We start from the raw sequence: 144,179 nt of genomic DNA on the forward strand, positions 1-144,179 counted from the left end.
ACGGTTTTTTATTTTTTATTACTGTAAAAATCTATTTAATATTTTTAATAAATAATTTCTGAGAAATTGATATGCATATGTATTGTAATCTATCACTGTTGCATCTTTACGGCAACTTACTATATTATTTCGCAGACCTGTGGTATGACTTGTCTTCATATTTAAAAAAAAAAATATGACAAACATGTCATGTTTTGAAAACCTCTACAATGAAACTGTGTTATACGGATATTTAACGATAATCAATGATTTCATTTAATCTTAGTGTAAAAGAATAAATAGAATCATGTCCAACTTTCCTTACCATTGTGCATAGAAATGCTTTTAAAAACGTATCTTTAAATAATATTTTATTAACAGGGGAATATAAGTCATAGAAAACGAAAAAAATAATGTTAATCCAATTCTTGAACAATTGCATAAAGGTATCATAAACTTCTTCTGTGCACAATTATAGATTTTTTTTACGCATCCATTTCGCCTAAAAATATATTTTCCTCGGTCAGTGTTGTTGTGAAAATATGGCAGTTAATTAATGGTCATGTTTTGAAGCAGAGGTTTAATGATTGTCACCTATGTAAGCAGTCAACAAAGAAGCGTTGATATTCAGGCAACCACGTGTAAAACATGTACAATACGATACAGATTATTTTGATATCGGAGCGATGGTTACGTTTGATGACCTCTCTGACAATTTTGTTTTCCCCTTTGCATTTGCTTAATTGCTATCACGCTGAAGTGACTTTAAAGTAAAATAATTGAATTAAACAAACAGAAAAATTGTCACAGAATAAAGAGACCTATATGTAAAAAGATTACTACAGTTTAAGTAATATTCTATAAAAATTATGTTTACGGCAATATTTATAGAGTATTGGTTATCATTTACCAAGTTGCATGCTTTATCTAATTATTGTTTGTATTAGGTCAAATTGTAAATATCAAAGACATCAGGACATGAAATTTAACAAAACGCATAAATTGTTCTACTAAATTGTTGAACCCGAGATGAAAAGCATGATACGTAGTTCCAACAAAAGGATACAGGCACGTTCATCAATTAAGCCTTATACAACCTGCAACCTTTGGAACTTAAATCTGTTCATATAAGAATCATATAAAGCGTGCATTGTTAACTAGATTGTTAAGCACTTTCTCTACACAATATATTAATTCCACGTTCTGATTTTATGAAGGTCCTAACTTATTATACATTCGACAAATCAAACAAACCTCGATAGAAATATTTTACTAGCAAGGAGGTAGAAATACCAAAACACAATTATGGTATTATATGATTTTTTGGAATATCTAAATTCATGTATGTTTCGTCACACAGGAAAATGGCTAAATCACAGAACAGCCGTAGCCAATAGGATGATTCATATTTAGAAGTTGAACTGTAAATATAGAAAAAGAAGATGTGGTATGATTGCCAATAAGACAACTCTCAACGCATGAGATCAAATGACACTGAAATATACAACTATAGGTCACCGTACGGCCTTCAACGATGCTCAAAGACAATACCCTAAAGTCAGCTATAAAAGGCCCAAAATTACAAATGTAAAACAATACAAACGAGAAAACAGCAGCATAATTTAATTTTAAAAAATGAACTAAAAACAAATATGTAACACAACACAAACGACAACCGCTCAATACCAGGATATGTAATCATTTTATGGACAATAAAATTATGATTTAGTTTTTTTTCTAAAAGTATTATACTATGAATATATATAACATTTAATTTTAAAACTTATCTATCAAAATATATCAGTAGTATTTGTTAATTTTTTGACAATACCAAATCTATTTTTAGTTTTGAGAAGAAGAAGAAGAAGAAGAAGAAGAAGAAGAAGAAGAAGAAGAAGAAGAAGAAGAAGAAGAAGAAGAAACTTTGTTCTTTGATCTTTTATATATTTTTGATATGTTCATGTTTTGACATAATGATTCAATAGGTATTTTGTGATTTTACCTTTTTGAGAGAACGATTTCACAACAAAGAAATAAAGCGACGGACGACAGTTTATGTTTAGCCGACTCATTACAATGTCCAACGAAATCTCACTCTCTTCTTAAGATCGAGATAAAATTTATTAATTAAAACATAAAATGTTAACATTACATTTGTGACAACTCTGACTGCAGAGAAGGATGAAACGATGTAAAGCATCGATAATTAGTTTTTAATTCAATAACTTTGCTATGTTCTTAATTTACAATAAACTATGCATGAATTATATCTATAAAAATTACCTAAAAAACTGACTGTGTTGACTACTTGAAAACAGTTATTCCACAGGTACACAATAGTTCGTTTCTACATCCTTGGCAAATTAGAACTGACACTTTTTTATCTAAGAATTACAAATTCATAAAAATTCCGGTTAACTGTTTTTTCATGACGTCACAAAAACTTCTAATGATTGTGATTCTTTTGGTAAATAGTTAAATTTATGAATGAAATTTGACTTGCATTTACTACTGATAGCATTATTACTGAACAATGGAAGATATTCAATGGTAGTTTGCATTATTATGAGGACATGACGTTTGGCAAATTATAGAAAAATTTGATACAGTACGTTTTAACATACAAATCATATTACTGGTCATTCAAAACTCATGACAAACCAAATATCAAATTGATGACTTGAATTGCATGTAAATTTGAAAATGCTGTGTATGTTCTTTAACGACATAGGAACAATTATGCTTTTATTCAAACAATATCTAAACATATCTTACCTGTGCTACAACCTGCTAAATAAGCAACACCTAGTTTTCACTGCCTAACATGTTTTCTGGCGTTAACTACTACGCTAAACAAATACCAGTTTTGAAACGTTTTTCCCTCTATGTGTATGAAGTGAGTATGACTAGTAAAACATGTACTTAAAAGTGGGTGAAATTTAGAGTTTCTCCATACAATCTTCGTTATTATGAATTCTTAAAAGGTTTTCAAAGAAGACATTGCTTGATATATTTTTTTTTGGTACGAACAAATCAAAACTAATGAGATTTTTTTTTATCAATTTCTTACAGTTAGGTTTTTTTTGTCTTCTTCTAATCAACGTTCGGAATTGCGTGTCTTTAAATATCCTACATTATAATAACTACAAAAAACAATTCTGTAAAACTCATTATTGGACCACAACCCTTCAAAATATTTTCCAGCAAATTAAATGGATAATATTTTCATATAACAAACCTTGATAGACTTTAGTTGTTAATTTCTGTGTAATTTGACCTAAATAGCACAGAAATTAACAAAAACAGGTCACCGCACGGTCTTCTACAATGAGCAAAGCCCGTACCGCATAAACCTATTCGTGCATTTGGATTATGCCGTGGTTATTATAAATTTCCTGTTTACAACACTTTGAATTTTTGAAAACTAAGGATTTTCTTATCCCAGGCATAGATTACCGTAGCCGTATTTGGCGCGGCTTTTTGGAAGTTTGAATCCTCAATGCTCTTCAACTTTGTACTTGTTTTGGCTTTATAAATATTTTGATATGAGCGTCACTGATGAGTCTTGTGTAGATGAAACGAGCGTCTGGCGTACTTAATTATGTACCTTTGATAACAATAATTACAAGTCTGCATATTGACATGCATGTCTCTCTGCCAACCCCATTTATTTATGCATTATTTTATGATTTCCTTTCGAATTTGCATGTTATACTTGACCATGGTCAGTAAGAAAATTACAATTATTTAAAGATATAAATAGTGCGGTATCAAACACTTGACATTATATGAGTTGGATCAAAGAAAGTTTAATTGACTATAACACATTCCTGAAATTAACATGCGTTTCAATAAAGTATTCTATCAAAATTCATTAATAAGTCCTTTATTCTACCGCGCGATGGTGTAACATTTTGAAAACAATTGAAAGTAAAAGAATAATTGGTTATTACTATTGAAAAATAATAATGAGTTGACGTTTCATCTTAGAAATATTAAAACTAAAGAAATGTAAGGTCACATATTCTCTTTTGATGCCCCATTGTGTTGCATTTCGCTCATTTATCCGGTCTTTTTTGTGTGTTTAGATACCATATGTATGTCAATATAAATGTATTGTTGTTACTTAACGTTCAGTAGCAAGTATGTCATCCTCCAACTAGATGTTTCTCTGGAAACTTTGACAAAAAGGCTATCTTATCTATTCCTGATAAAACGAAATGATATATACCCTTTATTCCGACTAGAACAAATAATGATAAATTTCTGGCAGTGCCAGTTAAAAAACTATTTGACCATTTTCGTTCTTTTTTATGGATATTGTTTGAGAATTTCAATTCTTTAATTTTTGTGCTATTTTCACAATTCCTGACCGGTGTGAGAAAAATATTTCTCCTCACTAGTGAAAAATCTGTTCTCGGCTAATGGTTGGTTAAAATTTAATGGTAGCGTAAAATTTTCTTGTTTTCCCCCAAATTTTCTTTTTGTGACTTCATGAAAAAGGGCAACCATGCCAGATGACATCACATCAAAAGTACACAACTTTCCTCATATCTTTGAAAGAGAAGGATAAAAATAATAGCAGAAACAGATTCCACCACTGTAACTCGTGTATTACAATACTTCTCCACTCTGACCAGTTAACTTTTAATTATTTAAAAAGCTCTCGGCAAGCCTCGCGCTTTAAATATCTAAATTTACCTGTCTCCAGTGGAGAAATATCGTAATACACTTGTTGCAGTTGTGAAATCTATATATTAATGATATACCACCAGTGGGGCCAGTATACACTATTGTAAAACTCATTCGTGGATAGCAGCCCTTCGAAATGTTTTACAGCAAATTAAAGGATAATGGATACATATCACAATCCATAAAAAATCTATAAATATCTTCAAATCTATAAATTTTCATCGAAATTTTTTTTAGAGGATAATTAAGTCATGGTTAAGTCATTGTTTCTCTACTATTACTCCTGCAATCGTACATTCCAACGAGTAATAACGATTGACGTATCACCGTTTAACACAAATCTTGATCTGATAATGGTATGATATATTTGAAATTTATTCAACTTGTTCTAAATTTACCTCTTCTCCATCTTATTGCGTTCATTTTTTTTAGTCTACACGTTCGATCGTTCATAATAACATCATACGTACCCCATTAACCGGTTTGTGTTCCTTACACAAAAACTGATCCTACGGTTTTTGCAGTTACCATCACAAATTGTTTGACCGATACAATTTGTCGGTTACTCAGCAACATGTTTTGTGGTCTTGGATCTTAAGTTATTAGTATAGTCTGTAATTTAATCATTTGTTTCCTAGTGCAATGGTAAATTGTTTGCTGGGCGTGAATTCGCATGGCTTGTGATACATGTATATTAGCAGACACCTACCTTGTCTTCGCAACAGGTTTCTTTCCTTTGAGAGTTGATGAGATTCCCTCAGTTTCTGTTTGTAACCTTGCGATGTCTCTTCGTAGTCGATTTACACCTCGGTAAACCACTGTCGCCTTTTTATTTACCTTAACTTTGCAAAATATATTGTTTTGTCACGAATTCTAATTTCTTGTATATGATGTCTTTAAATCTGTCATATGTAATTTGGTTCGTTATAGTCTTCATTAATTATATTGAATAAAAAAGGTGTTCTTTTTCAAGTTTGAAGAAGGCAAAAATCATAAAAGTCAGCTCATCATAGATATCAGGCTTGAAATGCGCGTTCTTCAAAAGACTCATCAGTGAAGTTTGAATCAAAATAGGGGAAAATACCAATAAAAGTATGAAATTGAAGAGCATTGAGTACCGAAACGTCTTCAAAATACAACTCAGGTAACATATTCCTGGTGAGTAATATATTTTTATTGTGAGTAATTAATTCAAGGGGATGTGACAATTGTAGTTTTAATCAGGTTTCGCTTTTCTTTTTCATATTCAAATTCCCGTTTGTTATTTTAGAAATAAGAAGATCTGGTTTGATGGCAATTGAGAAATCTCTTGACAGGAAAGGAAAAGATTTAGAAATTATCAACTGTAGGTCCCGTACGACCTTCAAAAATCGCCAAAACCCGTACTGCATAGTCATATATAACATACTCCGAAATGAAATATGCAACTAAGTAAAACGAGAAAGCTAACGATCTGAATTATGTACGAACTAATGAACAAAAACAAATATGATATATATCAGCAAACAACAACCACTGAATTACAGACTGCTCATTTTTGGACAGGCGCGTACAGAATGTTCCTAACCTGAAACACTGGTGTAATTGTGATAGGGATAATTTGTGTAAATTATGCATCTTCATTTGGAACTGTGTGAAAAGGGTATTCTTCAGAAATATGATACTTTTGAACTTTCGTTGACAAACTGTACGGTCATAAAATATCATTGCATTGTTCAACTATTCATTGTTTTATCGAAATCATTTTATTTGCAATATTTGTCCGTCAAAGTAATTTCATTATGATGTAACGATTTTTCTTTGTAAAGCTTTTTGTATTATAAGTAATAATTAAGTGTCAAGTATATTTTCACAAAGTCAGAAATTTGTTTCAAGATAATTCTTTTTGTAAATAATAGATAAAGTCACAGCTTTACAGAGTTCTTAAGTTTTCTTACGTAAAGAATAATTAATCCTCTAGTCATTTCAATTACGCCGCTATTTAGCCTAAAAGCTCAATCGACAGATTTTTGTTATAATCTTTTGTTAATTCTTATCGTATTATTTCATTGTCATTTTGTAATCTGTTTCTATTATTTAATTGTCACCATGTAAATTCTTGATTTAAATATGTTTTCTGAAGTTCTAAACTTCAGTGAGAGTCGGACATTCGTACTGGCAACATCCGCTCGATTTGGATCGATTTGCCTAATTGTAAAAGTACATCTATTTGTAACATTTTGTAAAACTACATGTATTCCATCCTGAATCATTAAATTGTTAACTACTGCATAGGACTTGTGTCTAATTCTACAAGTGGAGTTAAAGCGAGTATTCTCAGTCAAGTGACTAGCTCCTAGTCATTATCGTCGATGTTGGCATGGATTACAGAACAGGAAGAAAAACACAAAATCGAGAAGGACCGACTCATTTGGCGTCATGATGAACTTTATAAAACTATTCAAATATTATCGAATGAAAATAATCGCTTAAAATCCATTCGACAACAGACAAACGATCATTCAGCAAATAGCAACAAACATTGTCGAGGAAACAGACATTACCACAGAAGATAGTCTAATTCAACCACAAAGCGGGGACGCTTTGGATTTCAAAGGGGAGGGAATCTGTGATAGGGATAATTTGTGTAAATTATGCATCTTCATTTGGAACTGTGTGAAAAGGGTATTCTTCAGAAATATGATACTTTTGAACTTTCGTTGACAAACTGTACGGTCATAAAATATCATTGCATTGTTCAACTATTCATTGTTTTATCGAAATCATTTTATTTGCAATATTTGTCCGTCAAAGTAATTTCATTATGATGTAACGATTTTTCTTTGTAAAGCTTTTTGTATTATAAGTAATAATTAAGTGTCAAGTATATTTTCACAAAGTCAGAAATTTGTTTCAAGATAATTCTTTTTGTAAATAATAGATAAAGTCACAGCTTTACAGAGTTCTTAAGTTTTCTTACGTAAAGAATAATTAATCCTCTAGTCATTTCAATTACGCCGCTATTTAGCCTAAAAGCTCAATCGACAGATTTTTGTTATAATCTTTTGTTAATTCTTATCGTATTATTTCATTGTCATTTTGTAATCTGTTTCTATTATTTAATTGTCACCATGTAAATTCTTGATTTAAATATGTTTTCTGAAGTTCTAAACTTCAGTGAGAGTCGGACATTCGTACTGGCAACATCCGCTCGATTTGGATCGATTTGCCTAATTGTAAAAGTACATCTATTTGTAACATTTTGTAAAACTACATGTATTCCATCCTGAATCATTAAATTGTTAACTACTGCATAGGACTTGTGTCTAATTCTACAAGTGGAGTTAAAGCGAGTATTCTCAGTCAAGTGACTAGCTCCTAGTCATTATCGTCGATGTTGGCATCGCCAACATCTGCAACCGGTCGTGGGTTGCAGCTCGTTATCAACTTTAAATCAGTAGCCAGTCTCCCGGTTACATAATAGTAAAACATAAGAATTGTTAATTAGGTATTCTAGTTCAAATTTTGCAAATGTCAGACGAAACAACTTAAAGGCGTCTTATAGTTAACTGCTGTATTTTTGTCTATCTAATGAGTTGAGCCTTTTTCAACTGATTTTTAAATATAGTTCTTATGTTGAACTGTTATACCACTGTCCCAGGTTAGGGGGGGGGGTCCCGCTAACATGTTTAACCCTGCATTATGTATGTATATGTCTGTTCAAAGTCAGAAGCCTGTAATTCAGTGGTTTTCATTTGTTTGTGTGTAACAAAATTTGTTTTTCGTTCAATTTTTTTTCATAAATAAGGCCGTAAGTATTCTCGTTTGAATTGTTTTACATTGTCATGTCGGAGCCTATTATAGCTGACTATGGGCTTTGTTCATTGTTGAAGGCCGTACTGTTACCTACAATTGTTAATTTTATTATCCTTTATTATTTGGTCTCTTGTGGAGAGTTGTCTCATTGGCAATCATACCACATCTTCTTTTTACTATAGATAAATACTAGATGACATGAAAAGTAAACCCTAAATAATTCAAATGATCTGATAGCAGAAATTCAGTTATAGCAAATCATTATACACTACATGATTCCTGTAAATATTTAAAACCCCATAACCATACATTTTTTATAAACATTCCTTTAAAGGTAGAAAAACATTAACATTAAAGAAAACAAATAGACCTGTTTTATGTATTCTGGAGTGCAAAAGTATTTCAAAGAGACCTATTTAAAAATCCGGAAGAGAGAAAATCAACAATGGAAATTACAAGCAAGCTAATCAATAATTTATAAGTTAGAAAAGTACCCCAGGGAAATAAACATTTTGAGTCTTTTGACTTTAATTATCTAATTCGCTGTGTGTTTCCAAATGCTATTTTATTGCATATTATATCATATGAATTACATATACTTAACTCATTCGTGTGTTTGAATTATGCCGTGGTTATTACCAGTCAGCATCTTTTCAAGCCTTTTTTTTGTCAAACAAATTTATGTTTGCATTATTTACTGTTTCTTTTCAAATTTTCATGTTAAACTTGCCCACTGGGGTTTAAAAGATTACAATATTTTTTTTTATAAAAAGTACGGTATCAAAACTGGAGATAATATGACTTGGATCAAATGAAGCTTGAATTACAACAATTAAGCCATGTATGGTATTCTAATAGACCAAGCACACAATCCTGTCAAAAACATTTTTTTCAATAAATAAATTCAATATTCTATCAATATGTATCAATTGGTTCTTTATTCTACAGTACGGAGGTGTAACATTATGAAAATAATTAAAAGGTTAAGACTAACGGGTTATTATTATGGGAAAAATATGGTTTGACGTCATTTATTGAGAAATTAAAATAACTCTACAAAAACAAAAAAAACAAAAAAAAGAAACTTAAGATCGCAGGTACTCTTTCGGTGCCACATTATGGTCTTTTTGGTGATCCGGTCTTTTGTGTTATTTTAGATATCAAAAACCTGTCAACATATACTTTAAGCAGATAGATTGGTTGGCATTTCTTTACGTCCAGTGGCAAATATGTCATTCTCTTACTAGATTTTCCTTGAAACTTGTCAAAAACAAGGCTATCATATCTATTCATGATAAAACAAATATTCTATACCTATGTTCTGTTTGGAAATAAAAATGTTATTTTTCGTGTAATGTCAGTTGAAATACTATACAATATTTGTTTTTAATATTATAAAGGAACTTCAAATTCTTGACATACTAGCAGCGGGGTAGTCAGATCAGTACAACCATTTATGATAAACGAGACAATTTTAATTTAGAAATTACCATTTTCCCCATCTGAGTAGCAATATACCAACTACACCTGCATATTGGATATACATATCCAGTGTCTGAGCATTGATGAACAAGGGGGTATGTCAAAGAACGTCTCGTCCTTTTCTATAAATGTTATTCCTCAGATACCAAGACTTTGGTGATAAATACCCCGTATCAACTTATACACGATAGTCTTGAAGTACTGATTATAGGTACTGAAATGTGATTATCATCTTAATAACATTTTATGATATTCTTTTATTTGTCTTTGTAAATTATTACTTTTACTGTTTAGTATATATTTTTTGCAATACCAATTTGAAAGGCTTGGTACTAATAAATCCCGTTATTGTGCTGTGGTAAATTTTGTATTGTTGTATTTCGTTCTTGATTTTGCCAATTGCTTAGTGACTTTTCTAATTCGAATTTTCCCCGGAGTTTGGAATTTTTTTATTTTACTTTTTATACCAATTTCATAAAAAAAAATAGTTTTTTCACTTCTCCTATGTTAACTACAAATAGAAACCATATCTTAAGAACACGTTAACGAATGCCACACGAACTATTGTTGACGATTTACTATAAAGGTATGTCTATTTATTTGATATAATTGACCACAACCAATTGCATTTCCCTTTTTCAGCAAATTCTGGTGTATGTCTACATATTACAAGCTCTCATTAGCTTTATCTAACAATCTAAAAACATTTCAACGAATAATGTATGTGTGGATAATTCTAAGTCATAATGAATAAATACGTTTCCTGTTTTGGTCCTCATATTGCGAATTTCAAACGAAAAAAAATGATATTCGTAAACACGTTATGCTTCTGCATGTTGACATTGTAAGGACCTCAATTTAAAATGCCGCAACAGACAATATGTCGATGTCTCTACTCACTACCGACGTTTTTTTCGCGGTCTTAAGTATTTATATACCATTATAGTCGTCTGGTCTGTTAATTTATTATCTGTGAATCGAAGGTACCAGGATTATAATTTGATACGCCAGACGTGCGTTTCGTCTACATGAGACTCATCATTGACGTTCAGATCAAAATAGGTGTATATCCAAACGAGTTCAAAGTTGAAGAGAATTGAGGAACCCAACATTTTTACTGAGTGTGACTTGACATTGTGGGTGGTGCATGCATATTAGAGATGCCTACCATGTTCACGCAGTCGGTATTGCTCATGATCTTGTACTTCATACGATTCACTCAGTTTGTGTTCAAGAAGTCATTTCTTAATCAATTTACGAGATTTGAGAAGAAGTAAGCTACCGTTGTATTTATATTTTAACCAGAACCAAAACGATACTATTTTGTCAAAAAATTGTATTTATGACAAGTGTATGTGGTGTCTTCACATCAATCATATGCATTTGGGTACGTGGCAAGTCAGACTATTTTATCGTATAGTTATATTTTTGAAATTTATGTGGTTTTTTTATGTTTCGTGATCCAAACGCATCAAAATGAACACATCAGAGACACCAGACTTAAGTTCCTTGTGCCTTGAACATCAGACGCTATTTTCGTGTACAAACGACTCATCCGTTAGGCTTGAATTAATGAGGTGAAATGGCCTCATAAAGTATGGAGTTGAAGAGCATTATTAAATATCAAACGGAATGTAAAGTTTATGAAAACACTAGTTATCTTCATCAAGGATATCAGGGCACCCCTCGATTCAGATCCATAACTCATGGACTCAAAATTAAAAAAAACCATAGATAATCAAAGATCTGAAATAAACAAAAACATTAACGATCTTTCAAAAGATATGAAAGCGACATTCACTTCTTTTATATGCTGAACATTAGAATAAAACGAGAAAGGGTATAGTAACGTGCAATACATTACGCCACTTGCAATTCAAATAATCTGTTATCAGAAAGTATGTGTCTTGTAGATCCAGAAAGCACTTACATACTACAATGCATAAGTGGTTCGTGTTTTTATTCTTTAGTTTTCTATGTTGTGTCATGTGTACTATTGTTTGTCTGTTTGTCTTTTTCATTTTTAGCCATTGCTTTGTCAGTTTGTTTAAGATTTATGAGTTTGACTGTCCCTTTGGTATCTTTCGTCCCTCTTTTAAGATGTTGATCATAAATATATCTTTTCATAAATACTTGAGAATCGTGTAGTCGTGAATGTTTTGTTTATTTAGTATATTGAAAAATCGTATTGTTAGTAAAATAGAAAATCAGCATCACCCGAATTTAGAACAACTTTCGGAATTTGCAGTGTTGAATGCTCTCCAATTTTGTATTTGATTTAGAGTTCAACTGTTTTTACCACCAAAATATAAGCCTGGTACATAAAATAAAGTAAAAAGATTCATCAGCAGTAACTCTTCTTTAAATGCATCAATAATATAAAATATTACTTACGTGAAATACACATTTTAAATCTTTTTACTTTTGATATTCTAATTCAAAGTTTTCTCTAATAATAATTTATTGTCCGCATATTAATTTTAAATCATAAACTCATTCGTCTGTTTGAATTAAGTTTTAAATCGATGAAAATTTTATAAGGTTTAATATTACGTATAATATGAAATAAAGGTATTTGCATTCTTTAGAAGACCATTCATGCGAAAATATTTTTTATCACAATCTAAGTGGTTTAGGTAAACGATTTTAGTTCATAAGTATGTTAACCTCTCTAAATTAAAATATATTCAAGCGTCTAATTTTTAGAATGAATAAATACAGACAACAGTAGTATACCGCTGTTCAAAACTCAAAAATCCATGGACAAAAAACAAAATCGGGGTAACAAACTAAAACCGAGGGAAACGCATTAAATATAAGAGGAGAACAACGACACAACACTGAAACGCAACACACACAGAAACGGTTCAAGCAACAGACAAAACACCACGAGAATAAAAAATATAACATCAAAACCAAATACATGAATTTGGGATAGACAAGTACCGTGCCACGTCTAATCTCAATATCTCAAAAATAAGAGAAAACACACACGACTCAACGTTAAAATGCAACACACGCAGAAACGAACAATATTATAACAATGGCCATCTTTCTGACTTGGTACAGGACACTTTTAAAGGGGAATAAAAGTGGTGGGTTGAACCTGGTTTTATGGCATGCCAAACCTCGCACTTTTATGGCAAAGTTAAATATAACATTGAAATGACAACAAAGTTATTCTCACTGTAGTGATTCAGTGATTGCTGTTTTGTTAAATGAAAAGTTATTCAAACCTCGTAAATAACTCATCATAGATACTAGGAATAAAATTTCATATTTCAGCCAGACGCGCATTTCGTCTACATAAGTAATGTTCTATGTTTTATTTTGTGTTCTATTGTTTGTCTGTCTTTTTTTGTCTTTTTTTGCCATGAATTTTCCGATTTGGTTTGGATTTATCAGTTTTACTGTCCCTCTGGTATCTCCCCCCTTCTTACATATATATTCAGGAAGGTGAATGGAAAAAAATATTGAAATTCCATTTGGCCGTTTTTCAGTTCTCTTTCTGCTTTATTGTTACAGTTTTGATCTTTAACAATGATCTTTACCAAACATTCAAAGCTTTAAAACATTTAATTGATCATACAGCTTTGTTTCATTGGAAAATGCATTGTCTACTACATTTCCTTCGTCAAATCTGTTCTATTTATTTTTCAAATATAAATTAAAATCCTTTAGCGTTGATTCTGCAAATAAACTAAATACTGGATCAATAAAGCCAAGAGTTACATTTCCGAGTATCGAGTCTTCAGAATTGAAATATAAAGAACAAGAATGTGTCCTTAGTACATGGATGGTCTAATCGCACTATCATTTTCTATGTTCAGTGGACCGTGAAATTAAGTCAAAATTCTAAATTTGCATTAAATTAGAAAAATCAAAGCATAGGGAACATGTGTACTTAGTCAAAAAAGTACCTTGACCAAAAACTTTAACCTGAAGCTGGAAAGAAGAATGGATGAACAATCGAACGGACGAATAGACGGACGAACGGTACGACGCACAGATCAGAAAACATAATGTCCACAAATGGACATAACTATCACGTTATCTTTCTTATAGTTGTTATATGCATGTTAACGGTTTGATTGCCTAACTTATTCTGGGTGTTTATCTATATATAACAACACCAAGTGATGTTTCTTACCTGAACTTTTCATATACATAATAGACACCACGGAAATAGGTTTTAACCATTAAGGAACGCCATGTTTGTTGTTCAAGCAAGAAATCAAAAAATTGACCAATACGATAAGACAAAATATGTTGGCGTATCGGGCCCTGGAATGATTTACTCTTGCAAGAGAAATTGAAACTAAAAGGCAAGTGCAAATGATCACTTTTGAAAATCAGTCTAAAAAGATCTGAGAAAATATTTTTTGCTAGTAAATTGCACGTTATATTCAATTCAAAGGGAATCAACTCTAATTGTCATGACCTTCCTTGTATCAAAACATTTCTCTGTAGTGAGCTCTGTAGTAATGAAAGCGTTAACTATATTTCTCTTTCAAAGTCATGCATTTTAGAGAAGTTAAGAGCTCTTGATTTCGACACTTGATTAAGGACTATCCGTTTTTGAAATTTCATTGGTGTTCGGTATTTTTGTTATCAAATATGTCGTTCAGAGTACATAATACTTATATGTAGAGCTTAACAAAAAACAATCCGGAACGATTTATTCTCAAACACACGTATTACTATGTAAATAAGTACAAAATAATTGATCAAAAATGTAATTTATTACAATATTCTTTTACCTTATATCTTAGAATGCATGATTTTGTGTGATGCATGAATTCATTATATTTCTTATTTATTCATTCACAGACTTTGGCTCTCCTGTGTGTTTATAGGCCTTCAAAAGATTTCCTATGCTTGGTGTTGACTGCCATGTTTTTTTTGCCGATGTGGACTATTTATTACTTGTTCTGTTCTTCAATTGTTTTCTTTCGAGTGGATTTTAAAACGCATAAATATTTTTTTCAAATATAAGTCGATTGACACAGTGTTCACATTGTCAATCGCGTTTAATATATGAAGGAATCATTTTGTTGGCAACACGATAATCTTTACTTATTTTCTATCATATACATAAATTGTTCTCTGTAGGGTTCCACCAAACGTAGTTAGAAACACAATCTTAGTTTGAATCGAATTCGTATTATCATTTCTCCTGAATTTAGTTAGAGTTAATTTTGGGCGAACCCTGGATTATGATTGTGAACGTAAAGTGGTCTACATATAATCCTGGTACCTTTGATAATTACTAAATATACGGTTTGTGTTATAGTGATATATCGGCATTAAAAGGAGTTGATAACCAGGGGTTCTAAAAAAGTTCACCGGAAGGTACCAAGACCATGTTGATAAATATTCCGTATTAATCTTGCAAACTATACACCATGGTATTGATACTTAGATTATGGGTACATATATTGTTTCTCATCTTAATAACGTGTTATATTATTCTTCTCTTTGTTTCTATGAATATTACTTTTACTGTTTAGTCTGTTTTGGTGACATCCGTTTGACATGACTTTGTACTTATCTTTGTGTTATCGTTCTATGGTAAAATTTTGTATTCTTGTCTGGTCTTTTCTTTTTGCTAATCTGCTTTGTTTATATGCCTCTTAACGTTTCTTCGCTTCATTTGTTTCAGTTATTAATTTAATTATAACACAATGTTGACTGTTGTTAACCTATTTTTGTTAATTGTTTACATAGTATATCGATTGCTTTTGTGCACACACTGTTTTTCATAAAATGGAATTTTAAGCGACTATCATACAAGTGAGAACTAGAAAACCAGGTTTAGTCCACCATTTTCTACATTAGAAAATGTCTTTACCGAGTCAGGAATATGGAAATCGTTGTCCATTCTTTTGATGTGTTTTATCATTTGATTTTTGCCATTTGATTACGGACTTCTCGTTTTGAATTTTCCTCGGAGTTCGGTATTCTTGTTATTTAACTTTTTGATATAGAAAAGATGCCACATCATAATGTAGAAGGAGCACAAAAAAATGACTGGATACAATTATGCAGAAAAAAAACAACCACTTATGATAATTTATGTATAACCTAAAGCCTGCATGGTCTTCTTCTTAGATGTTCAGTTGCTTCGAGTTTAACATATATTAAAGATAACAAATGACCTTTATATCTTATCATTTGTAGAAATATTCAATATATGTTTTAAGAGAGTGATTTGTCTAACATATTTACTGATGTGATTTGTGCATTTAGCATTCGTATAATTATATAAATAGAATCTACTGCGTCATAAAGGTGCACGTGGAATGTGCAATGTACACATTAATTAGTTGTAAATACACACTCACTTATTACCAACATTCTCGGAATGTTTGTATGTTTTCCGTTATCAGAGAAAATTATCACCAAAACTGAAAGTACAGAATTGATTTTATAATGTTTGTAGTTATTTTGCTTGTCTTACATAGTCAGCTTATGCAGTGGAAACTACTTCCTATTCTGAGACTAATGAAAAGACAAGGATGTCCACAAAATCCTTGGATTTAAGTTTTGAATTTTTCTCAGATTTCGGTATTTTTGTGATTTTACTTTTTTTCACATGACACATGACATTGAGAATGAGATAAAAGACCTCAATTTTGAATTAACTACATTTTTGTAGAGCAGAAACTTCTTATCCATCTGTCTTATGATAATGCTATGAAACGTTTAAAAAACAAGGTGGACCTGGTTGTTGACTAGGACTAATATAATATATCCATGGTATACAGATATAACTGTTACAATATTCTTCACAAAAGCATGGCGTCCGTATAACGTCTACCAAGGAAATAAAGAGTACATATAACTGAAATTTTACCCCAAAAAAATTTCCATTAATATCCAATTACGCCAAGCGCAGAATGACACAATATGTTGACGAAGTCTTCAATCCAAACCATAAATCTATCGAATAACAATGCACAAAGTGTTGTGAAGTTTCGAGTAGTGTAAACCTAATCAAAAACATGTCACAATTACATATATTAAACAGAACAATAACACACCAAACATCCCAAAACACAAAAAAAAAAGAATCTGATCCCTGTGAACAAAAATTTTAATGTTCAAGGAGTTCAAACAATAGTTCAGATGTTTCAGACCTTTGCTTTTTGAGGTAAATAAAAAAGTTATCCTTTTCAACCTTAAACAGAAATATAACAAAAGACAACAATAGTATACTGATTTTCTAAATTCGTCATCCATTTGAAATGTACAAACCAAAAAAAATTGTTATAATCTCATGAACCGGCAAGGGATAGATAGTAAATATAAGAAAGAAGATGTGGTATAATTGCCAATAAAGTTGCTGAATTATTATTCTGATGTCTATTCAAAAAAGGTTGACTGCGAGAAAATATCTCTATTGAGATCACTGAACGATTGTTTTTTAGTTTTCGGGTTTTATTTTGTTATTGAGAAGATTTTGTTTGAATCCAACAGACACATATGGGCATTAAAACAAAGATGGCATATACAAATAACACATTAACTGTTTATTCTATTTAAACAATGTCTCGCAACAGCACTTTCCATGTGATAATTATGTCTACAATTGTTTTTGTATTAATTAGTTCTACTGTTTCATTAGCTGTCCCGTCCAAGGTAGTTACATAGTAACGACGATGGCACTCTCAGCATTCATTATTTTGTATAAAGTGTGTATCACAATTTCATTAATTCACAACTGATTTATGAACGGATAGGTTCTTGCTGCAATCTGATAAACACGACCATGTATCCTCTTGAAAATCTACCATTCTCGAATGTTGCATTCTTTGTCTTTATGAAGTAATAAATGATAGACAAACAACTGATTGACATCGTTTAGACATATTTAGCAGAACATTTTTCAAAAACATGCGATAGAGCTAAGTCAGTCTCATCATTACACTGAATAACAATATGAAGACCATTGAATCTCTGTTTTAAAGCTTTAACACTAGTGCTATAAATCATCTTTTGTCTAGTTGAAGCTGTATCTGGATTCCTGAAATAATAATGAAATACAGTTTTTTTGTAACGTTTCAATAATAGCGCCACCGTTTAATTTTGTTCTGTAAGCAAATATATGTATATTACCATAGGTACGTGTAATTGTGCATGAGTTTATGAACTGACAGACTGCTGGGAAAAAATCAATGGTGTTAGTCTCGTTAGGAGTGACACGGACTATTCATTTATTGGTGTGATTGTTTTCTTTTTAGTATGAATTTTCGATATATATTTCGCGACAACGTTCATGTTAAAAAGTAACGTTATCATGACTCTATACGGATGTCTCCTCATTGGTAAAAATTTACATTTACTGCTACCGGCAAAAAGGCTGAAGGTGGGAATCTATACAAAAGACATCGTTCAATGAATAACTTAAAATTTGATTAAGTTGAGGATTAACCAAATTTATGACAAACTTCAAGGGTGTATTGTTTTATATTATTTTAAAAAATATTCAATATGCTAATCAAGTTATGTTCATGTTGTAAATAATTGGTTAAAATATTGTTTTTTCAAATTTTTGGGAAAAAAGTTTTTTTTGAAATCGCAAAAAATGCAAACAAAAATAATTTTATTTTCGTCTCAAATCAATGCTTTACATATCAAAACAAAACACAATAAATTTGGAGCCTTTCGGATAAGTTTTAAGATTGTTACCGCTTTTTTAATATCACTTTACACATACTGTCTATAGTAAATCAGTTGATGATGTATACATTTTAACGATTTCTCGTGAGGTCGAACTTTGCTTAACAAATAAACGAAGAAACTGAATGATTTTTAAAAACAAATTGATGGCAAACATTATCTTTACCTTCAAATGTGAAGTTGGCATCATTAGTTGGAATTTCTGTTTTTAAAATTGTCGTTTTATGTAAATTTTGTTAAAAAAAAATCGTCAAAAAACGTCACGAAATCAAAAAATAATGTTTTTAAACGGATTTATATTTCCATAATGATATAGTATTACTAACTTCAATATTGGTCCTATAAACGGAAAACTTTATCTTTAATTTGAAAAAAAGTCTTGTATCGTTTCTTATGTTGACTAGTATAGATATGGTGACTGTTTATGTAGAAAATAAGACAATAAAAGTATGAGATAGACTTTCATTTTAATTCTTAATAATAGCAGACATTTTCAAAATAAGTTCCCAAATGTTATCAGCAATTAACGGTGTATATAAAAAATGTATATATTTGATATTGTTAATACGTTTTTTGTAAGATAAACTCACCATATAAAGAATGCTAATTTTTCGCTATGAATATCATTGCATGAAAATTTGACGTCAAACAATCCATATCGACATTGTCCTTTCTTTTCAGCTTCTTTTAGTTTGTTTACAAAATCTTGATATGTTTTATCTGAAATAAACAAAAAACCTTTAAAATTAAACTCCCTGCCATTCTTATAATCATATTATATTTATTGTATTGTATATTGTACTTTCTAATGTGGTTTTCTTTTATACTAAAATTTGCTGCAGTCGATTTGTTTAAGCTATACGCACTATACATCGGTTAATGCAACGAAGTTCAACTGGTTTTTTTTACTATAGAAATCATGCAAAATGTAGCGACAGATGTATTCACTGCGATAAACTTTGTATTCCTCTTATAATTGATGTGTTTCTTTCGGTTTTTGTTTGTAACCCGGATTAGTTTTCTCTCACTCGCTTTGTTTGTTTTGTTCACACATCGTTGTAAATATAATTTTATGAGACTGTCATACAAGTGAGAAGTGTTCAGCTAGCTGTAAAACCAGGTTCGATCCACCATTTCCTACATAAGAAAATGCCCGTACCAAGTCAGGTATATGACAGTTGTTATCCATTCGTTTGATGTATTTGAGCTTTTAATTTTGCTATTTGATTAGGGAATTTCTTTTTTGAATTTTCATCGGAGTTCAGTACTTTTTTTAATTTTTTTTTACTTTTTATGACTTTGAAGATCGATACAGTTGCCTTTGTTACGACTTTTTTTTATTTGTTCTTTTTTTACATCTATCTTGGTTTTTTTTATAATTCGAAACGCCACTCAAATATCTCATAAAGAATCCTAAAACATACGTAATGGTTTTATAACTGTTGAAACAAAAACATCCCCCATTAAAGTTTTAAATCCGGAAAGTTTAGTGCAAAACGATGATAATTTAATGTTTCATGTTTAGAATTATCGTTAGTGATCTGCTATTTTAAAATAAGAATTAAACAGATCTATGTCGAAGTTAATTTAACTTTACATGAAAATGTTGAAGTATGTCCAACACACAACACGACTGTGCATCTGATTCTCCATGTGCATGTAAAAATAGCGTCACAAAGTATGTCTAGTATGTTTCACCTGGCTTATGTCCAGTAACCATAACTAACACTTCGATTATTTGTCAGACGCAATTGTTTATTTACGAAAATGTGTGCTATGTCTGCCAAAACTTCAAGATCAGATGGAATGCTATGAAAATGAGTTAATAATTTCTCTTCTATATTATTTTTCGTATCACTGACCGATCAATAAATTAAATCCTATCTCATTAAGAAAAAAAACCTCGACAGATGGTCTCGGTTAGAGTAATTATCGATAATTACTGATAATAATAACAAATCCAGATCTATAACATAAATCAAAACTACAGACAAGTGCCTGCTTGCTTAATTTTTGTAGTAGTAAAAAGATAAATTGGATTACGGTTCTGCAAAATAGATAAATCTTCAAACAAACTCTACCTTTACATCTACTTTTGCTTTCTCAACCAGAATCTTAATAACTGAAATATTGACAGTTAATTTTTCATTGCGATGAATGCATTCATACGATCGCGATAGTCAAACTTCGATGGGATTTATGTACTAGAATTCAATGTCTATCATTCGTCACTTTCTTATGACTGAAGCCTAGACGTAGCCTACAAAGTTTGACTTTCTACAGCTGTTTGCATGACATTGTTATTTGTCCGTATTAACCATGATATTGTTTCCCCAATAAATGTAGTTTTTTTTTCAATGCAGTTTTATGGAATTTTTACAAAGCCATGATTAGAAATAAAACAAATAAAGTCTAAAATATGACGAAAAGAGGGGCGAAAAACCCTAGAGGGACATTCAAACTCATAAATCGAAAATAAACTGACAACGGCTGGCTAAAAATGAAAGAAAGACAAACAAACAAACAAAAAATAGAACACATGACACAACATAGAAAACTAAAGGATAAGCAACAGGAACACCACCAAAACCTGGGGGTTATCTCAGGTACTCCGGAAGGGTAAGCAGATCATGATCCACATGTGGCACCCGTCGTGTAGCTTTTGTTTTAACAAATCCGGTAACTAGTATAATTCGGTAGGTCACATTCATGAAAGGGAAGAGGATTGTAGTAACGACGTAAGGAACATATCCGATATCATTTGTGAAACGGTTATTCCATAATGGTCAACCAAATCGTGATTGCGTCCGTAAAATTTAAGAAGGGATGATTTCAACTTCGCCATTTGAAACTCTTTGTTAATTAATAGCTTCCTTGTGAGCAGCAACCCTCTATCAAGAAAATCCTGAGAGTAAATGCAAGCCCGGGAATATCGTATCAATTGGGAGATAAATACTCCGTATGCAGGTGCTGCTGGAATGTTGCTACTTAGAAATGGAAAGTTCACAATTGGAAAGCTGAAATAATCAATTTTGAGGTGAAGTTTTGTTTTCAACCGACCCTTTTTTCAATTTCTAGATGTAAGTCAAAATAAGAGGCAGACTTAATTGTATCTGTTGTATCCTTTATCTCAGCTCGATGGGATAGATGCGTTGAACATAGTCACCAAATTTTGAATTATTTAGTGAAAGAACGTCATCTATATAGCGGAAAGTAGAGTTCAAGGATATTGCTAAATTCTTATCTTTCTTCCTAAGAAGTTCCTGTATGAAATCAGCCTCATAATAATAAAAAAAACAAGTCGACAAGAAGAGGGCACAATTGGTTCCCATTGGAATGCCGACAGTCTGTTGAAAAACACGTCCTCCGAACGTAACAACGATATTTCATCAGTAATTTCTTGTGGCAGCTAGATGACTATGCTAAAAATAAATTCGTGATCTTATCCATATTTTATGTAGACGAAACGCGCGTCTGGCGTATTAAATTATAATCCTGGTACCTTTGATAACTATTTACACCACTGGGTCGATGCCACTGCTGGTGGAATTTCGTCCCCGAGGGTATCACCAGCTCAGTAGTCAGCACTTCGGTGTTGATATGAATATCAATTATATGGTCATTTTTATAAATTTTCTGTTTACAAACCTTTGAATTTTTCGAAAAACTAAGGATTTTCTTACGCCCAGGAGTAGATTACCTTAGCCGTATTTGGCACAACTTTTTGGAATTTTGGGTCCTCAATATGCTCTTCAACTTTGTATTTGTTTGGGTTTTTAACTGTTTTGATCTGAGCGTCACTGATGAGTCTTATGTAGACGAAACGCGCGTCTGGCGTATTAAATTATAATCCTGGTACCTTTGATAACTATTATGAGGACCACTCATCCCAAAAAATCAAGGCTTTTGTTTTGGAAAGTGAACTACTCTTGTTAGGTCAACTTCGTGGATTATACTTTTTCAATCTTTAAGCTGAATGAAATAAACTAAAGCATTATAAGCAAATGCAGTAAAATCTTACATGATATTCAAATTATTTTGTCATTGAAGTGGAAAAATAAATTTTACATATCCCATGATATTCAGTTCCAACCAACTTTAAAATAAACAATGTTTAATTATTGTATGTAATACTCACGTGTCCCTCCTCTTTCTTCCACAACAATATTTTTTAAATCGTCTGTTATTTTGTAAATCACATAATTCCATTTATGATCACGTTTAATTTCAAAAAATACTTTTACACAGTCATCACAAACAGCCACCCCAGAAGACTGTAAAAGAAATAAATGTAGTTAATATTATGAAGTAAAAAAATCATTAAAATGTGTTCATTCTTAAACCATCACAGTAACGTAAATAAAGGCAACAGTAGTATACCGCTGTTCAAACCTTGTAAATCCATGGACAAAAAACAAAATCGGGGTAACAAACTAATGGAGAGTTTTCTCATTGACACTCACACCACATCTTCCTATATCTATAAAACTGAGAGAAAGGCATTTAATATTAAAATAGAACAACGACATAAAATTCAAATATAACACACACAGAAACGGACTGAGCATTAGACAAAATCCGATGAGAATAACAAATATAACATCAAAACCAAATACATGAATTTGGGATTGAAAAGTACCGTGACACGTCTTATAGTAATGTGAATTCACACTCAAATATAAGTGAAAACAAACGACACAACGGAAACACAACGTTAAAATGTAACACACACTAAAACGAACTTTAATATAACAATGGCCATATTCCTGACTTGGTACAGTACATTGTTAAAGAAAAAAAAATGGTGGGTTGAACCTGGTTTTGAGGCAAACCAAACCTCGCACTTTAATGGCAATGTTAAATAAAACATTCAAATGACAACATAATATTACAGGACAACAATACAAATAAATAGCAGAACTTATTAGACAAAGAAACACATGAATAATAGCTAACAAAAGGCTCGATCTATCTTATCCAACATCCAAACAACACCCGTAAAGAATCTTAATTTAATACTACACTATTCTTACTTTTTAATTAAAAGAAAAAAATGCATATTTTCATGATAATTCTAGCATTTTGTTTTCATTATCAGAGAATACCCGGTCCGAATAAATATGGATGATACTTGCACACCGGACATTAGTTTGTTAAGTGTTGTTGAACAATCAAATAGATATAGGAAGATGTGGTGTGAGTGCCAATGAGACAACTCTCCATCCAAATAACAATTTAAAAATTAACTGCCAAGTTTGAGAAAAAAAGATTTTTTTGCAACTGTCGTACAAGTGAGAGGTTTAGCTAGCTGTAAAACCAGGTTTAATCCGCCATTTTCAACACAAGAAAATGCCTGCACCAATTCAGGAAAATGACAGTTGCTATACATTTGTTTGATGTGCTTGAGCTTTTAATTTTTCCATTTTATTTGAGACTTTCCGTTTTGAATCTTCCTCGTTCGGTATTTTTTTATATTTTAATTTGAATAGTCGGAATCAGTATTTTCTTTTATTTAAAAATAATTTTATTGGTACCTTTTTATTCTATTATTTTCGTTTCGAAAGTTGAAATGTTAAATGATCCTCCTGTTGCTTATTTATTTCAGTAAGTTTTTTTTCAGATAGTTAGTTGAATATAAAAGTAAAGATACTAGTGAACAATTAACAAAATGAATAGAATGATTACTTTACTATGGGATCATGAACCTTTTTTGCTTTTATCCAACGCTCTTTGATTTAACGCTAAGTTCTGGGTTTTTTTTAGAAATTATTTTAATATTAGATTCTTTTTCTCAGATTTCCGATGGGAAACGCGTGCTATGTACAACAAGAGAAACATTAATATAGTATCTACTCTATGCACAGACATCTAGCAAATATATTATGACCAGACAGTCAGATTAGTTTTCATAATAAATCTTAGAAATGCTATTGACTATCAATAAATCAATTGGTCATATGATATAATATGTTGCCGAGAAAAAATGTATCAGAATTTTGTTCTACAATACTGTAAATAGGATATAAAAAAAAAACACGGACATACTCCCAGGGCAGTTGTCTTAATTTATTCAAATAAATACATGCATGTGCATTGCTGGAAGTACATGTAAGTGCCAATTCAAAGATCGATTTTGGCATCAGATAAAATTTCTATACATTTTCTAGATATCAATACATATAGCAGAAGACAATTGGCCTCCATTACTACGGTTGTAGTAGAGCACTTACAGATAAAATAAATAAACATCGATGTCTAGATGTAACAATAATAAGACCATAATAACATGTATGATATTACTTTTACTTATACAAAAAGGAGTAAGTAATTATACTTACAGGTCCGGCGTTATTAAAATTAATATATCTTGAATCTCCCATTATTAATAAGACTAGTTACTTATCCGTTATATTGCTAAATAGTTTACATTCCGTAGCAAAGTCTGAAAGTTTATTAGAAACATATCACCACTAGAGATATTTATAATACTATTGAGTAACACGGCAGCGCACTTTCGTTAATTTCTGACTCACAAAAGATTTTTTCTCTGTTTCATGTGTGTATGCATACGTCATACATGTTAGATATTATAAGAAATACCAGAATGATTGTCTAATACAATTATAATATAATTACTAGAGGCAAGGTGGTAGTTATTCTGGGTATAATTATAGCTACATGGTAAATGTATACGTAATTACAGGTTTATAATGTACAACAAGTACAGTTTATATAGTATGTAAAAAAAAAAGAGAATGCTATTCAATGATGGATCAATGTGCAGTAATTCAGGGTTTTATATACAAATAGGAAAATGTGGTATGATTGCTAATAAGACAAATATGATCAATTATATGTCATGCCTTCGACAATGAGAAATGGAGATTCTACTACTGCATCGAGTGTGATACGATATTTATCCACTCGATACAGTTAAATATTAAAATTCTAACCTGATAGAAAGATGTTGCTATTGAGACTGTCAAGTTTATAGATTGATAAACAAATCTCGATTCAATAAGTCGATATACTATGATTCGAGGAATGAAAAAAGAAGAGAAGGCACACAATTTACAATTTATTGCCGTTTAGATGGGACATAGTATGAAAAAGAATTGTCATATAAAAAATATAACTTTCATTTCGAAATTAAAATAAAAATATCCCTAACAAATAACATACATAGAATAGAGATTGCCTTATCTTAGTGAATACATTTGTTTATTGTGTTTTTGTGTTGTTGGTTTTTTTTTAAATCTTTTTGATGTTTTCTTCAAAATATTCTCGAGGTTTTGAACAGACTTGTTCTGCGTATAAAAAAAGACAATTATAGACACTTTTTCCCGTTAAATAGATATATTTTCTTAAAATTACACTCACAAAATCAACATATTAAAAAAAAAATGCTTTCATTAACTAGTACATCCGCAAATGCTGTTCGTCAATATGAAGAAAAAAACATCGCAGGTTATTGCTGAAGTCGGTTGGTCACGGTTGAACTGGTTACAAATGAAAAATTCCAAAACGTAAACACAGCGGTTGCTAGACCATATTGATCGACAAACCTAAAAAGTAGAATATTAAACTTACCATTTTTCTGGAATGTTACAATCCAAAAAAATCCTTTGCATCAGAAAACTGATATTATACTGAACGAGTAGCGTGACGGAAATGCAATAATTACAGGATAATAACGGTCATTTGACCATCATAATTACCAAATGTTATCAATTAGTTACATGAAAGATGTTTAACATTTGGTAATCATTCAGAATTAATGATATAATAAATGTTTGGATGCAGAGGGTCTTTATTGTCTTTTTCATATTTCATTATATATGTTTACCATGTTCCCTCAAAGAAACATGTATCATATTTTAAGGTGGACCATCACTTAATATAGTTTCTCATACATAGTTCTCCTGTAATTTGCAAAAAAAATAGATTTTATACTACTACGTAAGTATGTAAGGATTTTGATTAAAATATGCTGTTAAAGACATACATAAAGGGAAAATTATATAACTTGTTTTCCTAACTGTAGGTACAAGAAAAAAAAAATATTTTCTTTAATTTAAAAAAAAAAACTTGATATACACGAGTTGTCTCCTTATATGACTAAGTTGAAAAAAGTAATGAAACAAAACAAACATTCTGAATCTGATTTACAGTAGTTGTCGTTTGTTTATGTAATTTATACGTGTTTCTCGTTTCTCGTTTTTTTTATATAGACTGGTTTTTTACACTAGTAATTAATGGGACCTTTATATCTTGTTATTCGATGTGAGCCTAGGCTCCGTGTTGAAGGCAGTACATTGACCTATTATGGTTTACTTTTTTAAATCGTTATTTGGATGGAGAGTTGTCTTATTGGCACTCACACCACATCTTCCTATATCTATGCTGTATCTATAAAAAAAAAGTTTAAATACTGCAATTAATCACTTAATTATCATTAATTAAACCAATCATCTGACTCATAAATTGCCATGATGTCTAAAATTTTGCAAAGTACTAGACCCATTGTGTATTGCTATTTTACAATTCAAACCAAGATGGCAATATACTAACAGTCAATCTACATTAAACCTTGCCAAATGCATGAAGGGAGTGGTGACATTCCAATAAGCTGTAATCATCTGATCAAATATATTGATCGTCATATATCAAAATCGTTTTTACAGCATATCTATGTAATTTTCTTTGTAAGATAAACCCCATTGGTGGCTTTCGACTGTTGTCTGCTGTATGGTCGGGTTCTTGTCTCTTTGACACATTCCCCATTTCCATTCTCAATTTTATTAGTCTCGTTCAAAGCTCATTCGTTTAGATATACATGTAATATCACTAATATCATATATTTGTTTGAATAATAGTTCTTTGAATTTCAAATAAGTCATTTATTTATCATTAAGTTCTTCAATCTAAATTTCTTGTCGGGAATATATATCAATATGAATTTATGTTTCTGTTTTGACAAGTAATTGAGTAAATGATAAGCTGGTTCTCGGCTGACTACTACACTTTGTTTGAGTGAAGCGAATACAAGCGGATTCCAGTTTAAGTAAATGATTGCACAGAAAATTCGAAGATACAACAAACATTTCTTCTTTTAATGGTACGATTGATATAACAAAGCACGACTAGACACCGAATTAGTCAATGGGGGGATCAAGATGTGGTTATCCGACATTGATTTTTACATATACCTATATGGGTCAATTACTTTTCCCAAATTAACTTTAGAGGGGGGTCAGTGAAAAAACTATGTGAATTAAGTTTTTTTATCCTTCATTGAACTTTTGATGTCGTCCCTAAATCTACTAAAACAAATTATTTCAAATCCAAGTTTCAATATTTAGATTGAGTTATCTCCTTTTGCATATAAAACATTATTTGTTTTTACAGGGCAGTTGTATAAATAACCACCTTCACTCAAACTCCAAATTTCAAACTATTTCAGATCTCAATAAAGATTTTTTAATGTTGCTGGCTATATAAAGCAATCCAAAATTAGGTTTACATAGGTCATTTATCTATATACATGTACTTTGAATTGTTTTACGTTTGACGTGTATGTGTCTTATCGCTGACTACAATGACTATGTGGAATGGGTTTGCTCATTGTGCAGGGCCGTACGGTGACATATAGTTGTTAATTTCCGTGTCGTTTAGGTCTCTTGTGAATATATGTCTAATATAAGAAATCATACCACATCTTCCTTAAAATTCACTTGAAGACTTTACTTGTTGAGTTTTAATATTTGAAATAAAAAAAAAACTTTTTTTTTTCAGTGTAGTAGACAATGTTCGAGACCCCGAAATGATTTTGTTGAGCTTAACAATGGGGATTGGATGAACTCCAGAAGAAGTTGTATCATGTCCAAACAAGATAAGCATCACATTAAGGGCATAACTGCCATTTAGGAGAGTATTTTAGGAATGACTTACAGCAAATGAATAAAACTGTATAAACATATTTTTTTACAATGTAACTCGCTTCCTTCAATCTGATTCGATATATCTTAAAACAAAATATCGTTATATCATCCATCGCTGTGAACAAAGATTAGCTGAACACCACACGGCAATTTCTAATTAATTTTAAGATCTGTGTAATTCTCAACTTTGTCTCAACTTAAGATTGTAGGTGGCCTCGTGTATATAGGTGTTATTTTCTTTTTACAAAATCGACACAGTTGAACATTAATTCCATGGTTCCATAATGTGGTTGATTTCTCTGAGATTCCAAATCATAACAAAAACAAGGATTAATGATATGTAGAGAAAATTCAACGGTTATTCTAAAATTAAAACGTATGCATGTTTGGGCGATGTGTGATCAAAAGGAAAAGTTTGATCAAACATGTTTCGGTGAGGCTGACACGTTTGGTGAATGTGAACACATGAAGTACTTTTTAAGAGAAAGTGTATTTTATACTTGTAATAAGTTTTTATAATGTTGTGGTTTTTTTTGTTTTTTTTTGTATAAATGTTTTTAATAGTATGGTTTGTTATGCTAAGATATATTGATATATGTAATAGATGTAATATAAATGTATTTTAATCTGTGTTTTTACAGTCTCTCATAACTCTTTTTAGAGTGGCTCTTTTATAAATTGTAAATATTATATTTGTGTTGTATATCAAATGTTTTAAAGAGGTGAGACTCTAATAAATTATTTGTTTGTTTGTTTGTTTGTATGTGCATTGATGTATAAATGAAAATGGCAATTAAAATAAACATAGTTTTACATATATTAAAAAGAGCATCAATAATGAAAATGGCAATTAAAATAAACATAGTTTTACATTAATTAGAAAGAGCATCAACAATGAAAATAAAATAAATAATGGGCTCATAAAATTGAACTACAACAGTGTACATGTATGACTACAAATGTTTTACTCTTATGGTCGGATGTTAATTCTGATAACATTAATGTTGATAGCGAGAGCATTAAAACAGTACTGTTAATCATGCGAATATCACAACACATTCAACATAGTCCCTATCTTCTTGTCATTCACTACAACTTTCAGCGTGTACTTAAAACGCATGGGTAATAGTCCGCTGTGTCTACGTGGTATTAAATATGGAATACTGTTGACAAGAGTCACAACAAGACAAGCAAACATTAGTATATACTGGTAAGCTCTACCTGCACAAAATTCTTGGAGCAGAAAATTTGTTCGAACATTCCGAGTCGCCTGTTCGCATCGTTTACACGTTACATCTTGATATGTTTGTCTTAAACATGACGGACATAGTCTCAGGCTTGCTTGGTTGGCTGATTTTACAGGTGTAGTTTCATTTGCTGATATTAAAGATGAATGAAAGAGGCATATCTCGTTTAAAGCTTCTTTTCCTGTAAGGAGGTAGGGGGTTGTGTCGATTAGGAATGTCAATACACCAATTTGTGCAATTGATACCAAAATGATATTTCGAAACATTTTGAAATCTAATCTGAAAAAGATTAAAAAACAAAAGAGTACAAAAAAACATTCAAGCACAAGATTTTCACGAATTGTCTCGCTTGTTCAGTAAATTTACAAATACGAATGTCAACAGCACATTATCATACAAATACCTAACACAAACAAACAAAAAATGCATCAACTCCGAACTGAATGAGAATGAAAGATATGTGGACCTGTTGGTGACCAAATAATCATGAGGACTTTTCGGTCTTTTTTTCAGAATTACCTACCTTTGGGATTTTTCAGCGAGGAGTTGTTTTTCAGTGAAATAGTCTATATATGATTTGAAATTTCGTATCCACTGAGATACGCTATTATACGAAAAAGTAAGACTGTTTGTAGTATTTACTAATTGCTTAACCATAATTTCTCGAATTTTCTTGATAACTACGACACCATGTTTAACTCAAGCGGTTTTTGAATATTCATTACATGTAAGTAAAGTTTACTGTCGCAAATTGAGTTTACCTAGCGACGCGGCGCGGAGATAGGTAAACGGATATTTGCGACAGTAAAATCAAGTTTTACGAAGGCCAAGCTTAAAATACAATACAGTTATCTCCATTATAATGCCACATATTAGATTAAATTTCATTTAATAAATATTTTGGCTTAAAAATGCCATAAATGAAAAAGTCCGCGAAACTGTTGCATCGTCTTTAGCATCTAAACAATGTGACGTCATATGTATACTCTGGATGTCAAACAGGAATACTAAACGTATTTTTACTTTTCGTACGCTTCAGAATGGTTTCAATATAGACAAAAAGAAGATTTTGAGGCTCAAAATGTGACAATCTTGTTTATTTTTTGAGAAATTACATACCCCAAAAAAATCGGAATTCAAAATGGTGGCTTTCTTAGTTACGGACTGGTAGAACGTGGAATCTAACCCCTCAAAATATTTGTCAACGTCCAATGAAAATTATCGTTACTAACTAATTGCATTAGAATATGGATTTTTCTTCCTTCTTTAACTCGAATGTTTGCTTGTGGTTCTCCGTTTTTCAAATATGATAACAATGTGTTCGATCGAAAGTTGCGACTTTGTTGAAAATGCTAACTAAAGGCAATAGTAGTATACCGCTGTTCGAAATTCATAAATCGATTAAGAAAAAAACCAGGTTACAAAACAAAACTGAGCAAAACGCATCAAATATAAGAGGTGAACTACGACACAACAGAAACACAGCATTAAAATGTAACACGCGCAGAAACTAACTGTAATATAACAATGGCCATTTTCCTTACTTGGTACAGGACATTTTAAGAAAAAAATGTAAACACGTGTTCAAGATTTGTCCACAAGCTGTATCAAAAATCTCGGAAATCAACACGAATCTCATCACAACTCTCTCATCAACAATTAAAAATGTCATCGTTGAGAGCCCAATTTTTCATATTTCATTACTTACTTTAGGAATGGTTTATATGATATTATACTAAAAAACTTTTCAATATAATGATATCAGTTTTTCTTACCGTTAATATTGCAATTATTCCTTGTTCTTCTATGCTCGCAATGCATAGCAATAATGAAGGAAATAATCATAGGAAAATACATGTAACTAAAAATAGAACAATGGGATTTTTCCAGGTATATTTTTGTGCAAAGTTTTACATGAAATGATCTATAATGGATTTCCGACACGTTTTAAAAAACAAATCAAATTTCTCTGGGATTTTTTCGAAACTTGTTCACCTTTACTTTTCATGTATGTCTTGGTCTTCTCAGTCGTAAAAGTATGTATTGCAATTTTTCCTATTTTCAAATACTAAGTTATCGTAATTTTTAACACTATAACTGAAGTTTTTATGTTGTGTTTTTTTATTTGTACAATTAATGTAATAGTTAAAATATGTAATAAAATATGTAATAATCCCGGTCCGGGATAAAAATTTCAGGGACTGAACTTTCGGCTCTCCCTTGACACCATTTGCGAGTATGGTCTTGAGGAAACGATGTTAGCCCGTCGGAAGGAGATGATAAATGGCCGACCCGTGTTAAGAGAGAGCCATATCTTGCACGTATAAGACACCCTTGTAGATTTCGAAAAAAGAGTAGGCTAATGCCGCTACAAGACAGCACTCGCATGTGGAAAGGGATTAATATAAGTTGCAAAAACTTGTTTTCCATCCACCATAAATAAATATGTTTAAACTAAAATATGTAATGATAAAATTATTTGTATATTGAAAGTATTATATTACACGAAAGATATCAAAGAGAAATTATCATTTATAGATCGCAAGCCTACAGTGTATTTTTCGTATGTCAAATACAAAAAATCTACCAAAAGACAAACGCCAGTATTGAAATATAGGAAACTAATGATTGAAAAACACGAACCCCACGAAAACCCATGGTAAATAACTGATGTATTTAAAATGTGTTGCTCACATTGACTTTTTATTATCTTAAAAGTTTATGGTAATTTCCCCCTTTTTTGTACTTTAGTGTCTAAATCAGTAAACTGAAAATTTTAAATGTCACCCCTTTTCTTTTTGCGAAAGTAACACATGCAAAGTATATTATTATTATTATTATTATTATTATTATTATTATTATTATTATTATTATTATAATTATTATTATTATTGGATTTGATTAAAAAAAATATTGAAAAGTTAAAAACTTAGTAGCCTATTTTAGGAATATATACCGAAATTCCCCATGTTTGCATTTTCCAATGAAAAGGAAAACTTCATTGTGTATTATCTAAACGGTTACGAAGTTTATCTTTACAAGGAAATTCCCCATGTCACATTGTCCTATCACAAATTATATTTTTAATGTGGATTGTCCTTAAAGTTTGATAATTGTGTTAATTGCTTCCTTTTATTTGTGTTATTTCATAACTTTAATATCAATCACTTATCAAAAATCTAAACCAGTATCATAAAAAGAACCAAGCATAAGTTTAATATTTGAACTGAAGGTATTGTTCGTCGTTATAGTAGTATGTATACCAATCCAGCATATGTAGTCTACCTCATATTTTAATGCCCCACCTACGATAGTAGAGGGGCATTATGTTTTCTGGTCTGTGGCTCCGTTCGTTCGTTCGTCCGTCCGCCGTACCGTTCGTTCGTTCATTCGTTCGTCCGCATGTTAAAAGTTTTTGGTCAAGGTAGTTTTTGATGAAGCTGAGGTCCAATCAACTAGAAACTTAGTACACCTGTTGCTTATGATATGATCTTTCTAATTTTAAAGCCAAATTAGACTTTTGACCCAATTTCACGGTCCATGGAACATGGAAAATGATAATGCCAGTGGGGCATCCGTGTACTTTGGACACCGTGATTCTTGTTTAAACTGAAATGAGATGGAGATATGTATATTTAACCTTACCTATTGTTTTGGACAGCTAGACATGTATAATGGATACACAAAACTGTTTGAAGTTATAACGCTTTTTTTTATAATTTTGTTACATCATACATTTCAGAAAATAATATTCCTTTAACATGACCTAGAAACGTTGAAGTTGAATTATGATCCTTAAGAGCATACTATTATGTGTTTTAAGTGTTTAACCGAGTGGTTACATCTTTCTAAAAAAAAGTTTCAAAATATTGTGTATGTGTTACGCTAGTATGATCTTACTTCCTTTTATAAAAAAAAAATGATGTAAACGAAGGAAATATATCCACACAATTAATTTTAAATGGATTCAGGCATGAATAGTGTTGATATTGGCAAATCACATTATGAAAATAATTTTAGAAATTTACAAAAAAGGGTTACTGATACGCCAGATTATAGAATTGGAGGCAAACTTCAATAACTTTCAAAGCGACTTTTGTGCGTACATGTCGACAAACAATGTGATGGTAATAAAACGTAATCAGATCTCATAAATTCTTTAAAAAAAATAAAAAAATTATCTTATTATTCGATATCGGAGGTCGCGCGCTTTAATGAGAATCAGATAGTATACACAGCTACCTTTGCATAGGTACTATTTCTGTACTAAAATATGTAGTACTGGAAATATACTTTTAATATTTAGTACTATTTCTGTACTTTAGAATTATTGTAATATGTAGGTACTTGTATTTTACAGTACTTGATTTGTACTAAATATTTTGGTACAAAAATGATACAATAGTTCATGTTTGAAAATCATAATTTTAGGAGATTTGAAATAGAAAAACTTTCAAATGCTGAAAAAAACCAGTAATAACCAAAACTCTGCAGTACCTAAATTTCAAGTACAAATCAAGTAATACTGTAAAATACAGGTACCTAAATATTACAATAATTTTAAAGTAACAAAATAGTACTGAATATTAAAAGTAAACCAGTACTACTGATTTTTAAGTACAGAAATAGTACCTATGCAAAAGTAGCTGTCTACAATTATACCATTAACAGTCTACATCTCAACTTATAGTCTTCTCGGAAAATTTAAACATGTATAATACGATGTACTGACTGTCTAAACTACTACATATGTGTTCTACAACGAATCAATACAATGCATGTTAGTTTAACAGTTTGGTTTACAGTTAACTTATTACTTTCAAAATCTTTGCACAAAATTTCCGCGCGGTCTTAACAGACAGAATTTCATATTTGCATGGTTACAGTAGGGATACGGTTACGTGTTTGTTTGTTGGAGCTAGGGAAAGATCATGAAGGGAGTAGGGGAAAATATGCTAAATAAACTTACTGGAACTGGAGTGGGATGGTTGGTGCTGATAATATCTTCTAGACAATATGTACAATTCGACTGTAGAGTGTATCGGTTTCCCATGAGTATTTCAATGGGTAGCGATTGCGCCCCTTTGATAGCAGACGTGTTCTTATTGTGATTCACAGTTCCTGGCTCGACCAGTTTATTCTTCAAAAATGTCCTAGATTTTAATGAAAACTCGAACTTTACCAGTAATATAGCTTCGTTGTTAGCATCAGCACTCCGTCAAGATTATTTTACGATTAAAGAAAACCTAAGTTCTTAAACATCCTATCGACTAAGAGATATATACTCCATATACAGGGATTGCTGGAATATTTTTACTTAGAAAAAAATGCAACCGGAAAGTTAACTCAACTCTTATGTAGGAATAAGTTCTCAATCAACCCTAATGTAAATTTTCTAGATGTTAGTCTAGATATGGAGCAAAAACAAGTCTTTCTCTGCTATCTGTATAACAATTACGTTTTCAGTAGTCACCAAATTGACGGTAAATTATTAAATAAGAGGATATCATTTTTACAGCGAAACGTGAAATTAAATGCTAAACCCAGCGCCATTTCATCTTCCTAAGAAGCTTCTGAAATCGTTACCACATATCATTTAAAACCTTTACTAAATAGTAACATCCAAACGGAGTAGCTCATCCTATATTTTACGGAGATGTTGTTTACCGAGCACGAAAACTTAGATAGGATACGGTTAAACTGGTTGGATGACTTTTAAAAAACACTTTTTCTAAAGGTTACCAATTGAACAATGTTAATAGATCTATGGATATTGTTCTATTGGTAGTTATATTGAGTTTGTCATCAGTAAATTACAATCAGACTAAATCTTATTATCTTTATATACATCTGCACGTTCATGGCTCGACAAGCTGTCGTTATCTATATCTTGGCATTGCACACGATCTTGTTTTCTCTGTTGGTAACTGTACTGATTGGTGTAAAATACAAGTCTTAGTTTTAGATAAATGTTTTTAATTTATTAGTTATTATTAGCTTTGATTAAGCTGTCAATAACTGCGAGTACTCTCATATCCGTACTTGATGTAAAAGTACCCTGCCATGTAAGTCAATGGTTGTCGTTTGTTGCTGTGTATCATTTTTGTTTTTCGATCTTTATTTTGTCCATAGCTTATGCCGTTATCGTTCTCGTTTGAAATGTTTATTTGTTATTTCGGGTTTTGTTTTACAGCTGATTTGCGGAACAGGTTATTGAAGCAGGCCTTATAATGACCCATAGTTGTTAATGGCTGTGCCATTTTGTGTCATTGGCAAAAATACCACATCTTCTTAATTTTAAACAAATGATGATTCGGTCTGTTTAATCATTTTAGTTTTTCACTATGTGTGTATAACGTGTAACAATATGCAACCCGCTGGAATAAAAAAAAAAGAAATGTTAAATTATTTTACATTCTTTACAGATTGGTACAGTGATAAGATAAAAGCGTCAGTTGACTTGATGGACTTCATACACATAATCAATTGGTCCTAGTTAAATCCATAGACATGACAGATAATTCAGATATTGACAAAGACGCAGAGGTGTACATGCCTGGATCGGAGTCATACACACTACAAAATGAAGTCGAAAAGTGGAATAAAGATGGGAAAAAATCAAAACAAAATAAAAGTGACCCTCCGATTTTGAACAAAACTCAAAATTCGTTTGCAGATGAGGGGAAAGATCACAGACTGACTAGCGATAAATGTGTCGGATATTCAAAAAATCAACCAGACATTTCAGAACCTATGAACCAACAGCATAAAATCGATCCATCAATAGAAATTCGTTCTCAGACAACTGATGGAGTAACTATCAATGTAGGTCAAGTAGACACTCTGAGACAAGTTACTCTTAATACAGGACAGAGCCAACCACATGATACCATTCCGAACAATGTCAGACATTTCCAGTTGTGTGTGTGCACTGGGATCACAGGCTTTGGTATTTTGTATTACAATTCTCATTTACTTTCGGAATCATGTAGTTTGTTCAAAAACAATGTAGCAATGTCTCTTCAGTCGGAAGCATTTGTGTCTGCACTGCGAAGGGCTTGCTTTAGTAACTCCATGGTATTTCCGTTAATTTTATTCATTTTATTAGTTGTTCTGATAGTTTTCGTGATTCCAGCGCACTTCTGGGATAGAACCAGAAATCAAAATCTTTGATTACAACACCATTTTGTTATCTGAAACCTAGCAATGCAAAAATATGGCACACGAAAATTATGATGAATTTATGGTATCATTTTATTCAAACTATGAACGGTTTTCTACATTTGAAAATGCCTGTACCAAGTCAGTAATATAACAGTGCTTGTCTATTCGTTTTTGATGCGTTTTGTTATTTGATTTTGCCATGTGATTATGAACTTTCCGTATTGATTTTCCTCTGAGTTCAGTATTTTTGTGATTTTACTTTTTTCAATTCACGTTTGTAAAGATGTTTTTTCCAAGTTGTGTTTTATATGTAGACAAATTGTAAAATGTTTCTACTTATTCCGTTGGTGTTTAATTGTTATGCCCCACCTACGATAGAAGAGGGGCATTATGTTTTCTGGTCTGTGCCTCCGTTCGTCCGTCTGTGCGTCCGTGCGTCCGTGCGTCCTTTCGCTTCAGGTTAAAGTTTTTGGTCAAGGTAGTTTTTAAAGAAGTTGAAGTCCAATCAACTTGAAACTTAGTACAAATGTTCCCCATGATCTGATATTTCTAATTTTAATGCAAAATTATAGTTTTGACCACAATTTCATGGTCCACTTAACATAGAAAATGATAGTGTGAAGTTCAGGATAAGCTTTTGGCCAAGGTAGTTTTTGATGAAGTTAAAGTCCAATCAACTTGAAACTTAGTACACATGTTTCCTATGATATGATCTTTCTAATTTTAATTTAAAATTAAAGTTTTGACCCCAATTTCACGGTCTACTGAACATAGAAAATGATAGTGCGAGTGGGGCATCCGTGTACTATGAACACATTCTTGTTTACCGATAAGTTGGTAATCGAGTTTCATTTTTCAAATGTAATTCTGCAAATGCCTAAATGGCTTTTGTTATTTACTAATAAAAAAATGTGCTATGCTTTTGGGAAACTTGGCATTTCATTTGCGTAAAGTATAAATCTTTCATTTTCATTTGCGCCACAAAGAATATTCCATTTACGTCAAAATAAAACATTTCATTCGCGCCAATAACATAGATTAATAGCCTAAACATGATTTATTCAGAGACGTTTATCTTAAGACTTAATTTTAAAACACAGTTTATATTTGCATAGTATAGTAAAATATATTTAGCAATGGAAAATGATTCAAAGTCATTGTAGAAAGAAAGAAATCTGTACTCAAAACATCTATAGATACATGTAGATTACATGAAAATAAAATTAAGACAAATGAAGTATTGCAAGAGTTTGTACCAAACAATTCTTCTACATGTGCAATGTTTTGTTTTTTTTAAATTGCCGATAGCATATATATATGTGTTTATCTACGATTAATTTTGAAAATGAATTTCGACGCATAGTGTACAAGCAATATTGAATCGCATTTGGCAACCAAAACAAAAAAAAAGTTCATCTTGAAGTTCCGTTGGGACTAATTTTGATGGTCCTTCAAACATGTCACCACACCAAATTCTTTTGGAGATCTGATTTTTTGTTTTTGTTATTTTTCTTTCTACACCATGATTGTATATGTTCAATGCTTTTTTAATTGTTCTGTTATGATTCTGGCTTTTCAACATTTCTTTTGTACTTAATATACACGATATGTCCAGAATGTAAGATAAACTTTGATAATTATGCTACATGTAAAACGCCAAAAATATTTTTGGTTTCTTTTTTGTGCAAATGAAATAAAATCTGAACAAATGAATGCTTAGAACTTGTAAAAATTGACGCAAATGCAATGCGCCCATCCAAAGCTTATGCGGCTTGATTAAAAATATATAAACATGCAATTTCCTTAGATTTGACAGATAAATAATACTTGACGGGTGGGGATGCACTGAATAAAAAAATCAGTTGATACAAAATCAGCAGCAAACTAGCTTATTTTTTATTTATTTTTTAAATCCACAGAAAACAAACGATAATGATGAAAGTCTTTACGGTTCTACCATAGGCGGATCAAGGGAGGCTTGCCCCCCCCCCCCTTTTCGTGGGAAAACTTTGGTCGATTATATAGGGAATTATTGAAGCATGACTATAGAGGCCCCCCTTGGGTCAGTCAGCGGCCCCCTCCCTTAGTTAAAGTTCTAGATCCGCCACTGTCTATATATACCATAGACACACACTAACGGATTCAACAAAATTAAATGTTTTCCAGAGGTACAAAAGATACATTTTGTTTATGTAAAAAAAAACAATGTGGTGTATATATGTTATATACATATGCGTAAAAGTAGAATGACTATTATTCAAAATATTCAATTATCATATTCATTAAGATATATAAAAAAATCAAGGCTGAAAACTATGCTTAGTAAACCCAAATGAATGATTGATTTTCTAGCCTTTTTTGTACAAGGTCGTGCGAGACCGTTTTGAAAAAATATTAAATTCATGTATCATATTCTGTTAAAAAACTTCTTTTCATAAGTTTATACGTTTACTATTTTCACTGACTATTTGTTGCTTTTATCTTATTTTTTTCTCCTCTTGAAACACACATTGTTTAAATCTTTAATCGATAATCTCGATAGGTTTTTGCCAAATTGTACTATTCGAAATACAAATTTTGTGCTACAAATGTAGATGGATGATAATTTCTGTGCTTGTATGTTCTTTTTGTTGCTTTAAACGTTTCGTTGAAATGTTCGCGCTATAATCATATTCAAGTATTTGAGGAAAAGAAAATCAAATTTGTTTATGTTTATTGGTTACAATAATGTTATTTAAAAATAACGTCGTCTTTGTAATAAAAGTACATAACCGGTACATGTATCTCAAAGACTTCGAATTTTTTTGGACACATGTATTAACAAGATGCAACAGTTCAATTGTACGTTACAATATAGATTTTATATGCATTTGTTGAATTTGTTTTACCTATGTAAATTATTAACAACAAAATATATTTATGAAATAAAAGTTAATATTATTAGCTGCTTACGGTTTTTATTTCTAAGCCATCTGGATTATGTCCGGTACAAAGTCTAAATTGTCATTCCCGTCTCGAAAGAATGAATATGATTGTATCATTTCATGAACGCAAATCCTAAAACAAAGGCACGGCGGGTTTTGTTGTTGTAATTGCATCTCTCTAACAAAGCTAAAATAGGTTCAACAATGAGACCAGAATCAAACCCTATTACAATTTCAAGGCGGACACCTAGCAAATTTCCCGTATGAAGTCTGCCTTATATGAATAAAGGAACAAGTCTGCAAGAAGGTGCTAATTAGTGAAATCAAATATTAGCTGGAAAAGAGTAAAATAACAAAAATACTGAGATTTAAGGAAAAATCAAAATGGCAAAATCAAAAAAAGATCAAACACATCAAATAAATGGAATATAACTGTCATATTCTCTACTTGGCACAGGCATTTCCTTATGTAAAAAATGGTTGATTAAACCTGGTTTTATAAATTGATTAATCTACCACTGAAATGACGGTCACATTAAATTCCATCATATTGACAACAATATGTATGCAAAACAAACAGACATAACAGGTAAAAAATGTAAAAAAGTGAGGTACAGCGGTCAACATTGTGTTTAATCCTAGTCACTATAAAACAAATAACTATTTCGACAAAGCGAAACAAAATGACATAGAGACACTCTAGAGACGAAGAACATTAGAAAAAGACAAGAATACAAAACAAATAATTGTGGATATATACATAACAATAATATGTCCATAGTACACGGATGCCCCACTCGCAAAGTCATTTTTTATGTTCAGGGGACCGTGAAATTTGGGTCAAAACTTAAATTTGGAATTAAAATTAGAAAGATCATATCATAGGGAACATGTGTACTAAGTTTCTAGTTGATGTAACTTTAACTTCATCAAAAACTACCTTGACCAAAAACTTTAACCTGAACTTCGCACTATCATTTTCTATGTTCAAAGGACCATGAAATTGGGATAAAAACTATATTTTGGCTTTAAAATTAGAAAGATTATATCATGGGTAACATGTGTACTAAGTTTCAAGTTGATTGAACTTCAACTTCTTCAAAAACTACCTTGATCAAAAACTTAAACCCTGAAGCGAACGGACGCACAGACGGACGCACAAACGGACGAACGAACGGAGGCACAGACCAGAAACATTAGGCCCCTCTGCTATCGTAGGTGGGACATAAAAACAGAGCCATGCCCAAAGTATATTACCAAGATGAACTATACAGTAACTGTGAAAATAATACAAATACAAATAAAAAGAATATTGTAAACACGTTATTAAAATGATAAACAACGGCAAAACCTATAATCTATACTTGAAAACCATCATGTGATATTTGTAAAGTTAGTATGGAATATTTATCAACAAGGTATGTCTTCCTGTGAACTTCATTATAACAAGGACAAAACGTTCTTTGACAAAACCGTTGTTCATCAACTTTCAACTCAGACACTGGTGACGTTTTATGAAGTCTGAACCGCAGCTGTAAGCTCTTTAATACCGAATGAGTTGGCAGAAATGAATATCAAAGGTACCGAGATTATAATTTAGTACGCCAGACGCGCGTTTCGTCTACATAAGACTCACCAGTGACGCTCATATCAAAATAGTTATAAAGTCAAACAAGTACAAACGAAGTTGAAGAGCATTGAGGATCCAAAATTTCAAACAGTTGTGCTTATAAATCTTCGGGTTTCAAATGTTTGGCTTTGAGCGTTCCTGATGAAGGTAAATCCAGAAAAGCGCTTCGGACGCAAGAAATTATTAAACGTGTTGTTTTAATATTTTGTGCCATATACATGTACAAATAAGATCATTTATGCCTGGGATAAGAAAAATCTTTCAAAGTTTTGTAAACAGAAAATTTATTAAAATGACCACATAATTGATCTTTATGTCAACAACGAAGTGCTGACTACTATGCTGGCGATACCATCGGAACGAAACATCCTATATGCAGGTGAAGTGGGTAAACTGCTGTGAAGGTGGGTGAATGTATAAGTTCAAAATTGAAATAGTCTCGTTTGTCATGGATTATGGTACTGAGATGACCTCCTGAGTCAAATCCGAAATAGAAGTATTAATTGAGGAGGAGAAAGCCGTGTCTGAACTATACTGTTTGTAAAATGCAAAATAATGAATTACTAGTATTCGGAATACTAAGGATTTTCTTATCCCAGGCATATAGATTACCTTACCGTATTGGCACAATTTTTTGAATTTTGACAATACTCTTCAACTTTATACTTGTTTAGCTTTTAAACTATTTTGATCTGAGCGTCTATATTTAAACATACCCTATTAAATTATTTCCCTAACTTATCCCATTCTTAAAATCCCATTCTTAAATTTCATATGTGCTCCTGAACTGATATCACCTATACAAAAATTTCCCAGATATACCTGTTAAACATATCACATTTTTGTAATCACAATTGTGTTGTATAATATCAATCAAAACTCATTAATATACTTTCTTTACAAACAAATCTATTTTTTGGGTAAATATTTCCCCTTCGACATGTAAAGCTTTTTCTTTTTTTTCTTTCCTCCCAAAAGCACTTATTAGCATCAGAATATCATTCTCGGGTCTTGCATGATACAAGCATTTTGATTTTTCACTGCAGAGAAAAGGAATCGTTAATTGAGTTTAAATTTCATCTCAACCAATGCACATTGTTTTTATAACATAATCTATAATAAACAGTATCTAAAATCTCCAATTATTGGCAATTTCAACTTCGTGCAGTACACCAGATTTTTTACAACCATAAACACAATACTTACCGTCTTGTCAATATATTGTATTAATTAAATATTTACTTTCCTAGGAATTCTGCTTTTTTTAATGCTTATAAACTTACAACCACTTGCAAAGAAAACAAACCACTTGCAAAGAAAACAATCCTAAAATTTGATGAAATCCTCTCAATAAATAATTATTACATTGTACTAGAAACAAAATAAAAGCAAACATTTAAAACTATAAATATAAAATTCATGATCTTTATAGCGTCTATTATATTAGTTATGTATTTGAAATTATCTTTAAATACATCTACTTAATTTCAGCATTGGCTTGTTTGGAAACCTGGATAGCTCTGCTTCTTGTACAGGTAGCAGAAGTATTCCTTCCTAGAAAATTTAAAAAATTCTAATCATATAATTCTTCCATTTTGTTTCATATAATTTCTCCTTAAATCATCCAACATGTACTGTTTCAATCCACTATCCAACCATATTTTATGTTTACTTTCAAACCCCATTTAAGTTGAACTTTTAAGCCATCTAGAAACTAGAAAAGCACATGCACTTGTCTCAGAATTTTTGTTCTGTATACCTTAATATAACACAAGGTACTTAACTTGCATTTTCGAAAAATGTCAGGCGGTGACGAAATTCCGTTAAATGCCGCTTTCTAGGCTGTCAACCCCACTAAAACTTGTATTATCGAAAATCTAAATTGGTTTATCTTCACAATGGTGTATAATATGCCTACATTTGTTGTCGGAATCATCCGTAGCAATCCTACCTAAGTATGTCAATCGTAATAATTATTCCAACCGCTCCATTTTTTCTGAGACAACTGCCTGATAGAAAAGATGTATTTAAGGGACGAAACACACAAGGCCAAACCGACACATCAACTTATTTTTTCATCAGAACGAAATTGAGTTAAATGAAATTTATGTTTATCAAATATTCAAAATTATCTCTAAAAAAACTTTCCACAATTAAGAATAAGTCAACCTGGCCTTGGGGTATAATCAGTAGTATCTTTTCCAAGTTCGCTATTATATAAAAACCAAAAACTCGTTTACTGGATTTGCACGAATCAAGTTTTATTTTTTGTTGTTGGTGATATTAATGTGTGAAACACCTACTGGTGAGTTCTATTCACACATCCATATTGCAATACTATGCTATCAATATATACTCATTTAAGATCTTTATATTTTGCAACCTGATTTCATCCTACTTAAAAATCTTCTTGCAAATAGTTTCCTCCAAAGAATGCATTTAAAGGCAGTACTTGTAGTATACTCCCCTTTAACTAGTATTATACCTCATTGAACTCTTTATAGAGTACACTGCTGTATGATTTGTCCCTCAGTCAAGTTTTTTTTTAATCCCAACTATCAAAACCCTTCTTTTGTTAAATAAAGATCAACAGATAAAAATATCAATAACTGAAATAAACAATTTCTATCCACTTTTCATTCAGAAACAATATTTTTGACAAACTTCGTATTCAAGCTATGTAGTTATGGATCTATAGGGGTCTAGGAGTTGGAACCCTCCTTTTTTGACAATCAATGCATTTGAATGGGGACATATAGGTGGACCCCCTTCCCTTTTTAAAAAAAAATGTTTGATCTGCCTCTGCTATCAAAAATGTTCAACACTACACATTCTAAATATTACCAGAAAACATGTACTAAAGGGACACAACTCCCAAGACTAAACACACATCAAATTAATATTCTTTAGAATAACATTTTGTTGCATTAGATTTATGTTTTTATTTGGTTATATGATTTTCAAACTATCTTCAAAATTAATCTTCACCATTAAGTAATAGGTCAACCTGGCCTTTGGAGTATAGGCAGTACTCTTTTTTCTTAGGACACTATCACATTTTCTTGAACTTATTGTCACATCAAACACCTATTCTGACATTGCAACAAAGACAGTTCTTACAATATTATAAACGGTACCAATTTTTCTGCATTTCGACAATACATGTCTCTTCAGTGGCCAAAATATGAAAAATCCAAAGCTTATATAAAAGAGGAAGAGCTTGAATCCAAAAGTTCCAAAAAGTATAGCCAAATCCGTGAAAGGAATCATAGCTTTGCATGAGGGAGATACATTCCTTAATTTATGATGATTTTTAATATTTTGTAACAGCAAATTTAATAACACAAAAAAATCTGCATTTTCATGCCAATACCGGAGTACTGGCTACTGGGCTAGTGATACCCTCGGGGACTAACAGTCCATCAGCAGAGGCAACGACCCAGTGGTAGTAATAACATTAACGGTACCAATGTTTCTGCATCAGATGCGCATTTTGACAAAACATGTCTCTTCAGCGATGCTCGTGGCCAAAATATGTAAAATCCAAAGCTTATATAAAAGAGGAAGAGCTTGAATCCAAAAGTTCCAAAAAGTATAGCCAAATCCGTGAAAGGAATCATATCTTTGCATGAGGGAGATACATTCCTTAATTTATGATGATTTTTAATATTTTGTGACAGCAAATTTAATAACACAAAAAAATCCGCATTTTCATGCCATTACAGGAGTACTGGCTACTGGGCTAGTGATACCCTCTGGGACTAACAGTTCACCAGCAGAGGCATCGACCCAGTGGAAGTAATAATATTAACGGTACCAATTTTTCTGCATCAGATGCGCATTTCGACAATACATGTCTCTTTAGTAATGCTTGTGGCCAAAATATGTAAAATTCAAAGATTATATAAAAGATGAAGAGCTATAATCCAAAAGTTCCAAAAAGTATAGCTAAATCCGTGAAAGGAATCAGAGCTTTGCATGAGGGAGATACATTCCTCAATTTATAATATTTTTTAGTATTTTGTAACAGCAAATTTAATAACACAAAAAATCCGTAATTTTCATGCAAGTACCGTAGTACTGGCTACTGGGCTGCAAATACACTCGGGGACTAACAGTTCACCAGTTTTTGATAATATTGATGTGTAAAACACCTACTGATGAGTTCCATTTACAAATTCATATTTCAACTATGTGCTATCCATACCTATCCATTTAAAACTTCAAACTTCATTAGTTGGGGTACGTAGTGTGTATAAGGAAGCCGTACCTTTTATCAATTATTACGCCACATGCAACAAAGTTATAATGTTTTTGAGCCGTTTGTCCGTCATGTACACACAATTTCTTTAGTCAAACTCAAATAGAACAACACAAATTTCCTGACAGTTTAATAACCAGGATACTGTTTCTTTACCAATACCAACACCATCACATAGCTTCAAGTAAATCAATTCAAGCAAAATAGTTGGTAAATGAAATGTGACAAAATGCCTTAAATCTGACCGTTTAAGTTCCTTATGGTATAGAACCACTAATGCAGGCCCGATCCAAAAGAACATACAAGAAAGTAGTATATATCTGAAACAAAATAGTTCTAACGCATATATGTAGTCTTCGTATCAAATAAAAAATTTGGGAACTGTAATCCTTGTTGAAAGTTATTTCAAATATGTTGTTCAAGTCAGAAGTACCGCATTTCTTTCTTACCAAAATGTTGTAAACGTTGTGTCGCGTTTGATGTGTTTTTTAAACGCTACAAAAGTAAAAACAAATACATCGTTTAATAAGTCTTTACTGACCCTGTTGGAACTTTGAATAAAGCATGCACATGTTGGTAAACAATTTTTTTACAAACGTAGAAACAAAAACTTCGTTTAAGCAGGTCGAAGTAAGAAACAAATGTAGCGTTTGTACTAACAAACGACAAACGACAAACTGCAGACGCATTTTCATCGTTTGTATAGTTTGTCAAAGTTTATGTAAACATTACAAACGTATGTTTGAAAGAAATGATCAAAACATGTACGCGCTTAGCCGTTTGCATCGTTTGTGTACGAAAGAAATGCACTCATAATTAAAAGTCAATTGTTCATGAACAATTGATAGGTCTTTCCTTTTTTCTTTTATTAATTGCCTTCTTAGTTTAAAAATATATGGTTTCTAAGGACTTTTATGTTTATAACAAGTGGTTGCTAAGGACAAAAATCATTCATAAGGATAAACATATTACTGTTAGTATTAAAAATGTCATATGTACTATTCATAGTATTTAAAGTTAAGAAAATAAGTGATTGTTAAGGACTTATATGTCGTTGCTAGGGACAAAAATGTCATTTCCAGTATTAAAAATGTCATATTTATATTATCCATAGCCTTCTAAGTTCAAAAATATATGGTTGCTAAGGTGTTTCATGTCGTTGCTAGGGACTTGACCTCTGACCTTGACCTAACTTTGTAGATCTTATTATGCTGATCATTATTGCAGTTCAAAGTTTCTTTCTATCTCTAACCACTTTTGGGTTATAAGCAAACAATCATCATTTCGGACCCCAAAAACAGTTTTGATGACCTAGTTCCATAACAGTTGGTCCAATGATTTTAACCCCAACATAACAAATGTAGATCTCAACAAGACACACATTTCCTCTGTTACATTTTATCAGCCATCTTTTACGGTTATTTAGGAAATCCGATAACAAGCTAAGGTCAAAATCTAGGTCATGACCTTGACCTTTGACCTTAGGTCAATTTTCATGTCCATGTCAATTAATGATCATTGGTGTTGATCCTAGGTGGCTACAATTTACAGTTTCTGAGTTTCAGTGGCCAACCGAAATTTGTTAATTTTCAAAGGGGCATAACCCTACCAATGAGTTGTTGAATCTTTTCGATTCAAATGTAACGAAGCACAAGGGTCTGTTCCTAAACAAATTCCACCCTTTGTTTTTTTTCTACCTATTATGGTTATGGAGTTAGAATGATAACAAGGTTTTTGGTGTTAGGGGAGATAACTCCTATAAAGGAAATGTTACGGGGTCGTGCCCTCACCACAAGATAGCTTTTGGTCAACCGATACTAAATACCTAATATCATTTCAACATGTCGCGTACTTTTTTTGGGAAATTTCGTTAAAGTTTGGCGGAAAGAATAATAATAATAATAATAATAATAATAATCAGAAGAAATACAGTAAGGTCTTTCCTTATAGAAAAAGGAAAGACCTTAATAAAGATGTATTAAATCAAAGTAAACAAAACCCGATAATAATAAGAAATGATAGGACTAAAATAATTGACCAGCGATTGCTTGCTTATTTAAAGATAGTGTTATGTCATCAAATCCATTTTACCGTGTAATACATTTTGAACACTATCTTTTTAGTCCCATAATATTTGTTAAAATTTAAGAGTATGGTTATAAACTCATAAATATATGAAAATCAAGAAGCATGGAATTTAGTAACAAAAACAATCTAGGTCACTTGTATAAATGTATAGATATTCAAATTACCTTTAAAAAGTTAAAAAAAAATCTGTATTTATCTTTCAAAAGATTGAACAGGTAAATAGTCTTACGAATACTTGTCTTTGCTTGCATGTGATATCCATTTGTTTAATTTGATTAGATTCGAAAGCTACAAATGTAGAAGTGAAAATAATTTTTGCCTACGTTTTTAATATTTGTATTTACTTAACAAATATATGCACAATACACGATATTCAATAGTATTGTAGAAGAAGCCATTCCTCAGAATATGAGACGAAGATCTATTACAGATAGTTTAAATGTAAAAATCAACATTCCAGCAGATGATTTGAAACCAGAACCACTACACGAGGATGAGTTTTTTGAAACCCACAGAGATAGTGCAGATCAATTGAACAAACTGGTTGAAGACGATTCAACTCCAGACCATAGTCCAACAGGAAGTGATTTATTACTAACAAAAGGCACCGAAAAGATAGACAGAGAAAGTGTTCATTCAAACAAAAAATGGATTATTAAATATGTAATTCTCCCGTCGATGATTTGTGTGATTCTGTTAATACTCTTTGTATATGTACTTTATACCATTAAAACAGATAGCCATGTTCATGAAGGCCACAACCAATCAAAGGTTAGTACCCTCTTAAGAAAAGATACGTTTGTTTCATTAATACGAAAAGAAAAAAAAAGAAACAAGTGTCAAATAACTTAGTTCACTTGTAGTAAAATATGACCTTGAATTTTTTTCAAAAAGTTTTTTTCCCCAGAAAAGTATATAATTATAAATTCTTTATATTTGGTAAAACAAATATCTTCATTATGTAGCATTATTGCTTCAAAAGTCAGCACATTTTTACAGGTTTTGTCGAAATTTGACAGTTTTGTAAATATTAGAAAGTTTTAGGAAAACCTTGACCGCAAATACAATCCAAAATGTTTTCATGCTATGGTTAATATTGAATTCCTCAATACAAATATTTTCAGGATCAGAAAAGGTACCTGAAGTTAATAATGGTAAATAAAGGCAACAGTAGTATACCGCTGTTCGAAATTCATTAATCGATTTAGAAAAAAACAAATCCGGGTTACACACTAAAACTGAGGGAAACACATCAAATATAAGAGGAGAACTACGATACATCATTACAATGTAACACACACAGAAACGAACTATAATATAACATTGGCCATTTTCTTGACTTGGTACAGGACATTTTAATAAAAATAGTGTGTTGATCCTGGTTTTTTGGCATGCCAAACCAATGTTAAATATATCATTAAAATGACAATATTACATTACAAGATTACAATACAAATAAATGGTAGAACAGATAGAACAGAGTAACAAACGAACAAAAGCTAACAAAAGGTATCTGGTTTAAAATTTAATACGCCAGACGCGCGTTTCGTCCTCACAACAAATTAAATATACATAAAAATTGGACTAATACTGACGTTACTCCACAAATAATGCATTATCGTAATTTATAATATAAAGTGCCTAAAAAGAAGTTGCTTCATAATGATATTAAAACAATGTATTTTTTAAATCAAAGAAAATCGGGTCTGAATTAAAAATCATTTAAATCTTTGGGCAAATTCAAGGCCTTCGTGGAAAAAATCCTAGGTACAGTCAAATGTGTCGAACAAAGTTGCAACCTAGGATTCAAAAAAATATTTACTACCTGACTATTTTAATCAATATCTAATATATAAATATTATGCTTGTGCTCCTGAAAGTACTGTACTCAACCAAAACTATTTTGTGTCCCTATGGTAATACATAAAACAACCTTTTCGGGATTTCATAAAAACGCTTTAGATTGCAAAACGGGTTTTTTTACAACGTAGTCAGTATATATATTGCATAAAATCTTTTGTTTTGTTTGTGTTTTTCACTCTCGTAAAGTGACAATGTCATTTTGATCAAATAAGTATGCAAATAAAAATATTAGATAAACAGGTATTTAATCAAACTGATTTTACACCGGTATGTTATCTTCATGTGTAGTTCAACACTTATTGATAATACGTGTGTTATACAATGACATAATCATGAGAAGGCAGTGGTCATTAAATGTGAATGTGCTTCCAAATGATCCTATTTTAGACGAACTAATCACAAAAAGTGGACAAGAACAATCGTTTGAAACACCATCTATAAAAAATCAAAATCTACATTTTCATGGAAGTGATCATAGCATATCACAAAAGGATATATCTCTGGAAATAGAATCTCCCGCCTTTATAAAGCGTTTACAAAGAAATACTTCAATAACTACTGCAAGAAATTTATTTGGCAGAAAGACATGTTTGATCGTAATTTTGATATTAGTGGTGTTTATAGTTCTGTGCGCGTTGCTGATTCACAAGATATTAATAAGTGTGAACGATATTGAGATCGATCCTCCACACAGTAGCCCCAAGGTATGATTAATTTCTCACATAAGGCCACTGAAGACTATCGTTGACCTGCTTTTTGCTTCACATAGAATTCATTTAGAATTAGATGATAAATACTCTTGATCCATCGCATTGGCTATATAAGTATAAACACAAATATCTTAATATTAGTTAAAAGTTACACAGGAGGAGAAATCAGATGATTATATTATTTGAATTGTATGTTAAAACTATCACATCCAAGGAGAAAATATATGAAGTACTATTATACAATGTATGTGGGTTGTTTTATCTTCTTCTGTAGGAGCTGAGTTTGTGCTCCAAGCGTATCAAAACAGAAAAACAAAACCATAAACTTGTATAAAATACAAGCCTAAAAATGTATACGTCAGAAACAAATGCATTACAAAACACACTAGAATCAAAAACGTTATAAGAACAAATAACAAACGTAGTTGAAAAGCATTGAAGAGAAAAATTCCGAAAGGTTTCGACCAATACAGATAAGGTAATTGATTTCTGGGTTAGGAAACATCCAGTATTTTTAAACATTCAAAGATCTCAAAGATCTGTAAACAATTAACACAGAATACTTACCACATTTATGATAAATCATGTCAAAACAGAAGTGCTGCCTACTTAGCTGGACCATTACCATGTCGACGTTCCTGGATTAAACCGGATTTCAGGGTTCTTTCAATCACACACCTTATTTTGAATTACCGTATTTGGTGAATGTTTAAAACTTTTTAGCAAAACAAATCAAATACTTTTTATGGACTATAACATAATTAAAAGCCAAGGCGATTAGTAAACCTGCTTTATTAATTACATTATTTCATTTTTAAAGGAGACAAATAATGTGTTAAAATTTGCTTGATTTATACGTAAAAATGCAAATAATTGGTTCCCAAGAGGAAAATGTTTCACCTAATTATTTACATTCATATTATCACATTTTTCTTCAAACATTTCGTTAAAATACACTTTCAAAGAAATTATTCTTGAGTTTTTACTTTATTTCAGAATAATATGACTCAAAGTGAAGATATGAACACAGTATAGGTAAGCACGATACACTATACGGCTTTCTCATTCAACTAAAACTGATCGCTATGAAAAATCACAATCGTCTTAAAAAGTAAAAACACAAAAATACTGAACTCCGAGGAAAATTCAAAACGGTAAGTACCTAATCAAATGGCAAAATCAAATGATAAAAAAATCAAACGAATGGACAACAACTGTCATATTCCTGACTTGGAACAGGCATTTTCAAATGTAGAGAAAACGGTGGATTGAACCTGGTTTTGTAGCGCTTAACCTCTCACTTGTACGACAGTCTTATCGAATTCCATTATATTGACAACGATGCGTGAACAAATAAAATTGAGAATGGAAATGGGGAATGTGTCAAAGAGACAACAATCCGACCAAATAAAAAAACAACAGCAGAAGGTCACCAACAGGTCTTCAATGTAGCGAGTAATTCCCGCATCCGGAGGCGTCCTTCAGCTGGCCCCTTAACAAATATATACTAGTTCAGTGATAATGAACGCCATACTAATTTCCAAATTGTACACAAGAAACTAAAATTAAAATAATACAAGACTAACAAAGGCCAGAGGCTCCTGACTTGGGACAGGCGCAAAAATGCGGCGGGGTTAAACATGTTTGTGAGATCTCAACCCTCCCCCTATACCTCTAACCAATGTAGAAAAATAAACGCATAACAATACGCACATTAAAATTCAGTTCAAGAGAAGTCCGAGTCTGATGTCAGAAGATGTAACCAAAGAAAATAAACAAAATGACAATAATACATAAATAACAACAGACTACTAGCAGTTAACTGACATGCCAGCTCCAGACTTCAATTAAACTGACTAAAAGATTATGATTTCATCATATGAACATCAGGCACAATCCTTCCCGTTAGGGGTTTAGTATCATACCATCATAACATATATGAGAAGAACATAACCCGTGTCATGCCAACAACTGTTTTTAGAATAAATGTGTTTAGTTCCGACGCAAAGACCTTATCAGTGACTCAATATTAACGCCAAAATATGCAATCTTTAATGACTTGACAACAGTTTCGTAATTATATCCCTTCTTAATAAGTCTATTCAAAGGTTTTGTAAGTTTCTGAGGTGAATACTGACACCTTTGTGCTTTATAAAGAATATTTCCATAAAAAATTGGATGTGAAATACCTGAACGTATAAAAAGTCTGCATGTTGAGCTATATTTACGAATGATGTCTTTATGAACTACTTGTAATTGCAGTAATTCCGCATATATTTATAGACCCATTTCCCATGTTATAACAGGAGATCTTAACATCGTTCAAGACCGAGAGTTAAAATCATTCCTCAGTAAAGGACCTAAATATCGTCCCCCGTCAATTATTAATTGGAATGAGTGTCGTAATATCATCCACGACTCACTCCATACTTACTGTATGAAATGGATAAAACGGGAAAAAGCTGACAAAAAATCTTTGGACTCTTTTTTTAATTCAGTAATGAAGATAGTTGATATACGTATTCAACATTTTAAAGAACATTTTACTATTAACAATAACCACAATAAACCTATTTCTCGTATCAAACATAAACTAAAAGAACTTGTTTTTGTCCCGGCCGATAAAGCTGCTAATAATATTATTATTGTTTGACGTAAATTTTACATTGAGGTTCTGAAAAAGGAAATCACCAATTCACCTACATTCCAACTGACTCCATTTTCAGAAAACGAAATCTGTAACAAACATAAACTTTTAGCCACCGCTTTACAAGCAGAGCCAAATACAATGAAAGTCCCAACTATGTATTGGCTTCCGAAGCTACACAAAACCCCTTACAAATATAGATTTATTTCGTCTTCAAGCCATTGTTCAACTACTAAATTGTCTATTCTTCTTACCAGCACACTTGGTACAATTAAAAACCTTATAATAAATTGTTCAAATAAGGCCTTCGATAATAGTGGAATAAATTACTTTTGGAGTGTCAAGAACTCGTTGGAAGTACTTGATAAATTGCATGCTCATATTTGTGATTTTGAATCTGTTCAAAGTTTTGATTTTTCTACCCTGTTTACCACATTGCCTCACATTCTCATTAAGAAAAAATTCACACACCTAATTAAATGGGCATTCAAAAAATCAGAATGTGAATATATATGTTCAAACTCTTTTAGGTCATTTTTTAGTAGCAATAAACAAAAAAACTATGTTAATTGGACATGCTTTGATACTATATATGCCCTTGAATTTTTACTAGATAACATTTTTGTTCGCTTTGGGGATTCCGTATATCGTCAGATTATCGGAATTCCAATGGGGACTAACTGTGCACCACTTATTGCGGACCTCTTTTTGTATTGTTATGAGTTACAATTTATGACAAAAATAAGCAAAGACCCATCAAAACAACATCTGATAAACAAATTTAATAATACTTTTAGATATTTGGATGATATTTTGGCTCTCAATAATGCCGACAAACTTTGAAAGGTCACAAATAGGGGTACAATTTAAAAGTGGCGTTAAACATAAATCATGGTCCGAGACCACTATTATTTCGTAGTGCATTTCTTTTAGAACATAAATGAAAATGAAAAAAATCCCTTAATGAAACTTTTACAGTGTGTAGTACTTCTTTTGGGACAAATTATATCAAAATTATAGAAAACGTCATCGGCTCTAACTCAAAATATGGACAATTTTATGTTTAGGGCGTCTTAAAATCTTTTGACAGCTTCCGAAGTGCTAATTTTAAACCTTTTTCAGCTGGACCAAATCACTTCTTTCCTTTAAAATTCTGGACCCAAATTTTTTTACAGTGTAATTTCACCCCCTACTTGCAATTTGAGGCATTAAACATGGAGAAATAAATTTGGAAGGGGTATAAAAATTAATGACAAGTAACCCACTGTCAACACTAAGGACTACATTTGTGAACAACGAAAATCAAGGGACGACAATGCGAAAATCAAGGGACGACAATGGTGGTCTCGGACCTCATCGTTCAATTTATCAGATTGATCTATACCATTTGGTTTTCAAAATAATATTTTCTTTCATTTATCTGCTATTTTGTACATATAAAGATGAAACATAAAAACATATAATACTGATACCTATTTAGACAAAATACAGGACATTCTGTTCAAAATGTTTTACTATTTAGATCATTTGTCACACTATTCGGGTGTCGGACAATTGAGTATCCGACTAAATAAAAAGCTGGTGTATTTTTTGAAATTGATTAAAACATTGTATACTCTTATTTATAATACAGTAGGGCACATTCCATAAAATTTACAAATGCTCATTGATCACAATCAAAGAAAAGGAGTAACGACACAGTTGTTGAAAATGTAAAGCTACCAGTCTTGTATTACAACTCCAGTTTCCTGTGCATGTCAAAACATGGAGGGAAACATAATAGTTTTTTTCTGATTTTTTTCTGAACTCAATTTTTACTGTTTGATTATAGGTTTATGCTGAATTGAAACATATATATGGACTTTAAAAAATATTGCATCTTTTGGGGGATATCAATCCAGGAAAGTGGAAGGATATCATGTTTACTGCAAGTGGTGCGGCCTAGTAAAACAGCAAACAGAACGTATAAAAAAAATACTTCGACTTCAGCATTTTGTAACTTTTTATTTTCGTGGCATGATGCATTTTTTTTTCTCTCTCGATTAAATTACAATTTCACATTAGTACATACATGATATGAACATGAATTTTTTTTTCTATGTAGCATTTTTTATTTTTTCAAAGATCAGCTGTTGTGCATGTAAGCTTATAGAGCAGTCAATTACAAGACTGCAACCCAAAGGCAAACATATTTATAACTATTTCTTCAATTTGAAACAATAAAACGTATTTTTAAAGTTGTCTGAATTAAATATTATTAAGATATGCATCTGTTGTTTTTTATTCAAATTTGACATTTTGAAAAAATGGTAAATAGTTCAGTCTTTGGTCCTATTCGGAACATTCCGTGTTATCTTCACCAAATCCGACTGAAAATCATGGCCAATGCTTTTTAAGATAAAAATTAAATAAAATAAACACATAACAAAGTTGATTAAAATTTTAACTCATTTTTTTTTTTAATTTAGACTCATTTATCTTTGATCAAAGAATCTCATTGAGATGAAAGCTAACGGGGGGAAAAACATCAAAATAAGACTTATAGAAAGGCTTTTTAAACTAGGACTAGCCTTACTTCAATTCTTGCTTCGACATTTGTCTATTTTAACTGACTTATTAAAATTAGTATTATTTGTAATTGGTTGTCAAAGGTACCAGGATTATAATTTAGAACGCCAGACGCGCGTTTCGTCTACATCATCAGTGACGCTCATATCAAAATATTTATAAAGCCAAACAAGTAAAAAGTTGAAGAGCATTGAGGATCCAAAATTCCAAACCGTTGTGCCAAAAAAAGGTGACAGTACCCAATTTATTTGGACACAAAAACATTTTTCTTAATGCAAGATTATGCTATTTTGTTAATTAAGTATATGAAATATGTATTTTAATAAATTCTTCAATTCTACATTCAATGTTTTATTGTAAGACATCATTTTAACTTTTATTAGAAAAAATTTCATCAGAAGATTCCTAAAATATTGAAAAAAGTAACAAAAAAATTGAGTTAATAATTTCTGAAAGCTCCTTTCTATCTTAAAGACTTAACTTAATCTAATGACTCAATAATCGCTTCAACAATAATTGTTTAGAAAAAAAATATAAAAATAGATTTAAATCGAGAAGCCCTTTAATGCGGAGAATGGCCTATTAATATATTGACATAAGACACTATATTCTAACATTGATTCCATATGCACTATATACATAATATGGTTCCATGTGTTTACAACAGTTCTAAAAATATTGGAATGGGTTCGCTGAAAATTTTTGAAGTATTGATTAGTGACTAATATTTTACTGATATAAAACAGTGCTATTCAGCCATCGAGATGAATAATTTGCGATTTGATAGATCAGAATACATTTGTCGAATACCATCCACAAAATGACTATGAAAGATGAAAAAGATTTCGTCGTACTTTTGGAACTTAATAACTCAAGGGTTAAAACAACATCAGAGAAATATGTTTGGGCCGTGTTACTTCTGGCTGTTGTAATTATTTTATTGGTTTTATCTGTAGGAGGCGTGGTAATATATAAAATTCTACAGGCTGGTTCTGAAAACATCGTTTTAACGAAAGAATTCAATATTTCGGTAAGCTAAAACTTTTATACCCGTCCTAAAACATTGATTTCAACCTTCAAATTCGTTTCACTGTGTAGTTGCTTATGATCTTTCTACGTTGTCACATGAAACAGTAAAACAAATTCAAAGAAAAACATATTTAGTCTGCTCCATGTTCGGGTTGTTGTCGCTTTGACACGTTTCCCATTTCCTTTCTTAATGTTATAGCAAATCATTATAATTAGAAAGAGGCAAAATAATGACAAAAATAATAATTAAAAAAACGGAGCCCGTCTATCCACAAACCACCTTACATGTACAAAGAAACATATAATGAATGACAGGAACCTAACAAAATTCATCCAGATTACTCCGTTGCAATTTCTTCCTAGTTTTGTGATTTTACTTTTATATAACAATATCGCGATGTTGGTTATTGGTACTCAATTCAATAGTAGATTTCACATTTATATTTCTTTTTTAGAGCATAAACTAATGTATCGTTATATGTTGTTACTTGGAAGAAATGGAAATGTGTAATAATCGTTATATCGAAGGAAAAAAGCTGGTTTATACTGCAGAAAACGAATACCAGTATGAAACAATGACTAAACGTGTGTGTATAATTCAGGGAGTGGTGATCGCAGTGCATGATGTTGAGCTGTCCATTATGAAGACTTATTCAAATGTTTTGAACAGTTATATAATTATCGATAAAAAGTTATAATGTGTTATGCCAGTTATTGATTGTTTTATTGTATTACATATATTCTATTAATTCAATTGTCGTTTAAACTTATTAAAATATTCAGTTGCTCTATCAAAAAAGTTTTTATAATAATCTAATTATATCATCATAACAGACATGTTTATTACTTGTTTTTTAAATATTTGATTATGTGTTAATTACTGAACATTTAATTACTGGATTACGTTTCCGATATAATATTGTTTGTTTATCTCAATTATCCAGTTCAAGGTATACATAGTATAAATACTGATTAATTTACATAGATCGCTTCCCGTCATGGTTTTTGTCAAGACATAATCATATCATCAGGATAAACGTACCAAATTAATATGAATTTTATATATAATACATATCAAATGTCATCTGTGTATTGCACGTTTATAGTTTGTTATTCAATACATTTTCTGTTTACTATTTTGCATAATGTTTCATATATCTTTAAAAATTCAACTTAAGGAGAGAAAAAAGTATGACTGTCCTTTGTCACAAAACACACTAAGCATGTATTGCAACATAGTATTACCTGTACCTTTAATTAATTTCAATATAGATTGGTTTAACAACGATAAATTTCAAACACTATCTAACTACCTGTGATTAAAATATTTATTTATAGAAAAACGACAGTGAAAATTTTCTTTCTTTTGTAAATAGTTGATAGGTTTCTATTGATATATATTATGACACTGTCAGATATAGATTAGATTGTATTCATTCATTTTCAGTAATATATAAGTTGAAAAAAAAGAATGAGAGATATAATAAAGGCAACCGTAGTAATAAGGGAAAACGGTAGTATTACATTTTCCTAGCATAAGGTTGGCCTTTTGTGTACCCGACAGGGCGTAGGAAGTCAACTTAAGACCGCTGTGATTGGATGTACGGGTACAATATATTTTTTATTTATCTATTAATAACTGCAGTGTGAATATTTACAATATTAATTTTAGAACCTATTGAAATATTTCTAGAAAATTATTCGAAAAGGCTTCCAAAATTTCATAAATTTGGTGTAAAATGACGGTGTGCATGGATAATATAAACCAGCTGCGTTGGAAATTGGTCATGATACTATTTGGCTTATATTTCTAAAATAGAATAATAAAGTACTAACCCCACACATAACTGTTTTATCAAGGTTTTAAATTTAGAAAATGTTTGTATCGTCACCTATGGCATAATAAATAGTATCGTTTTCCCTAGTAAACCGCTGTTCAAAATTCATAAATCGACAGAGAAAAAACAAATCCGGGTTACAAACTAAATCTAAGGAAAACGTATCAAATATAAAAGAACTACGACAACACCGAAACGTAACACACACAGAAACGAACTATGATGTAACAACGGCCATTTTCCTGACTTGGTAAAGGGCATATTATTAAAAAAGGTGGGTTGAACCTAGTTTTGTGTCATGCCAAACATCCCGCTTTGATGACAGTGTTAATTATAACATTAAAATGACAACATTACACGACAGGGTTACAATAAATAAACAGATAAATGGGGGGAAATATAGGACAGAAAACAAACGAATAATAGCCACCAAAAGGTAACAGGTTAAAATATATATTTTTATACGCCAGACGCGAGCTACGTCCACACAAAACTATGCTTAGTTGTTATAAGTTTGAAAGCCATAACAACTACAAAGTTGAAGATCGCCATGGACCAAAAGTTCAAAAAAGTTGTGAGGCAAGGGTTATCCGCCTGGGACAAAAACATCAATATTATCAAGAATTATACATAGTTTTGCAAACACTGAATTTCAAAAATGACAATATCATAGATATAAATGATTAAACTTAAGTGGTGACTAGCTATCGAATAAAGACGAATACATTACAAAATCCCAGCCCTGTTCGCCATAGTCAATGCAACGCCCTACGTGACGTCACATTAAAATTTCTAGAACGTGTTCCGAAAATTAAGAAAGAATTGGGATGAAATTCAAGACTAGATTTGAATGACTTATCTAACTTATATTAATAACAGTGAAAATTATAATACTAATTAATATTTAAATGTAGTAGTAATTAGATAATTAATTGTATTATTTGGCTTTGTGGGTGTTTCTTCTGATCAAACTGCAAACCAAATATATAGTGTAAATTTCGTTGATCCAAAATTAAATCTACCAAATGAACTTGATGAGTAATTATCACCAACACAACACAAAAAAAACAACAGGAAAAAAATACGATATACAACTACAAACGTGAAGACATTTGACAAAATCCTATGACAAAACAAACACAACATCAAAACCCAACAAATTGATTTGGGATGGAAAAGTACCGTGCCACGTCTTAAAGCAATACGAATTAACACTCAGCCAAATATTCATAATCGGGAATAAGTCACGTTCGGTAATAAAAAGATCAGACGACGTTATGACAAACCACAATCTAACACGTGGTAAAAATGTCCATAGTTAGTTTGGAAAAAGGTACATCATATGGATCAACCAATTCGTGATGGTGTCCGTAAATTTTACGGAGTGTCATTTTTAATCTGTCCTCCTTATAACTTTTGTTCTGCGATAGGAGCACACTCCTTTATATGAAGTCCGTATAGTGTGAACATGCACGAGAATAACGTATCAATTGAGATATGTAAACACCTTACGAAGGGGCAGAGGGTATGTTACTGCTTTGAAATGGGAAATTGATAATTGGGAAGTTGAAATCGTCCCGTTTATCATATATTTTCGTGTGAAGTCGTCCATCTGTGTCAATATTGACAAAAAGATCAAGGTATGAAGCAGTCCTTCTAGTATGAGTAGTATCCTTAATTTCAAATTCGCTGGAATATATGAGATGAAAGTATTAGCTGAAATATGAGTTATTCAGTAATAGAACATCATCAATATATCGGAAAGTGTAATTAAAGAATTTCGCAAGGTGCTTTTTCTGTTTGTCTTTTAAAAGGATTTGAATGAATTCTGCTTCATACGAGTACAAAAACAAATCGGCTAGTAGGGGTCAACAAATAGTATCCATTGGAATACCAATTGTCTGTTAAAATAGGAATCCTCCAAACTCAACAAATATATTGTCGATCAAAAAGTCCCGCATTTTGATAATATCCTCTTCAGTATATTTTCTTGTAGATTCAGTGTGATTCCTCACAAAACATAAATTATTGTAACCCAAAACAAGAAATTTGTATCTACGATTCCCATTTTTATAGAAACAGACCTGTTTAATGAGATGGTGGAGTCGATCTTTCAACTGAGCATGAAGAATAGTAGTGTAAAGGGTCGAAAAATCCAAATTCTTTACGTTACTGCAAAATTGCAAAGATTGTGATCGAAGATTAAGCAATAGATATTCGGAATATTTAGTAATTTTTTTACTTTATTTAAACATTCGGATACAAGACGAAGCCTCCCGTACAGCCAACAGTCAAATAACTTCAGAAGGGTGCTCCTGCCGAATGGGTGTGTTTCAACGGTATATTATTTTTATATCTGACTCAACCCTTTTGGATTTTTCAACATTCATGTGATTTCTTTCTACCATTGTTCACAATTATACATACACGCATTATTTAGAATTTGGATGTGTACCAGCATACAATTACAAATAACAAAAAGTAAAGAATGATGGTCTTTGTCTGAACAAAACAAAATAACAACATTACCGAACTCCGAGGAAAACTCAAATCGATAACTTATTCAAACAACAAAATGAAAGAGTTCAAACACATCAAAAGAAAGGATAAGAACCTGCATATTCCTTAAATGATACAGGCGTTTTGAAAGTATAGTTGGTTCCTATAGAGATGCGGACAATCTGCCGAAAAATTCTACCTCCAAACAGGGGTCGAAATTAAGCTTTTTAGTGTACTGGCCAGCCGGACCAGTGGACTTTAAATCACCTGGTCCGTCTCAAAATTTACTGTTCCTGCAAAAATGACATTAATTTGATAACCACTAAAAGATATGACAGATGTTTAGTTTTATTTTCCTCAGCTGCTTTTCATTTCTTTATTCCAGTAGATTTTTGTGCTGTTGTGTTTGTTTATGAGCAAGTACAAAATCATACTTAAAATTTGAAGATCCCGTTACAAAAATACATTTCTCATCTAGGTCTGTCACTGCAAATTGTTCACATGTTTTACAATGCATTACCTTACGATCGACTTTACAATTTAACCATTCGAGATCTTTTTCCAAGGATATTTTATATTTACGTTTCTTTTTGTCAGTTTGAAAAATCTTTCTTTTGAATGTCGCTTAATTAATTAATTTGTTTTGCCCGGTGTTTTAACTCCATCAAAAAAAAATGTGTAGTGCGCTCACCTGAGATATTAATTAAATATTTTTAAAATAGAACCCCCAGTACCCTAAAAAATAATTTCTCAGGTTTATTTTTTTGTAAACAAACCGAGATAAAGATGCAAACAATGTTTTTGACGAAAAGTTTCTACTGGTCCGTTGGACCACCAGCTAACAAAATCTACTGGTGCGACACAGATTCTACTGGTCGCGGACCACCGGACCAGCGCCAATTTAATAATAATCAGTGAGGCTCAAATCAAAATATTTATACAGCCAAACAAGTACAAAGTTGAAGAGCATTGAGGATAAAAAATTCCAGATAGTTTTGTTAACAGGAAATTTATAAAATTTACCACTTTATTGATATTCATGTCAACACAGAAGCGTTGTCTACCCTCGGGGACGAATTGTCCACCAGCAGTGGCATCGACCCAGTGGTGTAAATATTTTTTTTGTAATTATTTTATTTTTCGAGATGAAACATGTGAAATTACATAATACAGTATTAGACACAAATTATAAAGAGTTAATTAATACTTGTAAGATCGATTAAATCATAATGATATAATAAGATATACATCTTACAATTGATTGTTAATTAAACGCAGCTTCTAACAGTTGCCACTACTGATCCATTTTTAATTTTTGTGTAGGGGTTAAGAAACAGACAGAGCATTTTTCTATTTTAGTCCAATACTTTAAATATTCTATCCCACCTTATTGTGTGGGAAATACACTCGTACATCTACATTTGTATATATAGTATTTGAGGAACAACAAGATATTATTAACTGTTTTTACTGTTGACAAAATCCTCAGAAACACCTAAAATGACCTCTTTTGCACTAAAAGGCAAGAAGAAATCAGAATTTCTAATCCAATCTATAATGGTTGACCAGAAGTTTGGTGTTACATTAATGTGAAAAATATTTTCTCTAACTTCTTAACAAAATGTATATAGTTCAGTTTATTTAATTTACATTTATATAAAAAGGAATTACATGGTAAAATCATAAGAACAAACTTTTAAATTGAAAATTTTGTAAAAACGAATTTTTGGTTATAATAAAGGCGTGGAATAAAAAGCATTCAAATCGTCAATCTGTAAATTTAAATCTATTTTCCATTTGTTACGGGAAGAATGTGATAATACTTAATTATCTGTCAGAAATAAATTATAGAAAAATTTACAAGATTTTGGTTCTTTTTTAACCTTATCTACTTATTTATTTTCAATATTATCAAGTTTAGAACTACCTTCTATACTACTTTTCCATCTATTTGGAATAGCACTTAAAATACCATAAAACTCTACAAAATTAGTACTGATATTATACTTTTTCTCAAATTCTTCATATGAGAATAATGGAATTTTATCTGACACCAGATCATTGATAAAAAAATATGCAATTTTCAATATATTAACCCTTCAAAATCATCTTGCCATCTATTTTGATGTTTGGATTTAGCCATATGGACTGGGCCAGAATATCGGTATTGTTTTCAACTTTCAACTTATTTTTCAATTTTGAAAAATTTACTTATCATGTCGAATGGGATTGACTTTTTTGCTAAATAAAGCAATCCTTCCTTACTTAAATGTTAATTTGTCCCCCCCCCCCCCATTTTTTTTTATATAACTAAGCAGCAAAACATTCCAATGAGAGTAATTTTGGGGGTCTAGTAATTTATACGGCCAAGACATTTTTACGCTATAACAGAAATAGTAAATATTAGGCATCTTAAGACCGCCATCACAGTGTTCGGACATAACCACTGTTGGGTGTAAATAGTTATCAAAGGTAACAGGATAATAATTTGGTACGCCAGACGCGCGTTTGGTCTACATACATTTTGTAAGACTAATTAGTGACGCTCAAATCAAAATATTTATAAAGCCAAACAAGTACAAAGTGGAAGACCAATGAAGATCCAAAATTCCAAATAGTTGTGCCAAATACGGATAAGGTAATCATAAATGAGTTATGAAATATAACCAATGCAAGCTGGTACCATCGGAACATTCCCATCCAAAATAGGAAAATTAACGGTAGGGGAGATATTCGTTCCTTATTTGCAAATTATAATTTAGAATTTCCCCTTTTAGACTGAAATAACTTACACTTATAGGAAAAAAACAGTTGTTACCGTTTATGATATTATTTAAAACACGTAAAACTTTTGGCAGTATATTCATAAAACATTCTTGATTATTGAACGTACAAATATCATTAAGATAAGGATAAGTATAGTTGAATTTATCAATTAAATTTATCAATTAAATGCAATTTATACAGGTTTAACTAAGTTTTGTTCATAAAAATACAAGAAAAAAAATTATCTTAAAGGGTTGTAATTCGTGCCCATAGAAATACCTTCAACATGTCAATGCACATTATTTCCAAAATATAGATAATATGCTATTAAGGCTATCTACTAAACGCTTCAATCATCTCATCATACCTCTAGTTAGTTCATTGATAGATTACACGCCAGCTTCAATAGGCAATACGGTCTTAAATTTTCGATTTTTCGACGACAAGAGTAGGAGAATACTGTTTGCAAATAAACGATTTTAAAAGAAATAAATGTACCACGATGCTGTTAGTAATGATTATATCATGTGAGCTTTCGGCTGAAGTACGTTATACGCATTATACGTAGTAAAAGCTGTGGTTTGTTTAAATGTACGCATTGAGAAGTCATGATTATTGGCTTATTTATCTGATGACTGGCATAAATAACTTATTATATACAGTTATTGTTTTGTAAAGAATATCAATAGAATTAAAATACTGTTTAGATTTAAATTGTTATCTGTTAAATATGTAAATTATCATGAATGTATTGATTTCGGCCTTAAAATACAATACAATTAATGGATGTCATTTTTTTAATCTTAATGGATCAAAAGTAGGTATGTTATTTTACATTTACTTATTTTTTTGTCTATGTAATTCAACCATTGGAGATATATATTTCCTGCAAAGGAAACAGTGAGAGAATTGCCCTGTACAGGGAAACATTATTCTCAACCTTTTACTGGGTTTTGAAGACATTTTTTAGCTATATAAGTTCTAATTGTGTCTGTCTTGTCCTCTTCGGTATAAAGATTGAAATAAGTATGATGTGATACTGTATCGCTTTACACAACACGATACGTATATGTATCCGGTTGATATCTTTATTTGTGGTGTTAAATCGGTCCATTTTTTTCACGAGTGTAGATCATGTTTTTTTCAAGTCATGTTCATTCATATCGATTTACTTCCATTTTCACACATATTTATTGATTATCCTTGAGTATGACAACGAGATTGATTTTCTCGCTTGATCCGGTACGATGACCAATGCTTTTCTGTTAATCGCTATTTTACTAACGATGACGTTGTTATCTTCATTGACAACGCGAATGTGCACCTTTTGTTTCTAGCGATAGTTTTTCATATCATCCTACTGTGCTGAGAACGGAAATTTTCAGTCAGTAAGATCAAAGGAAAATTTCGTAAAATAGCGAAAAAATAGTTTCATGACTGTTCATAGATAACAGGATTGAAATTTTGCATTAGCGCTAGACGCTCATTTTGTCTTCAAAGACTCATCGGTGGCGCGCTAATCGAAAGAGTCAAAAATGACAAATACAGTACGAAGTTAAAGAGCAAAGGACTAATACACAAAACAATACACAAAGTAATGCCAATTACATCTACGTTAATCTATTCGTGAGGTGAAAAAGACTTATATATTGTTAAATCACAAAATACTTAACTCCGATCAAAATTAAAAACGGAAAGTCCCTTATCAAATGAAAAAAGCCTAAAACACATCAAACGAATGGGTTTCAACTGTCATATTCTTGAATTCGCACAGGCATTTCCTTATGTAGACAATGGTGGATTAAATCTGGTTTTATAGCAAGCTTAAACTGTCATTTGTATTGCAGCCGCATCAAATTCCATTATTTTGACAACGATGCGTTAACAAAACAGGCAGACGTGATAGGTAAAAATAATAATAAAAAAATAAAGGTACGACAGTCAACATTGTGTTATAATTGTTTTCACTAAAAAAAGAAAACAAATATGTAACAAATGAGCAGAAAATGCGTATAAAGACAGCACATTAGCAAAAATGATAGACAAGAATACAAAAAATCACCATTATAACACAATGGCAGGAAGTATATAAGTATATCAAATGGGTAGCTCCAAAAAACAGAATAAACAGTTAAATTATAATTCATAGAAACAAATAAAAGAATATTATAATACGTTATAAAGACAATAAACCATGTCAATACCCAATAATCTATACTTCAGAACAATCGCATATTATTTGTGATGTTGATACGGAATATTAAGCAACAAGGTCGTGATACCTTCAGATGATTTTTTTTCAAAAAAAGGACGAGATCTTATTTGACATTGCCCTAGATCATCAACTTTTCTACATTGCCTGAATGATAAAACATATCACAATCGATACATAATAAAATTAAAGATAGGTTTTCTGTTTCGCACATTATGTGTATTTATGTATCATTCTAACATGTCTGAGCTCTTATAAAGAGTGTTTACATCACGATATTTGAATAAAAATGAATGACGCCCTTTAATGAAATGTACTCATTTACTTTTTTACAACAACTCAACTAGTGAAATCTTAAATGTTACAAGAGGAAATATTTTATCATTACTATAATGATGGGACATCTTACAATTTTGCAGGTGATGAGTAACCTTCCAAAGAAAATAACAATTATGGCAGAACAGAGAGGTGTTCCATACGATAGAGGATGGGCTTGGATGATTGTAGTTGGTAAAGAAAAAGATACTTATAAACATTTTAAAGGATTCACTGCTTTTTCATACACAGATGTATATTAGTTCAACAAAAGATACAACCAATATCCTGTACTATTAAATAATTACATTAGATGTTTCATCATAATACGTTATTTTGTTTGGCTATTTGCAATCTTGTGTTATTCCTTAGAACTTCATTACACAATAAATTTATCATTCATGATGACACGAGGTCCCATAATAAAGTGCTCAGACAAATTAAATAAAAACTTATTGAATGCTTCTTTTTGTAACTTCATATGGTTGTAAAATTGTTGGCCGTGCTTACATTTTTAGAATGAAGCGCTTCTACCCTTCCTACGAAATTTACTGCGGTCATCGCTTTTACACCCCAATGAAAATACAAAAAGAAGCATTCAATTCTTAAGTCATCAACATTAGGGGTGTAAGGAGAAAAAACTTCTTAAAAAAGAATTTCCATACATGCATTATTTCCAACGGAATAGCCTTAATCAGTGGTTGTTGTTGGTTTATGTCTGTCATATTTGTTTTTCATAAATTTATTAAAGAAATAAGGCTATTAGTTTTTTCGTTGAATTATTTCCGCTTTTCAATCCGGCTTCTATTATCAATAAAAACTGACCACCACGACATATCACTAGTAGCGTTAAATGCAAATGAATCAATCAATAAAAGAAGATTATTGCAATGAACTTCCTTTAAGTCTGCAATGCTGAAAAGACTGAATTTTCATTATTGAAGATGTGCATAGCCTTAGGCGACACGGTCGTTTTAGGTCCTCTTTGTTTATTTGGTTAATTTTTGTCACTTACAACCACATATAAGATTTTATTTAAGATAGATATGACCAAAACTGACAAAATTGATTTATATTTGCCAATAAAATGTAGACTTTACTTCTTTTTTAAACACATTTTATAGCTAGTGCAAAATTCTCTTATTCCACAAAGGATATGAAGAAGAAGCAGAAACACAAAATCATGTGAACTGAAAAAACTAGATGATATATTTTAGGGCAATTACAATACGACATGTGCCATATGTATAGCAGGATATGCTTACATTTCCAGAACACATGAGATCATCCTTAGTTTTAGGTGGGGTACGTTTTGATCAGTCCAATTTTTTACGTTCTGTTTTGTGTACTGTTGTTTTTCTGATAGTCTGTTTTGCTTTTTAGCCATGACGTTGTCAGGGTTTTTTTTACTTATGAGTTTGAAAGTCCGGTTGGTATTTTTTGCCTCTCCTGAAATGATTTTTTTTTATTAAATCAATATATTGTTACAGTATGTTTCACTATTTCAAATTTATTGTTTTAATTTGTATTTTTGTGCTTTTTTATTTTAGGTTATTTTTTCAGTAGCTTTATCATGTTGGGTGTGGCTAAATCATATGGTTTATTGATGAAGCCACTTATGGATGAGTTTGATGTTGATATCACAATTGCCTCACTTGGAAATGCAGTTATGGCTGGAATTTATACATTGGCTGGTATGCTAAAATATATTGACAAAGTGTTGCCAAATTTCATAAGTGTGCTTGTTTCTAGGCCGATCATATCTGTATCTTTTGAGTACTTAATAATAATCTACACAACACTGTAGTGTAAAGTAATTTTGAAAATAGAAAATAGAAACAAAATAGAAAAGCTTGTGTTACGGCCAGAAATCGCCTTTAAATTGTAGCCAACAAAAGACACAAATCAATAGTAAAATTTAACAATATTTATTATACAAAAGTTTACAAGAAGTATTTTACAAATATAACTGTTAACTTAACTGTCAAAATATGAGTCCACTCTTTTATCTGTATCCGGAAATCTTTTGGAATCTAATCTGAATATTATGTTCACTACTAAGGTCACAATCTAGTATGATGTTGTTTGTAGAATAAAAGTGTCAATCCAAATGCTGTGAATACTAATGTCTATCAATGTCTATGTCCAAGTTTAATTATGAGAGTTTAACTTTAGTGTCTATATATATAGTGTTGTCATGGAAAATTCTGGAATACTCTATAATGGAACATTGTGGAAAATCCTGGAAAGTTACAACGGAAGTTTCTGGAATAACGTAGAAGTTTAAATTACGCATCTTTTATAAGGATCATTCTAGAAAGTTCCAATCATTCTGTGATTGTTCCAGTGATTCCTAAACTGCACAGTTATATAATTATTTGGTAAACAACTATCAGGCCATACAACACAAATTAGGCCAACATAAATAAATACAATAATTACAATATCATAACACCTCCCCCCTTAAAAGAAGTTTTAGTGTAATAAAAACTTATAATAAATAATATGAACAAAAAAAACATAGTATATACAAAGTGATTTAATAAGCTCTAGATAAAGCATCTGCTATTACATTATCTTTACCCTTAATATGTTTTACAATTACATCATATTCCTGTAACAATAAACTCCACCTAGTCAACCTCTGATTCTTGTTTCTCATTTTATGCATGAAGGTGAGAGGATTATGATCAGTATAAACAAGAATAGGATGCACAGTTGGATTCAAATATACATCAAAATGTTGAAGTGCTGACAACATTGCAAAACACTCTTTTTTCAATAGTTGAATAATTTTTCTGATGTTTATCTAATTTCTTAAAAAAATATGATATAGGTTTTTCAACATGATCATTTGTCTCTTGATATAAAACAGCTCCTATTCCTACATCGCTTGCATCAACGGCAAGTTTAAATTGTTTTTCAAAGTCTGGAGTAATCAGAACTGGACTATTAATTAAAAGTGATTTGCTATTTTCAAAAGCGTTTTGACAATTTTCACTCCAGATAAATTTAAAGTCTTTTCGTAAAAGATGAGTCAATGGTTGAACAACAGTAGCAAAATTTGAACAAAATTTCCTGTAAAATCCAATCATGCCTAAATATCTCATAAGTTGTTTTCTATTTGTAGGAGGAGGAAATTTGGAAATAGCTCCCACTTTAGCCATTATAGGTTTTACTTGACCTTGGCCAACTGTATGCCCTAAATAATCAACAGTGGCCTGAGAAAATTCACTTTTACCAAGATTAACAGTCAAATTTGATTTTGACAATCTATCAAAAGTATCATACAAATGTGTTAAATGCTGTTCCCAGCTATCACTACATACAATTAGATCATCAATATAAGCATAACAACAGTCTAAATCTTTTATAACATTATTGATCATTCTTTGAAATGTAGCTGGAGCACTTTTCATGCCAAACGGCATTACAGTATATTGAAATAAGCCATCTGGTGTAACAAAAGCTGATATTTCACGAGCTCTCTGTGTCAATGGAACTTGCCAATAACCTTTCAATAAATCAAATTTACTCACAAATTTTGCTTGACCAATATTGTCAATACAATCGTCTATCCTTGGAATCGGATATGAATCAGATTTTGAGACTGAATTTACTTTTCTGAAATCAGTCACGAAACGAAAGGTTTTATCTGGTTTTGGCACAAGGAGACAAGGAGAGCTCCATTCACTGTTACTCGGCTCAATAATATCATTGTCAAGCATATATTTAATTTCTTTTCTCATAACTTCAAGTTTGAGTGGATTGAGCCAGTAAGGATGTTGCTTAATTGGAGAAGCATCTCCTACATCAACATCATGACAAACAGAAGTGGTTTTGTTTGGCACATCTGGAAAAAGATTTTTAAAAGAAAATACCAAAGTTTTTATTTCTTCTCTACGATCAAAAGACAGATGTGCAACTTTTGAGTCTAAATTTGACAAAATTTCTGAATTTTTCAATCTAACTGTCTCTTCCATAGATTTAGAACTAAAAGGTTGTTCAATTACATCTGGTTTGTCATGATTGTTCTCAAATTGAACCATGCCTAAAGTGGCAACTGGTTTACTATCACATACATTAGTACGCTCAAAATATGGTTTTAACATATTAATATGACACACTCTATTTTGTTTGCGCCGACCTGGAGTTTTTACAATATAATTCAAATCATTAATTTTACTCTCTATTGTATAAGGACTACAATATTTAGCCTGTAAAGGATGTCCAGGGACAGGCAGAAATACAAGTACCTTATCACCAGGCTCCAAAACTCTGTCCCTGGCATCTTTATCATACCATATTTTCATCTTGTTCTGTACATTTTTTAAGTTTTTCTGAGCAATTTGACAAGCAGTATACAATTTTTCTTTAAATCTAGATACATAGTCTAAAAGATTCAAGTCAGTATGTTCAGTAAGCCACTTTTCCTTAATCAATTTTAACGGTCCCCTTACAGTATGACCAAATACCAACTCAAAGGGACTAAATCCAAGGGATTCTTTAACAGCCTCTCGAACCGCAAAAAGTAGAAAGTGAACTCCATCATCCCAGTCTCTGTCAAATTGAAGACAAAAAGTTCTAATCATGTTCTTCAATGTTTGATGAAAACGTTCTAAGGCACCTTGAGATTCTGGATGATAAGCACTTGATCTGTACTGAGCAATCCCTAACTGGTATACGACTTGCTGAAATAAACCTGACATGAAATTTGAGCCCTGGTCGGACTGTATAGACTTAGGAAGTCCTACTAATGTGAAAAATTTGATCAAAGCTTTGACGATAGTAGGTGTCTTGATATTTCTGAGCGGAATAGCTTCAGGAAAGCGGGTAGATGTACACATGATTGTCAATAAATATGCATTTCCAGTCTTGGTCTTTGGTAAAGGTCCAACGCAGTCAATTAGAACTCTGCTGAATGGTTCGTCGAAGGCTGGAATAGGCAGAAGTGGTGCTGGTGGTATTTTCTGGTTAGGCTTACCAACAACCTGGCATATATGGCATGATTTGCAGTATTCTGCGACATCATTTCTAAGTCTTGGCCAATAGAAATGCTGCAAGATTTTTAGGCAAGTCTTCCTTATACCTAAGTGTCCAGCCAAGGGGGTGTCATGGGCAAGACCAATAATTTCTTGCCTATAAACTTTAGGCACCACCACTTGGTACACCACTCTCCATTCCTCCTCTGGGGTAGCATCAGGAGGCCTCCACTTCCTCATTAAAATGCCGTCCTGATGGTAATAGCATTCGGCCACTTTGTCTGCTTCCTCCTGTGGTTGAGCTCTCAGGCTGAGCTGAAGAACCTCAGGGTCTTTATGTTGTTCTTCGAGTAAATTCTTTCGGTCTAATGAATGGCTGTTTACATCTGACCATGGCATAATAACATTTTTGTTAACACTAGGTGGTTTTATAAGGGCCTTTTCTGAGTTACTAGGATCTTCAATATCAGCTATAAAAGTGTCAGAAAGGTCCATGTAATCAAACTTGTCTTCTTGCAAATTCTCATTTTGTTGTTTTCTAGCCATCGCCCTAGTAACAACACACGCTGGATACAATTCAGCATCATCTTCAGGTGATTTAACATCCACCACTGGTTCACTGGTAACAATTGGTTCAGCAACCACTTTGTTCCTAGCTAGATCATTTCCTAGCAATAAGGTAACACCCTCGACAGGGAGATTAGGACGAACACCTACAACAACTGGTCCAGTTATTAAATCTGACTTCAGATAAATACGATGGAGAGGAACATCTATACAACCCAACTCTACACCTTGTAACAAAGCGGAGACACCAACAGAAGTCTTCTCGGACAAAGGCAACACACCTTCTAACAATAAAGACTGAGAAGCTCCAGTGTCCCGTAAAATCTTAATAGGCTGAAGAGTGGTATCATCAACAATAGAAACAAACCCATCAGACATAAAGGGTTTGTATTCCTCCATGTAATCACAAAAACTGGACTTAAAAGCCTGACGCGCAGGGCATTCCAATGTACTGGTAATATAAGGTGCCGTACAAGCATTGGTCTTGGGCTTATTATCTCGTTCATTCTTCTTCTGGAGTCTAAAACAATCAGCCATCAGGTGACCAATCTTCTTACAATAAGCACAAGTCAGTGACTTCTTTTCAAAAGTATCAAATTTTGGACTAGACATATTATAACTGGACTGACTCTTATTCTGTGGAACAGGCTTACTATCAGTACGCTCAGTGCTTTGATTTTTGTAATTTCCACTGGAAGTATTAACATTTTGACCCTTGAAACTTCTTTTATGTGAAAGAGTATAATTATCTGAAATAACAGCTGCATCATGTATTGACTCAACAGTTTTGTCGTCTAAATGTGTTTTTAAGTCTAAATGAACACATTGTTTGAACTCTTCTAATAACATCAATTGTCTTAGGTTATCAAAAATTTTATCTGTTTTCTTTGACGTAAGCCATTTATCAAATAGATCTTCTTTTTCCCGAGCAAATTCCACATATGTTTGTGAATCAAACTTTTTATAAGATCTAAATTTCTGTCTATATGCTTCTGGTACTAGTTCATAAGCTTTCAAAACTTCCTGTTTTACCATATCATAATCAGAACTTTTTTCTGATGGAAGTGCGGAATAAATTTCAGCGGCCTTACCCTCAAAAACACTTTGCAGCATCGTAGTCCAATATGGCTTCGGCCATTTCAAATTATTTGCAATTTTCTCAAACTGTGGAAAATATTTATCAACTGTTTTTTCACAAAATTTCGGAACCAAACGTATATTTTTAGCTGCATCAAAATAATCTGATTTCGAGTTAACTTTAGTGTTGCTTTCTTCTTTGACCATTTCAATTTTCAGTTTTTCCATCTCTAACCTTTCCTTCATTTCAAGTTCTTTTAATTTAAATTCATCTTCTTTTTCTTTTTTATCCATTTCCAATCTTTCCTTCATTTCAAGTTCTTTTATTTTTTCCGTCTCCTTCATTTCCAGTTCTTTTAATTTAAGTTTATGTTCTAATTCAAGCTGTTTTAATTTAAAGGCGTCAACATTTTCGACCTTAAGATCAAGAGCCTCTTCACCTAATTTTTCTGATTCAACTAATTTGTCTATAACCAAATTTTTTATAATTTGTTTTCTCATAGATACTTTAAAAACTAATTTCAGATGTTTAGCAAGCAACACTAATTCCTCTTTCTTTAAATTATCAAAACTCTCCAGGTCTGGCGTTTTCAAAAATTTACCGGCATCAAATGCCATTTTGTAGAATTTTGTTGGCTAGTTATAATAAAAATATTAAACAAATTTTGATTAAGATATTTTTAAGATCTCCCGGACGAGCCCCCAATTTCTGTTACGGCCAGAAATCGCCTTTAAATTGTAGCCAACAAAAGACACAAATCAATAGTAAAATTTAACAATATTTATTATACAAAAGTTTACAAGAAGTATTTTACAAATATAACTGTTAACTAAACTGTCAAAATATGAGTCCACTCTTTTATCTGTATCCGGAAATCTTTTGGAATCCAATCTGAATATTATGTTCACTACTAAGGTCACAATCTAGTATGATGTTGTTTGTAGAATAAAAGTGTCAATCCAAATGCTGTGAATACTAATGTCTATCAATGTCTATGTCCAAGTTTAATTATGAGAGTTTAACTTTAGTGTCTATATATATAGTGTTGTCATGGAAAATTCTGGAACACTCTATAATGGAACATTGTGGAAAATCCTGGAAAGTTACAACGGAAGTTTCTGGAATAACGTAGAAGTTTAAATTACGCATCTTTTATAAGGATCATTCTAGAAAGTTCCAATCATTCTGTGATTGTTCCAGTGATTCCTAAACTGCACAGTTATATAATTATTTGGTAAACAACTATCAGGCCATACAACACAAATTAGGCCAACATAAATAAATACAATAATTACAATATCATAACACTTGATGTATCTAAGTCTTTTAATTGAACCATATAATTAATTTTCCTGTCATAAGGTACATATCTTGTATATAATGGTATACTTATGTTTTTTTTATTTGAATCTCCTTGTTAGTGAAATTATTAAAAAACGTAGAAGTCTCAGGCTACCTGGGATTCATGTAACTTGGTTAAAAATAAAATAAAACTACCAGTACAAATTAAAATTTGATCTTTCATGCTATAAAATGGTATTCACTTTGGAATCCATTACTCATCAATTTTCTGTTTTATTAATGCTATAGTAGGAATATAATTTATGAAAATAGCGCACACAGTTCAACTTGTTTTTTTTTTACAAAGGCCTTGTTAATTAAGAAAAAAAATGTGTACAAGTGTTTGTTTATAAACTCCAGATAGAAAAATCTGTATTTAAGATGATAATGATAATAGTATAAAAATGTTTGTTTAATTATATGGCAATTTAAACCTTTCGGAACCCATTGTATGAAAAAAAAATATTCAACGTTTGGTTGCAGTTTATCTCAGATGATGATTGGAATAATTTAAGGGTCATAACCTTAATCGGCTCACTGGATGATTTAAACTATGCTAACAGGTGTAAATGAACTTTTCGGAACGTGGAAGGCAATCAAAGAGGGTTTTGGTTTATTTTTCTTATCATAAGAGAAACAGATTTTTACATAGGTACACGTGGATTATCGGATTTATCCAATCTCGATACTTAAACTATAAATCATAACGTTATCGACGAGACTCGGATTTTAAAATAGAGAATTTAACTATCTCAATTGGATAAATCTGATAATCCTCTGGTTTCAATATCACTGGGGTAAAGCTGATGACCGTTACTGCATTCACGGTCATCTCACATATGTCATATGAAAAATTAGGTCAGTATTTGTTTTGTCTGTTTCGGTGTTTTTATATCATTTTCTTTACGAGCATACATTGTTACAATGGAAATTCATAAAAGATTTACACTAAAATCGCAAATATCTACCGAGAAATATGTATGAAACTGGAAATTGTATTTGAAAAAATCGCTAAGATGACCGTAAATTATAATCGAGATGACCGTGACAGGATCATCGAATCATAACAAGGGTGACCGTAATTGGTTAAAAGATTACCGCAATTTGTAAAGGATGACCGTAACTTTTAAAGGATGTCTGTCTATTCTAAGAAATATCCATAATTGTATTCATAGCTTTTTGTTGAGTTTGTCTCAATAGGGGCTCGATTAGCGGATATAAATATATTTAATCAATTTCTTTTAACTATTTGCCGTATTTTGAGTTTATGACAATAATAGAATGTGCCAATGTATTCTTTGTAAAGAAAATGATATAGAAACACTTAAACAGAAAATACAAATTATGACTTGATTGTTCATCCGACATCTTGGGATGAGCGTGAATGCAGTAACGGTCATCAGCTTTACCCCAGCGAATATAATAATATATATGTACATTATATAGTTTCGTTATGTAACAAAACAAACAAGTTCATCAACTGGTTATTATTATTACTTCACAAAACAAACAAAACAAAACAAAATATATCTGCAACGCATGAATAAAACATAAGAATCAATAAATGCATTGTCATAAATTAAATTAAAAAGGAAAATAATGAACAATGGTCATGTTTATTTCTGTAGAGAGAAATCATGTAAAATAAAGCTACAATGTCAGAATGCTAGACAAAAATTATATTTTTCAGCACCAGTGTTTGTAGCTCTTGGTCAACACTTTACAGAGAGATCTGTTGTAATGTTTGGAGCTGTCTTTGCATGTATCTTCATCTCCTTGTGCTATCTTAAGATTGGTATTTGGTATTTAATTTGGATGTACGGTATAGGCACAGGTAAGATTAAGGTGGTACCCAACACTTTCACCAAAATTGATTCGGCTCGTTTAATTTTCATACAATTTTTTATCAAAGTATTTACTTTGACCTTTAACAAAAATATAAAATTTTCTAAAATTTTGAACCAACCGTTTAAACAGAAAAATTACACTGGTTATATAGCAGTTTGACAAACACCAATTTTGATCAGTGAGAAGCTTTATATTCCTTTTACAACACAACCTATTTAAAACGTTAAGCTGGCTTTACAGAGTTGTCTCCCTGTAATGTTAGGTACCACCTTAAATCTAATTTTAAAATCCGATCTATAACAAAAAAATACAATTGTTCGGTTTTGACTTCTCCAGTCTCATGTAAGTATCACCGTTTGCTATAACAATACAATTACACGCATTGCCACAGATTGAAGAAATGGAAATGATCTCTTATTTTTAACAGTCCACGAAGTTATGTAAGAATTTGTTTTAAAAATTCTAAAAAAAAATATTATGACAAATTTGGTACTTGTTTTTCACAAAAAATCATTGACAAACTTTAGGTTGTTTTTATTAGTAGTACAACAATGTGTGAGCAAAGCAAACAGATATTATTGGCAAAACTTAGGCTACAGTGGTCAACAAAAATGTTGTTGTCCCTGGAGATAAAGCCCATAACATCATCTTTTATGTATGTAAATTTTAACTGCTTGATAAAGGAATTAGATATTAAAAAGAGGAAATTCTAAATTATCATACGACTGTTCTACTTCTTCGGAATTTCAATCAAAGATGAAGAACTGTATCTTCCTTCACTGTATTAGATACCTAAATAAAATCAGTTTCAATAAAAACAACTTTATATAACTGTTTCTTCTATGTGATCCACGGAACATTTTTTCGATAATTAACAACATTGTATTAGCAGTCAAAGCCGGGCTACACATTTATTGTGAAACTACCTGCTTCATGGACATCGCGAATTAGATTTGAATACATATAAATAAGACATGTTACAGTACACACAATATAAGTCCCTTTCCTTTTGCAATAGTGTTAAAACACTTGACTTTTCTACACTTATTACGAGCATTCCCCATTTTAAACTAAAATAATAGTTGGTTCTACTTTGTTAATGAGTGGCTTCAATCGATACTAAAATATATATCTAACCAGGTATAAACTACGAAATTTTCTACATAAGAAATATGACACCTGTTATAAGGATTTTTGATGTGTTTAACCTTAGATTTTACCATTTCATTACGGACTTAAATTTTCCTCGGTGTTCGTTTTTTTAAATTTTATTTTGTATTGAACTGTAATAAAAATTACTCCATATCAAAAAAACATTCCCTAAAACTGACATTATCAAGATGTCTGATTACTTGATTGACAACTTGTTTTTATGTGATTATGGACTTTCCGAATTGATTATCCTCTGAGTTCAGTATTTTTGAGATTTTGAAATTCATAATCACATGGCAAAATCAAAAGACAGAACACATAAAAAAAGAAAGGACAACAACTGTCATATTCCTGACTTGGTACAGGCATATTCAAATGAAGATAATGGTGGATTAAACCTGGTTTTAAAGCGCTAAACCTCTCACTTTGTACGACAGTCTCATCAAATTCTGTTATATTTTCAATGAAGCGTGAACTACACAATGATGGGAACTGTCAATTTCTATGAAGCAACCTTTTAGCTACATCTTCATACGAATAATATATGTATTTATCTCATTACTGATATGATATCAATTACTAGCATTTACTGTCATGATTTCCTTGACCGAGGGTTGCTGCTTTAATAAAAAAACTTTTAAAGCAAGAATTGCAGGTCATGAATCATTCATTCAAAAATTTAACAGACGCCATTATGTGTTGGTAGACCGTTATAACTATTTTTTCACAGATTTTGACGGAATTGTAATAATTGCCGTATCTTCATTTCCGTCCTGTTTTCCACGCAATATACTTGTCACCATGTTTATACTTACAAGAACAAAACAGATGCCACATGTTAACCGTATCGGCTCACCTTCCAGAACACCTTAGAATACCCAGGGTTTTTGGTGGGGATCATGTTTTCGTGTCTTTAGTTTTCTATGTTTTGTTTTGTGTAGTGGTTTTTTTTCTTCGCCTTTCTTTTTATTATATCAACCTACTGACTAATCAGTGGGATTTCCAGTGACACTAGAACAATAGAAATGTCACTCTTCTTATGAAAGAGATAGAAAAGGTCTAAAAACAGGAGAGACAATTTACGCATAAAACCCGATATGCATAGGGATGAATATCTCTTAAAACACAAAACCATTATATAACTTTTATACAACCACTATAAATAAAGTATATGTTAAAGCTAAATTTGTTAATATATGATTTTTTAATTGCCAAACATACTGTTAATTGAAAAACCTATTGTTCAACATAGGGGTGAGTAAAAAACTGCCAGATTTGACTGCATATTTTTTTTTTTTTTTGAAAAAAATATATGTCAAACCTTAATAATGTAGCTTTCTGGGTATCCAATTTTTAACGTGTTCCGAAATGTAGTTTCGTCACAAGAATTTTTCAAAGTTGTGTCATTTTGTCTATATGAATGTCGGTAAATTCGTATAATCGAGCACACCGCCAAGTATATCGTTGGGACAACTCGATATAATGTAATCAATATACGTGAAAGATTACCTAATGTGAAGTTTATCAAAATCATCATAACATAATTGATCAACACATTATGTTTGAACAACATGAGTCCTACAATATAAGATTTTAATGGTGCATATTATTTACATTCAACGTTTTTATTGGATTTTTTTTTACTACAATGTAACCTCGAGGTTCAACGTTGATAGTAAAAAAAATCCCAGAAATTTTTTGAATGATATTGTAAATGATATGAACCTTCGAATTCTTATAATATCGGAATCGAAAATATGTGATCCGAATTAACCATGCACGTGTGTTACAGAAGATTATGAACTTTTATGATGTAAGGGGTTTTCTTTAACAATATTATGATCCCAAATTTAATGAATTTTGTTGGCAATACTTTAATATAAACACTACATATAGCAAAGTATATATTAAATCTCAATGTATTATTATTAGGAAAAATGTTTGACTCAGTAAAAAAAAATCTTCCCTCTTGAAAATATCAGACCACAATTAACAGAGAACCAATTTTTTTTTACTTTACAATGAAATTGAAAAAGTAGTTAGTTGCATGTCAAATCATCTTTTGGCTGTCGACAACAAATAAATAAAATCTAAATTTCGTAGCATTTTACCTCCCCCCCCCCCTTTTTTTTTAAAGAATTTGTTCAAGGTATGGTGGTTTTACCCCTTTTAAAATTTCAGTATGTCATGTTGTATATATCTTTTATAAATTAGATGAATTTCTAGCAAGTTTCTACGATATTCTTTATCATTTGACAAAATACTATGCATCTGAATTAAATTGTTTACTATTTGAAAAAGCGCGCCTTCTTTTACTTTAATTTACTTCCCTTTATTTCACATAGCAATAAATATAAAAAAAACTGCCAGATTTGACTGCATATCAATTTTTTTTCCAAAAAAAAATATATGTCAAGCAGCATATTTAACTTTACAATTGGGAGAAAATCAAGATGTTCCAACTATAGGTTAGTATTACAAAAAAAAATGAAAGGATGGCATGATTACAGGTTTGAACCCTGACGACACTTAAAATCGAAAATTCACTTATTTACCTATCATATGAAGATACGATATGTGATAAACTTAACAATTAATAATTTACCTGGTGCATTATCATATTCACAATACGTTTACACGTCTTAGTTCGTCTGTGTTAGCTCATTTCAAGCTCGTGGTACCTCTAGTCAGAAGAGCGCTCTGTTTACAGGGGAGCTAATATTTTGTCACCGGTTCACGCACTGTAATAACCATACTTGTATTTATATTAACAGTTAGTTGTATTTTTTATAATTTACATGTTTTAGGGATTGGAAATTCCTGTTTATATGGAAATGGTGTAGTTATGATTGGCAGCTATTTCAAGAAAATACGTACACGAGCTAATGGTATTGCCTTGTCAGGTGCTAGTGTTGGAACGTTTGTTATTCCTCCTCTAATGGAGTTCTTGTTACAGACATATGGACTTCCAGGAACGTACCTTATCCTAGGAGGTTTGTACTTGACTGTAGCTGTTTGTGGTGCCCTTTACCGTCCACTGATATTTTATACAAATGGCGGAAAAAAGGAGGGAAGCGACGAAAAGCATAAACTAATAGAGAAAGATCTAAATGATTATTTTACTAGCACTGGTTCATTAGTTATTGAATCAACCAAAGGTTTGGAGCAAGTTGTACAGTCGGTAAACTCTAATAAACAGCATGATAGTATCACGATCAAAATCTTTGGAAAACCTATAGTAATTCCAAAAATATTTCATTTTTCAGTGCTGAAAATGCCGGAGGTTATGTTTTATACCATTTTCTCATTTCTAGTATTTTTTGGATATTTTAATTTTATCATACTAATGCCAATAGATGCTGCCAGTAGAGGATTTGCAAGCTATGAAAAAGCCTGGCTCGTTTCTTGTGCTGGTATAGGCGATCTCATTGGGAGAGTAGTTGTGGGAATCGTAGGAGATCTTAGAATAATAGAACGATATAAAATAATTGGCGCCACCTGTATATTTTGTGGTATAAATATATTAATATTCAACTTTGCCACTGTATTTTGGTGGTGTGCTATCCATACAACGCTGTATGGATTTTTTGGGGGTGCATACGTTGCCCTGAACTCAATAGTACTGATTGATATGGTTGGACTAGAGATTATGCCCAAAGCAATAGGAGTAATTCTACTTATACAAGGACTTGGTGCAGCTATTGGACAACCTGTTGAAGGTAATATAATAGCCTGGTTTTTTTTATATGGGACTAGTCAAATAACAAGGACAGTGTGCTGTTTACTGAAAGGAATAATGGGGATAAAAAGTAAATTCACAAAAATACAAAACTCCGAGAATGATTCACCTGAGGGGCTTCATAAAATCAAAACAAGTAAGAAGTAAAGTAGTTACAGTTTTGAATATTTAGCCACAGATAAGTGGAATGCAGTTGTTAAATAACTTCCATAAACGAAAAAAAACCGCTTTAAAGATTTTTGTCTATGTTCTTTTTTGGACACAAGAGGAAATGGGAAAGATATATGAAACCTATCTGGTATGGGGTTATGCTATTGTTTATTGTAATGCCCTTTAATGCATTACAATTCTCCAAGTACAAATGATTTGGTATTAGTTGTATTTAATGTAAGGTATTACACTAACAAAATGTGTGTAATTTATCCATTACATAGAATTAAATAGCATTAAATCTCTTCTGATAGTGCTATATATTGCCCTAAATTTCAGGGATAATAAGAACCGACTGTTTTTGGTCTTTCCTTTAAGCAAATGGGAAAATAAAAAACCAATCAATGTCTAGTAAAATTATTTACAAAATGTGTAAGTTTGCACTGATATATAGTTATCAAAGGTACCAGGATTATAATTTAGTACGCCAGACGCGCGTTTCGTCTACATAAGACTCATCAGTGACGCTCATATCGAAATAGTTATAAACCAAACAAATACAAAGTTGAAGAGCATTGAGGATCCAAAATTCCAAAAAGTTGTGCCAATTACGGCTAAGGTAATCTATGTCTGGGATAAGAAAATCCTTAGTTTTTTGAAAATTCAAAGTTTAGTAAACAGGAAATTTATAAAAAAAAAAATGACCACATAATTGATATTCATGTCAACACCGAATATATAACACTTAGTAAAAAATTTCTAACGGACGATTTCAACTTCACCACTTGGGGATTGAGTTGGAATTCTTGATTTATTAGCTTTCTTGTTTGCAGCCACGCTCTATCAAGGAAAGCAAAATAGAAAATACAAGTTGATATTTATAATATATTTTTAAGAATTAAAAATAAATGTCTTTTGGATAATTTGGTGAAGTTTGAGAAAAAAAAAGTTCGCCTCTTCACTGTAACCAGGTTGTTATGAATAATGCCTATTGTGTTGAGTACATAGCATGGATCATATTCAACATATATGTGTCCTTATGGTGAAAATGTTTGAATTGTAACAACCCTGGGAAATTTTTATACTCATTTTATGCACTAGATCAGTACTTTTATTTATGTGTAACGTTTATCTATCTATTTCAGGGGCCATCAAAGAAGCTACGGGGTCATTTTCCCTTTTAAATTATATAAATTCTTCATTAATGATTATTGGAGGTTGTATGATGTTCCTGTATCCTTTAGTAAAAAATGCAAGTAAATTAAAAGATAAAAGTGATGCAGGACAAGAAGAAGAAGAAACTTGATTAAAGGGAAGCAAATCATCAAAATGCAACAAAAATTCCAGGTGGAAAAAATTTCGAAGTTATATATATTCCAAATATATACAGTTAATATTTTGTTCATCTCCTTTTTATCATCAAAACTTATTTTGCAATAATTTTTCAATGACATTTCCAGATATCATGTCATTCTGTTTTATTATATACATTGGTTTGAGCATATTTAGTTTATTAGTTATGTTTATCAATTTAAATAAGTCATAACATCAATATATTAAACAAATTTTTTAAAACTATTTCGGGTATTTTCTGTTTTGTTTCATTTTTATCAAACATTCCCTAATAGATTAAACATCCTCAATTTTTAAAAATTACATATATGATGTTAACTGAATGAATATTTTTCAATTTTTGAGATGATTTAATGTTTGAATATTGTGCAAAAATATGTTAATACAATACTTTTCGTGTATATGGCTATTACTTATGACATATGCACGTTGGTTTTCACGTTTAAATTGTTTTACACTAGTAATTTTTTTTTTCGTTTATATCTTGCTGTTCGGTGTGAGCAAATGCTTCGCTTTGAAGACTGTACTTTGACCTATAACGGTTTACTTTTATAAATTATGACTTGGACGAAGAAATGTCTCATACCACATCTTTGTCTATTTCCTATTTTGTTGATGTCTTGAATATTTAACTTCATTTTCAATGTTGAAATGCATAAATGTGCCAGTTTGTTAGTTATACAGGATGTTATATCTTATTATAGAATGTTTATATATATATAATCTTTTTTGTTTGAGTTAAAAATTGCAGTGTTTGTGCTATAAGAATGTACTACTCTGACGAGTCACAAATTTCTAGAATTATTATTTTTTTTTGGTAACCTGATTACTGTGTTTATATGACTGTACAAAATCATATGGTGGAGAACTTCTGTTTTTTGCTACGGCTTTATAAAACTACCCAATTCTGATGAGTTTACCTTCTTTTTTTTTTAAAGTTTTTAGACTATTATGGAGAATAGTGGACCAATCTATTTAAATTCTTTAAAAAAAAGATTATATGCAGGTGTAATATAAGAAAGTTTTATAAAATTGGGTTGCATTTACTGTCAATTTTGTCTACTAGGATTTTTTCTCTTATTTGGGGAAAAAAACCCTTCTTTTTTAACGTTTTGTAGTTAATGATTTGAGTATTATATATCTAAGAATTTATCAAAGAAGAAAAGAAAAAATTGTTACCGGAAGTGCATGTCTCTGGTCAAATCCTTTCTTATACCTTCATACCCCTTTTCTCTACGTATGTTAACTAATTAGACTGACTTGTTGGGTAATACAGTCGGACAAGATCGTCAATTTTTAATACACAATTGGAAATTCTATTACTTATAACTATTTATTGTTTATACACGTTTAGGGTTAGGGTAATAGGGTTACAATTATTTCAATAAGTTAAGATTGATAATAATACAATTGGAATTCATTGATATTCTCCATATGTATCTTATGTTTTTGGAAATAATCCCAGAACGAGATCTCAAGGAGTCTTCAACGTCAGCAGAATACATACTAAACAGGTTTCGTTTTAACAAGTTCTTTTGGAAATCAATAAGGTTAATTTAATGTATTTCCAAATCATTTGCATTTTTATAGTCCAGGGTCTTACTTTTGCCTGATAGAAAGTACCTAAATTTTCCATATTTGACAGTGTGTAATATAAAAATTATTGTAATTATATTGATAAATTTAGAATTGTTCTTTTATCTTAGGAACGATGAGTTTGTTTTTATCAGAAGTAACATAAAGAATACATACGTTTTGGACTGTTTTGATCTTGATATGTTCTTGATTGTAATATTGTTGATTTATTGTAATTTTGTATTTTATTCTTATACTTGTATTTAATTTGAGATTGAAATATAATATTGGAAATCCGGTTTATGAGAATAATACGTTGAAATATGTGTCAAGCTATGAATATATCTTAAATGTATATGAATGAACCAGATTTGATGTAGTATCAATTTTTTTTATGTGTAAATGCTTTTTTATCAAACTTCAATAAATCATCGTTTTCAAGAGACAATCCAAGATAATCAATATAGTAGGCAAATTTTATTTACCAAGCATCAATCTAACACATACATTCCTGTATGTTTCCCCAAAAGCACAAAAAGAGTTATGTCTATCTACTAATCCATGGGTATGGTTTTGTAGTGCCAACTTCAAAATAAATGTTTGTAGAGACACTGTCAAGTAATATACCTGAATGAAAAGGTCGTTATCATGTTTGTTTATGGTTAATCAATTCGGCCAAATGGATACACTTTTCATTAAATTTCCAAATGAACGGGTAAATGAAACTGGAAGAAATCTTAACAGTAAACTAATGACATAAACAGTGGTTATACTAACTTCAAAGGCACCACATCTATAGAATGACCACTTCACATTTTAAAGATAGATATGCTGTTCAAAGTGCCTATGATAATTGCAGAACACAATCAACTTGCGATGCAAAAAACATCTACAAAATGAAAACACAAAAATGTATCCATTTGATGTATTGTGAGTCGTTGTCTTATTGACGTAAAGTCCTCAGCATTATAATAAGAAAAGACAAGACGATTTAATACAACTTAGGCACACGTATGCTGCTACAAGAGATAACAATTATACGTTATCTAGAATAATTTCAGGAATTTTATACCATAACCTAAATGATAACTTTTAGCCCATTTATTTCTTGAAACAATTAAGTAAACTTGCAATAATCTGATCAATTAAATAATATACATCGTAAGAAAAATGCTTACTGAGGAATTTTATATAACAATTAAACGAAAACATTCGAAACGTATTTTAATTCTGATTGATATATGATTTCTGGAAGGCGCTCTTGGTAGAAATAATTTTTGTTTGTTTGTTTAAACTTAAGAAAGCAACAACATATTAACAAGAAACCGATAAGGAGAGAAAAGGTTTAGTATTCGAAACTCGGTACTACTCAGCGATATTCAAGTACTCGCTAGTAGTTCAATTGCTGAAATTAAAGTTTTCTCAATTATCTTGAAACCCGATATGGATACAGAAAATCTCAAACGGCAGAATGCTTAGAAGTTTGGGATAGTCTTACTGTCCATATCATCAAAACTGCCAGAATACTTTTTATTGGAATAATTGTCCTTTATTAACGGATTTAACCATTGTTTCCGTTTTTGTCTTTATTCTTCAAAAATATCATAGTTACAAAGAAGCTTTAAATATCAAAGATGATCAGAAAGAAATGGTTTTTTTTTTGGGGGGGGGGGTTTTGTTGGGTTTTTTTAAATGACACAGGGCTCAAATTGGCATTTGACTCCTTGTTGCAGTTGCTTCTTAAAGATATCTTTTTATGACAACAAGTTTTGTTATGTTTGGAAACTTGTTTGTCAACAAACAAATGACATTCCTTTAATGATCAATTGAGCTTCTCTTTCTGCCGACTTGATACTTTTCAAATAGTCAATTTGTAGTTGATAACATCTGTGAGTACATGGCGGAGGATACCAATGGGATGTTTACACTCATATGTCGAATGTATACTGACAACGCTATGGAAATAAACAAAGAGCAAACAACAGTATACAAAACACATCATAGACTATTGCTCTTTAACTAAGGCTGTTATTCTGCTATGCAAATATAGCATTGGAAAGTTTTTGCTGTAATGCCTTTATCGTTTCGTGTTTATTTAATAAACTGATGATATATTTGACTTCGTTAACCTACTGTCTCAAGTGTCATCCATGCTAAAATATGTATATATTTTGGTGATAATATTTTTCAGGTAACTGTATTTATTTAATTTATGTACAATGTATAACTGTTCTAACTTTATCAGATTGATATAATACTGATGACTAAAGTGTATAGATAAATTTTACTATGGATGTATACCTATAAACGTTGAGAAATGATAACACATTTCAAATTTTGAAAATGAGGCGAAGATTGTCAACCAGTTTTTCTGTTGATGACAGTGAACCTATTCTAAATGATCATATAGTTGAAAGTGATGACGATCTCGTATTATTGTCAAAATCGACTAAAGATACTGACAACGAAGAACAAATTGATTCAGTGGAAGTTCACCCTGATGTTGCATTAACCATTGAACCTACAAGTGTGCAAAGTTTCGTTTCCAAGGAATTGTTCAGAAAAAAATCATTTTGGATTATAATTGCATCAAGTGTTGGAATACTCATAATTTTCTCATTGCTTATACATAAAATATTAACTAGTATTCAAGATACAGAGATTGGTTTAAAGGTAATTATAATTAAGAAACAATATCTCCATGGCGTTACGATATGCAACTGAAAGTTGTTTTCTAATTGAACATCATCGAAACTTGACTATAGTTTACATAAGCGGTCCACGTTGGTTTGTCTGCGAATGTCGTTTCTTTGTTATGGACTGAAGAGATTGTTAATCAAAGTAATGAAATGGTATATTTTAACGATATATGTATGTTTAACAACCTTCGAATATTATATATGTTTATCATTACAAAAATAGTTTGAAACATTTTGATATAGGGAGACAATAATTGAAGAAAAAATAGAAATAGATCTACTACTTTAAGCAAATACGTCAAAAGGTTTCTACCTTAAGCATAAATCTTATGAGCACATCTTATTTTGTAGGAAATCGGAATGTGAGTGATTTGATCATAAATTTTATATCTAACTACTGATTAATGGCACTGTGCACTAAATGTCACCCAAATAACACCAAATGTATTTATAACATATTTGGTGTAATCAAACATTGTTTTACGTTCATATTCTAGTAAACTATGACTTGCATTCATTTATTATTTCAGTCAAACGCAACTGAAACCAATTTATCCTTGAAGCTATAAGGTATGAAACGTGTTTTTTTCTTTTCTTTGAAGATATCGAGTACTAGTATGTCTTATAACATTAAAAACCTTCTACTGTATATTGCACAATATACATTTTTATCAAACGACAAAATAACGTCACCAATGTTACTACACATAAAGTGGATATACCTGTTTATAGAACTTCCTAATGAAATGAAATGAAATGAAAAGAAAATGCTTGAAATAATTTTGTCTATTTATTCACAAATCTAATATAATGTATTGCTAATTCATATGTCTTTTAAAGCTTTGGTTAATACTGAATATTAAGTGTCGATCTTTACTTAACTTTTTTAATTAGCAGATAATTTGCGTGAATGATTGAGGAGTTAATATTGCAAAACTTAAATACAAAAAAAAAAACAAGAACTCCGAAGCAATTTGAAATTGGAAAGTTTCTTCTCAAATGGCAAAATCAAAAGCTCAAACAAATCAAACGCATTGAACAAAAGTGTCATCTTCCGGATTTGGTACAGACATTTCTTTATGTAAAGACAGAATATTTAACCTGGTTATATAGCTGGTTAATCCTCTCACGTGAATGACACTTGCATAAAATTCCATTATATTGATAACGATGTGTGGGCAAAATAATTCGACATAACAGGTAAAAATGTCGAAATAGGAAATAAATCGAAAAAGGAATACTGCAGTCAACATTGTGTTATAATCCTAATCACTATAAAAACAAGCAAATATGCCGGAAACATAGTTAATAAGAAAGCATGTAGACAAATTTCCAATATACTGTATATGTTCAGATGTTTAATTTCGATGCACGACATACTTATTTGACTTCTAGCTCGATAATATCCTATTTATTAGACAATCCCCCAAACAAAACGTGTGAATACATAACATTTTATCATTTATGTCATACATTTTAGTTGAAAGAAAGATAACTCTGATGTTTCTGGGGTTTATTATCAAAAAAGAGTGGGCTTAAAAGTGGTGGGACAAAGTTCTAAATTGCAATTATTTACAACGTGTATCTACGGTTTTTTTTTATTTAAATATAGTTTTACATGCACATTGCCCTCGTCGCTCATAATATTACTGTACATAATTCACCTTTTTATATACAAATTGTACTATATGTTATGGGCGACAAAGGCAGTGTGCTTGTTAAACTATATTTATGTATCCACGTCGTAGCATAATGTATTTCAATTTCTTTTCTTGGGTGTTTTAATCTATTTACGTTGGTCTTAATTAAGGCAACCGTATCTAATGAATTGAGACTGCGAGCACATGCTGCTAGTCAGTTAATATGCCTAGATGTATCGTATCGGTGACTTGTGTAGCTTCTATTTCAGTTTGTTGTGATCATAAAACTGTCGGAGCAGTTCTTGTAAGGGTACACACTTGGGAAGACCTCTTGTTTCGGTAATATCCGAACGACTATAAGAATGACTTTGATTATTTTGCTCAGTGGCAGATCCAGAAATTTTCGCAAGAGGAGGCAAACTGAATACCTAAGAGGGGGCCGCTCCTGTTGGTAGTACGGTGGTTGGCGTGTGTCTTTATTTCGATATCATTTTTTAATTCATTCAATATTCGATTCAATAAGAGTATACGTAAATTTCTATTATCGTTTCAGTGACCCAGCACACGTCAAAGCAAGAAACAGAAGTGTAAATTAATATCTCTGTATTCATCTTTATGAGAAATCAAATCTTCAAAGTATAATAGTAAATTTATCTTCAATTCATTGAACTTCAAGTCGCGGAATGGGCGATATTGCGGTCATTATTTTTGCAGCAGCCTTCTAGGGAACAGATGATAGGGAACTGAACTTCGCTGATAAAAAACAAAGGCATCAAAGAAATTACATTTTATCACTTGCAGAATAATGCACATGTATTAAAAATCTAAAATCAATCATTTTTCCTTATTATTTCTTTTATCTGACTGATGTGAATAACACTTTTTTATGGAACGTTTGAAAATTGTGAAAATGTCAAATTGCACTTTTTAAATCAAGTTCATGAGAAAGATGATTTTTTAAGAAAAGTTCTTATGATTTAGTTCGTTTCAATTTTATCAGAGTAAAGATTGAAAAGTCAGAAAATTTCTTATTTATTCCGAACTCTGTATCGCAAAAAGCTTATATGATATAAAAACTTAGGAAATTTTTAAAATCAGTTGACTGGTCTTGCTGATCTGATGTTAATATCATATGTCAATATCATAATCATGAAATCAAACTGTTTTCAAATTCATTTCAAAGTTTGGTTTGAGTCAATGTCATTGATTGTGTTAATCGTAAGTATATACAGTTACCTTTACCCCTATAACCTCAATATCTGTAGTTAAAACTCGGTTAATGTATCTTCCCTTCTGTACCTCATAACATATTTGTCACCTGAGTAATGTGTATTACCTGTAGTAATTGTAACCCCTCCAAGCATATACATGAATATTTTGTAAACACCTGAATGAATATCATACAGAATTGTAAAATATTTTAGGCGGACATTCTGAAATACATTGATATTTTTCACTGAGACATATTTACTGTTTTACGTTTATACAAAAGACGAGCGGAATAATAATTACGATGGAATCTAAGCATAATACACTGCAGAGAGGGATCAATAATATAAGAAAGACAGCGAAAGAACAAGCACAGTGTTTTTCTAAGATGTCGTCCCGTAAGAAGAAGACATTGGTAGCTGTTGTAGCAATTGTTGGATCATGTATAATAATACCGTCTTTAATTGACAGCTTCAGATGATCATACTAACAGTAAGTATAAGAAATAAAATAATTAACATAATTAATCATTATGACGTACAGTATTACATCATTTTGCTCTGTATATCTTTATATTGAAGATGTGGGGTAAAAGTCAATGAGAAGTCAACATAATAGCACAATAATATTAGAATTGAAAGCATCTTTATATACTGTGCCACATTCTGTTTCAACAAAAGTAACAATCCAACATTTTAAACTTTTAATCTATAATAAAATGCATGTTATCAAAGAATGTTCAACAACACATCCATTCAGGAAAGTCGCTTTAATCTATAAAAAAAACTTATTTATTCTCTCAACAAAGTAATCTGCTAAAAGAGAAATCAAGCCTCTTTTCATTGTAAATTAAGTGTACAATATGAGCTTTTAAGGAATAACGATTTAAAACCATTGAACGCTCTATAAATTTATGGAATCTAAAATGTTAAATGTAATTCAATTATGCACATATATAGTTTTTATTTTCTTGATTTGTCCTCTATCAAATTTTAACTTGTGCACTTTCAATTTTCAAATGGTGATCATATTTTATCTTTCTTTAGTATGGTTCCAAAGCAACAAATGCAGCAGTTGATCTATAAAAGTCTGATGTCCAGTGCTGAAAAATGTGACAAGATTAGTAAATCACTCATACAGTAGAGACAGGTTTATCACATCAGCTCATCAATTAATCACTCACGGTGAGAGAGAGAGAGTATATCGCCAATTAAGCAAAGCGAAGAGTTTAAGCCAACAGTGTAGACATGTAATGAAAAAGCATACATCAATAAACACGTTGGCCATACATCTTACATCTCTATATATACACAGGGTCCATCAATAAGTACATACTTTAATGACACTAACAGGAAAAGAGAGAGAGAGTAAGAAAGGGAGAGAAAGATAGAGAGAGGGATGCATTCGAACAGATATTATGGAAAAATAATCCTAAGCATCAAGAAAGGCATATTTAGCAGGGAAAATAAATAAACAAGACAGAGGCGTGTTTGGATGGAACTATTCATTTAAAATCACATGTACATTTAAAAAATATATTCAAAGACATGTTACAATTATCAACGCCATTTGTGTGGATATAAACATAGTTTCCTTTGAACACATTATTAGTCAGCAAAAAGGATAAACATTAATGCAATTGTATAACCAATATTAATATATAACTAAAATGTCATTTACAATGAATAAAGAAATATCTCACATAAATATTTGTTTGTTTCACACACTGCATTTTCAGATGTTTGAAAAAAACAAGCAATTGCATTAACCTATTTCTCACGAGCTCACTCTCTACGTTTTTCTTCTAATCACGAATCACATATAAAACCCATGTTAAAGGTCAATTCACAGCAAAACTAATACTCATAAAAAGATGAATATCAATAGGCTACACTATAATTACAAAATATGAATCAAAAAGTAAAAATTCAAAACAGAAAGACCCTTATCAAAAGGCAAAATCAAAAGCTCAAACACACCAAACCAATGGAAAACAATTGTCATATTACTCCCTTGGTAAGACATTTTCTTAAGAGTAGTTGATTAAACCTAGTTGTATATCTAGCTAAACATCTCACTTGTATGACAGTCGCATAAAATCAAAAACAAAAACTAGGAAAGTGTTTGATTATAATAACTTTTGTGGACTTCTTCTTTTAGAGTTTGCCTTGGAGTTCGGTATTTTTGTTATACTTTTCCCAATACAGGAATTTGAACAGGCATTTCCTTGTTTAGAAAATAGTGAAATAAACCTAGTTTTACAGCTATCTAAACCTCCCACTTGTATGAGTCGCAAAAAAAATCCATTTTATTGAATAAAAATCATATATAATAGGTAAAATGTCAAAATCGGGGGTACAGTAGTCAACAATGTGTTATCACATCAGTCACTATAAAAACAAACAAACATGTTAACCAAGAAAAACAAAATGGCATATATACAAAGCACATAAGCAAAACTGAAAGACAATAATGTAAAAATTTACCATAGCATGATTACACAATGACCGGATGTATACAGACCGAGCCACTACAAAGGAACCTTACCAAATAAAGGTGACTAACAGTAGCATATCGCTGTTCAAACACATCAACTTTACAAGGGAAACAACGGAATAACAATGCACAGAAGTGTAACAAAAACCATACAATAAGGCAACATAAAACAAACTATTGGATTACAACTGCCATATTCCCGACTTGGTACAGGAAAAATAGAATAACCAGTTAAGATAATAATTTTTGAACAAAACACATTTACACGTAATTAAGATGATAAGAATATATACTACAAGACCATCATGTAAAGTTGATACAGAATATCAATCAACCAGATCTTGGTATCGACCAAAGAACTTTTTAATAGAAAGGACGAGAGGATTACTGTGGTTCGTCAACTTGTTGCCAATACACTGTTGGCGTTTTATAAAGTCTGAGTACCAGCTGTAATCTCTTGAGTACTGAATGAGTTGGGATATGTATATCCCATAATGTATAGTTCTGTAGGGTATATTGATTGAACCCAATAGGAAAAGTGTTAACTGCTAATTCATAATCATTAATATATTTGAATGTGAAATTGAATGATATGGCTTCTTTGATCTTTTGTTTGACAGATGTTTGAAGGAAATCCGACTCATATAAAAATAAGAAAAGTTCGACAAGGGGACATCACTCCAATGTTTGCAACAGCTGAGATGGTTCATTAGGGAGGTTAGGCTTGCAATAAAACCCACTGGTTCAACCCTTCATGTTTTCTAAAAATGTCCACAACCAAGTCAGGAATATGGCAGTTGTTATCAAACAGTTCGTTTTTATGTACATGTTGGCGTATGTTTCTGTTGCCTTTAAGTGTTCCTGTTGTTCCTATGTTTTCGCATATAGTTGATGTGTTTCCATTTATCGATTAATGACTTTTTATGTCGGTATACTACTGATGCCTTTTCATCAGTACAAACCTACGATGTTAAAACATCAGTTTAAAAACTACTGCCACTTTAATTCATCATATTTTAATAGTTCCTTGGGGCAGTGACGATGAACCTTATATGGGGGGAAATAGAACAAAAATACCGAGCTCTAAGACAACCTTTAGAAGGAAATGTCCACAAAAATTGACATAATTAAACACTTTCCTGGTTTTTATTTTTGATTTTATGCGACTAATATACAAGTGAGAGGTTTAGCTAGCTATAAAACCAGGTTGAGTCCATCATTTTCTACTTAAGAAAATGTCTGAACCAAGTCAGGAATATGACAGTTGCTGTTCAATCGTTTGACGTGTTTGTGTTTTTGATTTTGTAAATTTAGGGAGTTTACGTTTTGATTTTTACTCGGAGTTCAGTATTTTTGTGATTTTAATTTTTTTTCAATCAAAGGAAAACAGTTCCAATACTTGGTAATTTTTATTCAGAGTGTGTAATTTGAAGCTGAGGAAAAGAAACCCCATGTTATACATGGGAATCCGTATGGCAGCTCGCGTTATTTCTAAAAGGTATATTAAATCTCGTGCCTCTTGTATGGAGAGTGCCATTGCTCCACATACATTTAGATCTCTTTGGTCGTTCTACGGGTGGCATTTTGTCAGCTTATTAAATAAAGGCAACAGTAGTATACTTCTGTTCGAAATTCATAAATCGATTAAGAAAAAAAAAACAAATCCGGGTTACAAACCAAAACTGAGGGAAACGCATCAAATATAAGAGGAGAATTTCATGTACGACTCAACAGAAACACAACATTAAAATTTAACATGTGGTGTTTTCCCCTGAGATGTCACCACAGATATTATCTATATTAGCCAGCTATAAAACATGGTTCCACCATTTTCAAAATAAGGGAATGCCTGAACCTAGCCTTTGATGTATTTGAGCTTTTGATTTTGCCATTTTATAATGAACTTTTCCGTTTTGAATTTCTCTTGGAGTTCTGTATTTTTGTTAATCCAATTTTAAATGGATTTTGATTGTTATATCAGTCAATTATCATATAACTAATGGTATAGTCTCCTCCAACTTAGTTTTTGTTTGCATGGCTTCTTTTGTGACTAAAAAAATGAGCATATTGTGCTCCTGGCGCATCTAAATTATTGTAATTTTGTAACCGGAGAAATATTTATTACCATTTATAATTTAAATTTATACTGTAGCGTGAAGTGGGCATTTGTTTCTTAAATGGAGTATTTACACTTTGCTCTTAGGACGGGTTCTTGTCTCTTTGACACAGTCCGTTTTTCCATTCTCCATTCTATGCATACTAGTCTAATGGTAAAATAACTATGTGTTAGTAGTGAGCGATAGTGTGAGTTCGAACTAGTAGTCTTTTTTCAGTAACTGTGTTCTTGTATAATATATATGAATTTTTTTCTTTTTAAACAGGATAGTCAGTGTTTATTCCAATATCAATAGTCAGGTGGTGATGGAAGTGGTAATGTAAAATTATGACTACTTATAATGATAAATAAAAGAAAGGTTGGATGCAGTTTTTCATAAGTTCTATTCTATATAGCATGGCTTGCACTAAACTGAACACTCTTGTTTGACATTGGTGAAAGAAAGCTTTCTTTTTACAATAAAGAGAACAATTTTAAAGATTGCCTTTCCAACCTGAGAGGTTTAGCTAGCTATAAATTCATGTTTAATATTCAGCATTTTCTGCATAAGCAAATGCCTGTTTCGAGTCAGGAATATGACAGTGTTATTTTTCTATTAGCTTGAAATGGTTTGTTTTTTTAGGTTTTGATTTTGCCATTTTATAAAGGACTTACCGTTTCGTAGTAATCTTGGAGTTATGTATTTTTGTTATTTTTTCTTGGATTCTGATTGTTCATTCATAAATATAGGAAGACGTGTTATGAGTGCCAAGAGACAACTCTCTATCCAAGTGACAATTTACAAATGTGTAAAGGCAAACCATGCATGGCACTATGTTTTACCACATGGTGCTTCACTGTTTAGTTTTTGAATAATTGGACTCATATTTTCACAAGTTTTTGGTTTGTATCTGTCCCTGAGATGTCGGCACAGATATTTCTACTGAAGAAGAAACCCTGCTTCATTGTCTCAGGTGTTCATCTAATCCTCTCAAAAGGCTATAGCATGCAATATATACATCAATAGACGCAGAATGAGGGATAGTTGATTTTTGATCATGATTTTAAAGAACGATAAAATTTAAGAATATTAAAAGTCAGTCAATCTGATGCGGTGAAGAATAAATTATAGATTTCATAATTTGATATAATGTGATATGTTTTTAAAAAATAGTATAATATTTGAACTTTAAATTGAATATTATAGTGAAAAATAGATTTATATTGATTTTAGAAATAAAATATGGATATGATTTTATTTATTGTATTTCCGCATTTAAAGGGGAGATAATTTATTTTTGTATCTCTCTGCAAGACACACAATTTTGTTTATCTTATTTATGATCCTATATGGGCGTTTTTCAATAAAAAAGCGTTCCTTTCAGACCTAAAAAAAGTAGAAAATCAACTTGTCTAAATTTAATTTCAAGAGTTATTTTGAACACCTCTATAATAGACCTGTTTGTAAACAAAAAGTGCAATCTTAAATATTCTTTAAAATGATATTATTTTCATAATTTGTGTACTGTTTGAAATGTTTCCTATAGGCATTCCAGTTTGTTTACTTTAAATACTAGGAAAATATCATTTTTTCTGAATTAGAAAACCATTTTTATCGATAAAGATTAGACAGTACTTCATAAATGAAGGTTCAATTAACTCATGTTACGTAGTGGACATTTTGATGCGTTTCGTAGTGGACTAAACCGTTTCGTAGTGGACAAAAAGTTTGTAGTTGACATCAACCCTATCATATGTTAATAAAAACATAATAAAAATTACATGAAACTAACCCTTGTTATTTGTTTTGCACGAATATAATTGAAAACAGATTAAAAAAAGACTGCATGGTAGTGGTAGTGTCCACTACGAAACTTTTTTCTCTCGTAATTGTTTCGTTGGGGACCGTTTCGTAATTCGTATTCCCCCCCCCCCCCCCTCCGAAATCCCTATATTGCAATAGTAACAAGACTGATTGTATTCATCAAAGCATTTATCAAGCTGTACACTGATAGTTTTTCTTAATTTTAAAATTTTAAAACCAGATACGGAAGGAGATTTTACCCGTTTCGTAGTGGACATAATCAAAAATACAGCATCACTCTGGTCCATTTGATGTGCTCAATTTTTATTACCAACAATTAAATTGCCGTTATAAAAGCATCACTTCTTTTGTAAGACCCTAATGTTTATATCTCTTGCAAACACAAATTACATTGAATTTATAAAACTGTTTATTGGCAAAATTTAATGACTTCGTTTCGTAGTGGACATTTTGTGAGGGACACACCTTCTGAAATTAAAAAACCTTTATTGAAAGCTGTTTATTAAAATATGTTGGCTCTGAACATACTTTTGAATTTTTAAAGAACTTATGTAAAGTAAAAAAAACTTTATTTCTTCATATTTTTACGATATTTTAGAGTATGAATGTTGAACAGGCGGTCTAGGGATATGCAATATTGGTTGTTTTGGACCATTCAGGAGTCAATATCTTATCAATCCCTCTAAAAAAACTGTTTCTTTGCTTAAGAATGTTAAATCTAATTCAATGTACTGACTGCACAAAAAATTACTTGCAAAGATTAAACACATTTTTTTTTAAAGTGGCTGGGACAAGAAAATACGTTTTTATTGAAAAACGCCCATATAGTGACGTGCATCTGCTGAAATTTCAGCTAATAAAAGTTAATTTAAATCAAACAATGATAGTAGGTTATTAATACTAAAACAAATATTAACAACAAGTTGGTAAATAAACTATTTAAAATCTTTTTGTGGTAGGGGTTGATACTATCAATGAGGGTCTGGATGTTTCAACCTCATTACTAACTAGGTTGTCATTAATCTGCCTTCAACCCCTAGGGTATAAATGTGCATTTCATAATAAATAAATAAATTAATGCGTATTCTGCGAATTGTTCCTTATAAAATAGACCTAACAGTTCGACGGCACACATGGGGCAGATTGTTCGTTCAAAATGTTATATAGCGGAGGGACGTTGAGGATTACAAAATTATAGATATTATTGCCGAGCAGAGCAAGGTGAACATATGGAACGCTTAAATGACTATTTTAAGAATCATATATATTTTTTTTATTGAAGGAAGGTTGGAGAGCACACTTTGAGTTTCAAAGTTAAGGTATGGCAACTCTACCCTACCCCTGTGTACACATGGTACACGCCGCTACGTGTAGTATCGGGCCACCGTTTATCCTAATGTTTATAATCCATTTTGATTATTAAAACACCAAAGACGGCCTAATATTTTCCATTTTTTCGTACAAATTTGAATATCTGGAATAATCAGGAACTAGATCAATTGCATTACTGTATATCATATATGTTTGGTTTGTAATATAAGGTACAAGTATGGAGCAGCTAAATATCATTCATAGGTCGGTTTTATTACAGGCAGTAACTAAACGAAAATTTTAGTTCTCAATAACTACTTAACTGAATTCCCAACATGGCCATGTGCATTTTTATAGTTATTATTTTCGTAAGATGTTGTCTTAAGTTAAATTTACATATGTCAAGTTGCCTTTAGGAGAATTTGGTGTTGATCGCAGATCATTGATAGTCTTGTTAAGTTTAATCTCAACTTATCTAAACTAGAGGCGAATTAGATACATATAAGTTTTGCAGATTTACATGTATCCAGATTACACCTAGAGATACCCTATATATGATAAAACTTTTATAATTTATAACTATACAATTATACTGAGGAATTGTCCAGTGTAATCTCCCAAATCGAAATAATAAAACAGTTTATATAACAAACCAAAATTAACTTGAAAAGATTTGACAAATACTTGTTTAAATCGGCCACAAAAACAATTAGCAAATACCTCGAAATTTAACAATAGAAAATGCAGACTAGTTTACTGAATTAAACTGATGCAAGAATATTAGGTAAAATTGAAGAAGATTAATACATACAATATTATAAGATTATCTTAATCTTCCAAACTTAACTTTGACACATTCACCATTTCCTTTCTCAATTTTATAAACCTTTCACAATAAAAAATAAAAATAATAAAGTTCCTAACTGAATCATCACAAATACACACAAGAGTGCACACACTGAAATGTCTCGCCTTCTTTATTAATCATTGATATTATGTTGATAGTCCTAAATATAAAGCTTTATTAAAACTGTCACATAAACTTAACATGAACCAAGATAACTAAACATATACCAATGAACCATGAAAATGAGGTCAAGGTCAGATGAACCATGCCAGGCAGACATGAACATCTAACAATTCTTCCATACATCAAATACAGTTGACCTATTGCTTATAGTTTAAGAAAAACAAACCAAAACATAAAAAGTCAACACTGAGCAATGGATTGTGAAAATTAGGTCAAGGTCAAATAAAGACTGCGCTACTGACATATAGATCATAAAATATTTCCATACACCAAATATAGTTGATTAATGGCATATAGTATCAGAGAAAAACACCAAATCTGAAAAACTTTACTTTGACCACTGAACCATGAAAATGAGGTCAAGGTCAGATGGCATCTGCCCACTAGACATGCACACCTTTCAATCATTCCATACAACAATTATAGCAGACCTATTGCATAAAGTATGAGAAAAACAGACCAAAACACAAAAATCTAACTGTAACCACTGAACCATGAAAATGAGGTCAAGGTCAGATGACACCTGCCAGTTGGACATGTACAGCTTACAGCCCTTCCATACACCGAATATACTAGACCTACTGCTTATAGTATCTCAGATATGGACTTGACCACCAAAACTTAACCTTGTTCACTGATCCATGAAATGAGGTCGAGGTCAAGTGAAAACTGTCTGACGGGCATGAGGACCTTGCAAGGAAGGCACATACCAAATATAGTTATCCTATTACTTATAATAAGAGAGAATTTAACATTACAAAAAAGTTGAACTTTTTTTTCAATCAATCACTGAACTATGAAAATGAGGTCAAGGACATTGGACATGTGACTGACGGAAACTTCGTAACATGGGGCCTCTATATACAAAGTATGAAGTATTCAGGTCTTCTACCTTATAAAATATAAAGCTTTAAAGAAGTTAGCTAACGCCACCGCCGCCGTAGCCGCCGCCGTAGCCGGATCACTATCCCTAAGTCGAGCTTTCTGCAACAAAAGTTGCAGGCTCGACAAAAACCAGTGATTTTACTAAATTCTGTCCAAAAAAGTTTCAAAATCATATTTTTTCCATTTTTACACTGTGAGACATGAATCAACACTGACAAAGATGATCATATTTGTTTATGAGATTTTGAATATTAATTATTTGCCAAATAGAGCTCATCAGCTGCATTCTTACGTATCACTCACGGTGATTTGAGGAAGAATGAGCATTGATTACAACATGTACAACGATTCTGCACCGTGGTTCATTTCATACAATTTATTCTTTATTTTTCAACGTCGAATCAATACCAAGACAATGAAATAATTGAAGACCAGATGTGATTTTATTTATGTAAATTATATACATTAACATATGTCGCTATCTCTATATATAGGTTATATTCATGTCCAATGGTTGGTATGATTAAAATTTTAAATAAGAATGGATTTGCATTGAATTGAATAGGACTCGTACACTAGTGTTATTAGATATAGGAGCCGTTTAAGTACCGGTATATTTATATTCAAAACTTTGTAAAGGTTTGATCCAAATCAAGCTACCGACTACCTTTTACTTTTCTGGCCTCTTTAAATGCTAGAAAAATTTAATCGGTGTCAAAAATTGGAATTATTTATTGTCCATGTTGTAAAGCGTCTGTTTACATTGACCAGGAAATAGACCTATAAACGTAAAATGTCTGGTAGCGAATGTTTAGCCACCCAAGAGGAGTGCTTAGATGAACCTGAAGCAGACGACCGGACGTTAATGATTCCATTTGAGAATGACCAAGTGTTACAAGAGCAAAGCCACGCAAATTTGGAGCGTGACGACCACGAAACAATATTAAATTATGTATTCAAGGATAAAAGCAAATGGAAAGTTCTAAAATGCGGCGCACAAAAGACGAGGCTACTATTACTTGTAACTTTAATATGTGTTTTTTGTGTATTGCTGATATTATCTGTGATGGCTTTGATTAAAGTGAAGTCCGCATTGTCGAGCTAAAGGATTATGTAAAGCTAGTACGTTAGGTACGTATGATTGGCGAGTTACAAATGTATGTACCATACTACATTTAACAATTGTACACTAGAACATACAGTTGTGATAATTAACTGGTTTAAAGTGTCAAGAAATCCATTGAAATTCTATCAAATGTATAAAAAAAAAAAAAAAACAACAACAACAACAAAGGATTGGAATTTGCTTTAAGCAAGCAGATTGGTCAATGTTTCCAACGTTTTAAACTAAATATCCACTAAGATGGTTTTTTTTTCTCTCTGATATAGTTCAGATTCACTGCAATGATATTCTCCTGTGAACGTTGAACTACTGAATTATTTATGAACTGAACTTCACATTTTTTTATTCTCATTCTTGACTACCTTCAAATATACATGTATGTAAAATATGTAAAGATCTATTTTAAAGCGACAGGATCAATATTAAAACATCTAAATGACACTATTGATAGACAAATATACTTTGGAGTATACATCTGAAATTGAATACATATCTTTCAAACATAGGTATATCTACATATATACTTTATTCTGATAAACCGATGACCATCATGTAGATACAAAGGTACACAGTAGAGCATAGACATTTTACAATAATATTAAAGTACATGTTGAGGAAATATATAATAGTACAAGGTTCGTATGTTGAGGAAATAAACAATACAACAGAGATACATAAATATGTGTACATGTTTATAAAAATGTGCAGTGTATATTAAATAGAAGACCTTAAACAGGAGGAACGAGGGAGAATCCACTTATTCGTTTATAACTCTAAAAGGCTTACACAAACGTCTAAGCTTAAATTGTTTAGATGTATACATAATTTTCATGAACATTTTTAGTGAGATTTTGTCCTTTTCTTTCTGTTGAAAAAAAGTTGCATTTGAGGAGGCAATGTCTTTCAAAAGCAAATTGTATATTTTCGACCCAGATATCTTTCGAGTCGATTAAAAAGGGGGGGAAACGTTTAAGTTTTATTTCATTTTATTTTTGAACTGACTGGAAAGAGTACACAACCTTTTAAAATGCATGGATTTTTGTACTATTTAGGATAATATTTCAAGGCATTTGGGCCTTCTATTATGTAAACAACTAGAATTTTAAGCCTATTTGAAAGAAATGGCATACGTCTCTACAAGCTTAACTTTCAGCAGCAATTTTTGTAGGGGTCTCATCTAACAATCAAATGTATTTATAAAATTAAAAACATGATAATGAAATATTTGGCATAAATAATCAATATCTGATAATTGTTGATACAAAAAATGGGGCTAAAGATACCAGAAAGACATTCAAGTTCACAGATTGAAACAAACCGACAAACCATTCCTTAAAAAAAAACAGATAAATAAAAGTACACAAGAAACAACATATATAAAAACTAAAACAACACGAACCCCATCAAAATCTTGGGGTGGTGTCGGGTGGTACGGAAGGGTAGGTAGATCCTGCTACACATGTGGTACCCGTCGTGTTGTACAAATGACTTTTTCTACTCAGAATGATTTTACAGCTTGTTACAAAATACAAAATGCTGTACATAAATCCGAGTAAAAATGTTGTTAAGTATCAAAGACTACCAAAGAATTACCATTCATGCCAAATATTTCATTCACATGTTTTTAAAATTGAGTTGCTTTTTCGTTGACATACATCACGCATCGTATTTTATTCATTCCATACAAACGTTGAAAAATAAAACTGATGTGTAAAAACAAAATAAAATGAGTGCACAATTCCATTTTCATCCTCTCAGAGAATATCATGAATATTGTACATATGCTACACAGGCACTTGTCTCAGATTTTCCCCTTATATATACATTGATATAATATCGGTTATATAAATGTATATAGGGGGATCTGAGACAAGTACCTGTGGTATGCTATGCACAGTTCGTCATAGTCTTATTTTAGCTCTTAATTTGAATGAAAGTTGAATACAAATACATTATTTATGAAGTAGCTACACAATACAAACATGACAAGATCGATAGAGATATAAACTGTTGACGGGTATCGAAAAACCTATAAAGTGTGCATTGTACTATCATGTGCACTTTGAATAGAATAAATAACCATGAAAAACGTTGTGCGATTTAAACTTGAATTATATACACAGTCAAATCCGACTCACTATCATGATTGATTGTGTATCTAAAAGTGAATTTTAAAAATATGCAAACATATAAAAGTGAATATATAACATGACAGAACGTGTTCAATATAGAAGTGTATCACAAGAGGATACTGGTGTATCACAAGAAGATACAGATGACGAACTTCTAGGGGACCATAAAGTGACGAACGGAAGTACAGTAACAATATTAGGGGGTGATGAGACAGGGACTGTATCAGGAAGTAATGTTCGTTTGACTGAAGCTAGTTCTTCATATAGTAATCACAAGAGAATCCAGGAATGTATTTGTAAACCAAAGAACAGGAAAATTGCAATAGGAATTCTGATATGTACATTCGTTATTATTGTTCTCATTTTATTGGGTGTTGGATTAAGTAATATAAATCTTAAGCATTCTGTTCATGATCCGGATAAGCATTCAAAGGTTTGTTTTTTTATTCTTTATTTGATAATCAAAGTAAATGTCTGAACTCGCAGTGATAGCCTGCTATCAGTACATATCACCATTATGTCACAAAGGACATAAGCAGCGATAGCCTGCTATCAGTACATATTACTTATTAACATGTCACCAAGGACTTACTAGTCAGTGTAAAATCTAAAAGAACAAGTAAAGTACACTTTAAAAGCCATGCAAGCAGTATACATGTCTAAGGCGGGTCTAATTAAGGCCTGAAATATCAAGTTTAAATTAAAGTTACAGTGACCAAACAAGACAATGACTAACAAGTACTATTTGTTACAGAGTATCTTAATATAATTATATCAATGTGCCTAGCAACTTCAAACTATAGAACTTTGCTTATTCAGGAAGATCAAGTATAACAAAGTGTAATATGTTTACCTTTGTTTATTACTGCAATATAATGTCATTATTTTCTCTTTCAGACTAAAGTTTCTAGCAATGGTTGATGAAGTTTCAGTAGTATATTTTGAAAAGAAACAGTACTTTACACAAACTGAAGACAGCAATCCAGATGATTTGTTGGGAAATATTGTTGATGTGTATGGAAAGAAATATTTCAAAACATAAACATATACTTCGCCTTGTACCAGAGACAATGACCAGATGTACTTTTCTCATTGAAGAAATCCAGAGTTGAATTAAGGAACATTGTATTATAGTGAATAAAATATCTTATCTTCACAAAGTTTTATCCAATATATACATTCAAAATTTAAAATTACTGCACACAATAGGACTATCAACTTATTTGTTTTAGTATATAGACCAAACAAAAACAACTCCAACTGGATTTTTTCAAATTGACTCAAATTACAGTGCCACAATAAAATCAAATACAAAACTATGATCAGATTACTCATTGATTATTTATATTTACTTTCCCTAAAATGGCTTACTTTCTCCAATATTTTGTCATTTTTAAAATAGTGGCCTGAACTAATGAACTATAAAAATAGATGTTCATTGATCCTTGTTGCCTGTCCGATCAACTGTTATATCCTGGAATTGTTAACAACAACTACATATAATTTTTATCATTTTAACCAATTCACTTTCTTGTGGAAACTGAAAAAGATGGCCTGTCTCATTTTTTTATTTTGCAAAGATTATTGTTAGTTTGTTGTTCAACATTGATTTGCAAATATTTTTATACCTTTAGACCACATTCAGTTCAAAGATGATGCCATACTTCAGTACAGTCTTAAGTATATTGAGTGTTGGCTGTTTAATATCCAGATGGTATAGTCTTGGATGTACTGTGGATTTATTATTACTCTTGGAACACCAATTTTATATTTTTCATTGGTGAATGTTAAACATGAATTCTATTTAGCTGAGTACACATTTTCTATTTTAATTTCTTGCTATATGCAAACTTAGCAACACCACAAAACTAAGTATCCATGAAAACATATTTTTCCTAAATCCAAGGAAATTGGTATTTATAGTCCACAATAATTTCCTGTTTTAAATATGGATGGAAGAAGATATAAAATAAGGTCAAAGGAATAGATACACAATGACACAAAAAAGCAAAGGACTTTCAAGGTTGACATAAGGTCTTCAGCAATAGACAAAATGCTTTTTATTCTACAAGATAAAAAATTAACACACGGGTTTACTTCTTCTTTTATTTGGAATGTCAAGTTTTCCTGATAGTTTTCAGTAAAGTTAACAAAAGATTGAGACATTATACACACTGTTGGTACCAAAATGTTTTATCCTCATATCATCAAAATTTATACATACAAATAATTATTCAGTTCACATTTGTTTAATGCTACTACAATGTATAGAAAAGCCTGCAATTATAAATATAGATGATTACTTGTGTCCCATTATCATTCATATTCAAGCAGTTTAGTTGTTTCATACAATGTATATGGCAGAATTTCATTTATAACACCCACTGATTTATTTTGTCTAATACATTTACTCTTTAGATTTCATTCTGTAAAGTCAATGAAAGAAAAAAAAGATGCATTAAGTTCTCAAAATGGTTCCAAAAGGGTGCATCTTCTGAGTAGAATTTTTTTTTTGAAAATTGTAAACAATTATATATTTTAAATAGTAATAAAAAAACAAAATACATCAGTATTATAATAAGAGCAGTACTTCAATACAATTTAACGATTCCTTACCCGATATCTAACCATGAGTTGGTTAAAAGTAGATACTGTGGCAGGAAATCTTTAACAAAACTTCAAAAACATCAATAATCTCAAATACTTAAAACCTTAAATAAACATACATTTTGGTAGAATGTCAACATACAATTCTGCTTTGTTATGTTTTATGATATCTTACAATTCAGTTATTCTCTAATTTAAAGACCCTGATATTGACACTTTTCTATCCTTTTTTGATACTGTTTAGAGATGTATTTTTTTGATAATTTTTTGCTATTTTTTTTTAATTTAAAGTTATTACATAATGATACTAGATGACAGATTATAATTATAGTTCTTTCATTTTTTTTCAAGAAATTTAGGATTTCATATATAAATTGTGTGGAGATGAAATCATTGGTGATAAATAAATATAAATAACATAAAAAAATAAATCATTAACTATATTTCAACAAGAGTATACATACACATCTATAAAAAAATATCCAAAACCACTTTACTTTTAAAGTATAATAAATAATAACTAATTTACTACAAACTTAACTAATCACAGAAGAATTCATATTATGCTGTATTTGAAATGGTCAACATGGCAACTGTATTAATATCTGTTGGTGAACTTGAAAAACTATGAGAAGAGGTTTTATACAATGTCCTGCATTTTTGTAGATGGCGGTCAGTATAATGCTCCTATAAATCGATACTCTGGCTTTGAGCCAAAAAGAGCAGAGGCGGATTTAGGGGGGGGTGCTAGGGGGCCCGCCCCCCCTTTTTGGGAAAAAATTTGGTTGCTTATATAGGGAATCACTGAAGGGTGACTGGAGCAGGCCCCCTCTTAGGTCAGTCAGTGGGCCCCACTTATGAAAATTTCTGGATCTGCCACTGAAGTGTCAAATATTGTAAGCCCTGTTTGACTAAATGCAGCCAATTTTTAAATACTAATTCTAAAAAAACATAAAATTGTTACCAAAAATAGAAAAGTTGTCTTGTAGAGACTATAACAAATATTTTTAAGAATAAAAGTTAAAATGTAAAAATGCAAAAGGTAACAAAGTTATTTTGTTTTTTTTATCTCTGAATCTTTTTAAAGAAATGTATAAACAAATCTTACCAACTAGTAATATGGCTACTTTAAAGTATAAGCAATGATTCATATATAATTATAAATTATATCATTAAGGGAATAAATAAAAAATCACTGTTGGTTTTTTTTAAGCTGAACTTAATATAATATGCATGTATACACACAATATATTGCACCTAGTCATAGACAAAAGTGTATTTGTAGATGTGTCAAACAAGAACAAATATAATCCTTCTATATTTTTGTTGTTTTCAAAATTTTAACAGTAAAAAAAAATTGAAAAAGATTTGCGTAGTTCAAGGTTGCTCATTTTAAACATACAATTGTGTTTGGCCCCTCTCATTCTGGCGTATTTTTTTGTATGAAAACTTTTGAATACATAATAGTAATGACTTGGTGGGGGAAAGAATAAATAACACTCACAGAAAATCTATTGTAAACATAACAACATAATAAACAAACCAGTACATAAATATATATCTTTATCGCTAATTTATATCAAAGAAAAAAATATACCTTTAAATTTCAACTTAAAATTGAGTAGTATGTAAAAAGATTTCACAGATCATCAGATTTCAAAACTAATGGCACAAAACAAACCATTAAACAATAACAATAAAGAAAGAGACAGAATAACTTTACTAGTAACAAGATTTCCAATATAGTCATTAGAATGCCAGATATATTCCTGCTTCAAACTGAGACTCAAACTTGAGGATGACACAAAAGGTAACTGTCATTCAAACCTTATTTTTCACCATTGAATCATATATAAACATTAAAATTATGGAAGGATGCCATTTTTATATAACTTACCTGGCAACAGTTAGGACATAACTATAAATTATAATACTTTTAAATTTTTTAGCAGTCATATTTCTATAGAATTTCTACAAATCTAAAAAAAATAAAAACTGTTTTTGACAGTATTTTGATTGACGTTGTATGTTGAAAGATCATATGGACTTAATGATAAAAGTGTGAATTACACAAGTTCTTCCTAAACTTATAACTCAGTATGTTTTGATTTATGTTCCTTTGACTTTTGACCTTGATGACTGGCAGAATCTGCAGTTGGCTTATATTTTCTATCCACTTCAGGAGGGGAGGTAACTTTGCCCTCATTTCCTTCAGGATGATCCTTATGCCTTCTTCCTCCACCGGATTTATAAAGGCGTGTTTTATGAAGGGCCACCAATTCTTCTCTTATCTGCAAGAGTACATTCATATATATTAATGTTAACAAGATTTTAAATTGAGTTTTATAAGCAACATTTGCAACATAAATAATTTACTTACATAATTTTTTGAATGTTTAAGTTAATTGAAATACACATTTATTTTCATGTCAGAATTTGTTTCTTAAATCAAAAAAGAACAGTGAAAGGTAATTCTTTAAAACATATTATTTATAAAATATAGTTATATCCAAACCCTAAGTTCTTTGTGGTGGTGAACCCTGTATGTTTAAAGGCTCTTATGTCCGAGGGGATTATCAAAATATTTCAATATTTAAATATGTGTCTAGCACTTTTTCAATAAAAACCGATCAAATCAACCTTATAACATTTTTCAATACTAGATTCCTAAATTATGATAAAAATTTCCATTTTGATACTAACTACACATTTGTTTAAATTCAATATTAACCACTACTGAGGCTGAACAATATTTTACAGCATGTGTCTTAGTTTAAATTTGAAATGAAAAAATAAATGAAGTGTCAGTTAGCTTACTGACAATATGCTCAGCTCACACTACCTTATTTTCATGTTAATGGAACAAAAATCTGGGTCGAATTCCTGGCTTGGCATATATTTTTTTAAGTTCTCACATCTGATATAATGAACATGTGTTAAGTTTAAAGTTGATGTGACCACAACTTTATTGAAAACCTTCTCAACAAAACACTTTAATATGATAAAGGCTATTGGACAAACACAGGGACACACAGACATGAAAAAGTAATATCCCCTTACTACCATATGTAAGACATTATATATTTACAATATGTTAGGTAAAAATGTTAGGCACATATATAGTTCAATATATGATGGGATTAAAATAATACTTTGACTCTACATCCACATATCTTCTTTTATGATCGTAATCTTATAATTTAATTTTGGATGTGACATGTCATTTGATTGTGTGAATTTTTTTGTTTATCAGACACTAGACATTTAGAATTAAATTATAAGGAGTTACGGTTATACTTTTTTCTGTCTATTTAAAATAACATTTTATTATTCTGTACACTTAACAACCAGTAATGGGTCTATGATGCTCTTTCTTCAGTCAAAAACAGTACTGAATAAACAGAAAGTATAACATTACAAGATTTCTGTCTTGCAGAACAGTACTGATATATACAAGTGAAATGTACCAAAAATTGTGAGTAAATTCTTGGTAGTGTAGACAGAAAGAATACAGTATTTTTTTAAATAGTATCAAATGTTTATTCTGATGTAAATAACATTTCATTTACTTACTTCATCCTCCTCAGAGTCCAGATTTTTAGCCTCAACCTTAGCTCTTACTTCTTCTTCATTAATTTCTCTCCCATCTTTATCAAAACCTGTAAAGTTAGGCAAATAACCGTAAGCAATCTGATTTTATTTACTATTATATTTTATTTAGCTTTCTTAACTTTACATCTAGAAACCTCATGGAAGGTTATTTTTAGAATAAATGAGGAATGTGTCCATGTTACACTGATGATGCCCCCACTTGCATATCATATAAAATTATAAAGGGACATAGTTGAAACGGTAAAAACGACACTTCTAAAATTGTACTTGATCTCCGTTTTGTGATCATAAGTTTCCTATCATTCGGTTGAGGCAAACTAAAGTTCATTATTGTAAGAGAACGGAAATGAAAAATTTAGTTATTTTCCCATTTTTAAGGGGCATAACTCTAAAAAAGATAAAGTAATACCATCAAAATTCAAACTTGATCTGTATTTTTTATAAGTATTTTGTGTTAGTTTCATAAGATTTGTTTTAGGCAAACTAAATCTAGAGAAAGGAAACAAACTTAGGGATGTACGGAAGAATGTAAGTACATGTGGACATGGGTAAACTTTATTGTCCCCACCGCTACGATGGGGGCATAAAAATGTGTTGTGTGTATAAAAATCATACCATATGCTCTTTGTTATTTAATTTATCTTTAATCATCCAAATGCATTGCATACATTTTAGATATTTTGTATACTACTTTCAGATATTAAGGCTCTCTTACAATCAATCTAAAACAAAAGGTCTCACATCACTTTCATAGTTTAGTGAATCCCAACCAAGTTTATCCAAATATAAAATATCCAGTTTAGAACTCACCAACACCATGTTCCTCTACAATTCTTTCTCCCTGATTTCTATGCTTCTTTTTCTTCTTTCTTTCATTTTCTTTGTCTATTAATGACAGGAAATCATAACCATGCTTCTTTGGCTTCCAGTCTCCTTGTTCTAATACCTCTGTAAATATTAAAGATACTCCAAACTTCTGTTCTACTGAGCAATAACATATAACTCTTCTAATCTTATAAAGACTAAGGTTGTTTTGGTGTTGCTTTCAATTGAGAATGCCTCTCTGTAACCTACACATGTTTCTTTTAATTTTGTTTGTTACTGGTCAAGATACTATCGGTTTTTTTTTTATTAATTTTTACCACTTACAAAGACAAATCATGCTAGAATTTGCATGACAAATTCACAATAATTTTTATCTCAATAACCAAATGTGGTATGATAACAAATGAGCAAGCTGTCCAAGAAGACAAGTAAAAAGGTGTGAACAATTACAGGGCATGAAAAACATACAGGTTAAATTGATCTGGTAATACAATTTTGTAACACATTTGTCGTAATTCCAAATTAAAGCTAGCAATATGCAGTTTGACTTTATACTGGTCACAATTTTTAGCTGTGTTGTAACAAAAGCAACATATTTATGGAAGTTTGACATTTCTTTAATATTTGCACATTATGATGATATTTTGAATTTATTGTATGTAAATATTCTTTTTCTATAAATTGATAATACAAACTAGATGGTTCAATTTTCTCGTCCATGACACTGGTCAACCATACAGAAACGCTATCTTCCACTGGATATTCATCCTTGTTATTAAATACAATTCCCTGGAAATAATCATCAGAAAAATCAGTAACAGGAATAAAAATTAAAACCATAGAAGGGGCCTCTAAAATGCAAATCTGTTAAAAGGTCAATAGAAGTTGTAATATCTAATATCTATACCCAATATAGGGTCTGGAGCTGAGTGACTGCATGGATCAGTAACAACATAATTAAATTTGAAAAGGATGTGTTGAAAAAATCATAAGCTATTGCACAGATACAATTTTAGCTGCACGTCCCCTTCAGTGGGAAGTAAAATTAATTATCACGTTGTATATTGTATTGGTTGCAGTTGATTCAACCACGATTCTGGACAAAGGAAGATAACTCAAATTATCAAAATTACTTTTAAAACAATGATATTGTTAATTTTTTGAACAGATACCCTTACCAAAGTTATGTAATTTTCCTGACAAGTATAACATCATTTTGTGCCATGAATATCAGAGTGTTTATTTCATTGATAAAGTTCTTGGAAATGTTCATGGAAAGGGTGTTTAGAATGTTATGATCAATGCACTATATTTGGTGCATCTCAAATGCAGACAAACCTTGGAAAATAAAGATTCAAGTCAGTACCATAGGGTTTTGATTGCATTTTAAGCAATCTCTACCCAAAAACCAAAGTACTCAGATGTATAAACTTACAGGTCATCATAGAACGTTTTAATCTTTATAGTTTTTAGAGGACAATGGTATCAAAAGAAAATTCAAACTCATAAGTAGACAATAAACTGACAACAGCATGGCTAAACAAGAAAAAGACCAATATACACACAATAGTACACAAAACATAAAAAACTTAAGACTGAGGAATACAAAACCCACCAAAACTTGGGGTGATCTCAGAGCTCCAGAAGGGTAAGTATATCCTGCTCCATATGTGGCACCTGTCCTGTTACTTAAGTACAAATCCAGTAATAAGTCAGTAGTTCCCTTTTAGGGAAAAGGGAACCATATTGAAGTTACAACATTTGTTTGGGCTTTTCATAAATTTATTTACCATCAAGAAATGAAAACATAGTGTTCTTTTGAAAATATTTCATCTATCAAAAACTTAGTAAATGTATCTATATCTATATGCATGTCTGGTTAACATGCAATGATTGTATATTTTCATTCTTATTTGTACAATTTATATCATTATAAAATCATTTATAACTTACCTTTTTCAGATCTACATAACATATTTCTGGTACCCTGTTATCTTTATCATATTCATTTAAAACAGATCTACCAACAGACTTGGAATCAGCACTAGAAAAGAAAAAAAAGGTTCTTTATGTTTTTGTTTTTTATTTCACTCAAGAGTATGGCATTGCTCATGAGTTCAATTAAATATAATCAAGCTGTGTTGTACCATGCAAAATGATTGTAGTGGTGAATTATAACAAGTGAAGTCCCAAAACCTTTCAGATACCTGAATTTAAAAAAAACAAAAAGTCAAAGTTGTTCTAAAGTAATGTTTGGGATATAGTGACCAAATTATAAGAGAGGTTTATTGTAGTTATAAAATTGAACTGAAACAAAGCGTAAGTTCCTAATTAATTAATTTAATAACAATTTTAGTTCCTCATTTTGTCTTCCAAGCATGAAATGAAGATCACCGAAGATTAAAATGTCAAACTAAAATATGTTTGATTAATGTTGTACTTTATAAAACAATAATGATGCTGAAATAGTATTGATATAAATTATAATATGATGTGCTTCAGTCGCTTTCTGAACAAACCCATGCTCTAAATGGAACAAAATTTGTTTGCACATGTGTATATTGACTTCTTCAGAATAATGAATTTTATCAAATTATCATGCACTTAATATATTTCCTTAACTTTAAAACACTTTTAAACTCTAAAATGGTGCACATGATGTTACTAATTCATTTATTATGACTGTAATCTGTTGCATTCCGAAATTGACATATTTGACCAAGATACACAGTGCCAGCCGTTTGCTAAAGTACAACCAAAAAAGTGGGGTTCATGGAAGAGCATACACAAACACTTTTACACTAGTACTTATCGAACATAGAAATAACCTTAATTGTCCTATTCAAAATCGAAATAATTGATGCAAGCTATATTTTATTGTAGTTTTAACATGGGTAGGCATTTTATTCATGTTATATTAGCCCTCACTATTGCTCAGGCAAATATAATCGGGATTATAATGCCTACCATGCTAAAATTACAATAAAGTATAGCTTGCATCAATTATTTCTTAAACAAATGTATAAAAATACATATCTATTTGTATTTACATAGATAGACAAATAAAAATCTATATGATCTGGCCACATTTAAAGAGAGGCATAGAAATATTCACTTACTTCATCCAAACAAATTGAAGCATGGGCAATTTGCTAGATAAAACTATCTCCTCCATGACTTTCTTCAGTCTAGCTGATTCCTGGTACTCATCTAGAAACAAGATTACAAATGGCTTCTGTTGTCTGTACAGCGCTGGAAACCATTCCACTGTTAACTCAGGCTACAAACAAAACAATGTATGCATATAAATAAACATGAAATTCCGTTCAATTATTGAGATATTCATCAAATCATTTTACAATGTATCATCAAATAATAAAATAAGAAATATCAAATAGGTCAAATTTTCAAGCATATTTTTTTTTCTAAAATGAAAAGAATTCCAAAATTTGCGCTGAAAACTGTAACAATGACCTCTTTTCAATAAAGGCAGTTCTTTGCATTTATAATATTGTTTTCCAGTAATGAAGACTTTTACTAGGCCATCAATGACTCTTTGAATATCCAATCTTTGATTAAGCATTCACTGATTAAATTGTGTTTGGCTACACCTTTGAGAAATAAACTAAAGCATAACAATCACAGGAAACTTTGATTTTAATTTTCTCCCTTCAACAACTTCCACCAATCAAATTTTCCTCAAAAATTCTTACCATAGATGGGATACTGGCTTTGATTATAAAATCCTTCATTTCAGTAACTTCTAATTTACCAATATATACTACATGTGGTTTGAGAATGTCAGACCTTCTTAGTACAACTATAGATGGAACTTTAAGTTTAAAGTCTGGTCTGAAAAAGAATAATTGTAACTTAAATCAGTAGAAATGATTGAGTCTGTAGTTATAATATAACATTTCACTATATATTTATTTTTTTAGAGCAGTCAGTCATTGACCTTAGATATATGTACAAACATAAAAACCATAAACTATTATTCATCATGTTCATAGTCTTCAATTTAAAATGGGTGATTTCAGTGAAACATACTAATGTATATTTTTAGCATTTATTATTTGGTGTTTTTTTCCTCTCATAAATCAAATTATATATTACCTTAAACTTTACAGTTCATCAGTGCCAATACAAATTTTCAAAGTAAACAAGTAAACAGACAGAGAATGTTAATGTTGTGATATTGTCTCTGATTTTAGTTGAAGTTCAATAAATTTTAACACACTTGGTCTAGACCAGTAACATTTCTTCATGAATTTTACTCTAAGTTCCTTATATTTAAACTCATATTACAATAGAAGTATCAAAGTACATAAGTCAATTTACTTCGGTAAAAAATATTATGAAACAAAATATTGAAATACTGCTTTATAAGCTAGCCCTTTTTGTGAAACATACATTTTACTGGCAGCTCCATCATTGTTGTAGGCAAAAGTCATAGTATCTTCTAGCTGACTGGCTACACTTTTAAATACTTTTAATTCTGAAAATATTAAGAGATTTGTTGTAATAATACCTATGTTTGTAGATGCCTTACCAGATAAGTACAGATATCTCACGTATGTAAACCTATGCATTTAAATTTCAACTGAAGATATATTTTGTAACTTTGTTATAAAAAGAAAGACAACTCTGATTTGTCTTGTGTAAAAAAATTATGTTCTGTCATCTCTTAGCATCAAAATGTACATTGTACGAACACACTTGGGAAAATATTTGCCAATCTGCAATTACTGGTAACTAGGTATTTCTGTTGTCTATAGTAATCATATCATAATATAATCTGCAAAGATCATGCCCCTGTTTTAAACACAATTTACAGTGTTTTTTATTAAACAGATGTGCCATGTAATTAAAAGATTTATAAACATAGTACTATTGTGGAACACTGCATACAACCCCAATTTTCCCCAAATGTTTTTTTTTGTTCTTTAAGCATTAAATTGCTTATTTATACCACAAACCACTATTCATTCATGTTTAATCTTGATAAAAACATTAAGTTCACAAATCAATAAAATTTAACACCTTCTTTCTGTTACTTTTATATTAAAGAGGTATATCATTTATGCTGTTGAGTTCTAACAGTTTTGAATGCATTCTTTAATCCATGCTTAATATATATACCAATAGACCTTTTATGTTAAAATAGTCTTCTTTGTTTTTGCACCTTTTTATTTTTGTTTTGGTTGTTTCATCTTCATAATGGTATATCCATCACATTAAACATCACAAAAACATGTATATAACAAAATAGTACTAACATAAATCATACAAAAATGTAAAAGTGTTTACCTGTATGATGTGACTTATCTAACAATGCCATGACAACAGTTTCGGTAACAACCTGTTTACTATTTGGTAATACACCATTCATCAAATCCATGATTGATGTTGAATCTACTAAATTTACTGGGTTAGACTGATTGAGCCTGTACATAAAGTAAAAGAAAATTTAAAAATTTAATACATGTATGCTATATTTAATAATTTTAATTTTGGATTACCAATGTTGTAATTTGCCTGGAATTTGAAATTTTCATCTTTTCATAAATTGTTTGGTGTTTGAGAACTCATACTGCATATGATCCTATCAATCTTTTGTGAATTATAGTAAATAAAGTTTAAATTAACTTTGCATTACTTTAAAAGCAGCTGATCAAACTAAGAACAGCCTTTAAAATTCTCAAGTCTAGACAACTTTGAAAAAAAATCAGAATGAAAAGTAAAATAAAAAAAGTCAACTTCAACACAATTTTTTCATAACAAATAATTCATGGCAATTCTTTTAAAAAAAACTTACAATTTGACAGTTGTAACAACAGCTTTGCTATCTAACAACCCTTTGTAATCCTTCAACATCTTTCCATTACGGTACATCCTCATGGTGGGATATATGTTAATCTTTTCATTACCACAGACATCTGTCCAATCATGACAGTTGACCCGGGTCAGAGGTCTAGCTGGGTCACTCTCTATCTCTTTAGAAGCATCAGCATAAGCATACAAGAATGCCATACTCTTGTCATCAACTGAATATAACAAACAAACAAAAATAATAAATAACAAAAGCATATGCCTACTGTGAATTCATTTTTTTCATGGATACTTATTTTAGTGGATTGAGCTAAAAATTAAATTACTGTGGATATTTGATTCTATGGTTCTCCTAAAATTCTACATACAAATACACTCAACATATATTCCAGGATAGATATTTTATATTTGCATGTTTCATCTTCAAAAAACTCATCAGTGACATTCACATAAAAAAGTTTTAAAAGGCCAAATAAAATATGAAGAAGAGCATTATGGACCAAAGCCTATGGAAAATGTGTACTCCCTTAAATATTTTAATTTAGTCAAGTTGATAAAGTATTCCCTCAAAGCAAATGAAAATTGGTATCCTTTGACGAATAATGATTCCACAGCATTTGTTTCTGTTGAGGTAGATTCATGGTATACCACCATCTTGCATTGTACAATCACAGTACAAAATCGGTCTAGTTATTTGCCTAAATCTGCAAATGTGGAGACAGATTTGCAATTCAATGGTTAGACTTTTTTCCATTTTAAGAAAAATTATTAATTAATCGTATGATACCAAATATTTTAACAAATATCATTTTTGTTTGTTTTACAATCATTTTTTCCAAATGTGCCATTTAAGGGGAGATAACTCTTTTAGTACAAAATTTATACTGGTCTAATAGGGAAATTTTTTATTTTTACTTGTAGCAAGAAAACAAGTTCGATGGCACCATGTTTTCTTTTTATTTTCTTAAAACATATTATGAAACCTTTCTTCTCACAATTTATTTCTAAATTCTATCTCATAGAACTTTTTTAATGCACACTAATGTGTATTTTCATGAACAAACTAACCAATTTTTGGCAATTTTCAACGACTCATAGCTTGAAAAATAGCAAGGTGACCCATACTTATTATTAAATTTTTGAGAAGAGCATAGTAAAAACTTCATTTTGACAAATTATAAAAAAATTCTGTCTCAAAAAATATATACTGGTGATCTACCTTAAGTTATATGTTAATTGTGGTTAATGTTTTATCAAATCTACTATAAACATACACGCACAGAACAGGTATTTGGTTCATCTGCGCAATAAAAAATAATAATCTTAACTTGACAGTAAATTATTCTTATAACTAAGTATTTTTTTCAATAATGAATCAATCACAATGCAGTGAAGATTATGAATAAATTGAATGAAAAAAGAATTTTAATTTAAAGGTGAAGCTTGCTAAAAAATCGAAAATGAGTAAAGGCAGATTGACCAGGCTCTTACTCTGAATAGAATTCATATAAATTGCTCTGCAGAGATCAGCTTGATACAACCACAGAGGTTGAACCCTGAACAAATGGGGCCAGTATGGACACAACATTCAAGCTTTATACAGCTCTGAATTTGGATTGTGATTAAATATTTGACACAGCATAAGTTTTCTAAAACAGGCTTAAGTTGGAGAATATACTGCACTTTTATGAAAAGAACTGAATTATTTAGCATAAAGCCTTGAAATAGACCCAGCAAAAAAAAATGTGACCTTTCTGGTGTTGGTTGATAAAGTTGATATTTTATGCCATATTGTGCCATAAGTGAACCTTTTCCTCTAAAAAAATGTTTAAGGTGGCAGCAGTTAAAGAACAGATTAAATTTACCTTTGAAAAAAAGTGAATACTTACATGGAAGATAAAACAAAACAAAGACCAGATCTTTATTTTTAATTGTGGTAGGGAAAGTTTTGTCAGTCAGAGCATCTATTAAATCCACTTGTGGAAGTTTCCTCCTTGATTGGTACACCGCCTCAGCTACAGCATCATCTTGAGTCTCAACTACAACAAGTATTTAAAATATATCACCTACAGGAAAATTCAAGCAGTCTTTATTTTATTACATTTAAATTGTAATCTTACACAATCACTCAAACTATGACTCATTTTAAAATAAAGAATGCATAACAGATCTTCTAGGTTTGATATATGTATAAAGCTTTTAAGCATTAACAAAATATCAACTTTCAAAATGTATTTTTATAGGAATTTTCTTCCATTTATCATGTTTATGCAATCAATAATATTTTACCAAAAAAATTGACAATTTTCTGTCCTAAGTCTGACAGCTTTGACACAAGAATAAACTGTAAATTTCTTAACGTGAATGTATATCAAGAACAAAGAAAAATATTATGTTTTTTATTAGCTAAGACCATAAAACTAAAGTAAAAAGTCATTATAAAAGCATGATAATAGATATAGGAAGATGTGGTGTGAGTGCCAATGAGACAACTCTCCATCCAAATAACAATTTTAAAAGTAAACCATTATAGGTTAAAGTACGGCCTTCAACACGGAGCCTTGGCTCACACCGAACAACAAGCTATAAAGGGCCCCAAAATTACTAGTGTAAAACCATTCAAACGGGAAAACCAACGGTCTAATCTATATAAACAAAACGAGAAACGAGAAACACGTATATATTACATAAACAAACGACAACTACTGTACATCAGATTCCTGACTTAGGACAGGTGCAAACATTTGCAGCGGGATTAAACGTTTTAATGGATCCAAACCTTCTCCCTTTTTCTGAAACAGTAGCATAACATCACAACATTGAAAAACATACGATAAAATATCAATTGGCAGACTTAACTCAATCAAAAAACGTATGATTACACAATGAACGAATAAATTTGATCTGCGATATCTGAATACAAATGGACAGTTAATTAAATATTAGAGACAAACATTCATGACCAAAAAGCTAACAAACAAATTCAAACACACTGAGAAATATTTAACCAATCAATGTTCACTTTAGAAAAAAAACGTTTTTTTATAATCTTGAAGTTTATACAAATGTTGTAAGAAAAAGTGAAAAATTGAAGATATTACAAAATAATCAAAGCTGGTGTACAGACAAGATCCATATAAATAAAAAATAACAAAAAAGCATTATAAACAGTATCAACAGGTCAAATTAACAAGAAAATACGATTTGAGAGTACTCGCAGTTAAGTATACAATACCTTCCTCAATTTCATCATCCCCAAACTGTTCGAAATCTTGTTCACTGAATTGTTCACTATCTTCATCCATATCTTCAGACGAGATGAAATCATCACTTGAAATACTCTGCCTATCAGATTCATGAGGATCTTGTTTGTTAAGTTGTCCTATCAGGAATTGATGAATTACCTGTAATTTCCCCCAATTGCCTTCCATAAATACTGGCTTTTCCTGTACAGAAAATTAATTTATCAGACATTGATATGTTGACTATGGAAAATATTACCTGCAGAATCAAGGCACCATTTGTTTGCACCTGTTCTAAGTCAGGGATCTGATGTTCAGTAGTTGTAGTTTGTCATTTAAATGGTTTTACACAAGTCATTTTTAGGGCTCTTTATAACTTGCTGTTTGGTGTGAGTCAAAGCTCCGTGTGAAAACTACTTTTAACCTATAATAGTTTACTTTTACAAATTGTGACTTCCATGGAGAGTTATCTCATTGGCACTCATACCACATTTTCTTATATCTATGAACAACATATATAACTTGTATTCAAATAGGAAATGCAAAGGATTGATTCGTTGATAAATCAAATCTTTGGATGCAATTAATTAAAAAGATACCTTAAGGAACATTCATTGAAGTTTTAAGGTATTTGGCACAGTAATTGCAAAGGAGAAGATTCTTGAATTAGTTTGAGGATGACAACAACATAAATAATCTATACTTATATTTCATGAACTATCATTTGTTTCACAGGATTGAATTTTTTTTAACCATTTTAATGATTTATATAAGATATGTCTGGCATGGTAAAAAAATCTCTTTTGAATACCAGGATTACAGCAACGTACCATATTTCTTTTATCACATGCTACAGCAGGAAAACTTCCATGAAAATCAAGTTCACCTTTTTCTTCAGTTGATAAACGGTCTCTGAAATATAAAGTGCATTCTATGCAATGCTATAATTTGAAGCTGATGAAAGCGGTGGTGTTATTTTTGAATAGGTCATAAATGTAAATCACCTGGTATAGATGGATTCACTGTTGAGTTTTATAAATTTTTCTGGAATGATATTAAATTTCCACTAGTAAGATGTTTAAATGAGGCTTTAGAGTATGGAAAGTTCTCTATCACTCAAAGACAGGGACTCATTACCTGTATACCAAAGGAGGGTAAGTCAAAGTTTTATCTTAAGAACTGGCGACCTATCACACTGCTGTGTGTAGACTATAAGATAGCTACAGCCAGTCTAGCAAATAGATTTAAAAAGGTCTTGGTAAATATAATTAGTCAAACACAAAAAGGTTTTCTTAAAGGTAGGTATATTGGTGAATGTACTAGATTTATTTATGATCTAATGGAAAAGATGGAAGAAGACGACATTCCTGGACTTTTACTTTTAGTCGATTTTGAAAAAGCTTTCGACACAGTCGAATGGTCTTTCATATATGAGGCTTTGCAGTTTTATGGATTTGACCATACATTTATAAATTGGATTAAGGCTTGCTACTGTGATGCTTCTAGTGCTGTGTTGAATAATGGTTATATTTCAGATTTTTTTTCATTAAAAAGGGGGGTCCGTCAAGGGGATCCTCTGTCTCCTTACCTTTTTATTTTAGTGCTAGAATTACTAAGTGCAGCTATTAAAAATGACCCTGAGGTTGCAGGTGTAACAATTAATGACTCTGAATTTCTGTTGAGTCAATACGCGGATGATTCTTCCGTAGTCCTGGATGGTAACCAAAAATCCCTAAATCAGTGTTTATACTTGTTTGATAAATTTTCAGAATGTGCTGGACTTAGGTGTAATGTTGACAAAACCGAAGCCGTATGGATTGGGTCAAAAAAGGGTAGTATGGAAAAACTTTTGCCAGAAAAAAATCTTGTTTGGAACCATTCTGGGAGGTTTAAACTACTAGGTATATGGTTTGAACTTGCTAAAATGGATAAAACTCTATGTAATTTTACAGCCAAGATAAACAGTATCAAGTCATTACTCAATACTTGGGCTTATAGAGAACTGACATATATTGGGAGGGTTGTAGTTATTAAGACTTTAGCACTTCCCATTTTGGTCCAAGTTCTGACTGTCCTTCCTAACCCCCCAGAAGGGGTTTTGAGGGAGATTCAGAATATATTTTTTAACTTTCTATGGAAAGGAAAACCTGATAAAGTGAAAAGGGCAGTGATAATGTCCGAACACTGTGATGGTGGTCTTAAGATGCCCAATATTTATTATTTTTGCTATAGTGTAAAAATGTCTTGGCTGTATAAATTATTAGATCCCCAAAACTACTCTCCTTGGAAAGTCTTGCTACTTAGTTATATACAAAAATTTGGGGGGGACAAGATTTTACACTTAAGTCAGGAAGGTTTACTTTATTTAGCAGAAAAAGTTAATCCATTTTGGCATGATATCCTGGTAAATTTTTCCAAGTTAAAAAATAAGCTTAAAGCTGAAAACAATACTGAAATTTTGACCCAGTCCATATGGCTGAATCCAAACATCAAAATAGATGGCAAGATGATTTTGAGGTTCAAATATGTTGAAAATAGTATATTCTTCATTAATGATCTTATGTCAGATAAAAATACATTATTCTCATATGATGAATTTAAAAAAAAGTATGATATCAATACTAACTTTGTAGAATTTTATAGTATTTTAAGTGCGATTCCAAAGAGATGGAAAAGTATGATAGAAGGTAGTTCAAAACTGGAAACTATTGAAAATAAATTAATAGATAAAGTTAAAAAGGAACCAAAATGTTGTAAATTTTTCTATACATTATTTTTGGAGGATAATAAAGTGTTATCTTTATCTTCCCGTGAAAAATGGGATAGAGATTTAGATATGCAGATTGAGGATTGGAATGCTATTTATTCCATGCCCTTCATCATAACCAGAAACTCTTCTCTGCAAAACTTCCAATTTAAGATTGTTCATAGGATTCTACCATGTAATTCATTTTTATTGAAATGCAAATTAAAAGAAACTGAACTTTGTACTTTTTGTTCAGAAATTAAAGAAAATATTTTTCACATTTTTTGGGAATGTAATGTATCACAAAACTTCTGGCTATCCGTTATAGATTGGATTAAAAATTATGGCATTCTCCTGCCTTTCAGTGCAAAAGAAGTCATTTTAGGTGTGTCTGAGGATTTTGTCAACAGTAAAATAGTTAACAATATTTTGTTGTATTTCAAATATTATATATACAAATGTAGATGTAAGAACATATTCCCCACAAAATGTGGTGGGGTAGAATATTTAAAATATTGGATTAATATAGAAAAATACTCTGTATGTTTCTTAACCCCTGTACAAAAAGTAAAAATGGATCAGAAGTGGCATTTGTTAGAAGCAGCTTTTATTTAATTTATTTGATAAATTAACAAAATCTTTTTGTAATATTTATATCTATATCTTATTATATCCATATGACTTAATTGATTTATCAAGTATTACTTTATTTTTAAAAATGTGTATCGAATACTGTAGTATGTAATTTCACATGTTTCATCATCAAAAATAAAACAATTACAAAAAAAATGTAAATGAAATGATTACTACCTTATGAATTTGGCCATTTTCACCGAAAATATAGAAAGATTGTTGATATATAATCTTATAAATTTCATATATCTATGTAGTTTACGTAAGGTTTTTTTTCTTTTCTATAGAGTGTTAGTTACATGTTTGTTTTATCAAGGTTCACTCTGTTGGCTGTCAAAGTATTATGTGAAATAGAGAATGAATTCATTTGCAAAATTTTCATATTCATATATTTATCATGTTTTACTCAAAATGTTTGTTATATATATCAACATGTATGCATTTTCATTCCTGTTACTCTTTTACTGTGGCTTAGTTGTATTTTAAAATAAACATCTAAAAAATACTTTTTAAAGTAAATTGTTAAAGGGTTGATTTGGGTAATACATGTACCACTAAAGAATACAGAGAACTTCTGACAGTTTAACATACATGTACAGTTATAAACCCAAGTGATGGTAATTCATTTTTTTTGGGCATGCATTTTGTTTCGAGGAAATATTATACCCCTACAGTATTATTTATGAAAATAAACAGGAAAAAAACTTCACATCTCTGGTGGAAAGCTGTCTCATTGGCACACATTCCACATCTCCGCATATTCATATAAATACAGTCAATCTTATCTACCATATGATGTTATCCATTCGTTTGATGTGTTTGAGCTTTTGATTTTGCCATTTGATTAGGGACTTTCCTTATTGAATTTTCCTCAATGTTCAGTATTTTTTTGGATTTTACTTTATTTTAATGGTATGACTTACACATCAACAGCAACTATTCCCATGTTTGTGAAGAAAGCATCAGCTGTGTCACTGGCTGCACTTAAAACAATGTCTTTAGAATCTTTGTTGTAGAAGAAATATCCTACAGGCAGTCCTTTATCTTTATAGAAGGGTATCTCCATACCATCAGATGGCATCATAAACTGGAAAATGTTAACATTAGTCGATTATAAAGCAGTTGTTTATACCTTGTCTCTTATTGGTATCTTATATGTATTATTTTTTCCTGCGTTTCAACAAAGATCTGAAAATTTACCAGGATATATTCCCCTTTACTCAATATTTTCATTACATATATTTGAAAAAAATGTCTGTAACTACTAGAAGTCCTTTGTTAATTTATGTTAATCATTGTCAATTTGCCTGTTATTTCTGTTACATATTCTAACATTGGACTCATAGCGCTTTTACACTTAGTTTTACTGTGTTTTTATTTATTTCACATTGACTATAGGTAAAGGAGAGGGTTGATATTACACTACTCATGTTCAGCCCCACCACATTTTTTCACCAGTCCCAAGTCAAGAATCTGTAGCCTTTTAATCTTGTGAGTTTTTTTCAAATTCTGGTTCATATGTATGTTTCGAAGTTGGACCCATTTCACAAATAAAACTATTCTTACCACTTTTGGGTATGTTAGACTCTTGACAAAGCTAGCTAATGTTGCTAGATCATATTTCTTGCTGTATTTAAAATAGGGACATTTCAGATCTTTCTCTGTCCAATTTTTACATCTAAGTACATATATAGACTTCTCTGATGGACTGAAGGAACTGTCTCTGAAATAATAATTGTTTAAATTAAATTACAATAAATATTGATGTAAATCATTGTTTAACCAAATTGAATGTTAATTTCAATGTAATATGTTCTTTAACTACAATGTATCTATTGATTTGGAAACAGATTGCAGTAACCTGACTCTACATGTACTTTTATGTTTTCTTTTTATATTAGGTGAATCAATGAGAAACCCTTTCATTTGGTAGTTTTAATCTATAGGCATATCTATAATACTAAAATTACGAGGTCCAATTCGTCAGCCGTCATCACGTGAAAACGACAAATCAAAGAATTCAACTTTATATATAACTAATATAGTACAAAGGAGTAGATTGAAAATTACAACACTCCAGGCCCTTTCGTTTTCCACGTAATTAATATTGCCAATAATTAAGAAGTTCCGGGTCGAGTCCGATACCGATACTGATACCAATATTATATTCACCTGTTTCCGATTACCTTATCTGTACGTTCCGCATCTGACAGTCGCACCACCAAACAGTGTATTCAGGATTAATATGCTATATAGTATTATGCGGGTCATAATCACAGGGTTGGCACTACTTAATTGTCAAATTGTTACCTATTGTAGTATTTTAATCAGTAAGACTTTCTAAGATAACAATACGAATACTAAAAATCTGGACTAAAAATAAGACGTATAGGTACAGTTTTCAATTTGTTAACGGACATGACGTAAAACAGCCAATCAAAGAATTCAACTTTATTTATAACTAATATAGGACAATGCTGTTGATTAAAAAATACTCCATTCCAGGACCTTTTGTCTTCCAAATAATTAATATTACCAATAATTGATAAGTTCCAGTTCGACGGGTTCAAAAAGAAAGATTTGAAAGCAGAGAAAACTGTGTATCTTATAATCGCCATGCCTTTATCAAATGACAATACTAATACTAAAATAAGGCTTGCGCATAGTTATATACTTTAATTTAGTCACGGACCCGCGATATCACGGGTGTGTTCTAGTATCTATAGATATATTAAACATGTACTTTTATGTTTTCTTTTTATATCAGATAAATCAATGAGAAACCCTTTCATTTGGTAGTTTTAATCTTTGGCACAGATGTATTAAATGTAGATGGTAACTCTTTATTTTTTTTAAAGTACAAAATTGTTAAGGTTTTTTGGGTTAATACAAATATATTTTCCAAACATTTTTGTTTTTGGAAATCTTTTCTCTTATCTAGGAAATGGGTCAAATATTCTTTTGTTGGTGTTTTGTTGGAGAGGGAGGGGCTCCAAGGGAGGAGGTAACAAGAGGACTATTAATAACAATTAGACACATTGTTGTTTATATCTTTTTTGATCAACATATCAGTTATATACTTGGATAGATATAGGAAGATGTGGTGTGAGTGCCAATGAGACAACTCTCCATCCAAATAACAATTTTAAAAAAGTAAACCATTATAGGTCAATGTACAGCCTTCAACACGGAGCATTGGCTCACACCAAACAAAAAGCTATAAAGGGCCCCATAATTACTAGTGGAAAACCATTCAAACGTGCAAACCAAGTCTAATCTATACAAAAAAAAACAAGAAACGAGAAACATAAATTACATAAATTGGAGCATATTTATAGTAATACATGTCTATTATGATAAAATTGAGATGATATGAAGGGACTAAAACTGCAAGCATTCTTTCCTAAAGTTATATGTATTGTTAACTTATTGCTGAATACTTTTTCTCTTTTTTAATTTTAAATATACTAAAATACTGAAAGTTCTTTTTTTCTATTGTTAAAAAAATACTTACTTAAGATCTTGTACAGCCTGTTTATTAGTGCACACAGCAAACTTAAATTTATCATGATAAGCAAAGGCCACTTCCATGAAGATCCTATGTTCTATAAATAAAACACATTTTCATCAATTTTTAATCATAGTTTAATTTGAAATGGGAATAAAATGTACAGTTAAACCTTTATTAACAAACAATCAATGTGAAATGGGTATAAATTGTACAGTTAAACCTTTATTAACAAACAATCAATGTGAAATGGGTATAAAATGTACAGTTAAACCTTTATTAACAAACAATCAATGTGAAATGGGTATAAAATGTACAGTTAAACCTTTATTAACAAACAATCAAAGTATTTGTCAGCACTAAAGAGTAAATATTTCTTTCGTTTTTCAAATTTGTGAATTTTTAAATAAAACTTAATTGCATTTTGCCAGACAAGTTAAATATTTAAGTTGAAGTTATCTTCCTTGGTTCATAATTGTACATTTCTTTTTTTTTACTGTCTATTTCAATTTGTATTTTCTGGCTTGCATGAATTTGAAGTCCCCAAATATCTTTTACCTGCCTTATAAACATTTATAAACTTTGTGTCAGTTTTAAACCAAATAAACATAACAAAAAGTGTGCACAAATATTTACTACTTTGTTATGTTTTTCACAATTTTAATTTTTTACAAAACCCATACATCTCTTTATATGTCTTTACACTTTGATAAGTTGGTCTGCAGTTTTTTCATTCAGTTTTTTTGTTTGTTATAATTTATCACTGTCATATAAACATAACTACATGCTACAGTTTAATATTTGACACTGATACAAGGTTTATAATATAAGAACATAAAAGATATTTGAGGAACTTTAAATTTAATGCAAACCAAATACAATACAAATAGAATCTAACCCAATCTAGTGTTCTTGTTTGCATCTTTAGACTAAATATAGTGTTTAATGTTTGACTGAATTGTGAGTTAAGCTTCAAGCTAGTTAGTTATAGATGTTTAACTTCCATCATCTGGTAAAAGAACAAGCATGTCAAAAACTGATTAATTGACAAAAAGTTAGTACAAATTGTAATTTTCAGTCATATATATACTGCTGAGTTAATGTTTTTTGGAAAATAAATTTAAGTGATAATTCTTTCTGTTTGAAAGATTATTTGCAAAGTTCACTCATGGAATTATCTAAATAAAGTGCTACAAGAATACATGTTTATATGGCATCATGACACTGTCACTTTCACATTTCCAAGTTCAGTTAACCATGAACTCGGGTCAAATGCATCACTTTGGCATGTATTTTCCCATAACAGTGTAACCTGCTTAATTCTACACCTGAGTATTCCAATTAACATCCTATTTTAACAGACACATTTTTCTGGTCCCAAAAATGCCTATCTTTGCAGAAAAAAAACTGAGTATTCCAACACCCTGCCTAATCTGACATTTTTTTCTGGTCCCCCTGTGTGTCATATGACACAGGTTTAACTGTATAATGAACATGGGTCCTAAGATCAAAGTTTGAGTTGCCCCTAAATTCATGGTAAATTACCATAGAATAAACTGTAACCTGCCTTCAACAAGAACTTTAACATGATACAGGACAAATGAAAAACAGACAGACACACAGAGAAGAAAAAATAATTATGTTGCATACTGCCCTTACTATCTTCAAGAAATAACAGAAAATTGAATATAAAACATACCATTTCTAATGTACAGCTTTCAAATTTGATTTCATGATTATGAGTACTTCCAAATTAACATTTTTTTTTATTAAAAGAAACAATTTACCAAATGTGCCTATAGCTTTCTGGTATGTAAACAGTATATCCTTCTCTCCCTTGTATTTATTTTCATATTCTATCCTCTCTTCCACAGACTGTAATATTGGTACATCATGGATCAAAACTAATCTGGAAGAAAAAAATTGATGCAGTGTTTTGGTACATCATTGTTTAATACTAATTTGGAAGAAACATTTTATGCTGTGTTTTGGTACATCATTGTTTAATACTAATCTGGAAGAAACATTTTATGCAGTGTTTTGGTACATCATTGTTTAATACTAATCTGGAAGAAACATTACATGTAGCGTTTTTGGAATACATTATATTACATGGCAATGTTCATATTAAATATGGGGCCTTGGTGGCCAAGTGGTCTAAGTAGTCAATACTGTATCACCAGCCACAATCAATCAATCAATCAATTATTCAGGTATCAAATATCAACATTAATGGCACACTCGTAAAAACTTGCCATCAGCTTAATTTGCAAGTGTAATTTTGATGGAAAAGATACCTCAGTCTACCTGTCTTTACCGATTTTAGAATAAATAACTTTAGTATCATCATATTTTATTGTATTCTATAATTAAACTCTTCATAGAAAATAGAATAATTGGTGTAATTTGTATAAACATGATAAAAACTGAGAATTAAATGCAACATGAAACTTAACAACTGTTACACTACATAATGACATCTTATTGATTTTATTTGTATTGTTTGTACATACTTTCTTATTAAACACATTTCTATAATGAAATACATTAAAATTACTTGACTTAACATTTTTTTCTTAAAGGTTAACTGGGGTATAGAAATATGATCATCTCTTGAAGTTCCTTTTTACTAGCAGACAAAAATCTTGCTAAAGTGGGGATGTTAAATCTAGTTTAGTTTTTAGAGAGTGTTGTGCCATGCTCTCTATTCAGGTTAAGAACTTTTGTTTCAACCAGAGATTTGAAGGTAGCCTGTTGCAAGTAACATTTCTGTCCCTATCCAACATACATACCTCATTTTATAGTGGCTATCCAAATGTCATGCTCTTCACTCTGGTTGACCCTACCTTACAGAACCTATAGCTTGTATTAATTGTTCTGAACATGCATGATGTATTTGCTACTGGACATAAAGAAAATAACAATCAGTCGAAGACCTCTTGGTGACCTTCTCTTTGACACATTCCCCATTTCCATCCTCAATTTTATTTTTATAGATGTTATTACAAATCTATAAAGAATGCTTGGTCATACAATATAAACTTACTGTAAAATATTGGACATGATAGAATTAACATCAAACATAGTCTCTAATCCCAGTTCCAACAGAACATGGTTACTACGGTATGTAAAGATTTGGAACTCGGCATTATGCTCATTACACTTTGGTTCTTTGGCTTCATGTAGAATTCCACAATCAAACTAAGACAAAATAATATTTTAATCAAACTCAAAAATATGCAAAATTTAATATGATATGAGGGAAAAGCCAGTTATAGCGATATTGAGGCAAGAAAATTTTGGAGATTGCTTTTGGTGTATTTACAAATGTAAAAAGAAAAGAAGATATAACATCTACAAGAAACAAGAATGTGAATGTTGATTCAGAAGTCAAGTAAGTAATGTAAGGGGGAAAGGAAATACATGTATACTTCCTTATCTATTTCCTCAAACAATTTCCACATTTTAAAATCGGAAACAATTTTATTGCATGTTGATTGATAGATAAAATTTAAATAGAAAAATTTATCCCAATCTTGACTCTTACATGTAAATATATTAAGAGGGCATTCATGGTCTTTACCATGCAACTATTAACATGATAAAAGTTTATTTTCATTCTTATTAACTTGTTATATTTGTGATATTATAATATTATACAGTATACATGTAACTTTGCTGTTTAAAATGTTGAATAGTTAAAATGAAATAAAATGCTGTAAATTCTTGGTAATCATTAGGTGTTTTGCTATAGTATATATGTACACCAATTGATGTACACCCTTAATAAGTTCTTGATAATCATTAGGTTCTATAGTATACGCACCACCCTTAATAAGCTTTTCAATAATACATCCATTCATCCCTATTTTCATTAAATTTGGGGGGAGGGACCAATCTAAACATATGTTTAATTATTATTAAATTAATCTTAATCAACATGATCAAGCAATAAAACCTTATTTTCAGAATATATGACACACTTTCTGTAACAACATTCTAAATATTTTATTCAATATTTAACATTAATCTACTCACAAATCCAACTTCCACTCCATATAATTTTAAATATTCTGCTGTCTTGTCTAACTCTTTGAGAAATCCTTTCAATCGTGGAATATCTGAAATGACATAAATAACATAGTTTTGCATGTTTTTATCCAAAGCAATGTTTACAAATACGTTTACAAATAATCTACATGTGTAGGTCAAAAAAGGTATGGTATAGTGCAATAACTAATAAGGTTTTTTTAATCAAACACAATAGAACTATATTTGTCAACAGATCTCAATACAGGTACCAACAAAATAAAATTGAGAATGAAAATGGGGAATGTGTCAAAGAGGCAACAACCCGACTGAATAGCAGAAATAAGCTCAAGGCCACTAGTGGGTCTTCAGTAAAACAAGAACATCCCACACTCAGCATACTTCCTCTTGCCCCGGAAAAAAGGTGTACTATATATAAAAAAGAAGATGTGGTATGATTGCCAATGAGACAACTATCCACAAAAGACCGAAATGACACAAACATTAACAAATATAGTTATTATATTAACAACTTTTAGTTCATAATGACATTGAAAATGGAAGTCACAGTAAACTCTGAAATATATATATTTATTATAAATAAACTCAATTCAAAAAAAACATACAAGTATAACAAAGGCCAGAGGCTTCTGACAGGTACAAAAACACACTGAACACAAGCTACATGTACAAAGCGCTAGTAAAAATTTAGTTTTGACTGCATGTTATCTTGACAACAAATGGAACAAAAAAAAGTGCAAATTTACAAAAAAGCAATGAACATGATTATACATGATACATTGTTGTATGAGTGTGTATTGCAAAACAATTTGTAAAGAGTTCAGCAGAACCCTACATAGATTTAAGAAGATGTGGTATGAGTGCCAATGAGACAAATCTCCATCCAATTCACAATTTGTAAAAGTAAACCATGTACAAAATGTAAATTTGCAGTAATATTGTTGGCTTTTTTTAAAACTACCTCTACCCTTTTTTATTGAGAAAATATGCATCAATTTTATCTATCTAGAGGTAAACCCTCATTTGAAATAAGACCCCTTTTTGTCATTGATAATACATAAATAGACCCTCAAATCTGCACCTATAGTCATTTTAAGCATGAAAAATGTTTAAATGAGTTTATTTCAGTTTGAATTCATGCACAATTACTACTGAGATGCACTGTTAGGGATGAAAGTTAACCTTTTAGGGAATAATTTTAAGCCATTTTTAAGACAAACAATATCGCTGATTTGTATGTCTGGCCTGCGATAGCTGCTGTCGGTGTAAAAGTGTCATGTTCATTTAAAAAGTGAGTCTATTCATCAGTAAATTACAGAATCAAACAAAAATATATATATCGCACTTTAACTTTATAGGATATTTCTTAGTCTTGAAGATTACAAATGTAGCTTCCGTCCAAATTTCATAACAATCCATGAAGGTGTACAAATCTATCATTTAAAAAGATGTAAACCCTGACAGCCTGTAAATGTTAACTGTAAAATACTTAATCTATCTATTAAAAAAAATAGTGAAATTGAAAAAAATGTATTGTCACAGGTTTGCTTATCATAAAAAAACATGAAAAGTCTGCAAATGTTTCAAAAAGTTTTATGAAGCTTTGACAAAGTAATTGATGTGTAACTACATTTTGTGTACACGTTAAAATTTGTTACACATCAATCACTTTGTAAACACTTCCAAACACTCATATACAAATATTCATACCAGAGACTTATACAATGTAACAACCTTAATCTCCAGACTGTGTTTACTTGTTTTATACTGTAAAAAAATCAAAATAGACGATATTCAGTAAAAAAACAGAAAAATGAAAATAAATATTTTTTCAAAATCTTGCTCAGCCAGGAAATTGTTAAAACAAGATTCTGTCAAAATTTCAAAAAATTCAATGAAAGTTTGACAAAGTTATTGATGTCTCAGAAAACTTTAACCACTGACTGAACATAAATGCTGGTGCTGCCTACACAGATGAGGAAATCTGAGACCTCCTAGTCTCGTTTTTGAATCATGAATATTGCAGGCTCGTCAAAAAAACAACATGTTTCTTCATAAATGTAGTTACAAAGTTATGCTTTTTACAGTGTTGCAACTCATACAATACAATGAGGGGGGTAGGAGGGGTCCTGATCCCGAAATCCCGGGCTTAAAAACACTAAATCACGAAATCACGGACTTAAAAAACAAATACTGATGTCCCGAATTCGAAAAAAAAATCCCGGATCCCGAGAGGGTCAATCCCAAAATCCTGAGCTTAAAAACACCCGATCCGGGAGTCCCGATAATGGTCCTATCCCCCCTCATACAACATAAAATATTTAGTCGTTTTTGTTAGAAACAGATTTGAAATTTGCCATATATATGAGTTAAGCACAAACTGAAAAGGAAGGTTCTCTTTTGTCTTATTTCTATTCTTGCCAACAAAAATATGACGAACATATAAACGATAAACATCACAAGAGTAATAAAATATTTTTCTCTAACTTTTGTGCTATTTTTGCATTTCTTGATTGTTGAGAGAAAAATATTTCTCCTGAATAGTGAAAAATCAGTTCTCTGCAAAAGACTAGTTGAAATCTGATTATGACGTCAAAATGTTTTGTTTTCTTTTGAGTTTTCCTATTGTGACGTCATGAAAAAAGGCGACCTTGTCTGATGACGTCTCATATAAAGAACACAAGTTTCTAAAAATCTTTGAAAACGAAGTATAAAAATCATCAGAGAAACAGATTCCGACACTATAACTTTTGTATTACGGTATTTTTTCACTCTCAACAGTAAAATTTTAATTATTTAAAAAGCTCGGAAATCCTTAGGCTTTAAATAATAAAATTTAACTGTCTCAAGTGGAGAAATATTGTTATACACTTGTTGCAGAGATTGAAGGTTTTTATAACTTTATGATTAGTAGTTAATGCTGTTTGTTAAGGATTATGTACCCTTTTTTGATTCAATGTTAAACATACATGTATATAAGGATTTTATAGAAAATCCACAGCCTTCCCCTGTGTACTCTCATATTTGTCAATATGGTGCTTGGTACATGTACATTGTAGATAGAGGATTATTGCATGCAGTGCTAGCAATAAATTCCTTGAAACAAGTTTATAATTTTTTTTATAGATTAAAACAAATATAAACATGGACCAACTCAGTATCCCTTCTAGGGTGCGCTTGACTATAGTGACTCAGTATACTACATGTATACAAACCCTTGCCCTTAGTAATTTAGTATACATGGTATATGACAATATGTACAAAATGGTCCATCTTATTTACTATAATCTGATAATAGCAATTAATGTTGCTGTTTTGATACTATTGCAGTTTGAAAATTTCATAATATTCAGATGGCTACTACGCCACTACAGAAGGGGTCATAATCAATAAACCTTAAAGACTGGTTTAATTAAACAATTAAGGTTCATGTGGACCCTATGGCTCAAAAGGCTGTATTTTCACCTCAAAATTTACTCTGAGTACAGACAAACCTGCGCATCTGTAACAAAATTCAGGCATAGCATGCCCTAGATAAATAAATTTTAAGTATGTTTTATGTTTTAGAAAAATAAAAACTTACCAGGATTTTGCCGTGCACTTTTTTTCTTTCCTCCAGAAGGTGCCAAAATAAACTAAGTTGGGAAACAGGTTTGAGAACTTCCCCACAGGTAAAAATTAAAGTGAGCATTTTTAATTGACATGGACATTAGATGGACAATAGATACCTGACAATAATTGGTTATTTAAACTGTGTACCTAAGTGGACCATATCAAGGTAAACTCAACTGTTTGTTACTTTTATCATCCTCTATAGAGACGAAAAAAAGTGTACGGAAAAATTCAGATAAGTTATGAAATTTCTAAATCATACAATGCATTTGAAATCTATTTATCTAGGGCATGCTATGCTTTAAAGCTTTTCCAGATGCAGGGGTTTGCCTGTACTCAGAGAAAATGATGAGGTGAAAATACGGCCATTTTAGCCATAGGGTCCACATGAACCTTAAACATGTTAAACAATCTTATATGTATATTATTATTAATAAATTTTGAGTCACCTGGTCTTAATATTTGACATTCATTTAATCCTGTGAGTACTTACCACGTTTATAATAATAAACTGCCGATACTTCATTCCTTTGACGAAGATTATCCAACTCGGATTCATCTAATACTTTTTTCATGTGCTGAAATTGCATTTCATTTACAGATTTGCAATTTACTAAAACTGTTCCCAAACATAGAAAAGCTAGCCCAATATTAAACCACAAGGAATCCATATTTTGCAACGTATTGTTTAAGAAACGTGTAACTTTATCAGGACCTTTTCCAGGAATAACATGTACAGGAAAAAAATATAAACATAAATATTTAATTTCTTCGGATAACCTTGGATGTTTTTATGCGAACGTTTAAGCAAGAGGTAGTCCGAAATACAAATATATAATATGTGTCTGACGTTTCCGAGCACATACAATATAAGGTGTTTTCTCCGACGTCCGCCAACAAAAAAGTACACACTGAGATTTGATGATGCTCTTCAACTTTGTATTTGTTTGGCTTTTTAACTATTTTGATCTGAGCGTCACTGATGAGTCTTATGTAGACGAAACGCGCGTCTGGCGTATACACGCGCGTCTGGCGTATACAATTATAATCCTGGTACTTTTGATAACTATTATGATACACATTAACTGACATTGATACACATTAACTGACACTACTCATAATGAAATTGCACACAATGGTAGTCTCAGTTTTTAAAAGAGAGACAAACGATTTAAAAGGAACATTCACAATCACAATTATCCAAGGTGACAGGTGACTCACAATCATAAATTATAAACTGAAGAAAAAAATCAAAAGACAAACAGGAGTATAAGACAGAAAAATGAAGAATGACTCAGGAAATATATTTTTTTTATCGTCATGTCGACATTTTATTAAGGTATAAGAAAAAAACTTTAGATCGACTAAGTTCACACTATTGTTAAAGGTTATAATATTCTTATACTTATAAGTCTACATCTATATCACGGTATCATAGGTTTGAACGTTGTTTTCTATTTAGACTTGTTTATGTATACCTTTAGTAGTTTCATACATATAGTCATTGTATACAGATATATAAATACCTGTCTACTTTAAAGACTGGCCTTTTTGCCTTCGAAATGGCTATGAGCTTAATATCATTGAAGACTTCTATGTATTGTGGATGTCTGCATATTGACCTCGAGAAGTCTCTAGATTTGACATTGTTATTTATATTTTGGGGCTGACGTACTATTCCGCGTATGACATATTTTAATAGTAAGTCATGTTAAGCATTTTGAGAAATGATAAGCATAGTGACTGGTATCTATATTTGGGAAATATATACTTATTTCTGTAACTATTGTATAAATTTATAGTAGTTTAAATGTTTTGTTGCATGCCTTTATATTTATACCAGCGACACTATGTTTATACATAATTGGTCTTCTTCTTCATTATACTGAGATCATAATAACTTATTATATTTAGGGAAGCGCTTTTCAATGGGAGAAACATAACTTCATATTCATATTTCCCAGATCTTCCGATCATTGATCAAACGAACATAACTAATACATTATCCAGCAAAAATAACCAAAGCTTAATTTTTCTTCTCTACCCAATAAGTGTAATTTATGTTGTATTATCAATAACGACTGCAACGCTCTGGTACTCTGGTTCACCACTCGAGTCTACGTTCTTACGCAGGATTCCAGGGGCCAATTTCACGAAGCTATCCCAAGACATGTCATAAGATATTTCTTAGGACATGTCTTATGATCCTCTTATGACTATGCTAGGACATATCTCAGACCTCGTCTCGAAGCTGTTTTAGGATGATCTTAGCTAAGACATCCTATTTATAAATCTGTCGCAAGTTCTTTAAATTTTCAAATATGAATAGGATTTACGGAAAAAATCATGTAAATGTAGTATGTCTTACCACATATTATTCTAAACGTATTTATTAATATAATGACATAATTTTCAAAATAAATATAAAAAGAATAAAAGTAATTTATATATAAATTATCTTTAAACAATATATCAATATAAATATGAAATTTTTAATGCAAAATTAAGAAAAAAGAATATAAAATGAAGACATTGTTTTGGTACAAGTGAGTTGAATTCAATTTCTACTTTATTGGTCATAAAAGATTAAGGGATAAAATCGTGCAATCTTGATATCAATACATCGAATTTTCATTGTTGACAAATCATGATAATCCGTCAATCTAGAGAGATAACGTTATAAGCAGGAACAGGAAAATAGATAATTAGAATTTAAGAAGATATTTTTTTCAAAATAATATAAAAAATGAGTGTAATTTATATAAATAAACGTATAAGGGAGCTACCATTTGATTTTTATGGGGGGAGGGGGCTAGGATGAAAAATTTTGTCCTGCCTTTTTTTTAGTGGTAATCTCTGTCCTGCTTTTTTTTCAGTGGTAATCTCTGTCCTGCCTTTTTATTTTCAGTCTAATCAGTCCTGCCTTTTTTTCTTTCTTAGCTTATCCTGACTTTTTTACAACAATTGTCATCCTGCCTTTTTTTTTTTTGCCAAGTTACTCATCCTGCCTTTTTTTTTTACTCTAAATCCTGTCCTGCCTTTTTTTCAAATTTCATCCTAGCCCCCCAATAAAAATCAAATGGTAGCTTCCTAACTATCCCAGGCCATCATAAGCCACCTCTCGCGTTGTCACAGTCCTAACTTTATGACCAACTCAAGTTAAGAGATGTCCTAATTTAGGACCACTTTGGGAAACCCACTTTATAGGACTAAGATATGTCTTATGACCATCCTAAGACATGTCTTAGTCCTATAGCTTCGTGAAACTGGACCCAGGTTACTACAATAATAATTAGGACATTGAACGAATACGTGTACTCATTTTATACTTACCCTTAAGATGACGTACCATTTTAATATTTTTAATAAAGGTCTTTTCTAATCCCGGGCGGATGGCTTTAAATACTTTTTTACTTTTTAATATATCTTTGAAGTTTCAAGTACGTATTATAATAATGGTTAATCTGATAGATTGTTCTCGGCAATACTATTATACCTTAAAAGCTGTTTATCAATCACTCTTCAAGATAGTCAATCTCTTCGATGCTAATTAATCCATTCTTCATTATTTTCAAGATTTTTAAAAGTGGCCGAGTTTTTCTATTTATATCTTTGGCCCAATATTTTTATCTGTTCTGTAAATCTGCATATCTATTTTATTATCTGTGCATTAAATCACACCTTATTAAATGATTATAGTTGTCTTCCAAAATATATTCAAATTCACATGAATATCTTTATTCTTAATCAAAAGGCCCATAAACTAAAGAGCAAATGCATACATCAACACAAATCACAAACGTCATTCAATATCCACACAAACAACACATGCAATCTAACATACATACTAATTGTTTATAATTGAATAATGATTTGGAAGAAATATGGAAATATGATTATAAGAAAAAATAAGTACATGAAAGGAGAGAACCAGTACAAAGAGGAATAACTCTATTAATTTATCTCAACTTTTGTCCTTTTTTTATCCTTTTTCCTGTCCGATCTAGAAATTTTTATTTTGATATAGACTAAAAACAATAGAAAAGAAAGGATATGACATATCCATCCATGAAGCAACATCAGTCTATGCACAGCAAAAAACAAACGAAGCATAGGAGCAGCTATAAAAATAGTAGTGCATGTGTCTGTTCGAAGTCAGGAGCATGTGGTTGTTGTTGCATGGTCGCCTTGGTTGCTGTTCTTCATTTCTAAGCCACAGAGAGGGCTTTAACACGGAGAAGAAAGAAAACTACTCGAGTGGTTTTATCCTAGTCATTATAGCTTGCGGTATGAGCCAAGTGTCCGTTTGGAAGACAATACTTTGACCTATAATGGTTTACTTTTTTCAAATTGTGACTTGGATGGAGAGTTGTCTCATTGGCACTCATACTACATCTCATATCTATTGCCGCGACGATATATACACTTTTCCATTGTCTGAAGTCTGCATGGTCGTCTAAGAGGGTTTTTTATTTTGGTTCCTGGTATTTGGTTTTGGCACGGTTTCATTTACGTACTTACATCACTCTTTAAGCAGCGGTACAGTATACACTCATATTTCGGCTATAAAATAGTCTGGAGTCTTCTCAGAATCACAAAGCATTAAAGGTCGGCGAAAATAATGAGGGACTGGATAGGGTTTATATTATATATAGAGAATAAAGGGCAAAAATTCTGTAAAAATGAACCAAAAATAAAGAATGGCAAAATTGGCTCAAAGATAAAGAATAAAAAATACTGAGATACTAACTAGAAAGAATAACGATGTGTGTATTAAAGTATTAAGAATAGAGAATAAGGGGGTACTTAAATAAAGTAAGGAAAATAGAATAATGGTCAAAATAAATAAAGAGAATTACCATCCGAAATTATAGAACACAGATCAAAATGAAGACGACTCCCCCATTAATATTCAGGCAATCATGTTTTAACATTTTAAAATAGATTTTGATTTAAAATGATATTGTAAATTTGAAAGATATATCATGTTTCAGTTTATAATTTATCGAATAAAGTGGATTTTGATATCAACATTTAATAGCAATATGTAATAGCAATATTTAATAGCAATATGCAATTATAAAGTCAGATCATGGAAACAGTAAAATTCACGTATTTAAAAAAATCATGTATTAAAAAAGATTTTTTTATTCAGATTAATTTAGACTTTATCAGCAAGAAAACAGATAATCCTCTGCCTGTCAGCAATGGATAAATCGAAATATAAACAAGCTTTGTTGGATGCTTGTGAGGATGGCGACGTTTCCGTGATAGAAGAGTTGATGGAGCTCAATGTAGATGTGAATGAATGCATGGAAGATGGCACATCGCCGTTGTGTTTAGCCTCACAAGAAGGATATACATCAATAGTGCGTACTCTTCTCAAACATGGCGCGAACATAGACCTGACAGATAACGGAGGGGTATCTGCAATATTATTAGCATGTCAAAGTGGATACACCGAGACAGTTGCCGAGTTATTGAAACATAATCCGGACGTGAATAAATGTAATTCTCAACTCATTACCCCACTATACATGGCTTGCCAAACAGGACGTACAGAAATCGTCGAAATATTACTAGAAAATAATGCCGATGTAAATAAGTATAGGGATAGCGGTGCTTCACCATTATATATAGCATGCCAACATGGTTATGTAGAAATAGTAAGACATTTACTGGCTCACAAAGCAGACCCTAATGTATGCACTAATGCAAATGAATCTCCCCTCAGTGTTGCAAGCCAAAAAGGAAATAAAGAAATAGTTGATATTTTACTTGATTGTAGTGCCGATGCCAACATTTGCTGGAAAAGCGGCGCCACACCCCTCTATCTGTCATCACAAAATGGTCACTTATCGATCGTTCAAAGGCTTCTGATCGCTGGAGCAAACATAAATAGCACAAAGCTGGATGGTAGCACATCCTTACATATTGCTTGTCAAGGTCATCATACGGATATTGTTCGCTGTTTAATAGAAAAAGGGGCTGACTTGAATAAATGCAATAACCAGGAAATTTCACCATTGTTCATTGCGAGCCATTTTGGGTTTGAGGATATAGTTCAGTTACTTCTAGAAAACACAGTAAACGTTAACAAGTGCAACAGTGGAAGTGAATCACCATTGTGGACTGCCTCGCGTAGTGGCTTTCTAGGAGTTGTTAAACATTTGCTCGATAAAAATGCATCATTTGAGATATGTAATGAAAAGGAAGAAAGTCCCTTGTACACAGCTTGCAAGTTTGGTCGTGCTGACATTGTCGGTTTATTGCTAGATTACAAAGCTGACATACAGAAAGCCAATGCTAGAGGAGAAACGCCATTGTATATTGCCTGTGCAAAGGGATATATCGATATTGTAAATGTGCTTCTAACTCAAGGTGCAGATGTAAATAGTTGTTCACCACTCCATGCTGCTTGTCACGCCGGTCATACAGCTGTTGCTAAGTTGCTTATTGAGAATAATGCTAATGTCAATGTTCGTGACGAGACTGACACATCGCCATTGTGGGACGCTGCTTCGAAGAATCTGTATGAGATTGTCTCTTTACTACTAGACAATGGTGCTAATCATGATATAAACACCTTTAGAGATGACGACGGTAAAACCCCGCTGCATATTAGCTGTGAGGAAGGCTTTGCCGATATTGTCCGTTTACTACTTAACAAAGGTGCTGATGTAAACCAGTGGGACGATGAGAGATCTCCCATTGATATTGCATGCCAAAATGGTCACAGAGATGTTGTTAAAGCGTTACTCGAGAAAAACCCTGTCATTGAGGATAGAGAATCTTTGTTCCATATAATATTGTTAAATGGACACCAAGATGTTTTGGCTGATCTTTTTACACAAACAGACAAACATTTGTAGTGAAACAAAACTCAAAAATATCTGTTATAGATATTATTCTGCGACGTTTGAGAGTTACCACCAGCACAAATATCTTCATTTATGCTTTGAACTTTTAACAGTATTAACTTTTCAAAATAAGTTTTGATCATCAATTGTGTGTGAAAAAACGAAGTTCATAGACAGTCTGTGCGGCATGTTTAGAGATGGTGGAACAAATCCTAGAACTTATATACATTAAAGATTTCTTGATATCTCATGTTCAAAATGTTATATCTTTCCTAATAGTATTTATATAAATAATTTGCATCATAATTCAGTGGTTGTCATTTGTTGCTGTATATCATATATGTACATAACTCATGCCGTTAGTTTTCAAAAAAAAATAAAACATATTTGTCATTCCGGGGCTTTTATTGCTGACTATGCGGTACGGTCCTTGTTAAAGGCCTTATAGTGACATATTGTTTTCTTATTTCTGTGTCATTTGGTCTCTTGTAGAAAGTGATCTAATTGGCAATCATAACACATCTTCTTACTTTTATATATAAAGATTTTTTTGAGACGACATTACTCAAGTTCTTTTACTCTAATATTTTTAACGTTAATACAAATATTAATGTCACTTATTAGGTATATCTGGTCTTATACTCCACATCAAATGTTACTTATTAGGTATATCTGGTCTTATACTCCACATCAAATGTCACTTATTAGGTATATCTGGTCTTATACTCCACATCAAATGTCACTTATTAGGTATATCTGGTCTTATACTCCACATCAAATGTCACTTATTAGGTATATCTGGTCTTATACTCCACATCAAATGTCACTTATTAGGTATATCTGGTCTTATACTCCACATCAAATGTTACTTATTAGGTATATCTGGTCTTATACTCCACATCAAATGTCACTTATTAGGTATATCTGGTCTTATACTCCACATCAAATGTCACTTATTAGGTATATCTGGTCTTATACTCCACATCAAATGTCACTTATTAGGTATATCTGGTCTTATACTCCACATCAAATGTCACTTATTAGGTATATCTGGTCTTATACTCCACATCAAATGTTACTTATTAGGTATATCTGGTCTTATACTCCACATCAAATGTCACTTATTAGGTATATCTGGTCTTATACTCCACATCAAATGTCACTTATTAGGTATATCTGGTCTTATACTCCACATCAAATGTCACTTATTAGGTATATCTGGTCTTATACTCCACATCAAATGTCACTTATTAGGTATATCTGGTCTTATACTCCACATCAAATGTCACTTATTAGGTATATCTGGTCTTATACTCCACATCAAATGTTACTTATTAGGTATATCTGGTCTTATACTCCACATCAAATGTCACTTATTAGGTATATCTGGTCTTATACTCCACATCAAATGTCACTTATTAGGTATATCTGGTCTTATACTCCACATCAAATGTCACTTATTAGGTATATCTGGTCTTATACTCCACATCAAATGTCACTTATTAGGTATATCTGGTCTTATACTCCACATCAAATGTTACTTATTAGGTATATCTGGTCTTATACTCCACATCAAATGTCACTTATTAGGTATATCTGGTCTTATACTCCACATCAAATGTCACTTATTAGGTATATCTGGTGTTATACTCCACATCAAATGTCACTTATTAGGTATATCTGGTCTTATACTCCACATCAAATGTCACTTATTAGGTATATCTGGTCTTATACTCCACATCAAATGTTACTTATTAGGTATATCTGGTCTTATACTCCACATCAAATGTTACTTATTAGGTATATCTGGTCTTATACTCCACATCAAATGTCACTTATTAGGTATATCTGGTCTTATACTCCACATCAAATGTCACTTATTAGGTATATCTGGTCTTATACTCCACATCAAATGTCACTTATTAGGTATATCTGGTCTTATACTCCACATCAAATGTCACTTATTAGGTATATCTGGTCTTATACTCCACATCAAATGTCACTTATTAGGTATATCTGGTCTTATACTCCACATCAAATGTTACTTATTAGGTATATCTGGTCTTATACTCCACATCAAATGTCACTTATTAGGTATATCTGGTCTTATACTCCACATCAAATGTCACTTATTAGGTATATCTGGTCTTATACTCCACATCAAATGTCACTTATTAGGTATATCTGGTCTTATACTCCACATCAAATGTCACTTATTAGGTATATCTGGTCTTATACTCCACATCAAATGTCACTTATTAGGTATATCTGGTCTTATACTCCACATCAAATGTTACTTATTAGGTATATCTGGTCTTATACTCCACATCAAATGTTACTTATTAGGTATATCTGGTCTTATACTCCACATCAAATGTCACTTATTAGGTATATCTGGTCTTATACTCCACATCAAATGTCACTTATTAGGTATATCTGGTCTTATACTCCACATCAAATGTTACTTATTAGGTATATCTGGTCTTATACTCCACATCAAATGTCACTTATTAGGTATATCTGGTCTTATACTCCACATCAAATGTTACTTATTAGGTATATCTGGTCTTATACTCCACATCAAATGTCACTTATTAGGTATATCTGGTCTTATACTCCACATCAAATGTCACTTATTAGGTATATCTGGTCTTATACTCCACATCAAATGTCACTTATTAGGTATATCTGGTCTTATACTCCACATCAAATGTTACTTATTAGGTATATCTGGTCTTATACTCCACATCAAATGTCACTTATTAGGTATATCTGGTCTTATACTCCACATCAAATGTTACTTATTAGGTATATCTGGTCTTATACTCCACATCAAATGTCACTTATTAGGTATATCTGGTCTTATACTCCACATCAAATGTTACTTATTAGGTATATCTGGTCTTATACTCCACATCAAATGTCACTTATTAGGTATATCTGGTCTTATACTCCACATCAAATGTTACTTATTAGGTATATCTGGTCTTATACTCCACATCAAATGTCACTTATTAGGTATATCTGGTCTTATACTCCACATCAAATGTCACTTATTAGGTATATCTGGTCTTATACTCCACATCAAATGTCACTTATTAGGTATATCTGGTCTTATACTCCACATCAAATGTCACTTATTAGGTATATCTGGTCTTATACTCCACATCAAATGTTACTTATTAGGTATATCTGGTCTTATACTCCACATCAAATGTTACTTATTAGGTATATCTGGTCTTATACTCCACATCAAATGTCACTTATTAGGTATATCTGGTCTTATACTCCACATCAAATGTTACTTATTAGGTATATCTGGTCTTATACTCCACATCAAATGTCACTTATTAGGTATATCTGGTCTTATACTCCACATCAAATGTCACTTATTAGGTATATCTGGTCTTATACTCCACATCAAATGTCACTTATTAGGTATATCTGGTCTTATACTCCACATCAAATGTCACTTATTAGGTATATCTGGTCTTATACTCCACATCAAATGTTACTTATTAGGTATATCTGGTCTTATACTCCACATCAAATGTTACTTATTAGGTATATCTGGTCTTATACTCCACATCAAATGTCACTTATTAGGTATATCTGGTCTTAAACTCCACATCAAATGTCACTTATTAGGTATATCTGGTCTTATACTCCACATCAAATGTTACTTATTAGGTATATCTGGTCTTATACTCCACATCAAATGTCACTTATTAGGTATATCTGGTCTTATACTCCACATCAAATGTCACTTATTAGGTATATCTGGTCTTATACTCCACATCAAATGTCACTTATTAGGTATATCTGGTCTTATACTCCACATCAAATGTCACTTATTAGGTATATCTGGTCTTATACTCTATTATGTGAAAGGATTTGTTTGTGAATAAATTTAGGAGTTGAGGCATACGAAAATGAAACAACAGAATTGTAACTCAAAAAACAAAAAAATGTAGTCTCCAGAAGCATTCTTTCTTCATGCATTTCATATTATGAAAAAAGTTATCAAAGGTATTTAGATATTAAGATCATAGATCTAATACTTCAGATGCGCGTTTCGTCTACAACATTT

The 144,179-nt window shown here is 31.2% G+C and overlaps 6 protein-coding genes and 1 long non-coding RNA gene across 9 annotated transcripts; 4 read left to right on the plus strand and 3 right to left on the minus strand.

Annotated features, from left to right (window-relative positions):
• Window positions 1–17,714: 17,714 nt before the first annotated feature.
• LOC134709666 (actophorin-like) lies at window positions 17,715–26,301 on the minus strand. Of its 2 annotated transcripts, none has more exons than XM_063569816.1 (4): window positions 26,221–26,301; window positions 22,769–22,904; window positions 19,221–19,350; window positions 17,715–17,974 (listed from the first exon to the last, which is right to left on the minus strand). In XM_063569816.1, exons 1-4 carry the CDS (start codon window positions 26,221–26,223, stop codon window positions 17,812–17,814), a joined length of 432 nt encoding a protein of 143 aa, XP_063425886.1. In that variant the 5' UTR covers window positions 26,224–26,301; the 3' UTR covers window positions 17,715–17,811. The 2 variants fall into 2 exon arrangements, with proteins under 2 accessions (XP_063425886.1, XP_063425885.1); XM_063569815.1 differs by lacking the exon at window positions 26,221–26,301 and adding an exon at window positions 24,969–25,194.
• Window positions 26,302–29,374: 3,073 nt separating this feature from the next.
• Window positions 29,375–31,671, minus strand: LOC134709667 (uncharacterized). Its single transcript, XR_010106014.1, has 2 exons — window positions 31,594–31,671; window positions 29,375–30,097 (listed from the first exon to the last, which is right to left on the minus strand). It is a non-coding gene; the product is annotated as an uncharacterized LOC134709667 (long non-coding RNA).
• Window positions 31,672–48,097: 16,426 nt separating this feature from the next.
• Window positions 48,098–57,272, plus strand: LOC134709668 (uncharacterized). The gene is made up of 3 exons (XM_063569817.1): window positions 48,098–48,656; window positions 51,455–51,493; window positions 57,158–57,272. Exons 1-2 carry the CDS (start codon window positions 48,294–48,296, stop codon window positions 51,491–51,493), a joined length of 402 nt encoding a protein of 133 aa, XP_063425887.1. The 5' UTR covers window positions 48,098–48,293; the 3' UTR covers window positions 57,158–57,272.
• A 9,140-nt stretch (window positions 57,273–66,412) lies between these two features.
• On the plus strand, window positions 66,413–82,495 carry LOC134710988 (monocarboxylate transporter 12-like). Its single transcript, XM_063571412.1, has 6 exons — window positions 66,413–66,527; window positions 67,883–68,026; window positions 71,857–72,039; window positions 75,991–76,134; window positions 80,108–81,019; window positions 82,335–82,495. Exons 1-6 carry the CDS (start codon window positions 66,413–66,415, stop codon window positions 82,493–82,495), a joined length of 1,659 nt encoding a protein of 552 aa, XP_063427482.1.
• A 17,355-nt stretch (window positions 82,496–99,850) lies between these two features.
• LOC134712244 (uncharacterized) lies at window positions 99,851–103,821 on the plus strand. 2 transcript variants are annotated; one of them, XR_010106271.1, is made up of 2 exons: window positions 99,851–100,438; window positions 103,460–103,821. XR_010106271.1 is itself a non-coding variant. In XM_063573591.1 (2 exons), the coding sequence occupies exons 1-2, from the start codon at window positions 102,639–102,641 to the stop codon at window positions 103,481–103,483; spliced, it is 381 nt and encodes a 126-aa protein (XP_063429661.1). In that variant the 5' UTR covers window positions 102,402–102,638; the 3' UTR covers window positions 103,484–103,821. The 2 variants fall into 2 exon arrangements, 1 of the variants encoding a protein (XP_063429661.1); XM_063573591.1 differs by lacking the exon at window positions 99,851–100,438 and adding an exon at window positions 102,402–102,995.
• Window positions 103,822–104,648: 827 nt separating this feature from the next.
• On the minus strand, window positions 104,649–134,032 carry LOC134712243 (thioredoxin domain-containing protein 16-like). Its single transcript, XM_063573590.1, has 20 exons — window positions 133,723–134,032; window positions 129,606–129,688; window positions 128,614–128,768; window positions 127,355–127,476; window positions 125,574–125,664; window positions 123,626–123,782; window positions 122,983–123,146; window positions 119,511–119,592; window positions 118,674–118,884; window positions 117,328–117,477; window positions 115,425–115,653; window positions 114,917–115,053; window positions 114,020–114,104; window positions 113,320–113,458; window positions 112,726–112,886; window positions 111,560–111,650; window positions 110,302–110,395; window positions 109,592–109,729; window positions 108,743–108,828; window positions 104,649–107,460 (listed from the first exon to the last, which is right to left on the minus strand). Exons 1-20 carry the CDS (start codon window positions 133,898–133,900, stop codon window positions 107,257–107,259), a joined length of 2,757 nt encoding a protein of 918 aa, XP_063429660.1. The 5' UTR covers window positions 133,901–134,032; the 3' UTR covers window positions 104,649–107,256.
• Window positions 134,033–136,624: 2,592 nt separating this feature from the next.
• LOC134710990 (ankyrin repeat and KH domain-containing protein 1-like) lies at window positions 136,625–140,101 on the plus strand. The gene is made up of 2 exons (XM_063571413.1): window positions 136,625–136,669; window positions 138,385–140,101. The coding sequence occupies exon 2, from the start codon at window positions 138,437–138,439 to the stop codon at window positions 140,099–140,101; it is 1,665 nt and encodes a 554-aa protein (XP_063427483.1). The 5' UTR covers window positions 136,625–136,669; window positions 138,385–138,436.
• Window positions 140,102–144,179: the final 4,078 nt, after the last annotated feature.

This window comes from Mytilus trossulus, chromosome 3, assembly GCF_036588685.1.
Source record: "Mytilus trossulus isolate FHL-02 chromosome 3, PNRI_Mtr1.1.1.hap1, whole genome shotgun sequence".
Lineage (NCBI taxonomy): Eukaryota > Metazoa > Mollusca > Bivalvia > Mytilida > Mytilidae > Mytilus > Mytilus trossulus.

Excerpts from the sequence above, each read along its gene's own strand:
- LOC134709666 (XM_063569815.1), bottom strand. The coding sequence starts at position 25,010 with ATGGGAGATTCAAGATATATTAATTTTAATAACGCCGGACCT. Across the intron at positions 19,351-22,768 it reads GGAAGAAAGAGGAGGGACAC|ATAAAACATATCAAGATTTT; the intron begins GTGAGTATTACA and ends TGTTTATTTCAG. Across the intron at positions 17,975-19,220 it reads AAATTAGCATTCTTTATATG|GAATCCAGATACAGCTTCAA; the intron begins GTGAGTTTATCT and ends TTATTATTTCAG.
- LOC134709668 (XM_063569817.1), top strand. The coding sequence starts at position 48,294 with ATGAGACGAAGATCTATTACAGATAGTTTAAATGTAAAAATCAACATT. Across the intron at positions 48,657-51,454 it reads AAGGCCACAACCAATCAAAG|AATAATATGACTCAAAGTGA; the intron begins GTTAGTACCCTC and ends ACTTTATTTCAG.
- LOC134710988 (XM_063571412.1), top strand. The coding sequence starts at position 66,413 with ATGGGACATCTTACAATTTTGCAGGTGATGAGTAACCTTCCAAAGAAA. Across the intron at positions 72,040-75,990 it reads ACGAACACCTACAACAACTG|CACCAGTGTTTGTAGCTCTT; the intron begins GTCCAGTTATTA and ends TATATTTTTCAG. Across the intron at positions 76,135-80,107 it reads GATGTACGGTATAGGCACAG|GGATTGGAAATTCCTGTTTA; the intron begins GTAAGATTAAGG and ends TACATGTTTTAG.
- LOC134712244 (XM_063573591.1), top strand. The coding sequence starts at position 102,639 with ATGACAGAACGTGTTCAATATAGAAGTGTATCACAAGAGGATACTGGT. Across the intron at positions 102,996-103,459 it reads ATCCGGATAAGCATTCAAAG|ACTAAAGTTTCTAGCAATGG; the intron begins GTTTGTTTTTTT and ends TTTCTCTTTCAG.
- LOC134712243 (XM_063573590.1), bottom strand. The coding sequence starts at position 133,900 with ATGGATTCCTTGTGGTTTAATATTGGGCTAGCTTTTCTATGTTTGGGA. Across the intron at positions 128,769-129,605 it reads ATGGAGTGGAAGTTGGATTT|TTTGATTGTGGAATTCTACA; the intron begins GTGAGTAGATTA and ends ATTTTGTCTTAG. Across the intron at positions 114,105-114,916 it reads AGATAAGTCACATCATACAG|AATTAAAAGTATTTAAAAGT; the intron begins GTAAACACTTTT and ends TAATATTTTCAG.
- LOC134710990 (XM_063571413.1), top strand. The coding sequence starts at position 138,437 with ATGGATAAATCGAAATATAAACAAGCTTTGTTGGATGCTTGTGAGGAT.